Consider the following 111,615-nt stretch of genomic DNA (forward strand, 5'->3'; position numbering starts at 1 on the left):
TTGATTGTTTAACATGTGGTTAATTGATCCCATAATCAGTCAAATAGATCTGGATGCATGATTTATTTGTTTATGCATGACTTCCGCTGTGCAAGGGGCACCAATCCCCAGCAATTGGTATCAGAGCCAATTTTTGGCTCTGATTATGTGGATTAATTTCATGTTATGTGAATTGCTTGAACGAATGATCGCTTGTGGTTTTATTGTATGTTCGTTGTTTATATGTTTCGTATATAAAAACTAATTTCGAACAGACGATGAAAACCTAGTTCCCCTTTTGCGTGAATTGATTTGGTTTATATACAATCAATTGGCGGTGATGTTTCAAAGTAGTAATCATTGGTTAGTTCATCAAGACCTAATGATTACGTGTGTAATCATTACATGAATTTAGTGATTTAATTTATCAAGTCATTGACATTGAATGTAATTCTTGTACGTGATTTTGTCATCACCGTGAGCGCGTTGGAGGAAAATCATGACAGCAGCATCGCAGCATACCGCGATGGAGAATCAGATCGCATGGCTTTCGGTTGAATCGGTGTCTGTTTGTGATTTGTTTGCGACAAGAGAGCACACCGTGATCAAACGGAAGCAGCAACAAGTAACCTCCAGAAGGCAGTAGCGTGATGGGGTTGGCCTAGAATCGTGACAGCAGCAATGCCTGTTTGGGTCGATCATGGCAGCAGCAGCCCCAAAACGGAGAGACTGTGCCGCAGCTGCGGTTTGAGTGGGAGCTCGTCGGTGGCGTTCCCAGGCTCGAGTGGCGGTGCCACTCTCCAAATTAGTTAGGGTTTCCCTAATCCTAGGAACCAATTTGGAGGAAATTTCAAAATTAGTTAGGGGTTCCCTAAACCTAGGAATTAGTTTTGGAGATAATCTAAAATTAGTTAGGGTTTTCCTAAAACCTAGGAATCAATTTTAGATATATTTCAAGATATGATTTGGAATAAGTTTTGAATATATCAATTTAATTGGATTAATATTAAATTATAGATTAATGGGATATTTATCCTTATTTTATGGATTTAGATAGTTTAAATTCTATCTAGATAAATCCTAGATAAATTAGGATAGTTATAATTAATTTTATTTGTCTTATGGATTTATATAGATTTAATTCTATGTGAATAAATCCTAGATAGACTAGATAAATAGTTAATTATATTTGGATTTTATCCTTATTTTATGGATTTAGATATATTTAATTATATCTAGATAAATCCTAGATAAATTTGGATAATAATTAATTGTCTTATGGATTTATATAGATTTAATTCTATGTGAATAAATCCTAGATAGACTAAGATAAATTTTAATTATGTTTATCCATATCTTGTAGATATTAATAGATTTATATCTATCTAAAATATGTATCTTAGTAGATGTGGATAATTAAAATCCATGTTTATCTTTATCTTGTGGATATTTATAGAATTAATTCTATTTAGAAAATATCCTAGTAGATTTAGATAATTAAATTTATCTCTATCTTATAGATATTAATAGATTTAAATCTATTTAGAATATATCTTAGTAGATTGAGATAATTATTAATCCAGAAATGTTATTATCTTTTGGGTTTAGGATAGATTTAATTCTATCTAGTTAAATCCTAGTTGAATTAATTAATATTAATTCTAGTTTATCCTAATTTTATGGATATAAATAGATTTATTTCTATTTAGAAAATATCCTAGATAAATTTGGATAAAGATAATACAAGATAATCCTTATCTAATGGATTTTTGATAAAATTAATTTTATCTAGAATAAATCCTAATAGATATGATATATTCTAGTTTCTTATTCTAAATAATCTAAGATTTTTGTTAATCTTAGAATGATTGGATTTTATCTTCATCTTATGGATTTGGATAAATTTGTTTCTATCCTTAAATATCCTAGTATGATTTAGATAATGATAATCCAAAATCAGTTTTATCTTGAATTTTAGGATTTGATTTTTTTTATAAAATCTAGAATAATCATAAGTGGATTTGGATAGATTAAATTCTATCTAGGTAAATCCTAAATTAATTTGGATAACCATTATCCAAGATAAATTTATCTAATCCGAAATTTTTATTTTGGAATAAGATAAGGAATTAATTATTTAATTAAATCTCCCTAGATTTATTAAATAATTTAAATAATTATCAAGTGTGATTAATTACCATGGATTAAATGGATTTATCTGTTTATTTGGTGTTAATCTGCTTTAAGTGGATTATCTGCCTTATCCGCTTAATTGATAATTATGCAAAAACCATGTTTAAAATGACTAAGCGATAATTACAACAGTGTGTTGTATATGGTCTCCATAAATTGGTCTATATATGAAGCAGTTTCTAATATTATCGCGACCCACCTTAGTGGGAGCAATAATCCTACGAAATAGCAAGTTCATTAGATTAGACTTCTTAACAGTAAATTGTTTAAACTAGAAGCATGTTTCTAATATTATCGCGACCCACCCTAGTGGGAGCCATAATCCTACGAAATTGCAAGTTCATTTGTTTAAACCTATTTATAAGATAGCTATGGAATTTTGTTAGTGGCGTACGACCTTCCCTAGAAGGAGTATCAAAACAGAAACGAAATTTCTAGATGCTAATATTTATGGTAAAAGCTTAGGCAATATTTGGCGGCCATGCCACCTTAGTGGTCTCTGGACTATTCGTCGATATTGTGACCAGGAAATTGTTGGAATCCGAATTTGTATGACCTCCCTAGAGGCATACTTATTTTGGTTTTGGCAGTTGCGAGATACATAAATTGTTTTGTGGTTATTTGCGATTATGTATCAAGCATAGTATGTGATAAATAGTTTTATTTCTTCTCAGCCAAATTCTTAATAATGTCTGCGAACCTTAAAGAAATCAAACTCGAAGGCCAAAATTATGTAGACTGGAAATGTAAATGGATAAGATTCTCACTGCTGAAAACTTAAAGTTTGTATTCACCAATTCATGTCCTCTATTTCCTTGACAAAATTCTATAAAGAAAGTTCATGAATGCATTTTATGCATGTACTTGACAAGTTCTTTGAGATAGAAGGTCAAACTACTTTCTTTTAATCTTTTAAGTAGTAAGACACGTCTTGGTTTATATTGATGAAAGAGGAATATCCAATAAGGACGATGTCCAGATTCTATTGGAATATCCACGAGAGATAGAATATTTTGAGGAATCTTCTGATTCAGTTACTCAAATAGTTTCTACACTCAGTTCTTCGTCAAATGTATAGGAAGTGATAGTATGAAGGTTGTTACTTAAAACCTTCTACATGATATTCACTTTATTACTAATAGAGGAAAATAACATGATGGATGACAAATTCGTTAAAGCTACATCTTTCCTATGTCTTAGTTCAATCGAACAGAAGACTAGCAATGGAAAGAATGAAGAGCTGAATTGTCATCAATGCCTGCTGAAAGCAAGAAAGGCAAGATAAATGGGGTGAAAAGGCAAAGTGAAGATGCATTGTAAGTCGGATTGACCTCTTCTAAAGAAGGACAATGACTTAGATAACAATGTAACTTCTAAAGGAGAGATCTTAATCCAGTTGGGCAATTGTTGCAATGGGAGCTATTTATTTATGCTCACTTAATTATTTTGTTTTGATGTTAGAGTTTTGTTTTATTGGTACAGTCTTGTTTAGAATGAATTTATATTCAGTTTCTAAACTTGTTTATGATTAAGCGATGTTCGATGTCATTTTATAATGCGTGCATTATTAAGAAATGTGATTCGAATATCTATCATAGTACCATAGAAAAACAAATTATGCATCATAGTACCTAAACAATATAAATGCAACAAGATTGAGTTTTGAACAACAGTTCAACTTCTTAAACAATGAATAATAAAGTATTTATGGCACTTAGTTATAAGGCCAAGAAAGTACTTAGTAATTGTTCAAACTGATTTTTGTCTAACTCAAGTGACTATTGAGATTTTAACAACTTGCTTGTTAAATAGCTTGAAAGTCAAGTAAGTCTGGTTGATGCATTATAAGTTAGAATCTGTTGGTGGTTCAAGGGATTCATAATACTTATAGAGATGCAACATAGAAAGACTAGCAAGTCTCAATGGTCTACACCATGGGAGACGAGCAATGAGTTAAGATCAGTAGTGGGAGTTAAATCCTAGTTGACTACTCCAAGCATTCTTCTAAAGAATGGAATAGTCATATAAGAAGATATCGAAGTCTCTCTAAGACAAGTTCGATATGGGAACAGTTTCACTCAATAACACCTTATCATTGATGGGATATACGTTGGAAACAACGAGTTATATCTTAAAGAAACTACCATAACATCAATACCTTCTACAACACACGAGTTGGACTAGAGTTAAGTCTAGTCCAGCACAACTCAAAGTGTGGAGTTATTCCAACACATGTTTTGGAAAAGGTATCCAAGTAATTGGAGTTGTGTACTGAGGTATGTTTTCAGATCTCAAGGTGATTTGACTAATGTTTGCTCGATCTGGTGGCTTGACTGTGGCAGGAAGTTTCCCTTCATTTTCCCGCATCTCATTCAAAGAAACTGCAATCTGGGACAGTTGCTTCGCCATCATATCCATGGCGGCTTTATGTTCCAACTGAGCGTCTTGCAATTTGTGCACCACGTCGTTGTTAGAATGCAAGTTGTTCTGCATGAACTGTTGTGAATTAACTAGGTCGTGGACCATGTCATCCAGACTCCTTTGTGGCCTGGAGTTGAATTGATTAAAATTTGATCCTTGACCTTGGTTCTGCCCCTGGTTTTGCCGATAGTTCCCTTGATTTCCTTGGTGGTTATTGTACTGGTTGCTAGACCCTTGATTCCCTTGGTGATTCGGTTGGGAATTCTGATAGTTCCCTTGGTTATTTCTCTGGTGAGGTGGCACATAAGAGCTCCCTGGGTTGTTCTGATTCTTATTTCCCCAATTAGTATAGTCTTGATTCATGTACCCCAGTTGCAATTGCCCCTCTTGAATTTTTCCTGACCAGTTGGACTGCCTATCTGGAGGGTGTGCATAATTCGTGAGCTGCAGTGGGGGTGGCTGACTTTGATCATTGTCAGTCCATCTAAAATTGGGGTGAGTCCTCCATGGGGCATCCCTCTGTCTTCCTTGGTTCCAACTTCCATCCGGATTCCAGCTCCCCATCGAATTTGCTTGAGCTTGGCATTCCCCTTCACAGGGCTAACTATAATAAGGCTGAAGTTGCATTTCTTCTGGACCAGGGGGTTTCTCATTTTCCGCTGGAGCATGAGGGGTATTTCTCAATTGCATTCAGCAGTGCTTTCTCCAATTTATCTATCCTGTCTTCCACCTTCGTGTCATCTTGTTCCGTTACTGCATTGGCTGACCCCCTTCTCAATATACTCCGCGGGTTATATTAGGCCTTCTTTGCCTCGATCAATCATCCCAAAGTTACTCTGGCTTCACTTGCTTTATTTTTGGTAAAATTTCCCCCGCTGGAGGAATTCATCATGTCCTTTGACTCAGGGTTTGCACCTTCGTAAAACAGCATAGTAAGTCTCCGCTTCAATCATCCTGTGGTTCGGACAAGCATCCAACAGTCCCTTGAAACTAGGGACCAATAAGAACTCAGAGACTCATCATATTCTTTGTTTGCACTCCCGAATCTCCTTCTTCAAGGCATTCGTCTTGTTGGAAGGAAAAAAGTAATCTAAGAACTCCCAGTTTGAAATCTTTCCATGTGTTAATCGAGTCCGGTGGAAGCCTCAACAGCCAAGTATTAGCCTCCCCTTTGAGGGCAAATGGAACTGCACGCAAACGGTAGTCCTCATCCGTCGCCTCGTTGGGGCGCTTTTGAATGCTTACGCCTGACTTACTAAACTCGTTTAGGAATTCGTAAGGACATTCGTTCCTTCGTCCAGAGAATGTTGGTAAAACTCCGAGCACATTTGTCTTGATGTCAATAGACCTCCGGCGCGGGTTTGAGACTATAGCATGGGCGGGTACACCGTCGAGATGTGCGGTGAGTGACCCTATCTCCAGATTAAGATCTACTAAATGAGCCATATTTGGGTCTTCCTCCTCCTCAGTCTCGGAATGCTCTGTTTCTGTTGACGACTTCGTGTCTTCTTCTCCTGACGAATTCCACTCCTTCTCACTTTCTGATTCGAACGGAAATGGGTCCACCGTCCTAAACCTGATCTGGTGGTGATAGTGGACTTAGACTCTTTGACTTGCCACTTGTATCGACCGCTCCCTGACCCAGATGAACTAGCCCAACTTCCGAATGGAAGCCCGTGTTCATAAACTGTCAAGGAGAACAAATAATAGAAATTAAACTATTTACACCAAATCCTCAAACACAATAACAATAAACGCCATCCATCCCCGGCAACGGCGCCAATTGAAGAGTTGTTTTTTCTTTTTTTAATAACGTGTTTAGACTGTGTGCACAGAAAAGAATAACAAGTTTCCTAGGTCCAGCAAATCCACTAGATCACAGGGTCTAGGAGCTCACTGGTCGTTGGAAAATCTCGGTCGTCGGACACACATAATACTTCTTCAAAAACCCTCAACCACTTATACTAAAATTTAGCACAGGGAAGTAGGGATCGATCCCACAGAGACGGATGCGTAATAAATATGCTCAAGGATTTGAAAATTATTTTTGGGTTGGCTGCTGTCACGCATTTTTGGGTTGAGGAAATTAGACTAAACTTGGAATTGAAATCGCTACGCTAACAACTAGATCTAGGCAGAACAGAAATCATGCATGTAAACTGGAAATCGAGACAATCACTAGATCTAAGAAACTATTCTAAATTACCTAGACTGGGAAATAAACTGACGGTGGGGACCATGGCTGAAAAAGCAGAATACGGACGAAAAGCTTGGAAAACAACTAACTAAAGTACTAACTAACAGCGACATCATCTTCTTCAAATCAAATTGCATCAAAACTCAGTAGAAACAGGTATGAAGCGTAATCGGAAAACAAAGCAGACTGGATTTAAGCAATTTAACGAAGAACAATTAGGAACTAAACAGATCTACGGCTACTAGACGAAGTAAAACAGAAAGGTAAACAGAAAACTCAAAATCCATGCACAACTCGATTTCCCCTGTTCAGATCCAACCTCGGATGCTAAATCCACTCCGGATCCAAGCATCCGACACAACTCCGGCCAAAAGTAAATCCATAGCTTCAGATTCAACAAACAACCTCCGATCAACAACAACAACACAGATCCACAGCCGAATTTCCCAGATCAAGCACAGAACTAACCAAAACAGAGATTAACAAACAACTACAGAGATAAAACTTCAAACAAATTAAATCAGCGTAGATCATCACAAGATACACACCATCATGACAGAAACTAAATGCATAGATAATCTGTAACAGCAACAACCAAATTGACTTCTAAAACGCAAAGTTCAACGAAATAAAGTGCAAAAACAGAATGAAAGTAGATTGTTTCTTCGCCCTGTTGGAACATATATACTAAAAAGCATTTTTCGAGTTTTTGAATTTGATAAATTTCTTGTATATTGTAAACACTCTTCATTTAATGAGAATAATAAATGTTTTCTTCACACTGTGTATTTTACTTTAATGGGTATTGATCGTATTTAATTATATATTAAATTATATAATTAAAACGCCGGAAAGTAAAATCAGTCTAAGTCTTCTACATTGAAGGTTGGGTCGTGGAACAGGTCATCACAGTAGGTGGCCCAACCGGTACCTTGTAGAAGTAAAACTTTTTCACAACCTAGATAGGCTTTGGCTACCTATCGTGAAAGGTTGCAGTGTCCATCCGAAAGTCGTCTTTACCTTGAGAATGACTAGTGACACTGGTGTGGTATAGCATTGAATGGATCTAAAGTATAGACACGTCTTTGTTGCTATCTACTGTAAGACGATGTCTTGGAGATTTAATATTTCCTAATCTTTGTAATAATATAGGACACACGTTATTTAATCATACGCTGCTTTGACTTATCAATAGGTGCGGGTTTTTCGTAACCCAATATTCCTGATATCTTGGGTAGTAGTAATTAATAACTATAATGGTGTCAGTTTTATTATTACATTGAATCGTGTGCCTGCGCGGTTTGACTATATCCCCAAGAGGTGTTCGAGAGAAGTTCTATTATTCGGAAACCCGGCCGGTTTGGATTTAATCCAAGAATAAATAGAAAAGGAAAAGTATATTTTAATATACATCTCGTACTAGACAAACTCTTGAAAATAAAGATATTAATTAATTTAAAGTCTATAGCAGACTACAAATTAATTAATGGATATAGAAAGTCTTAGACACGGGAAATAATATATTAAAGAGGTTAACCCGGATTGCTTGTAATCACGGATTGGATGGGCGGTCAATATTTCTTCTATAGTGGCACAAGAAATATTCCATTGGCCTTATATTAAATTATGGGTTATAATTTAATTAGTAAAGAAGGTCCAATTGGGGAGGCTCAATCCAAGCCCCATAGATCCCTAACCTAGCCCATCATAAACTCTATAAATAAGAATGTAAGGAGGAGACACACATGTTATCACAAACTCTAGCCTCCACACTTGGCTTTCTTGTCTTCTCCTTCAAGATTCTTATAATTTCTAAGAGATTCCTCCCACAAGGAATTTAGATCTATAGAGTTAAGGGTCATAGGTTAGAAGATCTTTGGTCTTGCATTCACAATCAAGCTTCAAGATCTACACGTGGAGAAGTAGCAAGCCACTTCGATTCTTTGGAGAATCATTGTTGTAAGTATTCAACAACATAATTTAAATTAAATTATGTGATTAATTGCGCAATTATATGTCTCTACATGTTCAAGTATGAAATTGAATCGAACCACATAATCACCTAAATAGATTCTTATGTGGATTTATTTGTTTTGCATTTTCCGCTGCGATTATCCCCAACACGCCCTTCACGCGGACGGTGTTACGACTGACTTTCTCGGAAGATGAAACCCTTAGAACCCTAAACTACCCCAGAACTCCCATTTCCCAAGTGTGTGTGTTGTGTGTGAGCTAAGAGCAAAATCCGTCCTTCATTGTGTAGTGCATGCTCCTTTATTTATAGGCGTTGAAGTGGGGCCCAGCGAGGTATAGATAGTCTTTGTTACCCTCAGCTATTGACTCCCTTCTTCTAGCCTCCTTTTCCTTCAGTTCTACTCACTTTTCCTTCATTTCCTTCGCCAGTCCGTTTCCTCCAGCTCTTCCTGGATCTAGCGATTTCTGTCACACACCTGGCTTAAAAACTGTGTTAGACCCAGTAAAATATAGTGCTTTTCACCACATAACCGATGCATAAAACTAGCCTTATCACAAGACAACATCATTTACATAAACAACAAACATAGATTCACATTTTCATATTTTCATCCACATTAGTATGTAGGATAGAAAAGTTCTCTTCGCTCGTTTAATTTCCTTAACTTGATTTTCTCGATCTGACCTTAACTTGCGAAGATAACCTTTGTAAAAACATCACAATATAAAATACTAATCAAACTTCAAGAAATTCTTAAACTTTAATAGGAATGCATGCCTCCTAATTAATTCTCTTTCATTATTTCACTTATCTTTAAGGAGTTTCTAAAACTCATATTATTTGATGTTTCTTCTTCTATTATTTTCAGGCTTTGACTAAATTGATACTCCATACGTTGCTACAAATTTTACGCAAAACTAATAATTCGGATCGCAACTAATTATCATAGCTTACTTGACCAATTTATTCTTAGACCCAAAATTAATAATTCCGGCCTAACTCTAGATTCCAAAAACTAGCCACCTTCTTGCATAAAAGTTGAAATTGGCCCAAATCTAATTAAATTAGTGGCCCAACTCTAATTAAATTAGAAAAAGAGTAACCCCAATTTTAGGATTAAATCAGCCCATATACTCCACCCCACTTATCGGTCTATCTCTCTTCTTCTCCAAATGCACAAAATAGGGAAAAATCCTCCCACAAAATCAGAATTTCCGCCGCCTCATCCAGCTCCACACCTCGCTGCCGTCGACTAGCCATTCCTCCGGCGTCGCCGGCGTGTTCCCTCCCAACCTTTCTTCTCTTCTTCCCCCACTCCCCTCTCCTATCTCGGCTCTGCTCATGCCGCCGCTGCTGTGTGCTCGGCGGCTCGCCGTCGCGGCCTCCGTCTCTCTCTCTCTCGGGATTCCGCCGCCACCACCGATCACCGCTGCTACGCACCGCCTCAGCCGCCGCTGCCCTATCTCTCCTGATCCACCACCGCCTCGCTGTGCATGCACAGGCAGCGGCTTCCTCCGTGCCTCGCGCTGCCGGAGCAGCTCCCCGAAGCCACCACAGTCGCAGCCTTCTCGCCGAACTCCGAATGGTAAGGAATGCCCAATTTTTATCATTTCCCCCTTATGTTTTATTTTTTTAAAGATTTAATCTTGAATTTCAAAGTTTGGTGTTTTTGACTTGTAGATTGTAAAGGTCTTGAAATCATTGAATCGGTGACATATCGGGGTTGTGGGGCTGTCCTCGTGTCGATGAGGTGCCTTAAGTCCATTCGCCGGAATCCGGAGAATTATGCTTATGAGATAAGTTTTCCAATTGATTTAGTTATTAAGGTATATGCTTCCTTCCTTTTTACTTCATGAATTTGGTGAATTTGGGGCATTTGTCTTACTGTTATGGATGGCTTGATGGTGGGAGATGATGTTAAACTTGTTGTGTATTTGTTAATGTTACTTGGGCAGATTCTACTTTCAAATTATGGATGCATATGCTTGTACATATACGAAAGAAATGATGGCTTGGGATTTATCTGAGATTTCTCACTGCACCCTCTCCCGACTCTCCTCCAATTCTCATTTCTGTGACAAAAAAGTTTTTTTGTAAATGTGGTGTAGACTCTGGGATTATATTTGCTGTGATCAAGCAAGAGGTGGAGGAGCAGAATCAAGCAGGAGGTGGATGGTGGATAGATACGTGGCTTGAATGGGAGGAGCGTAATCAAGGAGAAAGAGGTGGAGCGCAGCTGCTGATTTGAAGAGTCTGGCGTTGGATACTTTGGGCTCTATTAGTGAATTGGGTTTTTCAAGAGTGGGCTCCAAGCTGAAGCATTTTTTCGTTCTTCTTAATTTGAGCCCAAGATGGCTTTATGTTAAGCCCACTATGCTTTATTTCTTAGATTCAAACTCTTAATACTTTGATAATTAATACTTTAGTGGTATGCTAATTACTAAACATACATTACAATTCTTATCTATACATTGCAACTCCTATGGATTTATCGTAAACATCACATACTCTTACTCTTTTGATTGTTAATAAGGAATGAAGATTAAATGAAAAAAATTTAGATACTCATTCGACATCCTTTCAAGTTCAACTAAAATGATAGAAAAAGACTCGGGATGTTACAATTATAGCTCATTTGCAATGGAGTAGCATATTATGTTTAACCACCATTCGGCAATAAGTTAAAATTAAACTTGAAATAACAGTATATCAGTGATGAATAGTAAAGAAATAGATTAGTTATACCTTATTGAGGGGTAAATTTAAAGGTGGGCTGAAAAGAAAAATAATGGTATCAAAGCTTAAACTATAAAAACGTTTACTTGAATGATTTTAATATTTTTATAAATATAATTTATTTGTAGGATTGAAAGAGTACAGAACGCAAAAAACTAATTTTGAGGCCGAGGACTTTTGATCAAAGATATAGGGTTAAGAAGATTCAAATCCTTTGGCAATTCACATACATAATCATAAAGAATGTTGAACTCTTTTAATTCAAATAAACTCTCTTCAGCTACAGAATATAAACACAACAAATAAATCAGAAATAAAGCAAGAATTAAAAGATGAGCACATGAAAACTGACAGCAGTAACACAATAGATCGCATTGATAGTAAAAAGTTTGGATCATACCTGATTATCCATCAAATAATCGTAGAGATGAAGCGCACAACAGATTTGCAGAGAGAAAGCTAGGGCATGCGAAGAGAGAGAAGGGGAAAATGAAAAGCGCAAAATATTTTACCTTTTATATGACCCGTTTAGCTTTTGATCCGGTAAGGATCCGCGCCTTTTTTCAATTCTGACCCGCTTTCATGTGGAATGATTTCGAATTCTTTTCTTAAAATATGGAATTGAATTTATGGAATTAAAATTGGTGGAATTATAATTCAATTCCAATTCTGCAGATTTTTGTATTGCCGAACAACGAAATTGGAATTGAAGGCTCTAGTTCAGTTCCGCAGCCCCAATTCCGTGTTACCGAACGCATCCTTATGGAATTGAAATTGGTAGAATTATAATTCAATTCCAATTCTACATATTTTTTGTATTGCCGAACAGCGAAATTGGAATTGAAGGCTCCAATTCCAGTTCGCAACCCCAATTCCGTGTTACCGAACACATCCTAAGGTAAATTTGCATAGCATAAATTTACCACTCCATCAATCTCACCACAACGCATCCTAAGGTAAATTTGCATAGCATAAATTTACCACTCCATCAATCTCACCGTCCCTTTTGTTGTGGCCGCTAAATAGAACTACATTGAACTTCTCATTTACTGACTCCCAATCCCTTAATGTGTTTTTCTTTCTCAACATCCCACCAAGTAAGCAAATTGCCGCATTTCCCTACCATTTCTTTCCCAATTTTTTCGACAGATTTTTCATCTGTTACAAATTCCGTATATCAGAATAATTATTGGTTATGTACCAAATAATACTAATGGAAAGAAGCTAAAAAATTATTCATTAACCACAAAAAAATTAAATATAATACTTATATCCACTCTTACTCATAATATCCTTTAAAATCTGTAACATGATAAATATAGTAAAAGAATAATAGCAAGAAAATACATTAACTAGTATAATAGTATTCAAATCAGGTTTTTCTACCAACTTTGGATGTACTAGAAAATACTTTTTAAAAACTTTTAATGCGTAGTTAGTCCCACAATCAAGTAGTACGACAAAACAAAATTAAATTCTATGTGAAGATGACAGACATAATTAATGTTGAAATACCAACTCAACACATCAAAATGATGCCGTTTAGATGATTAATTAGGTGAATTATTTATTACAGTAGTAATTTGAAATTTTATTTTTATGAAACAGCGTCATTTGATTCTATATTCTAGTTAGATTCCGACACACATTGGATTCAATTTGAATAGAATCCAAAATTATGAGAAATTATACACATCTACTCAACATTAATCACATCCTTCTATGCTAACCTACACAACGATATAATATGATTGAACACAAGAATAATTTAGGCAAGTTGCATTGACCACTTCAACGTAAACCTATGCTGCCCATATTTTAAATAGTAGCTTTTAAAATTAAATAATGTAGTATAAATTTTAATGTGTAATTAGTAAAATAAATGAGATAAAAACAATTAGTAAAAGTATTACTATTATGTAATGAGATTCATATTATTAATAATATTTATCTGTAGTGTTAGTCATAGTAATATTTACAATATGTTATATTATTAGTTTTAATAATATAGTAAATTGTAAATAAAGTGATCGAGATGATATATTGTTAAAAAATTTCTAAATTTGTAGTAGTACCGTATAATTTGAAGGAACCGACTGATGGAGTAGTATAGACTTTCATACACTATTTACCAAGTCTCCGGCTTTAGAAATTTAGTCAGGAAATTTGATAGTATATTAAAAAAAATTAAACCAAGTACTATTAATTGGTGTTTCTGAGTTGTGAGGAATTCATTGGATTCAACGATTGTGAAATTGCAGAGATTGAATGGACCTTTTATCTACGTTGCCGGGTGAGTGTTTATGTCACGACCGCGGCTGATTAAGGATAATCTAACCACGGAATTTCGTGACTTAAAAAGGAGGGGGATGTAAGAAGAGGGGAAAGAAATTGGGGAAATTAAGAATAAATCCAATTTAGCTAATCAATATATATATATATATATTAAAGGAAATAGTACTTAACGCGAGAGGCACTCGATCATACGGACTAGAATGATTATTCATACATATTCAATTCATCAGAGTTTCAAGCGAAGTAACGTTGCTTGTTTAAAGGCATAGCGGAAGTAAAAGAACTCGGTTTCATGTATGAAGACATGAATCCCCGAGAGTTTATTCTTGATAATTTAACAGCACTCACTCCACCCGTCGCAGCTCAACCTGCACATTTAGAAATACATGCAGGGTTGAGTACAACAGTACTCAGTGAACACATTACCGAAAGATACACATATACATTTGAAAATATTGTCAAGTCATCATCACAGTAACACTCAAGGGTTTTTATTTAAAAGACCTGAACCTACTAAAGTATTTGTTCGACTGCGCAGTCTAAGTTCTTTCATATTTTGCCATATCTGAACGTCTTGTGCCGTGGAGATTGTGTTCTCCCACGGTCACCGTATCATTCTTGTGCCGGGAAGGTGGCCACCTTCCACGGTCACCAGACCTGCCCTTTGGCCATAGGTCTTCTGTGTACACTAGTCCGGGTAGGGACAACACCCTCACCAGGACCCGAATTCGATTCACAACACACTTCCTTGGCCTTAGCCAAACAGATAGGCATCACACATAAAACATTTATGGCAAGACAACATCATTTGAACATGAACAACGAACATGAGTTCGAGTTTTCACAACTATCATTTGAAAATAATTTTATTTTTATCCACATTAGTATGTAGGATAAGAAAGTTCTACCTTGTATGACTTCCGAAGTTTCTAGCTATTAACTCCTCGCTTCACGGTGTTACTCTCCTCACAAGTCCTTCCTTTTTGAGAAAAGAAAAGGTCGGACTATACTTAGCTTCAACGTTATAGTAGTTAAATAATGCATATAAAATCAGATTATTTTCTTTAATGGTTTTGGATTACAACATTATATTCTTAAAATTTAATCTGAAGATTTAATTTATTTCAAACTCAACTAGGCTAGAAGATTGAACTGTAATTATTCATAAAATAAAATATATGCAATCTTAATTAAAACATAGGCTAATGTTTTTCTTAGTATTAATCAATTTTTATTTTATTTTATTATTATTTTTTTCAAAGAAAATTCCTATGTTAGTAAAGGACTAGCATTCCTCATTTAATCCTAGCCTAGATTACTAAAACAATTGGGAATGGGCCTCTACTTAATTTACTACAACCATTAATTAATAGGTTGGGCTCTCACTTTGATTTTCTATAAAATTTATACCCTTAGATTTAATTATTGTAATATTCATCTTATTATTTTATGTAGATTGAGGACTCGTCTCCAATTATGAGGATTTGTGGCTGCCCTTGTTGTCTTTGGTTTGTCGAGAAGCCATTTCCGGCAGATTGGCATCCCGTAGACATATACCTAGTTTTAGTTTTTTTTTTTTGTAAAGGCTCTAAAGTTTAAGATCTCATCACTTTATGCTTCTGACTATGGAGACTGTATTTTCTTTTTGTTAAATTCTATCACTATATGCTTATGTGTGATGAAATAATTAAGGGAAACACAAAATGGCTTCTGGTGTTACCTTTTTCAAAAGACAGCGTATATTCATTTTCCAGAGTCTGCACTTCCCGATGTCCTCTGTCCCACTTATTTCTTTTCTACTTCTTGCTTGTAGGCGTATATGTGTTGGTGAGATTTTGTTGAAAGTGATGGGTGTGGAGTCATAAAAGTCGGTATTTTATATACCTCATAATCTTGCAAGTGGTGCTATAAAAGGGGTGGAGCATTAAAATGTTACTGACAAAGTTCATGTTATTCCCTTAGACAATTATCCTTCTGTCAGGTGAAAAACTTTTATCCTATGGTTGGAGAGGTTAGTGAAAGCTTAGAAGGATTAGGGGACGTCGATTATTTGCAGACTCATTAAATGCTCATCAAATGCTCTCTGACAGATTGGTCTCTCATCAAACTTGAGGTGTAAGAAAATTATATGTATGCATCCTTAGCCGCCCAAATAGATTACGCATATTTATCATTGATTTTGATTAGTTTATTAATATGTTATTCTCATTATTACAAATTTTTTACAATAATTTATTATTGTATTTTAGTTTACTCATGGTAACCACACAACGTCTATTGCACGCCTCTACTAAGATCTCAACTATCAATTCTTTTAACATCAAGGAGGCGATCTGCTATTATTAAAATAAACACTGATTCACGAACATTTATAGTTAAGCTATTATTAATACCGACAATAGAAGATAGTAGCCTTGGTTGTCACAATCTACCCCCCTTAAAATAAATTTCGTCCCGAAATTTGGATGTCTTTCTAGACAAATAACTCGGGGTATTGCTCCCTCATTTTCTCTTCTAATTCCCAGGTTGCCTCATCTTGTCCGTGGTGGCCCCACAAAACCTTTAATGTTGAAATTGATTTATTTCTTAGTTGTTGCACCTTTCGATCTAGGATCGTTTTTGGTTTCTCTTCGTAGCTCAAGTCTGGTTCCAGGGTTATCTCCTCATGGCGAATCACATGTTTCGGGTCGAATACATACTTTCGAAGCTGAGAGACGAGGAACACATTGTGCACGTTTCCAAAGTTTGGTGGCAATGCTAACCGATATGCCACTGGGCCCATTTCCTCAAGAATTTCGTAGGGTCCAATGAATCGTGGTTTTAGCTTTCCCTTGAGTCCAAATCGGGTTATCCCTTTGGAAGGGGATACTTTCAAAAAGACCTTCTCCCCAATGTTAAATTTTAAATCGGTTCGACGCTCGTCAGCGTAGGATTTTTGCCGGTCTTGCGCTTCCTTGATCCGACTCCGGATTTGTCTCACGATCTCAATCATTTCTGCAACTAATTCTGGGCCTAGTACTTTTCTCTCTCCTACTTCATCCCAATAGAGTGGAGACCTGCATTTTCTTCCATATAGTGCCTCATAAGGCGCCATGTCGATGGTGGCTTGATACCTATTATTATAGGCAAACTCTATCAGGGGCAAGATGGATTTCCAATTTTCTCCTCTATCGAGTACGACGACCCTCAACATATCTTCCAGGGTTTGAATTGTCCTCTCAGATTGTCCGTCGGTCTGGGGGTGGAATGCGGTGCTGAAATTTAATTTCGTTCCTAATTCCCTTTGCATGCTTTGCCAGATCCTGGATGTAAGTTTCGAGTCCCGATCTGACGTGATGGACACAGGCACTCCATGCAGACGCACGATTTCTCGAATATATAACTGGGCTAGTTTCTCTGATCCATATGTGATGGGGATAGAAATAAAATGGGCACTCTTCATAAGTCGATAAACGATTACCCAAATAGCAGTATTCCCGCGCTTGGTTTTGGGCAGGCCGGTCACGAAATCCATGGTGATATGCTCCCATTTCCATCCGGGAATCTCCAAGGGTTGTAATTTCCCATAAGGTCGTTGGTGCAATGCCTTGACCTGTTGGCAAGTTAAACATCTTTCGACAAACGATGCGGTGCTTCTCTTCATGCCATGTACGGATACAACGAGTGTAATATCTTTTGTTATGAATGGATTGTCACCAAGGGTAGTGGTTAACCCAGATTGTTCACTTTTGTTAGGACATAGAAGAGAGATATCTAGTTCCTTTCATTTTCTGAAAATATCGTTCATTCCCAACTCAAATGGTTTTAACTTTCTTTTAGATCGCATACTTTTCTCATTATCGCTCGGAAAAGCGAAAAATGTTAGCAACTGCCCTTCTATGTTCAAGTTCATACTGTTTTCTAAAGGAATGCACAACTTAAAAAAAAAACATTCTAAGTTCTTAGAAACTTTAATTTCCCTTTACATGCAACATGATTCATACGCTATTCGAAAAGATATATTCTTACCAAAAACTTTTCAACTTTTCTTGATAAAGAACAACCTTTTATTTCGCAAACTTTTTTTTTTTTTTTCAAAGAACTAATATCCTCTTCCCTTTCACATTTCACTATTTTTACTAAAAACAAAAGTTACTTCTTCCTTCATCATATAAATTCTTTACTCGATAAAGACACATCAACTCTTCACTTAAAACTTTTACCAGATAAAAACACATCATTTTCTTTCTAAAAAAAAAATTTCCAGCTCTTTCTTGAATGGAATAAACTATCATTTTCTCCATAACTCTCACTTCCAACTCTTACTTCCGAATCTCTACTCGATAGAACTCATCTTTCTCAAAAGTCTCATTTTTTTCCCTTCATTTGCTTGAAACAAAAACCTGATAAGACTCATCGTCCCTTTCTCTAAAATCTCATATTGTCATACTAGACCCGTTCATTTGACTGTCGGTCCCTACAACTTTCTCTTTTTAAACCTCTTGAACATCTCAAATTGCTTTTAAAAGAAAGAACAAATTACCTTCTTCTCGTTGAGCGCGATTGGTGGGAATGCTGAGAGTTCGATAACTAATTAGATAGTCTAGTGGAACAAGTCTGACTAGTAACTGAAAGAGACTCTTGGGTTCAGAGCATCAAAGAAACTGCTCTGATACCACTCTGTCACGACCGCACTTTGCTAAGGATGGCAAAGCCGGGAACCCGTGACTAGGGGTGGAAATTAAGAAGAGGGGAATAGAAAGGGGATAAACAATGACTAAATATTCACTTAGAAATAAAGGGGAGACAGTTTCAGATTAATTTTTTTTCACAAGAGCTTGAATGAAAATCTTACTATTCAATAATTATTTATCAGAGTATAGAAGAACAATAAGCAGCGGAATGAATGTGGTCATATGTATGGAGACATGCACCACCGGGAGCTTCTACTTAAAATAAAAAGGAAATCATCAACTTTGCTCAGCATTCTCCACCGTCACTGCTCAACCTGCACATTTAGAAATACATGCAGGGCTGAGTACAAAAGTACTCAGTGAACACATTGCCGAAAGATGCACATATACATTAGAAAATATTGTCAAGCCATCATCACAGTAACACTCAAGGGTTTTTATTTAAAAGACCTAAGCTTACTAAAGTCTTTGTTCGACTGCGCAGTCTAAGTTCTTTCATATTTTGCCATATCTGAACATCTTGTGCCGTGGAGATGGTGTTCTCCCACGGTCACTGTATCATTCTTGTGCCGGGAAGGTGGCCACCTTCCACGGTCACCAGACCTGCCCTTTGGCCATAGGTCTTTTGTGTACACTAGTCCGGGTAGGGACACCACCCTCACCAGGACCCGAATTCGATTTACAACACACTTCCTTGGCCTTAGCCAAACAGATAGGCATCACACATAAAACATTTATGCCAAGACAACATCATTTGAACATGAACAACGAACATGAGTTCGAGTTTTCGCAACTATCATTTGAAAATAATTTTATTTTTATCGACATTAGTATGTAGGATAAGAAAGTTCTACCTTGTATGACTTCCGAGGTTTCTAGCTATTAAATCCTCGCTTCACGGTGTTACTCTCCTCACAAGTCCTTCCTTTTTGAGAAAAGAAAAGGTCGGACTATACTTAGCTTCAAGGTTATAGTAGTTAAATAATGCATATAAAATTAGATTATTTTCTTTAATGATTTTGGATTACAACATTATATTCTTAAAATTTAATCTGAAGATTTAATTTATTTCAAAGTCAATTAGACTAGAAGATTGAACTGTAATTATTCATAAAATAAAATCTATAAAATCAATGGAATCTTAATTAAAACATAGGCTAATGTTTTTCTTAGTATTAATCAATTTTTATTTTATTTTATTATTATTTTTTTCAAAGAAAATTCCTATGTTCGTAAAGGACTAGCATTCCTCGTTTAATCCTAGCCTAGATTACTAAAACAATTGGGAATGGGCCTCTACTTAATTTACTACAACCATTAATTAATAGGTTGGGCTCTCACTTTGATTTTCTATAAAATTTATACCCTTAGATTTAATTATTGTAATATTCATCTTATTATTTTATGTAGATTGAGGACTCGTCTCCAATTATGAGGATTTGTGGCTGCCCTTGTTGTCTTCGGTTTGCCAAGAAGCCATTTCCGACAGATTGGCATCCCGTAGACATATACCTAGTTTTAGTTTTTTTTTTTTGTAAAGGCTCTAAAGTTTAAGATCTCATCACTTTATGTTTCTGACTATGGAGACTGTATTTTCTTTTTGTTAAATTCTATCACTATATGCTTATGTGCGATGAAATAATTAAGGGAAACACAAAATGGCTTCTGGTGTTACCTTTTTCAAAAGACATCGTATATTCAGTTTCCAGAGTTTGCACTTCCCGATGTCCTCTGTCCCACTTATTTCTTTTCTACTTCTTGCTTGTAGGCGTATATGTGTTGGTGAGATTTTGTTGAAAGTGATGGGTGTGGAGTCATAAAAGTCGGTATTTTATATACCTCCTAATCTTGCAAGTGGTGCTATAAAAGGGGTCGAGCATTAAAATGTTACTGACAAAGTTCATGTTATTCCCTTAGACAATTATCCTTCTGTCAGGTGAAAAACTTTTATCCTATGGTTGGAGAGGTTAGAGAAATCTTAGAAGGATTAGGGGACGTCGATTATTTGCAAACTCATTAAATGCTCATTAAATGATCTCTGACAGATTGGTCTCTCATCAAACTTGAGGCGTAAGAAAATTATATGTATGCATCCTTAGCCGCCCAAATAGATTACGCATATTTATCATTGATTTTGATTAGTTTATTAATATGTTATTCTCTTTATTACAAATTTTATACAATAATTTATTATTGTATTTTAGTTTACTCATGGTAACCACACAACGTCTATTGCATGCCTCTACTAAGATCTCAACTATCAATTCTTTTAACATCAAGGAGGCGATCTGCTATTATTAAAATAAACACTAATTCACGAACATTTATAGTTAAGCTATTATTAATACCGACAATAGAAGATAGTAGCCTTGGTTGTCACAGTTTATCGGAGATTCTGCAGCGAACTTCGCCTGCAGATGCCATGAGATTCGCTACCATCTCAAAAGCCTCTAAATCCGCCGCTGATTCCGACGCTGTTTGGGACAAATTTCTGCCGGAGGATTGGCCAGAAATTATATCAAGATCTGTATTTCCTGTGGTCTACTCCAACAACAAAGAGCTATACTTCATCCTTTGCAACTCTCCCATTCTTCTCGATGCCGGAAAATTGGTATTATTTCATCCTTCAATATATGTACTACACATAGTAATTATTTTGGGTTTTCTGAAATATATACATAATTATTTGATAAATTTATTTTACCGAAGTCGTCTAAAATTAGATCAGGAAAAGCATCACCTTGTTTTAATTGATTGATCAGTTATTTGAGCAGAAAATGAATTAGTCAAATAATTCATATTGTACAAATTCTTTCATCGATATCCTCATTTAACACATGAAAAAAGAAAAATTGGGTTAGGACGTTCCCCAATCTTTAATTGATAGTAATAAAAAGGTTAATCGGGCCAATATTAATTATATATGAGGAATTCGTTGAATCTGAATTATTTCCCATATTATATAATAACAATATAGAGGAGTGAACGTGGGCCAAAAAATTAATTTGTCGTTGATTTCATCTTTCGTCTCTAACTTTGAAACAGAGCTTTAGTCTGGAAAAAGGGAATGGGAAGAAGTGCTACATGGTGGGAGCAAGAGAGCTGGAAATTATATGGTGTGGCAACACCCCAATGTACTGGGACCTCACATCCCATCCAGATTCAAGGTCCTTTCTTCACAATCTTTTCAATAAAAAAAAACAGGATTTCTTTTAACAAACAACAAATGTGGTTTTTAACCAATTGCAGATTCTCAGAGGTTGCTCTGTTAAAAATTGTTCACTGGCTTGAAATCCGGGGCACGATAAACACTCGGATGCTATCCTCCAACACCATCTACGGATGTTATCTTGTCTTCAAGCTAGACTGGAATCCTTACGGACTCCAATCGGCAAATGCATTTGTGAGATTCACGGATGATGGAGTTGGTGGTGATAGTGATGAGAGGGCAGTTATTCTCGATCACTTTGGGCGGGAGAATGCTCGCGAATGCCACAGCCGGACTGGAGAGGAACCAGTAAGGATAGGCGATGGCTTGACAGAGATTGCGAAGGTGCACCTGCAACGCCCCGATGGATCTGAGCAGAGTGGAAGGGTAGCTGTGGGGAGAGGTGATGGGTGGATGGAGGTGGAGTTGGGAAGCTTCTATAACGATCGAGGCGATGACGGTGTGGTAGAGACATGGCTGTTGGGGAAGGAAGGCTATCAAGGGAAGTCGGGTCTCATCGTTCAGGGCATTGAGTTTAGGCCTAACCCATGATTCCTTTCTTCAACTCTAATAAAAGTAATTCATGTGTTTCAATATAAAATAAATGTGCTATTAACGATATTAGTCAATTTGAATTTTCTATGGATTCATATAATATTAATCTGTTTTGAAAAATAAAATAAATACAACTAAATAGTTATATTTTTCATCATTGTATTTGTATTTTCCATCATCAAGAGACATAAACATAAGTCGTATTATTAGCACAACAAACAAAAGAATTACATTCATTTTTATTGAAAAATAGAATTTTATATTTATTGTATACGCATATTCTTAATTTTTATTAGTTATTAAGTTTTATTAAAATATAGACAAAATTCAATTCCTAGTATATGAACAATGTCGAGTATTCAGGTACCCGATTTAGAGGGTTTGAATGCCCGTGTAGGGTATCTGGATACCCGAAACACACTCCGGGTCGGGTTTGTAATGCTCAAAACATCATCCGCAAGTGTACGGGGTTTTATAGGTCGTGGCAAGTTAAATTATCAATTCTTGAAGACTAAATGCCGGTTTGAGTATCACAAAATGACTTTGAACACTAATAAGAGGAGTTCTTGATTTTCTTAACTAAGAAATAAATGAAATTAACAATGAAAGCAAAGAAATAACGGTTTTCCCACAAATTTAGGAGAGTAGGGCTTTGGTTTCGATTGCAATGGTTCACGGGATATCACCTAGTGGACATGCTCATCTATTTGGGCCTCACTCTGGACTCCTAATGCACAAACCGAATGCCCGATCGGGCATTTCTCTACTGTCCGATCGGGCTTTCTCACTATTTTGCCTCCTTAAGCCCTGTTTCAAGCTTGTTTTCACCTGTTTTTACTTCAAAATTTCGACAAACTCATTAAATCACCTAACTAGTGCATAAGTGAGTGAAAATCTATACTATACACCTTAAATCAACAATAACTTGTGTTAATCACACACAAAAATATCTTAAACTATGAGTTTGTCAGGTATGAGCACTCGATGTTTTCGGGTCGGATAACCACGAATAACCGTATTCCCACCCTTATGAATTGTAGGGCTTGCCTCATACTTAGATCTCCTTTATCCGTAAGTTGACATTTCCATGCCTCAATGTAATCAAAGATTATGTCAATATAATCTATACAATATATAAAATGGGAGTTTTGGGGGTATTTAGGAAAATATCCTTTTAAAATAGATATTATTATTTAAGTAAAACTATTTTTTAGTAAATATTTATTGCTATTGATACGGTTAAATCAGGAGGGAATTAAATTAAAATTAGTGGGGAGTTATTTAAAGTTGATAGTGAGTTAATGAGTGGTTACATCCAACAACTATTATCTAAAGTAATTTATTTATATTTGTCATTCAGGCAACAATAGTTTATAAGATTGCTTCAATCGTGGCTAAGAGTTCTATGCCAGTGATTGCGGATGGCGGAATATCAAACTCGGGGCACATTGTGAAAGCTTTGGCTTTAGGGGCATCAACTGTGATTATGGGTGGCCTTTTAGCTTGGAAGTAATGAAGCTCCTGGTATTTATGAATAGAGTGAACTACATAAATGGTACCTAATATTTCACTTTCGCACATAAATGGTACCTGATATTTATTTTATATCATTTTTGGTACCTGTGACAAAAATAACCTTAGGTACCAAACATGTGATTTTTTTGTTATGGAGGATATTTTTGGAAATTTCAATTAAATAGTACCAAATATGTGATTATTTTTTCTTCCTTTCTTATTTCTCTTTTAGTTTCTTCTTCATTCTTTTTTCTTCATTTTCTTCTTTCTTTTTAGTATTTTATCTTTCTTTCTTCTTTCTTTCTTTTCTCTTTTTTTATTCTTAGTTTATATTTCTTCTTCTTTCTTTTTTCTTTTATCTTCTTTTTCTTCTTTCCTTTTAATTTTTTATACATACATCAATTGCATTCATAATATAAATCAGGAACAAAATCTCTAATTAAATTAATTATTAAAAATAATTAAATCAATTGAATATTTTTTATTAAATTACTTTATACTCATTTTAAGATTGAAACACCTAACTAAAAATATTCAACTCTTTATATCATTATGAATACAATTCACAATTATTATTACATAATATTATATGATTCATAATTTATATAATCATACTATAATTATTTATTAATTACTACTAGTTTTTAGTATTATAACAATAATATTTCAATAATAATTAAATATAATTATAACTATAATTATAATTAATTATATTTGAATGATATTAAAAATAAATAAATTATTAATTTATAATATCAAAATAATAATATTAATATTAATTAATAATAATAGTATAAAGAGTGAGGAGAATGAGAGAAGATATTATAATATCACTTTTGATACTAATTTTGTATATACCTAAAATATCCTTTATGGCATAAATAAGAAAATGTATTTGTTTAGAGGGCAAATTGGGAAGAAAATTGCATCAGGTACCAAAAATATGATTTATAGATACCAAAAGCGATATAAAATAAAGATCAGGTACCATTTACGTGCGAAAGTGAAAGATCAGGTACCATTTATGTAGTTCACTCTTATGAATATCAGGTAAAGCTACAAACTACCTTAAAGTTACTTATTTTAACTTCAAATTACAAGACCTGTCGTGAAGTTTCAATTTTGATTCGAGGTGCAAAGCATCATGCCTATTCCTATACTTAGTATTTATCATACACAGTGTTTTTGCATATGTTGATACATGTCCTATACATTATGTAAAATTCTTTCCTTCCATTGAACTGGCATTTGCATGTCAATAATCTGTTCATTCTATTCGGTTAGTATTGGTTTTAAATTTTTAATTCTTATGATTTTTGTTTTCATTTGAATTTGATTGGTTCCAATAAGAAAAAAAATTCGAATCTTGATTAAAAAAATTCTCTCTTCAGAATTGGATGCTACTGAGATCACCAAAAGAGGCAGAATGATTTCCAGATTCCACACAACCACCAAATCAGTTCGTATCACCGTTGTACTCCGGCGGCAACGACGCCATATACTGACCGACGTTCTGGGTCGGCTCCGACCAGCACCAAATGCAGCAGCATCCCGACAATGATGGATATTGATTATTGATTTTGTTTCTTATTTTATTATAGTTTTAGGTGAGGCGGAGGACTTTAAAGATGACAAACGAGTTATTTTACCTATGAGTTCTGTTGAACAGTGAAAAATTGGGGAAAATTGAAGGTTTTAGTTTATAATGATGAAATTGATTTTGGTTTTAAAGTTAATATAGTGTATAAAGAAGTTTTAAAAATGATGAATAATTATCCATTGTGTTTAATTCTTAATTGTGATAGAATTTTATGTTCCTACTCCATGATTAATTATCCATTGTGTTTAATTCTTTATTGTGATAAAATTTTATCTTCCTACTCCATGATTTAATGTTTAAACATTATATTATGTGATTTGTTTTAAATTTATTATACTTCAATGTTGATTTGTATAGATTTTTTATTCTCATATAACTAAAATTGTTACTCATATTGTTCATTGTTAATATTGATTCTAATTTTATTTAATTAATTTAAAATTAAAAATTAATGTATTAAAAATATATTAATCTGTGCATAGCACAAACGTGATACTAGTTAAAACTTAAAAGACGACATTTTGTACATGAATAAGATAGTTGATGAAAATTAGAACTTCGTAATCTAATATTCTAATTTTAGAAAGATTGATTAAAATTTAATCAAATTTTATAATTTAATAATTATTAATACTTTTCTATTTTAAAACAAACACATGTAGATTATGATATTATAGAGATATGCAAAATAAGCTACTAAAATATATACTCAATATTAAACCTGCAAGAAATTTAATCAATGACATTATTCCACAAATTCCATAATATAATGTGATCCCATATCTCTTAAAAACACACGAAATAAAAAGGATTTGCTTCATTAATGTTGACACATATCTTTTAGGCACTGATTTTAAAAAAAATAATACTCTCTCCGTCCGAACTAAACTGAGACGTATTTCTTTTTGGGACGCTCCAATAAAGCCGAGTCATTTCATTTTCTGATAAAAAAAAATGTTCAATCAATCTTACTTTATTTCATCATCTACTTTTTATTTGATCTCATACTTTTTTCTTTCTCCTATTTTATTTTACCTTAATCTCCGTGCCCAAAAAGTTTTGTACCAACTTAGTTGGGACAAAGGGAGTAATAAATAATTTAAGTGGAGAGAGTCAAGTAAAAGAGAGAATAATATAGTGAAGACTCTTATTTACATTATTCTTTCTCTTACTTTACTCTCTGTCCACTTTAATTATCCCCCCCGCCCGTCAGTGAAATATTATCTAAGTTTGACTCGGCACGAGTTTTAAGAAATGCAGAGAAAAGTGAGTGAAAAAAGTTAATGTAATGTGAGTCCCTCATTTATATACTCTATTCATTCTATGCAGTGGATGCATTTTTTTTCGGCACAGAGATTAAGAAATATTGTACTCCCTCCGTCCTGGCTAAGATGACACATTTCTTAGTCGGCACGGGATTTTAGGAGTTATTGGTTAAAGTGTTTAATTGGAGAGAGGAAAAGTGGGTGTAAGTATTAAAATAGAGTGAGAAAGAAAGATGAATATTTTAATAGGAGTGAGAAAAAGTGGTTGTGTGTATTAATTGGAGTGATAAAGTTTCCAAAAAAAAATGCGTCATCTTAGTTGAGACAAACTAAAAAGGAAAAACGTGTCATCTTAAGCGGGACGGAAGGAGTATTAAATGAGTTAGGTAAAATAAGAATAAAGTAGGAATGAAAAAAGATAGAGAGATGAAGAGAGAATAAAGTTAGAGAGAGTAAAGTATGTGAGGAGAAATTTGTTCACTTTTACTAAAAAAAATGAATGACACCACTACTATAGAACGTACAAAAATGACAAAATGACTCCACTACTATGGAACGGAGGGAGTATTAGTTTTATAATAGAACGTAGGTGTAAAGAGTTAATGGAAAGTGGAATCCATTTACCAAAAATGGAAAAAAAGCAAAGTGGACAATATTTCAAAGAAGAACCAAAATGACAAAACTGGACAACATTTCACATACAGATAGAGTATTTATTGTATTTTTTCAAAATGGGTGCGAAAAAAAAATTGTGTCAAAACTAATGGAACGAAGGGAGTACTTAGTATATGATCTAGAGATATTGGTCTCTAAAATAATATACTTTAGTCATATTTTGGTATTCCTGTAAAATTTAAAATTGGTCTAAAATATCATAAACATTATATTCCCGATGTTATTTCTCATGGAAAGTTACCATATTCGACTAACGTTTATGCCTTTTTTTTAATCCTATTTGACATAACTAAACAATGTGATTTACTATGTGCCTTCCTTATTCTACTTGCCACGAATTTAATTATTTGTCTAAAATATTACTATAAATATTTCATTGTTGCTCGCATAGAATAATTTTTCATTAAAAATATCTTATTTGGGTTGGATTGAGAATTAATACTGGAAATGTAAATTTATACTCCATCCGTCTCATAGAAATAGGTCATATTTCCTTTTTCATCTCTTCCATACAAATAGTCCATATTCATTTATAGTAATCTTTTTCTCCTTTTTTACTTTATTATTTATAGGCCCTACAACCCACTACACAAATTCCACTAATTTTTCTCCTTCTCTTTTACTTTATCAATTATTATGTATTTAAACCCGTGTTAATACCAAATGACTTAATTCCATGGGACGGAAGAAGTAACATTTTAGACTAATATTCTTATAATCTAGTAGTAGTATTTTCATTTAAGCACTCGAAAAGAAAAACGGAAATTCCCAAATCACTAAACGGAAATTAAAAGGTGACATGCCAGTAAAACACAATTCTCTTTCTAACCCTCTCCTTAAAAAACGTATAAACACGAGCAGGCAACCCTGGTGGGGCCCGTGGGGGTATTGGGACTGGCACCGTCCAAGCCTCCGCTGGAGCAGCGACTTGGCCCATGTTGGCTCCGTCCCTGCCCACGCTCACAAGCTCCGCGTACCCCACGCCCTTCCTCAGCTGCTGCAAGAGCTCTACCGCGTCGATGCACTCCCCCACCACCACCAGCTGACTCTTCTCCGCCCCCGCCCCCGCCAGAGCCACCGATTGGATGCCGGATATCTCGACCGTGAGTTTTAGGGCTTTGGTACGGGATTTCTCGTCGTTCATCGACAACATCACCACAATCTTAACCTGCATACGATCATCAAATCGAAAAGATCATGCACTTTTTATGTAGTACAGAAACAGAATATGAACAGTAAAATAAAGAAAGCTCCCTACTCAATACAGATGAAACACAAGACTATTGCTCACCATAGTTGCCGAGGGAAATGGAAAAATTTGGCTGTTGGAGTACTTGATGATGGCAGCGTGTAGCTGATCATAAAATTCGCTGTCAAAACTGGAAGATCGAGAGCTGGAGGGGCTAGAATTCGTTGAAGGGCACAGGGCTATCTCCCGGTCGTGCTGCCGGCGCAGCACGGCCTCTACTAGCCTCTCCCAATTGTCGTAGTGATTACTCATCTTCACCTATAAAAATTTTATGATAAGATCAAATTTTAGGAATCCTTTTTTGTGTTTGAGAGGAAAAAGCATGTCTTAGTCGTCTGTGTTTAAGTTACCACGAAGTTGCCTAGGAACTTCTCGCTTGGTACCATTTTAAATACATTTATTTTAGTTTTCAAAATCGTTATTAATACATTTAATTACTCCCTCCATCACATAAAAATAGAATTTCTTTCCTTTTTAGTTCATTTCTTAAAGAAGTGAAACTTTTTATTTAAGAAAATTTATTTCTATCTAATTAGATAAGATTCATTTTCCATAAAACACTTTTCTATCTATTTCTCTTTACTTTCCTCCTAATTTCCCAATTTCTCTCTTCCTTTTTTCATCCACTTTCCTCTACATTTTATAAAATGTGTGCTAAATTAAACGATGCCAATTAATGAACTACCGAAGGAGTATTAAATTCCATTATTTTGTAAACAATGTAAAATAGAGAAGGGGATTGGTGAGGAATGTGGGCAAAGTATGTAATAAAAAAAATATAGTCCGTTATCCCTTAGTCCCATAGAAATAGGACGAGGGAGTATTGTTAAGATCGGTAAAGGATGTTCATTCTATTCACTGATGATAATGTACAAGGATTACAGATCTTTATATAGGCTAGACATTCTCTATCTATGGTAAACCAAAATTTACATTAATTGGCATTCTATCTATGGTATAGTATAATTCCATATCAATCACATATTGTACTCCTCCCTTTTTGTTTCCCCTTTAAACTCCCCTAACTAGATAGTCCACCACCTTTGTTCTTTTTTTCTGTATATTTTGCCCCAAAAAAAGTAAAGTACCCAAGTCGATTTCCCCGGGTGGCCCCGGGTTCCCGCCCATTAAAGATCGGAAATCCATGAATCTCCATGTGCCCGTGTTTCTAGAAAAAAGAAGCCCATGTTCAACCATCCTCGCCCCAATTTAACCCAATTGTTTCCCCCGGTGCTTTTTCTTGCGGTGCATGCAAAAATTTGGCTCCCCACCCCCCTTGCATAGGCAATACCCGGCCTGGGGGATAGATAAATTGGTTTCCCTAATCTTTGATATCCCCCGATCCCCAAAAGCCCCCTTCCTTCATCGTAATCCATGTTTTCCAATCAGGGGGAATAATTGGTTTGCAATCGGATCCCTATCTCCCCAATAAACCCAATATTTTTCCCCGACTAATAAAGATTCCCTTTTTGATGTCCCTTCTTTTCCCAAGAATTTTCAAAGCCCCAAAGTCTTTCATCTCAAACTCATTAAATAGGTTTTTCCCTTTTTTGGGCCTTTTTCTTTCCTCATCATCCCCGGGTAATGATCATTCGCCTACATATAATCGGACACGTGATCTTGCTTTCTTTTCGAGGAGCAAGATCAATTACTCGTTTGGCCCCGTATTTCTTCATCATTCGTGAATCCCCAAAAACCATGCCCGAGGGGCTTTTTAATCCTTTGTGTTTTTTTCAGGAGACCTTTTCCATTTTGGGAAACTCCTTAGCAAACCCAAGCAAATTTCCCAAAAAGCTGTTTTAAAAGCTCTCCATGCAAAAAAGCATTGGTCCGCAAACTAGGGGCCGGGCCCTTTTTAAAAACGGAAACCGAAAAAAGATTTCACGGTTTTGGATTTTGGCCACGGGGGAAAAAGTCTCAAAACAACCCACGCCGTATTTTTAGTATATCCCTTTGCCACGGTCGGGCTTTATATCTATCAATAGTACCATCCGTCTTTTTTGGGAACACCCTCGCCCGACGGCCTTCACCCCTTTTGGGAAAGGGGGCCTTTAAAGTGTTTTTCCCTTTTAAAGGCCTTCATTTCTGAACATGGCTTCCCCCCGGGTTGTTTATGTTTCATTGCCTCATCAGGGGGTTGGGGGATCTCCCCCTTTTTCATCGGCGGCCCCAATTTCGTGCCATTTTTTAAATTTTTGCACAAAATTTGCAACTCCATAAAAACTCTTTTTTAATTTTTTGGGGGAAAAGGCCCCTTTCCTGCAAAAAATCTTGTACTCCCAAAGGGGGAAGTCATATCTCCTTTTCGCCATCAATGGTATTTTTTTTTTTGACCTTTTTCCCCATGTCTAGAGTCGGGAAACGAACGTTGGGGTGAGTTAAAAATTTTTCCTGGGATATCCGGAGGAGGGGTTTTAGGAGGCGGATGAGATGATTTGGGGGCAGACATACTCGGCGAGGAGTTTGGGCAACCAAACCCCCAAAGGTAGCCCTTAATTACTTGGATTTCTCCCCGACTCCCAAAGGGGGAGTGGTAAAAATCTTTAAAAAGTTGGGGTTCATGGTGGTAATAATCTTCCTAGAGTTGGGATCAAAGCAGATACCCCTTTTTTGGTTCCCGTACCCCAACAAATACACATTTTGTAGCACACTGATAATTTGGGTTTCTCTCATGTTTGGGGATATGAACATAAACGGAAAAAAAAAAAACCTTAGGGGGAGAGGGTTTTTGAGGGGCGAAACAATTTGGGCAAGGTATCGAAAAAGGGGGTTTTTATGTGAAGGATTTTGGTGGGTAGGCGGGTTTATGAGGTAAATAGGGGTTTGGGAAAAAGCTTCAAACCATGTTTTTGGGACCTTGGATTCAATCATTAGAGCTCGGTCATTTCCCAAAGGGTAATTTTGTTTTTTCTCTCCTTTCCCCTTTTGTTCGGGGGTATAGGGACGAAGTTTGATGGTTACCTTTTAAAAAATTTAGCCTGATAGAGTTAACAAAATTCCCCCCATTTTTCCACCTAAGGGTTTTGATTGTGGTATGAAATTGTGTTTGGATAAATTTAAGAAAAGAGACAAATCTATCAAATACTTTCCCACGTTTCAAAAAAAAACACCCCAAATCATTCTAGTGGAAACATCAACAAATATCACAAAATATTGAAAAACCCTTTCTCCCACCCCGGGGACCCCAATTTGGGAAAGTACTAATGAAAACGAATTCATACGAGTATTTGTAGGTTTAAAGGGACTGCTCTTGGCAAACAAGGAAAGGGAAAAACAGGGGGAAAAAAGAAAGGTTCCCCATAAAGCGTTTAAAATAACCGGGGAGGGGGGTCCTGTCTTCGGTGCCAAAGCCAAATTTCTGTTTTATGGACCCGTGAGCCAAAAATTGCACCCGCCATGTTTGAGCCATTCGTCCACGTAGAGAAATCCCTTCCGGTTTTATGCCCCTATCCCCCCTCGTTCCCAATATCCCCCAGAATACAAAATGATGGATGCTTAGAAGAGTGCGGGTTTTTTAAATTTTTTGTCCATGACTAATTGACATGGGTTGTTTAGATAAAGTAGGAACATATAGACAATTTGTGAGGGGAAGGGGAGGGGATATTTCAATTGTTCCGGACCCAAAAACTTTAAATTTATCCCCCCTTGCTTCTAATAAACGTTTTAGTGACCTCACTTAGATTAATAAAGTCTCCCCCTCCCTTTTCATAGTATCCATTTTTCCCCACAAAAAAATCCAAAACCCCCGAAAATGTGTATCGGCCCTATTTTCAACATGGAATGGGGGAAATATTTTTTAGGAGTAAAAAGGGTTTTTTTGACCCCATAGTTGGGGATATTGGGGGGGGTTTTGTGAAGATTGGGAACATTCGGGTCAAATTTAATTTCCGGGGAAAAGGGGGCGCTTTTTAAAAAGAATGGGGTCGATTCTTTAAATAACTAAACTTATGGGGTAAAATATGTAATTAAAATTATCTCGGGTTTGGGTTTTAAAGTAATATGTCTCTAAATTGAGATTCCCTTGTCTGATTGCGATTACTTTTTCCTCTAGGTTGTAGATGAGATACTTGTCTGCCTTGCTATCGAACGTCACAGCTAGGCTATCCCAAAGTGCCTTCGATGTTTGGTGGTGAGCCAAATCGGCAATAATATCATTCTCGATATTATCAACAATCCAAGAAAATACCACCAAGTCATCTTCTTCCCAGTCGTCGTATCCTTTGCTCCCCGGTTCTGGGGGATCGTTTTTGATGTAGGAATAAGCCCCCCGGCCACCAATCTTGACTTTCATAAGTCTTGACCAAAGTGGGTAATTTCTGGCATTCAATTTGAATGCCACAGTGACATTCTTGATGTTCCTCAACTTTGTTGGTTGATCTGGTTCATTCTTAATATCTTCGGTATCTGACATCTTCGATATGTAGGGTCTGATTTTCTGGTTTGTGGACTAAAAAAAAGCAGAACACAGTCGAGAAAGGTATATTGGTTGTGATGAGGATTTTCTGAGCCAAAAAAGATTATTCCTGCTCTGACGCCATGTTAAGATCGGTAAAGGATGTTCATTCTATTCACTGATGATAATGTACAAGGATTACAGATCTTTATATAGGCTAGACATTCTCTATCTATGGTAAACCTAAATTTACATTAATTGGCATTCTATCTATGGTATAGTATAATTCCATATCAATCACATATTATACTCCTGATATCTTGTGATTTTCTTCCAACAAGTATTTTATTGAAATTAAGGTGTGAATCGATTTGATTCTTAAACTTAATTTGAAACAGAGCTTTTGGCTGGAAAGAAAGAAGGGGAAGATGTGCTACATGGTGAGAGCAAGAGAGCTGGAATTATTTGGTGTGGTGACACACCAAGTTACTGGGACCTCACATCCCATCCAGATTCAAGGTCCCTTCTTCACTATCCCAATCCCAGTCCCAATCCCACATTTTCAATATAAAAAAAACAGGGTTTCTTTTAACAAACAACAAATGTGGTTTTAAACCAATTGCAGATTCTCAAAGGTTGCTCTGTTAAAAGAAGTTTGCTGGCTTGAAATCAGAGGCACCATAATCCATAAACACAAGGATGCTCTCCTCCAACACCATCTACGGATGTTATCTAGTCTTCAAGCTGGATCGAAATAGTTACGGACTCGAATCGTCCAATGCATTTGTGAGATTCATGAATGATAAAGTCGACGGCGATGATGAGATTCTGGATCACTTCAGGCGGGAGAATGCTCGCGACCACCACAGCCGGACTGGAGAGGCGCCGGTAAGGATAGGCGACGGCTTGACTGAGATTGCTGAGGTGCACCTCCAACGCCCAACTGGAAAGTCGGAGTCCCCCGGGAAACAGAACTCGTGGGGTAGAAACTACCGACCCCATGGTCGACGGAGACCCAGCCCTCCGCCGGTAAGGATAGGCGATGGGTTTATGAAGAAGGATGAGATGCAACGCGCCAATGGTTCTCAGAGTGGAAGAGTGGCTGTGAGGAGAGGCGATGGATGGATGGAGGTGGAGTGGGAAGCTTCTATAACGATCGAGGTGACGACGGCGTGGTGGAGACATGGCTGTTGGGGAAGGAAGGCCATCAATGGAAGTCGGGTCTCATCGTTCAGGGTATTGAGTTTAGGCCCAACCCATGATTCCTTTCTTCATTTTCCAATTCTTAGACTAATGCTGCATTGCCTTGTGTAATAGATATACACTTCGGTTCAAGGATTTGAGGTACTTTACTTGAACTTGGTGGTTACATATTTTAAATAGGGCTTGCAAAATTAAATCATGTATTTGCATGCACTTAATTTCTAAAGTCTGTTGAAATAACAACGAAATACTTACTGTTATATCGCACTTATCGGGGTAAAAAAAATCAAAATGTTGAATTTTTAGTACTGTATAATATTCTTTAAAATAATAGTATAATAATATAGCAAAATTTATGGTATATATTGTAGTATTTGATATACTACAAAGATCTCAGTATAATCTACACCTTGTTAAGTAAATCTTTGGCCACAAGTCTAGCCTTGTACCTAAGACCCTTCACCTCATTTTTCAATTTATAAAGCCACCTGCAATCAACCACAGAGATAGCTTTATACCACTAACTCCAGAACTTTGACTTAAAGAGCTTGCTTATAAGATTGGGGTTTGATTGGGCAATACATGCATGGTTTTATTGGGTTTATTACACTAACATGGCCAATAATGTGCAAAAAGAATGACAAATTTGAGTGTGCAGAAGCCAGAAAGCGAAGAAATAGAGAGTGCAAGGTCAACCGGATCAAATCAAGAAATGAGCGAAAACAGCATGAAAAAGAGCCGAGTTGATCCGTTGAAGTTGCTGAACTGATCTAGTGGAATCATGCATCTGCAGTGCTGAGTCATAGAAGAGAGAAAGAGCAAAGGCCATTCTAGAAGGGGCAGAAGTGTCAAAAGCAAAATGGGCTTACCCTAGGGATTTGAGCCCCACATGCGCTCTATAAATATGAGAATATTGTATGAATTCCACATCACTCATCACTCACCATCTCCCGTCACTCAAATTTAGTCTAGTCATGGAGTAGAAGTAATTAGCTGTCGAGGAGTCACCATTCCACCTTCAAGCTCTCAGCTCTTCTTCCTCACCAAAGGAGATGAGGCCAGATCCACGTAGAAGTCTTCTTAGCTCAGCATTTGTGTAGTCATTTTGAGGATTTTGGACAATTTACTTTCCGTTATATTTCATCGCTCCGTAGTTCTGTAGTTTAAACGTGTTTTTCTCTTAGTTGCCACTTAGTTTCTTCATATCGCTGTTTAATTTGTGCAAGAATTCTGTTTCTTTTGTTTTTACCGAAGATCTTGAATGAAATGGAGTTTTTGATGCAAGCTTGGTTAGATCTAGTATTTTTAGTGTTGATTGCTTTTATTCGCTTTGGATCTACTCTTTTACTGCTTTTCCGTAGGTGGATTTACATTTCCGTTCATCATCTTGCATGATTTACTTTCCTCAGCTTAGATCTGCCTTCGGTTAAGTGTAATTTCTATGGATCTGTTTTATTTTGCTCTGTTCTCATGTTTTATGTTGATGCTCTTTTGATTTACGTTGCACTTTCTGCTCAGTTACTTAGAGTAGACGTAAAAGGTAGTTAGTTAAAATCGACGCTTCTGTCACCTTTTTGTCATTGTCAGCTTTTCTGAGTGCGCGCGCGGATGTGTCAGTGGTCCCGCGTACCTTTGATTCCATTCTCTTTTTAGCTTAGTTGATCCAGTCGAGTCCTTAGTTTAGAAGATATTTCATTCAGTTGATCAGTTCACCCTAGTTTAGTCTTAACCCCAAAAATTAGAGCGTGGCCGCAGCCGACCCTTTCCAAATGTCTCATTCCCAACTCCAACCGCTTCCATCTCTGAGGGATTCAACTCTTACTTCCCTTTACTAGGTTACTTAGTACTGTGGGTTAAGGTCTTGAACGTTCTTTTTCTCTCTCGTTCACATCCAACGATCGTTAATAGTAGTCCAACCTGAGCGGGTTGTCAGTCAGCTTCAAGTTGAGTACTCTGCGTGTTTTTATTCTACTTGTGAATCGCAAGTGTGCAAAAAGGGCAGTTTTCAAGGTTCATCCCAGTAGATTCATACACATTGAAAGCCAAGTTTATAAGAGCAACTAAGCCAACATAGCCATCAAACTTAGAAGGTTTCTTCACATTCACTCTTCTAGTTCTATCCCTAGATAACACATAATCTTGCAAGTTGGGATTATCATAGCATTTTGAATACCACTGGGGCTATGAATCACATTCTGAGCAAGAACAGAATAAACATTTTGCCACACCTCAACCCTTATGACATATGCACTAACTATAAATAAATTTTAAATATTAAATAAATTAACCCACGCTTCAAGTACATAAAACGCACATATTATATCATTTCAAAAATCAACATTTATCAAGAACATATTTCAAACATTCTAAACAGTAGCGAGACCCTCTCACCACTCTATATACTATTATACATTTATCTATATACAAAAATGATGAGGAGGAGAAGGTTGCCAAAATGCGTCAGCCGCCGACCCTGATAACATGTGGAGTTCCTACGACCCATGTCAACAAATAATTTCACCGATATCTTATTCCTGAAAAATAATAGTGGTTTATATGAGCCACGTGCATATAAACCTTACCTTTAATTTCACACACAAATATCAAACACATTCTTTCACCAAAATATATCACCAGAAATAATAAACATCAGAAACAATTTCATATTCATATGCATATGCCTCTATGTTCTTTTTATTATTTTGTGACAGATCAAGCCTGGTATCTGTCCGAGATTTCCATTGTATACGACCTGCAGGTCCCTTTTAATTATTTGACCTTTCCACGAAGGTCCCTCTTTAATTTGACATTTCCACGAAGGCCCCTCTTTGCCTATATTCTTTGACCCGTAGGTCCATTGTCATTGTATATGACCTATAAGTCTGTTTTCATTACCATTGATATCAGATCCATGGCAAGATTGTCACATATCCTCTTTAATCTCATGATTCAAGTAATTCTAATGCCATATAAAAGCATATCAAAAACACCACTCACATATTCGTATCATATTCCATCATCGATATCAAATAACACATAACCATTTCAGTCTCATATCATATAATTCAAATATTCACTCCAATTTAACACATAGCAATCAATCACATAAAATATGTAAAATTGAAAGTGTGATTTATACACACCTGAAATGTGATAAACAAACTAGTTGAACACCGATCCCGTCTCTTGCACTATGACCCTCAATTCTATTTTTTTTCTTTTTCCTCTTCCGTATTTTTCTCTGCCTCTCTCCTAGCAAAAAACAAGTTCTCCTTGTTTCTTTTTCTTTTATTAGTGATATAGCCAAATAAACCGACTCACTTATATTATTAACTAAATCTCTCCCTTTTTTAATGTTAATATGTGGACGTCAAATATCTACAAAATTGCAATCCTATACTTATTTATATACACTTATTTATATACACGTGTGACTCTATAAAGAGTCCTTATCCCTAATCCCATATTCATGCAATCATACATATATATTACTCCCTCCGTCCGCGAATAGGAGTCCCGTTTTTCCATTTTGGTCCGTCCGTGAATAAGAGTCCCGTTCACTTTTACCATAAATGGTAATAGGGTCCCACCTTCCACTAACTCATTCCACTCACATTTCATTTAAAACTAATATATACAAGTGGGACCCCTATTCCACTAACTTTTTTCCACCCACTTTTCTTAATATTTCTTAAAACCCGTGCCGCCCATAAATGGGACTTCTATTGGCGGACGGATGGAGTATATTATTATGTTTACGTAATATATATATCTCATGCACATATATATTTTTATGCACAAAGACACACATATGGACACACTTATATTAACAACTAGTATATGATAATTAAGGAAAAATATATATTATACGCATATAATTCAACTATGTTAGTCATCTAACTTTATAATTCTTTTTAACTAATACATATAAACAATTACATTTATTTCTCATGAAAAATAAACATTATTCTTATGATACCCATAAAAAATATGTATAGTATGCATTGATAATAAAATGTGCAATAAATGATGAATGTTTTGGGTTAGCGATGTCACACATTTCTCAAAGGACTAGCATGCACATCAGGAATATTATCATTATCATTAAAGGGAGGCACAACATCATTCACATTTAGATTTTCTTCACAGGGTGTCTCATTAGGTGTAAAGATTGGATAAGAGTTCCAGAAAGATTGCTCCACCTCACTTGGAGTATAACTAGGATGCTCCACACTAGTGAGTGTATTTGTGGACTTCACCTCAATAAGAGGCTCATTGTCCACGGGTTATGGAGTTGGGTTATTAGTCATTTTCAAGCAAGGGAATTCATCTTCATTGAACACCACATCCCTTCTAATTATGACTTTGAACCCTGGTTCATCTCTTAACCAAACTCTATAACCTTTAACACCCTCAGGATATCCTAGAAACACACCTTTTCAAGATCTAGGCTCAAGCTTGTCAGACTTAGTATGCACAAAAGCAGCACAGCCAAATATCCTTAGATGAGAAAGAGATAGAGTTTTTCCAATAAAAACATATTCAGGACATTGTCCTAACAAAGGCATAGAATGAGATCTATTAACCAAGTAAGTAGCAGTTAACAAGGCTTCACCCAAAACTTTTTAGATAAACCAGATTTAGCAAGCATGTATCTACTTTATCAAGCAAAGTATGTTCATCATTTCAGCCACCCCATTTTGTTGTGGGGTGTAAGGAACAGTTTTATGTCTTTTGATTCCAAAACCAGCACACAAGTTATCAATCTGTTTATTGCAAAATTCCAAGCCATTGTCAGTTCTGATAGCCTTAATTTTCTCACCTGCCTGAGTTTCCATCAAAGTTTTCCAAGCTTTCAGTTTTTCAAACACTTCAGACTTATGTCTCATAAGGAAACACCAAACTTTTCTTGAAAAATCATCAATAACAGACATGAAATACACAAAACCAGAATGAGAAGACACAGAAGCAAGGCTCCAAACATCCATATGCAAATACTCAAGAATGCACTTACTAACATTAGCAGGCACAGGAGTAGGAAAGGAAACTCTATGCTGTTTAGCCAGCACACAAGTGTCACATAAAGGCAAATCACCATGGACATCATTATCAAAGAGAATAGCATGCTTTTTCAGAATATTCAAACCTTTTGCACTCATGTGGCCTAGCCTATTATGCCATAACATAGTTTTATCAGTTTTAACAACATTGGCAAAGGCTTTCTCACATGAAAGAGGCACAGCAGTACAGACATACAAACCACATTTTCTCTTGGCCTGAAACAGACACATAGAACCTTTGCAGATTTTCATGCAACCTCTCCCCATTTTTCCCCCATACCAGCATTTTCAAGAGCAGTACAAGACATCAAATTATAACATAGATCATGAACATATATAATATCCTTCAAGTTGAGCATATGGCCATTATCAAACTTTAAACATACTTTGTCAATACCAAGAATTTCACACTTCTTGTCATCAGCCATTGACACAATAGTATTAGTTACAGACTTTAACTTAGAAAACACTTCCTAACATGATAAGTACATCCAGAATCACAAAGCCAATCATTTAAAGTAAAGGGGTAGATAGGAGAAGCATTTATATACATCAAATCATGCACCATATACACAGATTCATTATCAGCATCATACTTGGCCACATTGACAAGGTTTTCTAGCTGAGTGTTGTTATTGAGAGGTTTATTCTTCTTAGGCTTAGTACAATATTTCTTATAGTGCTCAACTTCCCCACAATTAAAACACTTCCTATATATTTTAGGATCCTTACTTCTGGACCTAGACCTAAACTTTTTCTTTGAATTTGAGCTAGAACAGAACCCCCATTGGATTCATTACCCCCTCTAGACTTAGATCTACCTCTGACATTAAAGACCTTATTAAAAGCATTCTTGTCAACCCCCTTTTCCCTTAATTCAAGTTCTTTTAGATTTAGGGAGCTTATGATTAAGTACAGAGGAGTTGAGTCTCTGCCATACTTAATGACAGCTTTCACATCACTGTAAGAGTCAAGTATGCATTCATTAGAGCTATACTAGTGTATTCATCTATTGTTTTGTCACCAGATTTCTTTATATCATGCACAAGATTCTGAAACCTATCCACACTATCATTAATGTCTTTGGCAAGATCAAGCTTAAACTTAAACAACTTTTTATGCAGGTACGTCCTTGAAGACATAGAAGTCTCAGTGAACATAATATCAAGTTGTTTCCACATATCAGAAGCACATTCAATATGATCAACTTTCCTAATCACAGATTTAACATAATAGTAGCTCTAGCCAACTCATTCATTTCATCAATTTTTTCTTGAGCAGTGTCATCATGTAAAGAACCATCCACAACCTTAAACACCTCTTGCTAAATTAAAACACACTTCATTTTCTGTTTCCAAATAACAAAATTATTTTGCCATTGAAAGGAATCAAACCACTTTAGCAAATCACTTCAACAAGAACAACAGGAAGCAAGATAGAAACACAAAACTTTGCAAACCTCAAAGCGCAAAGACATTCACCAAAGACCAGACACACTTTTACACAGCTTTCACACAAGTCAGACCTCAAATCCCTGACTGTCACGAGCAACACTGCCTAAGGCTATCCCAGTTTGCAATCACTCACTTCTGGAGGGCGCAGGGGGTCACTTAAACAGTACCAATGCTTGGTGGTCAGGTAATCAGAAGCCAGAAAACACAAAGAACCAAGAAACACAACAGAAGCAAACCAACAAAGAAAGCAAGAAAAGTCCTAAGTCTTTGCCAGAGACTATCTACCAGCAGGCAATAACCCAAGCCTATAGGTGGCTCTTAAACAGAAAAGGAAACCGGAGATATAGCCAATTCACTAGAGCGAATCCCCACTCGAAGGAGGATTCCACTTGCCCGCCTCCTTTAGCGACTCGGCGTGCCAGACTAGTCCCCCCTATAGCTCCGATACCACTGTAGAGATCATACTAGTCCAGGTTCACTAATTACCGAGACCTCTTTGTTCTTCTTACAAGAGAGCTCAGCCAAACTCACAATCAAGCGACTGATATTAGTCAAGAATTACAAGGGTAACCTATTAACTATCACAACAATATTTAATAACCCTAACTATGATCTTGATTAATCGCCAACCCTTCTTGAACCTGCACACTCACTAAACTCGTTAGTAATAACAAATAGGATCCTCTCGGAGATCCCCGGCAACAACGCCAAAAACTTGACTCAACTTATTTTAACACAAATAATACCCGCAAGTGTACGGGGCTAGTGTAGCAATTAGTAAGCAAGAGTATCGTATCCCACAGAGACAAGATTGTATCAACTCAAGTACCACGAACAAATTTCGATTACTATCTAGACAATTCAAGAGAAATGGTTTTGTTCTAACACTACTATAAGCATATAACAATAAAAAGAAATTAAAAGTAACAAGAGGAAATAAACACAAGTGAAAAGGTACCACAAAGAGGAGAGTAGAGTTTTGGATCCAACTACAATGGAATTGTATTGTGATTGATTCAACAACTCCGATTACCCATTTTATGTCTATAGGATTACTAGGAGAGTCGCTAGTCTAGGTTGAGCCCCCTCGCGAGTGTACTCACCCTGTTGATTAACCCTTAATATTGAAGTCTCCTTCTAATATGTTTAGATTAACTCCATAGAACAAAAGACCCAAGCCCTCACTAAGGTTCCCCTCTCTCGAGTGTAGATTATCAAAGTGATGCTCACTCTTTTACCAAACCTATATAGGTATCTCTCGATTACAACTATAAAGGTAAATAAACTCAATTGGTAGCTAAGAAATTGAATTGAAAAGGCACAAGAATGAACAAAGGAATCACAAGAGCTAAGCAATCAAAGAAGTCCTTGAATTAATCACAAACATCCATTGTAGTCTTCACCAAAACTCCACAATAAAATTAGCTACTCATGTTCTTCATGAAAACCAAAACAATGGATTCAATCAAATACATCAAAGAAAGCAAATAAATACTCCTGTGGAACGATTCTATGGATTAGAGACTCCAATCTCTCGATTTGTAGTCTTCAATCTTCAAATCTCTCTTCAAAGTGCTCTTGGGGAAGTGTGGAATGTGTGGTAGGCGGTGGAATGTTGAATTGTGAAACCTAGGCGTTCTTCCTTTTAATCCCCCATCAAAAATCGCGTTTTTGGCATAAAAATACGCCAAAATAGCGTACCCAGCCGGGTGGAATTATAAAGAGTAAAATTCACCCGGCCGGGTGATGATTTTCGACCATTTTCTGACCTTTTCAGCGCAAAAACACAGTACCCGGCCGGGTGGTTAATTCACCCGGCCGCGTGTAATTTTCTGGACAACGCAGTGTTCGTAAAACGGTCATAAATTCTTCTACGGAACTCCGATTAAGACGTGCGAGATACCCAAACGAAGCTCTTTCGAAGACGAAGAGATTGATATGCATTAGGGGCTGATTGGACTTCAAAATCTCCAGTTAATATTGTCTCAAACCAAGGCTGCTGCACATCCACATATTTTATACCTTTTTCTACACATTCTTAACAAAATGGTCAAATACCAAAATAATAGAGAAGTAATCATAATCATATCCGATAATAGACGAAATGTGATAAAAACCATGCAAGATTACTCTCTAAAACCAAGCAAAATCCAAGTATGTCAGAAGAACACATATCAGAATAAGGCGATGACTCAGCCACCCGCCTATAGAACAAATCTATTCTCCAGAAACCAGATCCAAGGGAGCAACGTTGAATCCACAAGTGATTCACCTCACACCGCAGAAATCAACACCACACAACTCCTTCACACCGGATCTAGAACCTCAAAACACAGCCTCACACCAATTCTCTCACACACCAAAACCCTAGATCTAACGCACACACCAGCAACTGAAGTAGTTGCTTAAACCAGGAAAGCCACCGGTCTATCACTCAAAGAAACCGTGATAACCGAAGGAAAACCGCCAGAGAAGTCATCGGAGAAGAAGAGAGTGTAGAGAGAAGAGAGAAATCACAGCAACGAGTGAGTAGAGAGAGAGAGAGTGAATTCTGAATAATGAGAGGAGAGAAAAGGGTCGTCTCTTACATAACAAACACAAGCCACAATCCAACAGCTCCAAACCAAGATCCGGGTGGGAGTACACATGGCACTATCTGGTGGTAGAGGGAAGGGATTTGGGCTCAGCCAAATAATTTCCACATTGGCCAAATTAAATAGACAACCCAAATAAAAGTCCACCACAAATATGCAACAGTGGAGTCCACCAATATTAAGAAAATATTTTAAAGAGAGAATACCGAGTCGCTCACCTTGCACTCATATAGTGTCGCCCAGCTGAACATTTCTCAACCTTTATATATTTGATATATAACTTGAACATTTCTCAACCTTTATATATTTGATATATAACTTATTCAATAATTTTTCCGCCATCATTTTCATTATATTAATAAATTTATTTTCCTTGTTGTGCTCTCCAATTTATTTCCTAGTGACATGATTTTTTTTTTTTAAATAAAATTAACTCCTATGTAAATGAGAAAATTTCAAATAAACTTCTACAAAAAGAAGGAAATTACAATTAATGTCAAGAGGACTCGAACTCAGTATCTCATACAATAATGTCTAAGCTCTTTCGATGGTGATGCCATATTCTAAAATAATAGCTCTAATAGTATAGTATTATTTTAATTTTCTAAACATTGAAGCGAAAACAATTTTGAATCCAATGGAGTGGGAAAAAAGTACTTATATTCTTAGATCGATTAAATAAAGTCTCAAATCAACAAGGCGTTATTAAAATAAAATTCATACAACGACCAGTTAATTAAATAAGAAAAGTACATGAGCACTTGTTTCGTTATTCTTGTAAGTTTCAATTTTGAGCAATAAATGTTAACTAACACAACTTATATACTTTTTTATAGTAACTTTAATTAGTTTAATAAGTAATACATAAGTATTGGGACACAAAATCCTAGCCGTCCAAAAGGAACATTACTAAGATGGAATCACGGATGCTTTTGATTTTAGCTTTTCGTACCCACTTTGATTAACGTCCTAATCACATTTTTCTACGCCACATTGAAATAAGATGCCCTGAAGTCTCTTTCCTCGAAAGAAGACTCGGCCTATTATATACTCCCTCGTCCCTTAAAATTTATCACTTATTTTTATTTTCGTTCGTCCCTAAAAAATTGTCACCTTTCACTTTTATTATTTTTGGCAGTAAACCCTACATTCCACTAACCCATTCTCACTCACATTCTATTATAAAACTAATATATAAAAATAGGATCCACGTGTCACTAACTTTTTCAACCCACTTTCTATTACATTTTTTAAAACTCATGTCGGATCAAATGGTGACAAATTATGGGGGACGAAGGGAATAGTACTCCTCATTTATTCTGTACTAGTAGTATTTACTCCATCTATTCTACAATAAGAGTCACACTTTGTCATTTTAGTCTGTCTTATAATAAGAGTCACATTTTACTGTTACCATAAATGGTAAGTAGGTCTCACATTTCACTAACTCGCTTCACTCACATTTTATTATAAAATTAATATAAAAATAGGTTACATGTTTCACTAACTTTTTCAACCCACTATTATTTATATTTCTTAAAATCCGTGTCGACAATAAGAGTGATTTCTACTGTGGGATGGAAGGAGTATTTAGTGTTTCCCTCTTACTAGATTACAGCAGCAATCTAGCCAGCGAAATATTAAAAGGGAGTGTTCGGTTTGCAAGATTATATCCGGGATTAAATTTGTAGTGTGTTTGGTTCATGAGATTCAACATCACTACTCAATCCTAGATGGATAATCATGCCATAATAAGTCTTAGCTAACCTCCATATGACTAAAATAATCTCACAAATCAATCCTAGATTATATCTTGATATTATTTTATCTTGGCAACCGAACACCACCAAAGGATCTAACAAGAAGAGTAATTAGAGCTGAACCGTAATTAATAAATAAACCGGTTTAAACCGGTTTGTGATGTGATTGTCTGTATAGCTTTATTGTTTTTTTTTTTCATATGCTACTAATAACATCGCCTCAGTGGAAACAAGAAAAGAGTTAAGGATTCCCTTACACCAAAACTGAAATCAGTTGAGTTGAAAGACGAGCAACGGAAGCGGTGTCGATTGTTTTAACCACACTAAATGCGTTGCTGTCAGAGAAAGACAAGTTCTTAAACGGCGTTGTAAAGGATGTGAAGGAGCTGGAGAATCAGCTGAGAGAGATGAAGTATCTCCTCAAAGACGCTAGCCGAAAGCCGCATCAATGCGAGAGCGTGCGCGGCTGGATAAGCGACGCGAGAGATCTCGCATACGCAGCTGAAGACGCAATCGCAGTATACGCCGTCGAGAGCTATTCCCATTGGTGGAAACGATATGCCGGAATCTATCCACTCCACCACCTGCAGTCCGAGATCTCTTGCATCAAGTCCTCCATAGCAGGACTCCGAAAAAGCATGCAAGACTACGGCATAAAGAGCATCTTAGACATAGACAGAGCCGGAAGCTCTGACTTAAACTGGTCCAGGAGAACGTTCCCTGATTTTCTCGTGGAAGACTGTTTTGTAGGGAAGGAGGATGAGCTGAGAACGCTTGTTTCTCGGCTTGTCGGCGGCGACAGCCACAGAGTTATTTCAGTATGGGGCATGGGTGGCATAGGCAAAACCACAATTGCCAAAAATGCGTACAATCACAGGACTGTGACAAGTTTCTTTGAATCTTTCGCGTGGGTTTGCGTTACTCAAAAGTGTAACGTTCGATCAGTTTTGGAGGATGTTCTGAAGCAGCTAGCGCCAGAGAGTGTGGGAGGCGTTTCGAGTCTTGGTGATATGCAGTTGAATCAGCAGCTCTGTCAGATACAAAGTGCTAAGCGATGCCTGATTGTTCTCGACGATATCTGGGAGACTTGTCACTGGGATGGCCTCAAACATGCCTTTCTAGCCCGCACCTCGCAAAGCAAAATCTTGATCACCACGCGCAAACAAGCTATAGTAGAGTTAGGGATTTATTATGTGTCTAGGATGGAAGTTGAGCTTCTAAAAGAGGATGATGCTTGGGACTTACTCAAGAAGAAGACATTTCCCCCTGACATCAATCCAGGTAATTTATCAATAATTGCAAGTGTTGTTTATATGAAGAGAATCTGAATTTAACTTGTGTTTTTTTTTCAATACAGAGTTCGTACGTGAAGAATCTACGTGCACACTTGGGAAGCAAATGGCAAAGAAATGTGGTTATTTGCCTCTAGCAATCTCTTTACTTGGAGGGGTCTGGAGTGAGAGAAATTCAACGAGAGAGTGGGAGTTGGTGAATGAAAATATGGATGCATACTTATACAACATCGGAGATGGAGATGGAAATGAAAGTAAACTGGAAGCGGTAGTAAATTTAAGTTATGATGATTTACCTTATCATTTGAAGTTGTGCTTTCTGTATTTGGGTGTATTGAGAGATGGCGAAAGCATGGCTGCTGTTGATCTATATAGAATGTGGATATCACAGGGCATGATTTCAGAGGAGAATAGTGATAAATCTCCGATGGAGCTTGCAGAGGACTACTTAAGACAGCTGGTCTCGAAGAGCATTGTCCAAGCCAAACGTAAAGATGCCAGACACAGAACGAAATTCACGTCATGCAACCTTCATTGTGTAGTAAGAAAGCTATGTTTGTCGATGGGGAAAAAGGAGCACTACCAGGTGCAAACTCTCGAGTACACAGGTGGAAGATTTAGTTCCTTTCTAGACCATGCCCTGTCGCGTGTTAAAACGCGACATTTGGTTATCCATTTCAAAGCAGAGTTGCAAGAAGATGATGGTGAATGTAATGATCAGCTTGGAAAAGAAGATAGTTGCAAGCATTTAAGGTCACTTCATTTACATAATGATATAACAGGGAGGGTAAATATTGAGCTTCCAAGCACAGTTGATTTTCGAAGATTCAAATCGCTCAGAAGTCTAGCTTTCGAGGGATTCAAATTTGTACGAGGAAAGCTACCAAGAGGGGTTACTCGTCTTGTTCACCTCAGAAATCTGCGTTTCCGGAAATGTGAACTTGATGAGCTACAATCTTCCATAAGCAACCTGGTCTACTTAGAAATCCTTGATTACCTGATATCTAAGAATACAAAAATTCCAAATGTTTTGAAGAAGATGGTCCGGTTAAAACAACTGCTCCTTCCTCGTTATGACAGGGAAAGAATTGGGGATTATCGATTGAAATTGGATAAGGGTTTAGATCAGTTGGAGGCTCTACAGGGGCTGAACAGTTTAGTGCATGAGAATAGTTGTTATACGAGAATGAAGAAGCTCCAACGTTTCTCAGCGTATGTATTTGACAAGGAAAGCTATACAGCTATTATGAACGCCATTGATTCAAACTGGGAAAGGTTGGTGTACACTTATATAGTAGTGGAAGAAGGTTGGGAGTTCACATCAACGAACTTGAACCAAGCGTTCACATGCCGGAATCTTACTGACTTGGTGATTTATGCTCATTTGGGGAGGCTACTAACGGAGTGCTGGAGCAACATCATTTGCTCAAACATAGCAATATTATGCTTGAACAAATGCAAAATTGAGGAAGATCCATTGGAGGTACTCGGAAACCTTGCTTCCTTGAAACGCCTGTGTTTCCACTTGGGATCATTCATCGGTGAAAGGATGAGGTGCCCTGCATCCAGTTTTCCTTGCCTCCAGGTGTTTGAACTGAATGACTTGCAAGAGTTGAGGGAGTGGAAAGTTGATGAAGGTGCCATGCCTCTTCTATTGCATTTGTATATTCGCCGTTGTCTTGGTATGGAGATGGTTCCACAAGGATTGATTGCTATGTCTAATCTTCAAGATCTGATCATTGAAGGAATGCCAGAATTGGGAAGAAGGGTTATGTCTGATAATGGTGGTAGAGAAGGAGAGGATTTCCACAAAGTTCGCCATGTCAGTAAAATTACCATCAAATAATATGTACTCTGCTCTGGTAAGTGGTAGTGCTTCTTCTACTACTCCCATTTTTAGATTTTTCAGTAAGAGACTATTCCCTATGTTGAGTGATTTGATAAGACAGATATTTGTGAATGAACCAACAGAGATCATCAGATGTAATGAAGATGCTTTGTGCATGTTAGGAATAATTGAAACAATTTGTCTTGACTACTACAAACTACAGTAATTACTATTGAACAAATGAACAGAAGAATTATTAAAGCAAGTTGCATTGAACACCTTAGCTAAAACTTATAATTGGGGGATTCATGCATTAGGGAAATGCAAGTTGCATTGACCACTTCCATTTCAGGTAAAGCTTATAAATATGGGACAATCATACATACTCATCAAGGTTTCTCATTCTCAATTAAGTGGAGTAATTGGTTTCTGAGCTGTGAGGAATTCATTGGTTTCAACGATTGTGAAATTGCGCAGATTGAATGGACCTTTTATCTACGTTGCCGGAGGAGTGTTTATCGGAGATTCTGCAGCGAACTTCGCCTGCGGATGCCTTAAGATTCGCTACGGTCTCAAAAGGGTTGAAATCCGCGGCTGATGCCGACGCTGTTTGGGACGGATTTCTGCCGGAGGATTTGCCGGAAATTATATCAAGATCTGTATCTCTGGTAGTTTACGCCACGAAGAAAGAGCTATACTTGAGCCTTTGCAACTCTCCCATTCTTATCGATGCTGGAAAATTGGTATCATTCCATCCTTCACTTTGGGGTTTTCTGTCATTGATTTTTCTTTATTTGTGCAGAAATGAATTGGTCAAATAATGCATATTATACAAATTCTTCCTTCAATTAGTTTTATGGGATATGAATGAAAAATAAGAGAACAATAATTTTAGTTTAGCAATTTGTTGGATTGGATTTATTTCCAATATTAATACATTAGTTTTAAACATAGTACAACTTACAAAATTATTTTATCGAAAATTAAGTTTTGATTAAGTGCTATAATCCTTACATAATTTGAAACAGAGCTTTTGTCTGGAAAGAAAGAAGGGGAAGAAGTGCTACATGGTGGGAGCAAAGGAGCTGGGAATTATCTGGTGTGGCGACACCTCAGGTTTCTGGGAGCTGACACCCCATCCAGATTCAAGGTCCCTTCTTCACAATCCCACATTTTTCAATGAAACATGGTTTCGTTTAACCATTGTCCAATTGCAGATTCTCAGAGGTTGCTCTGTTAAACGAAGTTTTCTGGCTTGAAATCAGAGGCACCATAAACACACGGATGCTATCCTCCCACACTGTCTACGGATGTTATCTCGTCTTCAAGCTAGACCAGAGTCCTCGCGGACTCCAATCAGCAAATGCGTTTGTGAGATTCACGAATGATGAAGTCGACGGTGATGATGAGAGGGCAGCTATTCTGGATCACTTCGAGCGGGAGAATGGTCGTGACCGATGCAGAGGGAGTGGCAAGGGGCCGGTAAGGATAGGCGACGGCTTGACAGAGATTTCGAAGGTGCACCTGCAATGCCCCAGCAGATCTCAGCAGCGGGAGAGTGGAAGAGTAGCTGTTGGGAGAGGTGATGGATGGATGGAGGTGGAGTTGGATAGCTTCTATAACGATGGAGGTGACGACGGCGTGGTGGAGACATGGCTGATGGGGAAGGATGGCTCTCAAATGAAGTCGGGTCTCATCGTTGAGGGCATTGAGTTTAGGCCTAAGCCATGACTCCTTTCTGCATTTTCCAATTCTTAGACTAATGCTTCATTGCCTTGTGTAATAGATATACACTTCGTTTCAAGGATTTGAGGTACTTTCATTGAACTTGTTGGTTACATATTTTAAATAGGTCTTGCACATTTAAATCATGAATTTGCGTACAATTCATTTCTAAAGTGATATACATGCACCCCTAAAGTATGTTTTGACTAAGGTGGAAAAATAATGAAATAGTACTTGCTGTTATACGGTTATACCGCACTTATCGGGGTGAAAAAAAAAATCAAAATATTGAGTTCTTAGTACTGTATGATAGTCTTACAAGGCCTCAATCCCTTCCCGCCCAAATGATTTCTCATGAACTAAGTCTAAGAGGACATATACCTCATTTTATTGGCTCAAGGTTAACATGCTGCAGAAGTTCATATTGGATAGTAAGTTTTTTATTTATCTTATTTTGAATAGTGAATAATTATGTGATGAATGTTTTATTAAGTAACTAAATTAAAAAAATAATGTACTCCCTTCATCCCAAGTTACTTTAGTCATATTCAATTTTGAGTTGTCCTAAATTAGAGTCATTTCTCTTTTTTACTAAAAACAAAACATCTAATCACATGTACTTTAATCTTTCTTCTCTTACTTTATTCTCTACTCCACTTTATTTTACTTTATTTAACTTACTAAACACAATTTTCTTAAATCTCGTACCGAAAGAAACGCCTAAAATAATGTTGGACGGAGGGAGTAACATTTTGCAGGAATGTAATCAAATACAAACTCTAAATATTTTACAAACTTCAAACCATGATCTGCACCGTTAGAAAATGTTAATAGATGACAACAACAAAAAATGTCAACACAATATCAACGGTTGATGATGTGTTAATATCAAAATCTTAAAAATTTTACACTGTGTCAATATTGTGTTGAGGAGTTTAGAGTTTGTAGACTTTACATTTTATCATTACCGCATTTTGTATTGCTATATGAAAACAAATACTCCCTCTGTCCCGCTTTAGCAGTCTTAGTTACTCCCTCCGTTCCGTGGTAGTTGAGTCATTTTGCCATTTCGGTACGTTCCATGGTAGTTGAGTTATTTCCATTTATAGCAAAAGTCAACACATTTCTTATCTCTTACTTTACTCTCTCTTATTTTATTCTTTCTTCATCTCTACACATTTTTCACTTTTTATTTTATTCTTTATTTATTTAACTCATTTAACACAATTTTTCTTAAATCTCGAGCTGAAAATAAACGCCTCTACATTATTCTTTCTCTTTATTATTTCTCCCTTTTAATTATTTATTGTCATTTTTACAAAACAAAGGCTCAAAAGTAAATGAGATTGTTAAAGCAGAACGAGGAAATAATTAAAATTGATTTAACTTCTACCAAATAACATAGCAGTTTAGCATTCATTTGAAATAAATTAAACGAAAAGTGGAACCTCCCAACTTATACCCACTTGATCCACATTTAATTAGAAAGACTTATTATGCGGAGTTGACGAAGACTTTGACTACCACGTTCCTCGTTGAGTCGTTCATGTAACAGAATTTAAACTTTCACATATTTCCCCTCAATTTTGAAAGAAAGAGCGACCAATATGTCGAAAAACTACGACAATTGGGAGAAGCTAGTCGGAGCCGTGCTGAAGTTAGAGCAGTTCAGGCAACTTGCTGCGCTCAACTCAACAAGTTGCAGCACCATCAGCGACGACGACATATCATTTTCATGGCTTGACGATGACGCCCCAAAACATCCAACACTCTCACTTTATTATGATGCAACATATACGGCAACCATTTGGGGAATGTTCCTTTCTCCACCTCAAGAAACAATACCAAGATTGGTACCTGGGGTAAGACAATAGCCCTGTCTTACGTTTGTTTCTTTTGCTATTACTACTAATTCAAGTGCCATTGTAGAAAGTGGTGTTTCTTCCGGTTGAAGCTAGAGAATTTATGATTCAGACTCAAGATTCTCCAGCGCAGGATTTTCCTTTCTCTAGCAACGATTCCGGGTACTTCATTGATCAATACTCATAATTCATGCTTGTTTTGCGTACTACTGCTATTACAAAAGAGCCTATCTTTTGCGATGTATAGATTTTTATGAGGACATACATATTTTGTGGTGGCATATCTTAAACTAGTTTGAGGGGCAGGTTTGAAACAGTGGAGATCAATTCTTTTTCAGCAGTCGATATTCGAGGGAAGATCGGAACGCGTCTGCTGACCTCCAAGACCATTTATGGGGCGTATCTAATCTTTAAATTAGCATACGACCCCTATGATGGCGAGAGGGACAGAGGGAGAGAGAAGGCAGTATGCCGTAGTGATGGATGGACAGAATTCCAAATAGGAAGTTTTTATGTGGATGGCGGAGACAAGCAGGAGGTGGAAGCGCATGTCGCCGAGACAAGTAATCGGTGGAAGGGTGGTCTTATAGTTGGGGGAATCGAGTTTCGACCTCTTGTCAGCGTTAAGCAACTCTGATATCTTTGTGTTTTCTTTGTACATCATGTTTTATAAAGTAAGGAACACAAGCTTTATTATAAGGCCATGTTCTAATTTCCTCATTTCAGATTATTCAATCGACAACATGAACACATGTATGTTTATCAATTTGATTCGACATATATAGCATGTGAATCACTAATTTTGATTCCAACACTAGGAATATACAAAGGAAATGAAGACTATTACTACATTAGTGTCTAATGACTAGTCATGGATGACATTAATTGAAGGGACATGGCTTAATTTATGGAAATCCTCTCCTGATTCCAAAACCCTCTTTCCCAACCCTGGCATGTTAAAAACTGTGACTCTTTTGAGACTAGAAATCCATCTCAATCCATCCGGAATCATCTCCAAATCCGGACAATTATCAAACTCTATCTCATAAAGGAGGGGCATAGCTCCTCGCTCCACCCTCCACTCCCTCAACCTTGGCAAACCGGTAAGCTCAAGCCTCTTGAGGCGATGAAAATTGGATTCACGACACGTCATCTCCTCCCCAACAAACGATCCCCATCTCAAACACAGTTCAACCAAGCAAGGAAGCTTTCCCAATATCCCCATCGGATCATGCTCAATCCCAGAGCTCAACAAGTGCAACCGCACAAGCCTTGACCTAATGAAGTCACTACTCACCGGTAAGCGTTGTTCCGTCTCAACGGATATTCTCAAGTAATAAAGATTGGGACATGCAAGCAATAACTCCATCAGCCTTTCCTCACCTCTAAGCCGGCAGCCCTCTTCAATCTCAACAACACATATCTGTAGCTTGTTCCAGCTTGTAGCGATGGCATTGAGAATAACTAACAAGCTATCGTTGTCGTGTATTTCTGCTGAAAAAACCCTGAGATTCTTGATTGTTGTAGCACATTTTAATTCATGGACAGTGCTGTTGAACCCTGCCAGGCTCTCCAACTCACCTACACCCTCGGCCAATCTCAACCGATGATTTACAACCTTGTGGTCCTTCTCATAAGGAGGGAGGAACAAGTGTTTCAACCGAAACAACTCATTCAAAACATTAGGTACTCGAACATTCCATGAGCCAACTAAATCGATGGTATCCAAGTAGACCAAATTTCTTACAGACGACGGTAGCTTATCAAGAACACAATGTTGCAAACGAATACATCGAAGGAGAACAAGATCCGTGATTCCTTTCGGTAACTTCCCTCCTTCAAATTTGAATGACTCGATTACTAGCTCCCTTAGAAATTTGTATTTCTTGAAATCAACTATACTTTGTGGTGGAAATTCAATAACACCAAATTCAATGGCATCCCATGTTACATCATTGAGTATTCGAAGAGATCTTAAATGTTTGCTAAGGTGTTCTTCTCTACGAGCTGAGTTTATAAGACGGCTGTGTTTATTTTTGAAATAGATCGACATATGTCGTGCTACTCGTGGTATGGTACTAAACCTCCCATCTTTAAACTCGGAAATCTCCACACCAAAGCCCTCATTTTCTCCTATTTTTATACATAGTTCTCTTACTACATCATGAAGTTTGCATGTATCAAATTTTCTTGTGGGTGCAAGATAATCCTCAGTTGTTTCAACTTGGACAAGGGACGTAGAGGCCAGCTCGCTTAAGTAGAGCTCTGCGACGTCCATTAAAGTTTCATCCTTTTGTCGAATACTCTCATTCGAAATCATGCCTTGTGCTATCCACATCCCATATACATGATCAACATCTATGCTTTCGTCCTCTTTGAATATACCGAGGTAGAGAAAGCACGGTTTCAAATAATAAGGTAGATTTTCATAGCTTAAATTTACCACTCCATCAATGCCACTGTCCCTTTTGTCGTGGCCGCAATATAGAACTACATTGAACTTCTCATTTACTGACTCCCAATCCTTTAATGAGTTTTTCTTTCTCAACATCCCACCAAGTAAACAAATTGCTAGCGGCAAATTGCCGCATTTCCCTACCATTTCTTTCCCAATTTTTTCGACAGATTTTTCTTCTGTTACGAATTCTGTATATCAAAATAATTATTGGTTATGTACCAAATAATACTAATGGAAAGAAGCTAAATTATAATTTAATCATTAACCACAAAAAATTTAAATATAATAATTGTACCCACTCGTACCCAAAATACCATTTCAAATCTGTAACATGATAATTATTAAAAGACTAATAGCCAGAAAATACACCAACTCTAAGCCAATTCAGATTTTTGCCACCAATTTTGGATGTAGAAAATACTTAAAACTTTTAATACGTAGTTAGTTTCTCACAATCAAGTAGTTAGATGATTAATTAGGTGAATTGTTTATTAGTAATTTCAAATTTTATTTTTATGAAACAATGTCATTTTATTCTAATTCTAGTTAGATATACCAACATGCCACATTGAATTCAATTTGAACAGAATCCAATTTTATGAGAAATTATAGATATCGACTCAACATTAATCACATCCTTACATGCTAACCTACACAGCAAGATTTAATAGTACTAAAATATTGATGACATGATAAAATAGGAGTTGAGCATGAACAACTGACCTGGATTGTTCCCATGAGGGAATGCTTTCTTCTTGAGCAATTCCCAGCCATCGTCCACATTGAGAAGCCCAACTTCAACCGGAAATCCAATCTCCGCTACATCCCTTTTTCTCGTCGTCACCAAAATCTTGCTCCGCAAATCTCGGACATAAAAGGCATGCTTCAACTCCTCCCAATCCCTAATCTCCCAAACATCGTCCAAAACAACCAAGCATCTCTTACATCTCTGTATCTCACACAGCTGCTCGATCATCTCCTCCACATTCAGATTCCACACCCCTTCCTTCCTCTTCGGATTCAGCTGCTTCAGCACTCCCTCCAAAACCGACCGAACCCGGCATTGCTGAGTCACGCAAAACCACGCGAAACATTCAAAGCCACCCTTTTTGGCCTCAATTATTTGGTTGTACACCCTTTTCACAATCGCCGTCTTGCCTATACCACCCATCCCCCACACTGAAACAACCCGATGCTCTTCCTCGTCATCGGCCACTAGCGATACAAGCCGCTTCAGGTCATCCTCCTTACCGACAAAGCACTCGTCCATCTCAAAATTCGGGAAGGTTTTCCTCGTGCTGTCGGAGGCAGCTGAGTTTTCCCTTGTATGATCAATGATGCTCCTTTTTACGCCGCTTTCTTGCATCTCCTTGTTGATATGTTCGAGCTTCGACTCGATATCTGAGATCTCAACCGCTAGCTGTCGGAGAGAGTAGCATTCTGCGAGGAAGCAAGAGTATCTGATGATGAGATTTTTGAGGCCTCTTTTTCTCATTGAAGTGGCTTGGGCGGAGTGCATTTCAATGGCGGCTTCGGCTCTGTATGCGAGGCCTCTGATCTCGGCGATCCAGTTGGTGATGGTTTTGCTTTGGTGTCGCCTTGTGTCAGCGTCTTCAAGGAGATACTTCATCTCTTTCAGCTGCGTCTCGAGCGCCTCCACTGCGCTGCCAAGGCCGCATAAGAGCTTTCCTTGTTCGGAGATTAACATGCGGATTTCTTTCAGAGCGAAGCCAACTGCTGCATCCGCCATTGCTTGGTGGTTTGGTCTAACTTTTTTGTGAAATGGAAGCAGGATTGGAATGAGTTGATTAGTCAATTTATTAATCACTTTTGGTGGAGTTAAATGTCATTATTGTTTCATTATAATTCTAAATTAATTAATTAAAGAAAAGAAAGAAACTTTGATGGAAAAAAGCAGCTAAATAAATTAAGCAAAGCCGCGGGTATGAATTCCTTACTTCACCTGATCAAATTTGGCTCAAATAATATAGTACTACTAGCAAGATTGTTTTCGGATGTATTACGCCTTGTCTTAAAGAAAACAAAATCGGAATAACTTGATATGGCTGATTAGCTGGTCTAATCACTTTTCTTTTTACCGTAAACTATACTTAGATTAAAATATGAGACTTTAATTTGTATGGCTGACAAAAGAAGGAAGCAAAGCAAAGCATGCAATGGAGTTATTCTTTCTCAATGGTTAATAGAGATTTTGTGATGTATTCTAGATAGTCTTCTTTAGGTCTATATTAACTTTATCATTTGGTTCATTTTCTATACGAATAGGCTAAAATAAAAACAATTTTTGTAATAAAACTTTATTCAGAACTACGTTTAACGTGTCTTGTAGCTCAATCCTTTTAGTTAAAGCAAAGCATGCAATGGAGTTATATCACTATAAGTAATATTGCTAAATTTTAATACACAAATTTGGCATTATTTCGTTGTAAAAATTCCTAACGTTAGAATGTTAATTGGTATTTTCCCTTAATCATCAGGAAACTAATCACTATTTAATAATTTAAATGACAATTTTCAATGAAATTTTAATTGTATAGGATAATTGTGAAAATTATAAAAATTACTATGATTTACTTACTTAATATTTTACTTTAGAAATTTATGACACTAACCAAGAAGTCAGCCAAAAATTATAAAATAAATGGCAATTTTTCAATATCTAAACTATTAAAAAAGAATGATTATGTTAGGAAATATAGTCCGTTAGCCTAAATATAATCAACTAGAAATATATCCAATTTTAGTCCTTCATTTTTTAGTTATACATTTATTTTAATCAATTCCTCTTGCGCTGAAATAGATGAGCCGAACAGCCGCTGCATCTGCGATTCAGCTAATTGCAAGAGGAGTTTTGGTTAACTCTTCGCGCAAATCCGATACTTTTCCTCCTCCAATCTCAATTTGCTGTTCATATTTCCATAATATCGCGCCGAACCCCGCAATAGATTTCAGCCGTGTTAATAAACTAGATGATGCGCTTTGCCTGTTTCAAGAAATGGTTAGGATGCGGCCGCAACCATCTGTCCGGGTATACAACAAGCTGCTGTCAGTTATTGCGAAGATGAAGCACTACTCCATTGCCCTTAACGTGTTCGACGAAATGCGTCAAACGGGTGCCCCTGTAAACGAGTTCACGATGAACATCTTGATTGACTGCTGCTGCCTTTCGAATCGGACGGACTTAGGGTTTGTTATATTGGGCAGCTTTTACAAGCGCGGCTACGAGCCTGGTGCTGCGACATTCAGCACTCTGATAAAAGGGCTGTTTTTGGACCACAAGGTTGCTGAGGCAGAGAAGCTCTTCAAAAAGATTCTGCTTTTGAAATTTTGTGAGCCTAGTGATGTTATGATTCTCACTGTGATAAACGGGCTTTGTAAAGCTGGACTTGCTGCTACTGCGCGTGAATTGCTTCACAGATTGGCGAGAACGAGGTGGAGACCCGATGTTAAGGCGTATAATGCCACAATTGACGCGTTATGCAAAAGGGGGATGTTGGATGATGCTTTCGAGATCCTATCTGTGATGATTCAACGAGATATTTCTCCCATTGTTTCAACATATAATCCGTTGATTCAGGGCTTGTGTGATGCTGGCAGATGGGAAGAGGTTAAAGACTTGGTGAATAAAATGGTAATCTCTGGAATCCCTTTAAATGTGGTCACTTGCACTATAGTTGTGGATGCGTTTTGCAAGGAGGGAAATTTGGAAGATGCTGAGGATCTTATTGAAATTATGAAAGGACAAGATATTCGTCTAGATGTTGTTGCGTGCAATGCACTTATAGATGGATACTGTTTGCAAGGGAAAATGAAGAAAGCAGAGGAAGTGTTTGATTCTATTGCACGTAGAGGCCTTAAGCCTTCTATCATTACCTATAACAGCGTGATCAATGGATACTGCAAGAAAGGGAAAATAAGTAAAGCTTGGGGTCTTTTTCATGAGATTCCTCGGCAAGGTTTGAAGTATACAGCAGCTACCTACAACACCATGATAGATGGATTGTTTGGTGAACGTAGATTTGGGGATGGCTGGAAGCTTTTCAATGACATGGAAGTTCAACAAGTAGCTCCAAATTTAACTACCTACAGTATATTGTTGGACCATTTGTGTAGGATGCAGCAAATTGCTGAAGCATTCTCACTTCTCCATACAATGAAGGAAAAGGGTTTTACTCCAGACGTAATTACATATGGTACTCTAATTCATGGTTTGTGCAAAGCCGGGCAGCTGAACTCTGCTCTGGAGGTTTTTAACCAACTTCCTTCCAGAGGATTGAAACCCAATGTTCAAATATATAACATGATCCTTGGCTCGCTCTGTCAAGAAGGATTTGTGGAGGATGCTAAATCTTTGCTTATTGAGATGGAGAGAAGTTGTTGTGCACGAAACAGTGTAACATACAATGTTATCATCCAAGGGTTGCTAAAGAAAAATGATGTCTTTAATGCAATTCCATTCTTGAAGGAAATGTGTGAAAGAGAACTCTCTGCAGATACTGGGACTATGTCCATGTTACTCGATCAAGTAGAAGGGAAAAATGAAGATGATATTCTTTTTGAAATGATTAAGAAAGTTGTGCCTAAAGGACTCCGTGAAGGATGATATGGTTCCTGCTCATTTGTAGTGTGAGATAGCGGGATTGAGGCTAAGATCTTTGAAGCAATTTTGTCGAAGAATGTAATATCCACAAAGCTACTTCCATAATCAGTTACCTGTCGTTATAGAAAGATATGAATAGCCTGCGGACTTTACAGGTTTAGAGACAATGCTGGCAGGTAACCAGGAGGTAGTATGGTTAGTCAACCTTTTCTTGATCCTTCAATGGATGCAGTTTTCTAAAAATTCGAAACAGAATTTTTGTTTTTCGTAAGTACTGTTCTTTTTTGCTAGGAGCTGGAGCTACAAACCTTGATATTCCGTCATCTGTATTTGGATCTCATCACCCAGAAACAAGTTCCTTCATCATACTAATGCACTCCAGATGCATCATATGCAGCATATCTTGTGTTTTGATTCACTGAAATGCATGAAGCACCCAAGCAGTGAGATGACTATTATAATCTTTACTGGTGAAGCACATTGTTACTCTAAAAACCAAGATCAGATTGTGGTATGAAATGAAACTGCGAGCTTTCTATCTTGATCTCGACACAACAGGGAGATAATCGCAGAGTTGAAGTACACCAGTGAACAGTCGATCACAGTTTTAGCAACCTCATTTTTCAAGGTATTAGTTTGACCTCTGGAAACTTGAGGATGTTATTGGTTGATGATAAATACAAGCACCAAAATTTTACAGTCTCCGGCATGGACTTATAGTTTAATTACAGGTTTATTAGCATTCCCAATTGTAAAAGATATTGAAAATATTACTTTTATCTTTCATATGTACATTTTCATGTTTATGTGTGTAAACTATATGATCGATTGTTTAGAATATATTGTTATTTCGCATACAGTTCATATATTTTATAGTAATTGTCAATTGTTTAGGGTACTTTTTCCTTGTTTGTTTAGTGGGTTGACGAAGACCAGAAGCGAAGACTCGCACTGAAGATTGTGTGATTGGCCACTCATGTTTTATTTCCACTACATTTCCTGAAAAATATTCCAATCTTTCTAAGTTGAAGCATTATATTCTAAAAAAGAAGATTTCAGTTTTATACTGAGGTGGGATGGGCAAGACCTACGACAATTGGGAGAGGCTGGTGAAGGCCGTTTCCCGCAGGGAGGAAGACAAGCTATTAGCCTTGACTAATTCCGTCTCCACATCACCATCTTCATCTTCCTCCCAACTCAGTTCTTCCTTGAGTTTTCAGTTTGGCCATCTTGACCTTCGACTAGTTATTCCAGACACAAGTAGATTGCCAATGGAATATTCTGATATATCAGTCGATCGAAAGGACTGGAAGGCGATGCTGCCACCTGGAAAACGCCAAGTAGTGTGGAGGTCATCGTATATGGTAGCACATGAGATGGTTTACTCAATTTTTTATAGACTTCTCTCTTTTATTTTTAAAATTTTGAGTTAAATACTACTCCCCTGCCATACAGAGCTTTTCTCTGGACAGGACTGGAAAGAACTGTTTCCTGCTCGGACCTATGAACCTCATCATGTCATCAAGAGGCTTTGATGGATGTTGGAGACTCAATGAGCATCCGCAATCCAGGTATTCACCAATCCTTGTAAGAATTTGTTGATCATCCTACATCAAGAGTTTATTAATCACAATTAAGATGTAACTAAGGCAGAAGCATATAAAAGATGAAATGTGACTGAGGCATATTTTCCAGATTCTCTGAGGTATATAAGCTCGAAAAGGCACAGGGCATCTACATCGAAGGCAAAATAAATTCAAATTGGTTGTCCTCGGAGAGTTGTTATGCTGCATACCTAGTATTTGGATTCGCGGAGATGTATGCAAACTTGAACTCAGCAGTATCGATTGTCAGAAACTTTTACAATGAATCAGGTCAAGACTCATTTATCTCAGCTCATTACAAGTTTCTGTTAGTGTGAAACTGTGAATATATATTCTGTATTGTGATATAGGAGTTTTTGAAATCAGGTATAGGGTATCCGGAGGAGCAAGCCAAGATGGTGAAGTTTCAAGAAGGAAGTGAGAGAGATGATGGGTGGATGGAAATACAACTTGGAGAATTTTATGTTGATGCAGGAGAAAATGGGCAGGTACAAGTGCAGTTGCTCGACACCAGTTGCTGCATCACGAGTGGCCTCATCCTCGAAGGCATTGAGTTTCGACCTTTCTAGTAACTTATTAAATCATACTCAAATCATAATAATGTCGTCTTCAAACAATGAAATGAGTTATTAGTTATTACTTCAAGTTTATATATCTTCGAATTCGAATTTGCTTGATAACTAACTAGCTATCGAATTTGCTGTCTGCTAGATCTGTATGTAATTAGCAAAGTAAATTAAATCGATTTACCTTCGAACCTGAGTTTCTTCTTTCAAGATTTTTGTTGCGAAATGCTATCAACACCAAATCTATTGCCCAATATGAACCATAGGGAGCTCTTCTAATTGATAGCAATGTTTGATGAACAGACACTTGAGGCTTATGAAACACGTAGCCGAGAATTTCCAATCAACTAAATCAGTGTCTTTAATTAAAAGAAACCAAAAAATCGTTCTCATGCATCGCAATTTCAGCACTTGAATATTCTCCAACTTGCTCATATATAACCATGGGTACCCGAGCTCCCTCAAGCTCAACTTTTTACGACCCCATGGGAACATTGACCGAGGAGCAGGTAGAGACACCCGCTCCGGCATAAAGTCCGACCTCGGGTTTGAAGAGGTTAGGGATTCAGATTGAGCTTGAGCCAGTTGACACCAGTGGTCTCTATAAACAAACGCTATAACTAAGGAAAATTGAAAAAAAAAAAAAAGTTTGATCAAATTCTGGTCAATCTCGCTACTTTAAAAAATGAGTAATTATATCATAATTTTAACATTTTTCTCAATCGGTACCGCACAAAAAATTCCATCATGCAAAGTTTCTAAATTTGACATATAATACTCCCTCTATTCTATAGAAATTGGCATTTAGGGATGACACTGGTTTTAATGCGTGATTTGGTAAAGTAAGAAAAAGTAGTTGAAATTGTGTAGTGGATGATGGGCCCATAAATGAAAAAGTAAAAAAAAAAAATGAGAAAAAGGTTACCATAAATGGATATGTGACTATTTGTGTAGGACGGACGAAAAAGGAAATATGGTCAATTTCTATGGGACGGAGGGAGTACGTAAAATTAATAACATAATTGACTAAAATGTACTCCCTCCGTCCCGGATAATTCGGGTCACTTTGACCGGGCACGGGTTTTAAGAATTGTAATAAAAAGTGGGTTGAAAAAGTTAGTGAAACGTGGGTCTTACATTTATATATTAGTTTTATAATAAAATGTAAGTAGGAATGAGTTAGTGGAATATGGGTCTACTACCAAAAATGGTAAAAGTGAAATGAGATAAATTATGTGGGACGGACTGAAATGGAAAACTGGGACGAATTATCTGGGACGGAGGGAGTATTAAGTGTTGTAAATAGTTGAACTTTTACCACTAATTATGTGAAGACTCATTTATCTTGGTTCATTACTCTATTGGGCTCCATCTCCTTTATAATCTTTGAATTTTGAACCAAATTAATTGTGCAGCTCTAATTAGTCTTTAAGGATTGACTTCAATAGTCAGTCGCAAGCTGCACGATTCCATAAAACTGAGTTGTTGGGTTGTCGACCAGCACTATTCATATTTCATTTCAGTTTGATTTCTGATCATGGCTTATGCTGCTGTGATTTCTCTGAAAAAAACACTGGACCGCCTTCTCCATTCTTCTCATTTAAATCTCAACACTCGAAAACTCCTTAAACATGCATATAACCAAACTATATCCTTGCAGCAACTTCTCGATCTAAATGCTGTCGACCAACAACAACAAATCACACACGAAACCCACAAACTAGAAAATCTCCTCGAATTCCGCGAGTCCACTCACCTCCTCGATCAATCTGTAAGCTGGAAAAACTCGGAAGAAATAAGTCAAGCAATCCAATCCTTCTGCAATACGGTCGAGAAGATCACCGCAGAAATTCCCCATTTTTCGCCTGAGCAAGACCACGACCACGACAACGACAACGATGCCAAAAAGGGGACAGTTTCAGTCAATTACGACGAGGTTAGAGATTGTCTCACCAAAAGAACCAGGCCTAACGACTTCGGAATATTCCAGATCACCGGCGAGCTCGGCTGCGGTACAACCATCGCCGCCGCCGCCATTCTCCAAGATCTGAAGCACTGCTTCGACTGCGCCGCGGGGGTTCGCGTGGGCCCCATAAACGACTGCAGGGGAATCCTTGCTTGCATTCTTGCTCAGATAAACGCGCCTAGTATTGAAATTGAATCGCTCGGCGCCAAAGGAGAAGTAGAATTGGTTGAGTTTCTGTATTCGAGTTTGAAGGGGCGGAGATATTTGATCGTGTTGGATGATGTACGCGACGTGGGGATCTGGAACTTTCTGGAAAGTTCGTTTCCAGTGGAAGATAATGGAAGCGCGGTGCTGTTCACTACAAGGAGGCAGGAGAAGAAGCTGCTTCGGATTCGAAACAAATACATGTCTTACAACATGGCCTGCCGCGATCAAGACACGTGGTGGTATATGTTTCGCGCTGGCTTGTTTGGTCCCGAGGGCTGCCCTGCTCAACTGGAGGGACCTGGTAAGAAGATTCTTCACAATTGCAGGAGTCTTGGTATTGTCGTATTGAAGGTTCTTCTCCACCTTTTGAAGGCGGAGAAGACGGCGCATTACTGGAACCAACTAGCATCGGACCAACAAAATCCCATTTTCATGGTTGATGATGAATTATCTGAGGTAGGAGTACTATATTGTTCATTTTATTGATTTTGATTTTTAGTATTTCTTGGACTATTCTTGAATTGGATTTTATATGTGCCAGATGTGTAAAATTCAAGAAGATCTATCTACTGAGAGTTTCTCATTTCTTGATGAAGAGGAAAAAGGTCTACTTCTTGAGTTTGTTGACTTCTCTAAACATATAGAAGATATAAAGAAGGAGATTTTGCCCCAAATGTTCTTCCCTAAAATGTTGACTATCTCCTTCCTTGGAATGGCGGGGATTGGTAAGACCACGCTCGTTAAGGAAATATTCGAAGATCCGATGATCCGGTGCTGCTACGACCACCACTTGTGGTTGACATTAGGCCCTGATTGTGTGTTCGAAGAAATCTTGGTGGATATTCTTTCTCAAGTATGTCCGGACATTGATAAAGATGGAATAAAACAAGATGAGGATTTAGCAAAGAGATTGTGTGAAGAGGTATTGGATAAGAAATGTCTCATTGTTTTGGATGATGTGTGGAGCATAAAGCCATTGGAATACATGAAAAGGTTATTCCCCAATATCAAGGGTGCAGCCTTGGTAACAACTAGGCTAGCAAAAGTAGCACATATTGGAGTAGATGATCCTGTTTGTAAAATGCAGTTGTTAGATAAAGAAGAGAGTTGGGATCTTTTCTGTGAGGAGGTATTCAGACAAACGATATGCCCCATTCGGCTTGAGAAAGCCGGGAAAAAGATTGTGGAGAATTGTGAAGGTCTTCCTCTTATGATTGTCACGGTTGCTAGCCTCCTCTCTCGTGTTGAGCAAACCACTGCAGTTTGGAACGATGCAGCGCAGAAAAATTCTCAGATTTTCATGGATGCATATTATCAAATCTCAAAGGTATTAGTTTCAAGCTATAAGCACTTGCCTCAATACTTGAAAGTGTGCTTTCTCTATATTGGGATTTTCCCTCCGAATAAGGAGATCCCAACTTCCAAGCTCATTATATTCTGGATTGCTGAGGGATTTCTAGAACCAAATTCAGGCAAAACCATGCAAGATTATGCTGTAGAATGCTTGTTAGAGCTTGAAAGCCAAAGTCTAGTCATGGTTAGCCAGCAGAGTTCTAGTTTCAAGATTAAGGCCTGCAGCCTGCATTGTGTTTTCTGGCATTTATCCAATAATTTAGCAATGCAGAGCAATTTTTTTCGAGCCTTTAGCACTCTTGCTGATCGCGGAGTAGGGAATGTGGAGATGCAGCGGAGATTATGCATTCGAAATAGCACTTTATTGGGCATCAAAGATGTGCACGACTTGATTGCATCCATTTCAAGTACGCGTTCTCTGATATGTGCTTCTCCGTCTCATCAGTATCCAGTGCCAGTTTGTTTCGGGTTGAGGCTGCTGAGGTTGATGGATGCTCTTGCAATTCGTCTCTACGAGTTTCCCACTGAAGTAGTGGATTCATATTTCTTGAGATACCTTGCTCTTACATACAATGGGAGCATCCCTCCTTGTATTTCCAAACTGTGGAACCTTCAGTTTATTATTATAAGTCGGCCTCTCAGCATCGTATCATCTGCAGATTCGTCGTATCTTCCAATGGAGATATGGGATATGGAGAAACTGAAGCATCTTCAGATTGCAGGGAGCAACCTACCAGACCCTAATGGTAGTGTTGCATTACGAAAACTGTCAACTCTCATAGGCGTGGGCTCTCGTAGTTGTACCAAAAAAGTGCTTAGGAGAGTCTCGGGTTTGAAGAGATTAGGGATTTGCATTGAGCTCGAGCCTGATGAGAATGATGATCCCTATCGTTGCTTGAACAATATATCCCATCTCCGGAGACTAGAATCACTTAAATGTGTGGTTGTGAATCCTGACTTTATGCCAGAGCGGGTGTCTCCACCCGCTCCTCGTTCAATGTTCCCATGGGGTCTTAAAAAGTTGAGCTTGAGCGGGCTCGGGTACCCATGGGAATATATGAAGATAATTAGCAAGTTGGAAAATCTCGAAGTGCTCAAATTGCGATGCTATGCCTTTCAAGGACCCGACTGGGAGTTGCATGACGACGATGTGTATGCACTTCGGTTTCTTTTAATTGAAGACACTGATTTGGTTCGTTGGAAATTCTCGGCTACGTGTTTCATAAACCTCAAGCGTCTGTGCATCAAACACTGCTACCAATTGGAAGAGATCCCGCCTGAGTTGTGTACAAGTGTGGAAACAATTCAAGTTGTAGATTGCAACCCTATGGTTCAAAATTGGGCAAAGGATTTGGAGATGAGAGCATATGATATCAGTTCTTCATGGGATCATGCAACAAAATCTTGAAAGATGAAAGTCAGGTGCCAAGGTAATTCGTCATTCCTAAATACACCTAATTCAATAAGTTTAGAATAGAGTAGAAAAAGACCTTATCTTATTACAAAATCTGTTGAAATGGGAAATTGTGTGTTTGGTAAGCAAAGCTATAATTATCAAGGCGACAAGGCCTATTAATATTTTAGATTAGGTCCCAAAACAGAGTATATTTCTAACTTACAATGTTGTTTTGAATTTTTTTTTTTTCTCAAGTTCTGTTTCCATCTTCTCTATCATTTCCTTGTTGAAATTAACTTCCCCATCTAGATATATCCACAACCTAATTAATCTCAACGCCAAATCATTGCTCTTTTTTCCATTGAAATGAAATACTATGACAAATTTGTAGCAAAGAAAGAGCAAGGGAAAGATGATAAACCAAAGGAAGGCATAAACGAAAAGGTTACTGCTGCATCGGTAAAGAAGATGATTACATCGCACACTTCTTGATAACAAGGCTATGACACATATACATACTACTACTATCGAACCGAAGGACCTAGAATCAATAGCTAACCCTAGATGTCAGCTGACCAGTAGCGAACGCAGGAATTCGACTCTGGGGGGTCCAAATTATTGTCAACGGTTGTAGTGTATTTTTCGATGTTTGTCTCACATCAAATAGTTGTGGCATGAGTGGTATGAAGTTATGAGATAGTATATAGATAGATAATGATTGACGAATAATATAAGGATGGTAACAACTAATAATAACTCATACATATGTTCCACTAAATGTGAAACATTTATTTTCAGGATAAGGTTTTATTTATTGTTCTTTTATAAGTTAAGTAAAGAAATAATAAAGAAGAGAGTGAAAAATATAGTAATGATGTTGTTTACATTTTAATGAGAGTAATAAATAAGGGTAACAAAATTTATTGCAAAGTTTGTACGGAAAAAAAAAGATAAAGTGTTTGTAACTTAAAGTTAAAACTTTGTGCATTTGAAAAAATGGAAAATTAACAAAATAAAAAAGTATTAAAAATATAAAAGGAAAAATGGGAAGCATTAAAATTACAAAGAAGAGTTTTGGAAGCACAAAATGTGATAGAAAAGGCCTTAGGCAGTGACGAACGCAGAAGTAAATGTAAGTAGGAGCTAAATTTTAACAATTTATTTTAAAAATAAATTTATAGGTGATTTAGATTATTAATAGAGCTTTTATATAATAATATGTATAAAATATGAATAAAATTTAGAATTTTATAATGAAAAAAAGTTTAAAAAAATGAATTCATTAGGGGCTAAAGCCCCTCCTCTATATATGTAGTTCCGCCAGTGGCCTTAGGCGGAGTCAAACTCAAATCTCCGCAAAGAGAGCCAAAGTGCTAGCCACTTGTATTTCTAGCTTTTGCTGATCAGCAGTCATAACCTGAGGACGGACGTCTTGTCGTGTTGTTGGTGGAGAATAGGTTGTAATCCCCTGGCGGGTTCTCTTCCGGATCTTGTGAAAGTGGAACAAAGGGGTCTGAAGAAAGCGGTGGTTGCCCACTTGATCCAAGATTCATTTCTCCCGATGGAGGATAGAACTGATAGATCCACTTAATTACTAAGTTCGTCCATAAGAAGCAATCCGGTCGACGATAGGATTTTGTAAATAAGAATTTCAAAATATGGTAATAAAAATATAATTTATAATCTGCTTTTAAAATTAGAGCCCCAAAAATCGAATGAATTCAAATAAACATACTCAAATGGGGCTCAAAACGGCCGCTAATTCATTTTCTAATGAGGATGTATATAAATATAAAGAGTCTGAGAGCACCTTATTAATAGTCTTGCAAATACAGAATCAAAGATTATTATGCATGGTGCATGTCACAAATAGGTTTTCAAACATATAAAAAGTAGTCACATTTTCATTTCTTCTTCTTCTTATTCTTCTCCTCTGCCAGCACGTCGGGATGGTTAGATGCACGCATCCTTAGGGACTTGTAGCGCACCCCCATTTTATGATTATTGGGATGGTTCGATGATGGAGTCCCCAAAGGCGCCCTAGCTGAACCAACTTCCTCACCATCACTGACCAACCAAGTATCAAAGATTATGTTAATTAAAGAGTTTCATGTATATATTTTTTAGAATTAATATCATTGTAAATGAATTCCTACCTATCCTCCTCGTCTAATATAACAATAATATCATTGGAGGCAACCTCTTCCACAGGGTTTTGAGGTATAGTTTTCTTACGCTGTGAAGGATTAAAATTATAGTTAGTAGTAGTAATAGTTTTATACTAAGTGGTTTCAAAAAATAAATAACATACACTCTTTTTCATTTGTAGCATATAAATGAAGGGATTTAATTATTTCTATAAATAAAACGAATGTGATCGAGAGTTACCGCATTGCTAGTTTGACCCTGCTGTATTGCACCTGTGGGAAGCAGTTATGTGACTCAAAATGTGCAACATAGGAGTAGTTTATGCATATCAACAATGAAATGAAACAGTAATATAACTTTAGCTATATTGATTCTTACTTTCTTAGATTGACCAATAATAATATCTTTATTAGGGCTGGCAATTTTTGATCCAACACGATAATTCGACACGAATCCGCACGAAGTTAACCCGACACGAACACGCACGTTTAGGATTTGGGTCCTTATAGGGTCGACCCAATAAGAACCGGGGAATTTTGGATTGGGTTGGGTCAGATTTGGGTCAGGTTGGGTTATCCGTTAAGAAAAAAAATAATTATTTTGATTATTTATATTAATTAAAATAATATATTAAATTTTAATTTTATTTATTTCTATTAATTAAAAAATATTATAATTATAATTTTATTTATTTTTATTAATTAAAAAAATATTATAATTTTAATTGTATTAGTAAAAATATGATTAATACTATTATTAATTATTTTTATGATAAAAAAATATTACTGCATACTTAAATTTTATTAAAAAATAATTATTTTAACTTTATTAGTTAGATTTAATTTTAATATACTTTAGTTTTATTATTTGGATTTAAAAATTATTAAAATTAATTATTTTAATGTTTTAATATCTTATTTATCGTGTTCTATCAAATTTTAATTATATAATATCATATGTCGGTCGTTATCGTATAACGTTTATATTGTGTAGTAACTTACTATCATTAAAAGATAACCGATATTTTTTTGGATGACACGAAATCCGCACGAATCCTACACGACCGATATTTTTTTGGATGACACGAAATCCGCACGAATCTAATACGAATCTGTTTGGGTTGAACCCGATAAGAACACGATGATTTGGGTTGGGTTGGGTTGGGACCTGATAAGATTGGGTCAATATTGGGTTGACCCGATAGCGACCCAATTTGCACGATTTTCCAGCCCTAATCTTTATAGACAAAGAACATCAAAATTTTATGCAAAAAATTTAAAAAAATGTAACAATATTAATAGTAATATTAATCTAGAAATAGAACAATTGCTAGGCAGGGCCCCAAATGATCATAGTTTTATTTTTCCGGTGGATTTTTACTCCTACAACTGCGATGCCTACAAAAAACTTAATTTTACTACTACATGTTATTAATTTTCTTTGTATTGCAATTAAAACTCCATTTGTGTGAAAAATATATAAATTAAAAAAATATTGAAAATGTAAATTTCTTGTGGAAATTTACAGCATGTCACGGTATTTTTGTCCACCCATACAACAACCTATTAGCTATAGATATCTCAAAATAAAAAAATAAATAAATGTATTTGCATGCAAAATGGATGAAACCTCTATAATTACAAAAAAAAAAACACTTGTTGGAAACCTTACCTTTCTTTCCTTCACTCATATTCAAACCGCAACTCTGAAATTAAACATCAACTCCATAAAAACATTGTTATAATAAATCATGAATATTTATCAAAAAAATCTAAATACTATAATAATGCAAACAATACTTAGCTGAAATTTAGGCCATCCGCAACGCTATCTCTTATCCGTCTCTTAACCGTCTCATCTCTTCACTATTCATGGGCCCCACTGTACTTTTCAGCTCATCTCTTAACTAAGAGACAACACCTGCAACCCTCCATCTCTTAACCATCTCTTAACCATCTCTTAACTATTCATTCAATTTCATTTTTTTTTTTAATTCCAACAAATTCAATTAATAAAAAACACACTTCATTATAAATAAAATAAAATTACAATTTAAAATACATAAAAAAATAAAAAAGACATAATTAAAAAACTAGAAATTACAAATTGCACACTTAAACTCAAATAAAAAAAAATGGAGGCAAAGAAGCAGAAGAAGGAGTTCTCTAGTGACGATCATCTAATGGTTGCCAAATTTTGCCCAAATGTGCTCCATTAGATCCTCCTGGAGTTGGGCGTGGGCGGTAGAATCACGTGTCCTTGCCCGAATAGACAACCGCTCTTGCAAAGACGGATGCACTCCCGTTCGAGGCGGACTACTTGCGGTTGAGCTTCCCGGGGTTTCAGGGTCGAACCAATTTCCCGCCTCAGGTCCTTCGTCGGCGACAATCATGTTGTGCAAGATTATGCACATATACATGATGTCGACCATATTCTCTATAAACCACTGTCGAGCCGGGGCTTTGATAATGTTCCATCGAGCTTGGAGAACCCCGAACACTCTCTCCACATCCTTGCGAGCAGACTCTTGCTTCTGCGCAAAAAGAGACTGCTTTTCGTCCGTAGGCCTGTTGAACGTCTTCACGAAGGTTGGCCACTTCGGATAGATGCCGTCGGCAAGATAGTACCCCATTTTATACTGGCGATTGTTAGCGACGAAGTTGATGGCCGGCGCTTTACCATTCGGAACTTCAGCGAAGAGGTCGGAGTTGTTGAGCACGTTGATGTCGTTGTTCGAGCCGGGGACCCCGAAATACGCATGCCAAATCCATAGCCGGTAGTCGGCGACGGCCTCGAGTATAACGGTGCGGTGGGTGCCTTTGTGGCCGCTCGTGTATGACCCCTTCAACGCCACAGGACAATTCTTCCATTGCCAATGCATGCAATCGACACTCCCGAGCATCCCGGGGAATCCGTGCACTTGTTCGTGAAGATGGAGCAGAAACTGACAATCTGCGGTGGTTGGCTTCTTCAGAAATTCGGCGGTGAAGGCCGCCCGGACGCCTTTGCGTAAGTTCAACAAACAAAGTCGCCCAGTGGATTCTCCGACGTGCAGGTATTCGTCGAACGCATCCGCCGTTTGTCCAAGTAGCAAGCCGACGGATCGCCGCAGTACATTTCTGGAGCGTCGTGTGGCTAGGACGGCCAACGCCGTCGAACCCTTCTCTCGAAGAACTCTTCCCGTGCCGCCAATGTATTCGCGATATGCAAAAATAGCGGGCGTGACATACGGAAACGGCGACGGAAGTAGATATCTCCCCACACCGGGTTCGGACTGAAGTAATCACGTTCCAACCTTGCGGCGGCTTCCTCCCGGTTACGGTGGATGTATGTCCGGCGTTGCCTAGGAGGCGCTTGGGCGGCCCTCCTCCCTACGTCGATCTGCTTCTAGCGATTCTTCCATTATTCGACGCATTTGCTCAAATGGATCCATAATTGATTAAATTTGGGAGAAGAAAAAAATAAAGGAATGATTTTATAGAAGTGATTGGAGAGGAAAGAAAGAGAGATGAGAGAATAAATGTGTGTTTGTGTGTAAAATGGAGAATGGAGAAGAGTATATATAGAATATATAAAAAAAAATTAAAAATTAAAAATTAAAAATATTACCGTTGTTCAACGGTAATATTACCGTTTTTTATTTTAATTTTTTTTTTTTTTTTGAAAAATCTGATTTTTTTTTTAAAAAAAATTGAATTATGACGTCATAAATCCGACGCCCACTCGCGGGTCGGCGAGTGGGCGTCACGCCAGCAGCCCGCGCGCGCCACGTGGCACCGGGCGCGTGTCTCGCGAGCTCGAGACTTGCCTTGCCGGGACGCGTTGGGCGTCGAGACGAGACGGGAGCCGCAACGCTGTCTCGATGCCGATCTCGTCTCGTCGAGACGAGATCGAGTCCGCAACGAGGCAGCGTTGCGGATGCTCTTACCAATTAAGATGTTCTGTCTATGTTTCTTTCTTCCTTTTTGTTGTTTTTGGGAAGATGTGGCAGTCTATATATGTAAATTCATACATTTATTACTTAGGTTCATTTTTTATTTTGTACATTTGCAATAACATTTGTTTTCCTTATTATCTTCAAAATACATTTAATATTAGTTTCAAATTCACAAAGTGAGCATTGTATAGATCGATATAGACTTTAGTCACAGATCGGATGTGCTAGAAATACTATTGTTTATTTTCTTATACTTTCATAATGAACTTCAAATGATGGATCAAATTTATTACTTACTTCTTTAGTGTTTAAAAATGAGCTAAAATAGAACATATACTTGCTACAAAATATATGATAGGGCCCTCGAGCAATCCAAATCACGCACATGATCGCATCCAAATCTCTATCAATCTCCAAAGTATCTTTTAATAGTATTTGATTTGATTTTGCATATCTTTTGTAATCTTTTTAATATATTTTGCTTGCTTAGCAAGATAGGCTTTAGGGTTTAGAATTCTATAAATTATAGAATTCTCTATCATTTTGATTCATTGAGAATTAAGAAATAAAATACTTCTTTTCTCATTCTTGTTCCAAACCCTAGAACTTCAACTAGGGATTATCTCTTTTGCTCCGTTAAATCTTCGTGTGCTCTACAAACCTCTCGATAGGGAACTTAAACCCTATCAATTGGTGCTTCCATTGTTTACTCTTCCTCCATCAAATCAATTCCTCCCAAAACATCAAAATCTCATGGAAACAAAAACTCACGCCAATCTTTCATCCACTTTTTTCCCAACCCCCACTTGTCCAATGGCAACGGAAGCAGTCGCTTACAATACCCCACCTCCGTTGCATGAATATTCCAGCCAAGTTCACAAGAACATCGAGGCAGCCCTTGCCAAGCTCACGACAACCATTACCGTCGCGAGACCAAAGGAGCCGCCGGATCAACAGCCGGTTGTGACACCACAGCGGGGGTGGTCTCTTCTGCCGTCAGTCACAAACGCACCGTTGGGTATCAAACCCTGGGCTGCACCACACCTCCACCTCGAGCCACCACGTTTCGACGGAGAGAATGCCCCGAAGTGGATCTGTACTATCCAAGAGTACTATAATCACCATTGCACACCGCGAGATGATCGTCTTTATCTTACACAATATTTATTCGATCACCCAGCATTGGATTGGAGGGAATATTGGATGGAAAATAACAGAGGAAAGGGCTGGGATGACTTCTTGTTGGCCGTAAAGCAGCGATTCGATCCCGATTTATATGATGACGACTACGTCGGTCGATTGGCTTCTCTCCGGCAAACTTCAACCGTCGAAGCCTATCAAACATCATTCGAAGCATTGCTACCACATGCTTTGCACGTCGGGGAATCGATGCTATCCTATTTGTTCATCATGGGTCTCAAATCACCGCAGAAACAAGTAGTACTCATGCGACAGCCTAGCACGCTCCGAGAAACTTTTGCCATCGCCCTGAAATTACAAGCTTACCACGCTGGGACTGCCTCACCTGGACCGTTTACGCGAACAGAAAGGACCTGCCAAGACCAGCGGCAACCCAACTGTGAGAGCCCATACACAGTCGCGAATAGGGAGCCCGATCATCAGCCATCGGAGCGTAAAACAGAGGTCACACAAGTAACTGTTATCAATCAATTTGGTGTTCAACCTGTGAATGCCGATTTTAGCAATGATTTTGCTAATGGGAGTGGTTCCAATTCAATTGTTTGCGATGGGAGTATGGGCAAGTATACCATATATGTGGATATTGTCACTAAGGAGCACAATGGATGTAATATGGATTGTATATCTGTGGATGTAAATCCCATAGATGACAGTTTCCTTGACCAAGCTTGTAGCAAGGCGTTGAATATTGATAATGGTGTCATCGCCACCGACGATATTGAGGAGCAGTCTGCGAAGGTTCAAGCTCTTGTCGAGACACATTTCTGCACCGACTTTCTTGATTCAGTCAACCCCCAAACCTCTATCGAGCAGATTGGGCCCGTGTCAAGCACAAATTTCATCTGCAGTGTCCTGTAATTTTTTGTCACATCGCCCAAATCCTGGAGCCATTGAACTCCCAACACGACATCAGGGCCCTCAATTTGGAGCAGAAAAAGGTCGATATTGAAAGAATGTCCCTGCAACACAATCGGTGTGCTCAAGCTCACATAATCGCATCGCATAGAAGCTCCATTGCCAACAAATACACGAAAAGGAGAGATAACATGGAGAGGAAGACATAACCTTTCCGCTACGGAGGGTTTGATAAAGTTATGTGTACTGCCCCCGTCAATCAGTACGGAAAGCGGTGCATCTTGTATGAGGCCGGTGAGACGAATAGAGCGTGGCTTAATTTTTGGGCCGATGACAAAAATCCGAGAGACATCGCCAGTGATCGCCATATTAGTTCCGTCCTCTTCTGCCTGTCCGTCATTACGGAGGTCCTCCTCATCCTCACTGTCTTCCCCCACAAGGACGTAGAACTTCTTTGCGCAGACATGACCTTGGGTGTATTTCTCCGGGCAGTACCAACAAAGGTTGTGAGCCGTCCTATCGGCCTTCTCGGCTGCAGATATGCGGATGATCGGGTAGTCACGTGGGGCGCCCTCCCACTGCTGTTTCTGTTGAGGGAGAAGTGGCTTGGGTCCTTCCAGAGGGCGGGGGCCGTTCGTGATGGCGCTAGCAGGTGCTCGCTGGTCACGCCGCGGCCACTGCGTCCGGCCATTGGCTGGAACTGACCGAACCATTGTTGACTGGCAGGCTGCGAGCTGTTGGGTTAGCGCGATGGCGTCGCTTAGTGACGATGGGCGTCGTGTCAGCAATTCATGTTTCAGAGACGCCGCGAGCCCCGCGATAAATAGGGATGTTAAGGTGCTATCACCTACATTCGAGACCTTTTGGAGTAGAGGTTCAAACTCAGCAAGGTAATCTTCCAAAGAGCCGGTCTGTCGTAGAGACGCGAGGCGACCTACGTAATCCTCGTAGAGGTCGGGATCAAAACGCCATTTTATGTCCAACAAAAAATCCTCCCAACTCCTACCCTCGCTATTAGCCTCCCAGAATCCAAACCACTCTGCTGCTGCGTCATCCAACAAGAATTCTGTGAGGTAAAGTCTGTCCGCCAAGGGTGTAAAGTTGTGATTGTAATACTTTTGGACTTTCTTAATCCATATCACGCACATGATCGCATCCAAATCTCTATCAATCTCCAAAGTATCTTTTAATAGTATTTGATTTGATTTTGCATATCTTTTGTAATCTTTTTAATATATTTTGCTTGCTTAGCAAGATAGGCTTTAGGGTTTAGAATTCTATAAATTATAGAATTCTCTATCATTTTGATTCATTGAGAATTAAGAAATAAAATACTTCTTTTCTCATTCTTGTTCCAAACCCTAGAACTTCAACTAGGGATTATCTCTTTTGCTCCGTTAAATCTTCGTGTGCTCTACAAACCTCTCGATAGGGAACTTAAACCCTATCAATATATAAAGCAACTTTTACGATCATACCGATCTTATGGTATACAATAGTCATCGCGGTATATCTTAATACACACGTCATACAAAAGAAGTACTAGTTATTATATATATGCAAAATACAATCACGTGTCTATATATTTGTTAATGCACATGTGATTATTTAATGTGTAAAATGGTCTTTGCGCGTTATCTTTGTGTGTATATAATCACGTGACGATATACAATAGTCGTGAATGCACACCAACACATGGATGTTCAATGTGTAAAATGATCCCAATGTATCTTATGAAAGAAGTACTAGTTTTTGGGAAGATGTGGCATGTCGAGGTTGCTTGATGTGTAAAGAGATCTTTGTGCATCGTAAGAAAGAAGTACTAGTTACAATTTTAAAAAAATACATATACGAACATGTGTCGGTAATATAATATCCGTTAATGTATGTGATAGAAGCTTGTTAACATTTGGATATACTTAATGTTAAAATGATCTTCGTACATCATACAAAAGAGACACTAGTATAACAAAATTACAACCACGTGTTTAATTTAATAAAAGTAGTTGTTAATACACGTCTGAAAGACTTAACACTTCGATACTTCACGTTTACAATGATCTTCATACCTCGCGCAGGAGAAGACTAATTTGTATGAATAAGTACATTCATGTGTCAATATAAAAAGTCATTAATGGCTATCTTAGAAGCTTTAAGTATGGATGTGCAATGTAATCTTACGATATCTGCATCCTCATCTTGGTATTTAATAGCATAAAATCTTCTCAATATTATATGAAATGTAATCTCTTCGTACACCATAAAATTTGTGCAACCCCATCTTAACTATCTTAAAAGCTTCAAGTGTGGATGTGCAATGTAATCTAATGACATCTGCAACCTCATCTTTGTATTTAAAAGCATAAAATCTCTTTATCATGTTAAAGAAGTATTAGTTGCTATAAAAAAGAAACCCACACATATTGATATTTAATAGTCGTTAATGAACATCCCAAAGGCTTGAGTCATGGATACTTGGGAGTTGTTTATGCACGACTTGGAGACATAACGCATAATGTGGTATATTGATATATTTGCATTGAATGAGGTACTATAAATAAATACAACCACATGTTTGATTTAACAAGAGTAGTTGTTGTACGCGCCCGAAAGGCTTACCGCTTGGATACCTAATGCGTACAATGATCTTCGCACATCGCATAGTATAAATACTACTAGTAATTAGTATAAAGAAGTACATTTGTCAATGCAAATAGTCATTAATGCATGTCCTAGAAGCTTAACGTGTGGATGTGTAATTTATCTAATGATATCTACAACCACATCTTGGTATTTAAAAGTATATGTGGATGTGTAATGTAATCTAATGATATCTACAACCACATCTTGATATTTAAAAGTATAAAATCATCTACATGAAATATATGGAATAAGTATAAGTTACTAAAAAATATACAACCACATTTTGACATTTAACAGTCATTAATGCACATCCCAAAGGTCTAACATGTGGATACTTTATGCATGAAATGAACTCCACTCATCGCATAAATGAAATTCTATTTAAAAATAAAACACATTCACGTGCTAGTATATAATAATCATAAATGCACATTTATGTGTACAATGATATTTGTACGGTTAATGGAAGAAATACTACTCCCTCCGTCCCAAGGTATTAGACTAACTTTTCTTTTTGGGATGTCCCAACATATTAGATTCATTTCTTTTTTTAGCAAGTAGCATCTATCTTATTTTATTCTCCACCTACTTTTTTCTCTCTTCTCTCCCCTACTTTTTCTCTCTCTCATACTTTACTCTCTCCACTTTAACTATTTAAATATCAATTTCTTAAATCATGTGTCCAAAAGAAGTGAGTCTAATACTCCGGGACGGAGGGAGTAACAAAAAGTGTAGCAACGTGATTCCGTGACAATGTATATTTTATAGCGGTTCCCGCGATGACCTTCGTCATTGCATGATAGGGATCGATCTCCATGATCCGGATCTCCCCCTCCGGCCAGGCGGGCCGTGCCGAAAGAAGAAGACGAGGGGAAGGCCAATGCGGACCGGAGTCCTCGCGCCCGGGTGACGCACCCCCGGCCGTAGAAAGTGGACGGAGGATGGTACGCGGGTGGCCGGGGGTGGTTGGAGGTGGCACGATCCCCCGGTTGCGACAACCCGGCGTCAACATGTGGCGAAGATGGGGCCCAGGAGGCCCCCCACGGAAAGACCCGGCGGGAGGAGGTCGGAAGGGGTGGGAGCGCATCGGGGCCGCGGGGGGCCGTTTTGGGTGTCGCCCAAAGCCCTCCGCGCGGCTCGGTAGTGGCGGGAATAGGGGCGGCCGGGAGGATAGCCCGAGAGTCGGTTCCTTGGGGGACGTACCAAGGATTCAACCTAGGGGGGCTTTGTTGCGAAGGACTCGAAGTTCCCGGCGAGGTGCGGCGGCTGGGTGGCCCAAGAAGGAAAGGCGAACTATCCGGCGACTTCGACGGCGGCCAGGGGATCCCTGGCCTCCCCGGATCTTGGGAGTTTCCATCCCTCCTGCCGTTCGGTCGCCCCACCGGTTGGACCGGGCGCCGGGTGCGAGGGGGGATCCCTATCGCCCGCGCGAGGTCCGTCCTCGCCCTCCCACCCGCCCCACTCAGTACACTCTCGTTCGCGTAACCATACGCGGGATCGGATGTACAAGGTCTTCAAAATTTGGGGGACCGCCCCGCCCCGAAGGGAAAATGTATCTTCACTCGATGCTCGAAACATGCGGGTTGATTTGTAAATCGCGAGGCACGGCTAGCGGGTTCGGCGATGGGGTCGAATACACAGGGCGGCCGGCGGCGACGGCAGCGACGGCGATGAGGTGAAAGTGGCGGGCTCGTGTGTGGGAAACCCTTTTTTAAAAAAATCATGTACTTTTTTTTTAAAAACTTTTTTTTTTAATGGAATGATTAATTTTCAGTATATGTCTCGTAAATTTAATTCCGTATTTTAATCGTAATTTTAATTAGTAAATGTAGTATATTTTGAATTATTTTTATTCTTTATTATGGGGCCCTTTTCCCCAAAATGAGGGGAGGTGATTTTTTAGTGTTCGCGGCGGAAGAAAGCCTTTCTCCCCTTTGGGGCCCCATTCCCCATTTAGATAGGGGTGATCGATATATCGTAGCTTTTATCGTTTTCGTATAAAAACGATATGAAAAATTTCATATCGTTATCGTATCAAAAGTTTAAATTTTCGAATTTTCGATAAAAAAAAATTTTATATCGTTATTATCGATATTTTGATTTTCGTAGGGGTTATATATCGTTAAATATCGAATATATCGAAAATTTTGCTAATTGGAGATGCTCTTAGAGACTTCACACATAATGTGGCATATTGACAATTGTGCACCTAAATGAGAAATACTAGTTATTATTGTATAAAATACAACCAGTTTTTTTATTTTTATCTTCCTTGGGACGGAGGGAGTAATTATTATTGCACGACTTAGAGACTTGACACATAACATGGTATAGTGATATCTGTGCATCGCAGGAAAGATATACTAGTGATTATTTACTACGAAAATATACAACCATGTCTCCCTATAATTGGTGTATGACTGATCATTAAAGATTGCTTTTGCGGATAAAAAAGTGATAAATGATATATGTACCATACAAATATGCATACATATATATGTGTGTTAATATTAGGCATCAAAAGGTAGAGGAGGTCTTCCCTTGGCCCTTACAAAGATCGCAGTTTGTATATCCAAGCCCTTCACAGTAAGGACACTTCGCATCTCCTTCATCAACCCATTCCATAAACTGCACAAACACAATTTCCCATACTAAATCTATCCAAATCCAAAATGGGAACAGTAGTTATAATTACTGAAAATTTCTCTTATAACCAACCTGTGGCTCAATATTTGGCTCCCCAGTTCCATCACATTCTGCAACAAAACCCCAAATATATTAGCACAAATGCTATACATACTAAAATTAAATTCTCTATCTATGGTTATTACACAAAGGGTAATATTGTTTCTATCCCAGACGACCAAAAATAACAGAAGTTGTTGAATTCACGATGACCAAATATAATCGCTAGATCTTAGAGCTAGTTTTAGTTTTTTGGCCTCATGTTATGTGGTATGTTGAAGCATAGTTTTATAAATGTAAAGCAACTTGTCCAACTCGGATTCAAGATATAATATAGATTGAGTAAAATTTTACCCATGCACAATAAGCGGCCTTCTCCACGACAGGTAAGGCACTTGGTAGCTGAATTTTCATTTGCACTTTTGACTATTCTTTTGCTACCACTAGAGAGCCTTGAAGAGTCTTCCCACCTATTCTCTCCAAGAAGAAAGACTCTAGCTCGAGATGCCCCAACTTCTGTTACACCTTCGCCTGTTACAACCGGGGCTCCATTGGTTCCCTTAAGAAAACAGAACAAAACAAAAAATATAAGTATTAAATCATACAACTAAAGATGGATGTTCAGTAACATCAAAATATACAGGCTGAAATTGGTTTAGACATTGTATCAACATTTCATTCCATAGCAGAAAATTTTCAAACAACATCTCTATTATGTAAAAGCACACACTCGGACTGGATTATGCTAACTCATTTTCACCTTCAGTGAACTAAAATGTTGATGAACAAAGCATTATTTACCACAGAAAGAATGCAAAACGGAACCAAAATCCTTTGCAATCAATGAAGAATGTGGAATGACATAGTTATATAGAAAGATTTCTCAGACTAGCTGCTTGATGTGGTGACACAAAAGGTTCGCAATTGAGAAGTACCTTCGCTTGGTCAGTTGATTTAGGTTCTTCCTTTCTGGTGATTCCCGATTCAGAACCTCCAAATAACCTGTGCAGAAGATCAGCTGTCATAATGCCATCTTCACGCACTCCTAATGTTGACTGCCAAGATATAGAAATTTATCAGTCATCAGTTCCTTAGTTATCACTCCTAATTGAGTTGAATGGTCTTTATAAGCTACATACTTGCCACGTTTTTACAGCACGTTCAGTGCCACTTGAGAAGCTAGAAAATTCCATGTCCTCTTCACCTGAGTAGAAACCAAGTTTCTGCAAGGCTTCCTATCAAAGACAACATGAATTGGAACAAACAGTGGTGAGTTTAATTAGTAACTTTCTGTCAATGATGTTTGCAGAAGGATCACTAATGGTGACTCTCAAAAGCCTAATGTGATACAGGTAAAGTACTGAATAAGATCAATTCTTTGGTGTTTCCTGGGAAAAAGGGTTCTTCACATCAGGTTTTAGTTTATTAGAACTGTTGCCTCATAGAACTGCAAACGCTCGCAGCTAAAACCATACCTGCATTGCCCCGACTTCATCTCCTTCAGATCCTACTCTCAATGTTGCACTTTTTAACACCCTTTCCTTCTTTTCTGGAGTACTGATCACTTCCTTTACGACAGTTTCCTCCTCCTCGGTAGTTGCCTCAACCACTAATGGAACAGCGCTAGTTCCACTCTCAGCAATTTTGTTCACATTCTTCTTCAAATCTCCCACCTTGAGAGCCTAAAATCAAAACTGATTGTGTATTCATTATTTGAACAAAACTTATCGTCTTCATGTGTACAGTACAGATATATCACATACTCACAAAAGCAAACTGAAATTCGAGTATTTTTACTGTAATTATGTAAATTATGGTAACATATCATATTTTCCCCTTCCAATGAAAGAGAAAGGGCAAATAACAAGTAGAATTCCAGCAAGCATACGAATCAAACTCAGGTACAGCAAAATAAATATGATGAGAAATCGAACATTTTGTTATACCTGCAGCAATTTGGCAATATTTCCGACGGTGTCATGATCCTCCCGGGTGAGAGTTTTGTTTGCTGCAGCAAACGAGCAGATGATCGAGTATTCACTGTGAAATGGAACATATTCTCTTGCTCTGAATCAACCCAGCCCCTGTGGCCAATGACTCCAACAATTTTCCCTGCCAAAGAGCTAATGTAAGTTTCTAAGAACAACACTAAAAAGAAGACACGGACATATAATATTCAAGCAAGCTTCATTTTCAAAAAGCTGAATATCCAGCCAAACATTCACCATTACTCAAGAAGATACAATACAACTAACTCCTTTACTTCAAGATCATCAGAAATATCAATACGATAAAAGCTTAGGTTAGCAAGTAGTTCGTGCCAATATATTAAAAACAGAATATACCTTGATATGCTGCCTGCAAAGAGTCGAGCATCTTCGATACGGAATCAACAAATACTTCCAGTCCACTTTGAGCAATTCCTTCCTTTCCATAGCGATCTTGTAAAGCCTGCCAAAATACATCGAAGAAGGCATGGAATCATGAATTGCCACAAGATCGCTAAAACCAACCCCTATCCAGTAGAAAACAATGTCAAAGTTCTAGGAGTTCACTGTTTGGGCCAACTTACACATAATTTGGCAGAATTAAACCAATCAGAAAAATTCATATCAGCTGAATAACTGAGTTCTAGAATGATTATAAATTTAAAAAATTAATAACCAAATGGTTTCAATAAATTATGGATGACCTTAATTCCATCAAATCTGCCCGTCATAAGCTCTGCAGGACTTCGCTCACTTTTTGCCAATACTTGATGCAACTCCATAGCCTTTTTAATATTACTAATAAGCATTACAAGACTTGTTGTGAATTCTCTGTCTGCTTGCTGTTGAATTCAAAACAGATTCTTTGAGCTATTTACAGAAACAAAAAAATAGTACCGTCCCAAGATATTGGACCCCTTTATTTTTCGCACTCGTTTTGGAAAAATAATAAAATAGTTAGAGTGGAGAGAGAGTAAAGTAAGAGAGAGAATTCTGTAGAGGAGAGTCTTCTCTACATAATTCTTTTTCTTATTTTACTTTTTCTCCACTTCAACTATTTTATATTATTTTTCCAAAACGAGTGCGAAAAAGAAAGGGGTCTAATATCTTGGGACGGAGGGAGCACCTAGTAACAACAGGAAAACTAAAAAAGCAAGAACCTCTGACATATGAAGTCTCACAAAACCACCAGTAGCGATGGGAATGAGTAGCTCCCCATTCATTGATTGGGATGGATCTTCAACATATGATCCACCCAACCAGGACGCCTGATTACAACAAACCAAAATAGTCATATATTAAGTTTACAAAAGTGTAGGATTTGGTGGGAGGGGAAAAAGAGAGAACTTACAAAACCACTTAGTTCTTGGTCGGAACATTCAGCACTGGTTGAGATTTCATTCAGTGACACCATAGAAAGTTCATCTTTGTCTGCTCATAAACACAGTAAATCCATAAAATATTTCAAGATTAAAGCTGTTGAGGTATATGAATTATGAAATCACAAAGATCCATTACCTGGAAGCTGAATGCCCACTCTTTGGTTACCTTCAACCTTGATCCTCATGGTGCTACTAGATGGATATTTATCTAAGCGGCCAACAAGTTCAGAATCTGCATGCATAATAGCGTTGAGTGTTACCATACACCAAAACAATAGGACAGCAGCGTATTAGCAACCAATTTTGATAAGCATACCTTCAGCTCCTGTAACCTCAACCATCAATAATGCACGGGGCGGGTCGAATGGGTTGGGCGCAAGCACCTCATTCAGCTACAAAACGAAAGTTGCTAAAACATTGACAGCAGAGACACAGCTCGTGTAGGCACAACAGAAGTAGACTCTACCTTGGATGAGCTAGCAGCAGAGAGTGTAGAAGGTGGTGCAAAGCCAAGCAATACTGATGCAGTAGCACCAATTTCGGATGGGGAAAGAGAAACAGTCTGCACAAGATTTTATTTCTCAGTCAAATAACACTAATTCAAAACCAGGTTATGAAAAAGTGAAGCATGAAATTTAAATAGGTTGTCAAGTTATATGCATCCAGCATCAAAGAAACAAGATGAGAGTTTAATCTGTACAGCAGGAAATATGACTATAAATTCCAACGGATGAGTTTTCAGAGGAACAGATCCACTAACAAAATAACCAAGGTTCATAAAGCATTGCAAAAGTCTAAAGCAGTTGGAAACTGGAAGAATCATGTATCCAAATTAATGATTTTGAACAGGATCATAGGATCTATCAAAATGCAGGGTACATGAAGGTGCAGATATTGTAAATCACCCTAAAAGGATTGAGATGGTTATACCCTTTGAATGCTCCTCAAGGAACTCCAATATACTTTAATTTGTTTCAAGCAAAGAGATAAGCATAATGTTCCAATGGTTACCCCCTTCTAACAGTATTACTTTTGCTAATCAGACCTCCTATGAGATATAAACAGACCGAGCAAAGAACAGTCCACTGTGTGCCAATCTCTGTTGAGACATTGTACAGCAAACTGAAGGAAAACAAGCATCAATCCAGGTGTTCAGGGAGGTTTTTGAGGGAATATAGACATGTGAAAGGCTGATAGGTATCACTGATGTTATTAAATATTGGACCTTTCTAGGCATAGGAGCCATCTAACTAGGTTTGAAAAGAGTTGGGTGATTGTGGGGGGGAGGTTAAGGAGAATATAAACCATGAGGATATAAAAACTTGAGAAATTAATTTCAGGAGTTTATGCATGAATTCAAATCCACCTCCTTATTGCATCAGCAGAGAACAAAGCTCCTAAACTTCATCCCCTCAAAGGAACGTAAGATAAGGTCCTTTAGGATCTTATTGAGAATGCAGCAGAATTTCTGAACTTCACATTGCCTCTGTCCTTCTTATATTACTTTGGTTGACCGGCAGAACTAAGTTCATTTAAGAAGCTTGTAGCGATTCACTATCCGTTGGACAAGCTACAGATTTGGCAATCCATCGAAATATTATTTAATTATTTTATTATTGGAAATCAACCTTTGTAAGTATATCCAAAACATAAAATATGTTTAGGACCAAAATAGTTTTTTAAAGTATTAATAAGTGAAACTTGAAGTTTATACTCATACTTTGTTTAAAATTTGTTATATTTCGAAATGGCCTTTTAGAAAATTAAAAATATTAGTACATGAACTACTCCATCCATTCACCATTTAAAGTTTCATTTTATCATTCTAGAATATCCATAACTTTAAAAACTCATTTATTTTTGGAAAATAAACAGGCCAAGACCATGCCTTTGGAATACTGTGATCAATTACGAAAGTTGGATTTACTCAACCCAATCAACACTAATTTACCTGGATTGGCTGGATAGGCAATGAGGGTCGAGATTACATATCTTTTGAATTTTTAAAACTATAGGGGTGTTCCGTTTGCAAGATTATATTCCGGATTAAATTAGTAGGTGTTTGGTTCATGAGATTTAGTTTATCAACTCAATCCAAGATGGATAATCATGGGATAATTAGTCATAGCTACCCCTATGACTAAAATAATCTCACAACTTGATATTATTTTATATAGGAAATCGAACACCAACTATATATACTCTCTATCTCTAGGAAGATAGTATGAAATCAAGGTCTTCTATTACTAGAACGGTGACCGAGAAGCTTCCTACCTTGAACGAACTACCGATATGGAAGACAGAGAAGGGAAATACAATTTGCATTCATTCATTTCATAATACAATTTGAATTAATTCATACTCGGGCTTTAGATCACACAAGGAATTTAACTAATTCTAAAAACTGCATAGCAACTTCATTTGGTAGATAATTTCCTACTTCGCGCACATGTCCGTTGCCTGCACCTATGCACCGCTTATTCATGTACCAGAAGATTGCCACTTTTTAGAACGACGTAAGATTTTATACGCTCTTATTAAAAAGAATTTAAATAGAGAGAAAAAAGATCGTTCAATATTTTAAAGTACTATGAAAAATGAAAAAAAAAAAAAAAGAATTATGAGGGACAGTACACCATGCACTCTCCATTTTATTATATAAGAAGATTAGGAGTTATAAAGATGATTAGAATTAGTTAAATAATATAATTAACTAGTTAATATTTTAAGAGTGGCCTTGTGTGCATATGAGACCATCTTGAAGAGGGAAGTTATTATTAGAGCCGGTAGAAAGAATTGGTGAATACGGTTATAGTCGTAAGTCCAAGTCCACCTACAAAATCATACAAGCACTTAATTGAAAAAGATCATTACCACTCACGATCGAAAGATCAATATACTCGCAAATCTTGATGTATGAATAATTATATAGATGTGAAACAATAATCTACTAGTTAAGAAGGGTGTTCTTAGGGACGGACCTACGTTAGGGCATAGAGTTCCTTAGAACCCCAGCCATTTTAGATGTCGTGTATATTCTTAAAATTATTCAAACGAGACCTACTAAAGTAGTAGAAAGTAGTCATATTACCTTATGACAAAATAAAGACAGAAATAATCTAGAGGGACTTATTAAAATAAAATTTAAAAGGATTCAAAACTAAAGATACATAAACAGATAAACTTTTTAGATCGAGCAGCTACACACAATAATATACGTGATGATTTTTGGCAGCAACCTACAAATTTACTATCACAACCTAATTAGTCACTCTCAAAATTCGAAAGGCTCTTTTTTTCGGTCAAAATTGGCCCATCGAAAATCTAAATAAGTCCAACTGCATATAGTATTATCTTTCACTCGCACCGACGAAAAGTTACGTTCAATGAGACGATATTACACCACTTTTAAACATTTCTATCAACCTTTTCTTAATTTTCAAATGGGATTTTAACTTTGCTCTATATGGGGACACAATGAATTACTGTTAATCACCTGTGGGGTCCCTCTTACTAACTAGTGGATAAGCTAATGATTACCTGATTAATAATTGAAGAGGGGATATATTGGATGGAATATAGTGAGCTATAGTAAATGATTATTCATCTTCATTAGACGTGCACGATGATAATTTAATAATGATGAACCTGCAGTAAACCATACCAAACCATGCACTTATGCATATATAATTAGTATTTCTAGTTCTTTAAACTCTAATTAATTTGATTTGGGTCCAACACAACTTTTTTCAGGATATTGTGTAATGAACGTTGGTTTTAGGCCAAGATTTAGGTGGTTTTATTTACGTGGCTCAATTAATTGATGAAATTGGAAGTTGATTTTTATTTTTGCTTTGTTATTATTTTTTTTTAATATTTAATTGAGTTGCTCTAATTAAGCTTTCCTCTCAATGAATAAGTAGAATTAATTTTATTCTTTATAGTAGTATAATTTTCAGTATTGAAGTGCTTGTTCGATTTTCATTTAACCAAATATAACATCATTTTATGTTATAACTAAGGTGGAAAACGATTGTCTATCCCATTTTATAATAATCAAGTCCCAAATAACGATATCATATGGGTTCATGACATGGATTATCCAAGTTCCTAACTCTATCATGATGCATGTGAATAAATAAAATAAAAATGGAGCTTGATGTAAAATGAAAATAATGTAGATGAGTTGCATTATTTCTGTAGCAGCTTATCAAAATAGTGGGGACCAATTGCATCCAATCAAGCAGACAAGTGCTGAAATTTTCACAACTAGCTAACCCCTTCTCGCTTTATGTGCACACGATATATTTATGATGGCAAAACTATATTGATAAATATGGAGTACTTATTTTACCTACTCATCCTAATTATATTGAAAAAACTATATCAATTTATTCAAGTGCATGCATGGCGATTGGCCAAGTCAAAGAGCATAGATTTATAGCAACGCAAGCAAAGTATCCAACGGGAAATAATTGAGAATAAACGATAAAAATCGCAACAGAAAAAGATGGTCATTAGTCATCAGCTAACTTTTTCGCTTTATTTATTGGTTACTTTACTACTTTCTATCTTTTTTTACCAATTCAATTGTTGGCCATTTAATTTTGCATAAGCTTTGTTGCTATAACGAGGCTACACTACATGCATGGCAAAATGCTCTGATAACTTTTTTTCCATTCAAGAAAAAATAACAAATCAATGCAATAGGCTACAGGAAAATCTGTCTCACAAATAAATAGAAGAAAAGGGTAGGCGAAATAGAAAGCGAAATCAATGCAACTAAATTAAGTCTCCAGAGTTGGGGGATTCTTTTGTAAATATGTAGTTTTTATGGGTCAAAATTCGACTTTGCATACTATCAAACGCTAATAAAATTATAAATATATTATTCTCTCGGTTCCATGTTAATTGAGTTATTTCAATTTTTGGCAAAAAGTAATGCTTTGTTACTCTCTTAATCTCTCTTACTTTATTCATTATCCACTTAGCACAATATTCTTATTTCCGTGCCGAAAAGAAGTGCATTTATTAACAAGGAACAAAGGGAGTGTGTGGATTTAAAAATGATTATTAAATTATCGTATAAACTTTTGTCATTGCTGTGAGTTGGATTGAGAGAAGACTTATAAATAGTTTTAATAGTGCTATAGTACTATGATATTATGATTGGGTTACAAAGATACCAAATTCTTATAATTAAGTAACAAACTAACTTATCCACACTATTATCCACACTATTAGAGGCATTTCATTTCAACACAAAACTAACTTTCGTCTATTTTATGACACGGATGGAGTATAAGTACTAGTACTACAATAAACTTTAGGAGTATGACTGTGCAATTATTAAATACCTCAAGGACAAACTTGATAAAAGCTGAATAGCAAAGGTCTCCATCTCATTCTCACAGGAGATGCTCATATATATCTTCTGGTTAATAAATCATTCAAAATCCATCCACGCCATAAAAACCTAAAAACCGACTAAAAGTCTATTTTGTATTTTCCCACCTTAGTAGTACAACACACTCTACACACACTGAGGTCCACCCAGTTCATGGATATTGATTTTTTGTGTACTAATATTGGGGGGTCTGGGATTTATCTTGCTCATATTTTCATGGCAAAAACCAGCACAAGTTTCCATGCTTTCTCACTCATTCTCTTCCTATTCTTGATTACCAATTTCCCAAATCCATCAAAAGGGAGAGTGCTTCTGCATTGCAATAATTCTCGTGTGTTGTTACAAGCATCATCTTCTTACAAGATAAGGCCAAATGAAATCAAGAAAAGGGTATCTCATCACCACCACGCTTCCGCTGCTGCCACTAATAATTCGTTTCACGACGCTGCTCATGAAGTTCCTAGTGGTCCAAACCCGGAATCCAATTAGGGTTTCGAAGAAGTTGTTGATTTGATTTTGTAGCAGCTAAGGATTTTGGATTGCAGGTGATGGAGAAGAACTCGAGCTTAGCTGCCATCAACTGTACATTTTTTCTCAGGTTTTCCTACTATATTTTTGCTAGTTGATTAAGAGTGTTTTTTTTTTTAAGTTTTTTTTTTCTTTCACATAATCTATAGTTATTGTATGTATGTATGTGTAAAAGTAAGTACAGTGCTATTTAATTTTTATTGATTAGGTGAGGGTTGGTTCATTCTTACACAAGAATGTGTTCTTATTTCCTTTCTATGTGTTGCTGCACAGTTACAATATTCTACAATAATAAACTACTACTCTCCTTACTCCAAAGAAAAACGATTTTTGTACTGTATAATTTTTCTTTGTTTCTAAGAATTTAGATAGAGTTGGGCGAATGTGATATAGTAATATTTTCATCGTTTAATGCTAAACAATGCTATAAATTACTATTAGGAGTATTTTTTATTACCCCTCACATTTGGTGAATTTCATGTGATCTTCCTGCCTACTATGAGATGGCTATTTCAAGAATCTTTGGTGGCAGTGATTCAGAAATGAAAAAGATGAGAAGTCAATAGTGAAGTGTTGTCTTCATCCTAGCTTATTTTTTTGTTTATTTGGCATTGTTGAAAATTACTATGAATATGAGCTATGGATTTTTGTGTTTGTCGTGTTAAAGGGTGGCCCAAGAAACTAAGGGGTTCTGGACAACAAAGAAAGTGATTTGATATGATTTGAATAAATGTAACCGTCCAAGATTCGAATTATTGATGCTTTTTATGTGACAAAACATCACATAAGCTAATTCCTAGGTGTTTCAACTATGTGCGATATGATGAATTCGCCTTTTTCTAATTCCAATGTTAATATTGATACCACTTTAGGACAATCACCGAAAATAAATTGGACAAAACTTTATACTACAAAAAGTTTCAATTGCTTTTATTTTGGATTATAATTATAATTTGTTATATTGACCTCCCTCCGTCCCAAAAAGTGCAATAGAAGAGATTATTCTTTCCATTTTAATTTATCTCATTAAAAATATCATAATTTTATTTTTAAAATAAGTTCTCTTTCATATTAATATAGTATTTTCTTTCTCAACTTAACTCACAAAATAAAATCTCTTAAAATATTGTGTCATCCCATCCCACAAATATGACATTTGGTGTGAGACAATGAGAGTATGAAGAATGATTTTAAGGGTGAGGTGCAAGTAAAAATATGTGGCATTCAATAATACTCAAAGTTTTAACAAAACTAGTACCACACTTCTACAATACATGACCTTTTTATTTTATAAAATATACTAAGCAATATCATCACACGCAATCTAAATTCATAAATTTATAGGAATACTATAATTATATTATAAAAAAATAAAATAACTTTTAAAATAAAAAATGTACACAAATAATCTTGGGACTAATCTTAATGCAAATAGAGCAAAAAGAGAAAAGCTAAGTAGTAAAAATTACACAAATGATCTTGGGCCTAATCTTAGTTCTCCATCACATAGTCACATAGACGGGAGGCGCGCGACGCCTGAGCCACTCGGTCCCTCTGTCGGCCTTCCTTCGCCTGGCTTTCGGTCTTGACTCCGAGCACCATCTTCACATCCGAGATCCTTTCCATCCTTGACTTTTCTTCCTCCGTGCAGCTTCGAACACCATCCGTGATCGCATCAATATACTTATTATCGACTACAACTAAATATATATAGTAAAACTCTTGATCAAATCCATTCTAGTGAAAATGGTGAAGTAGCCATCCTATCATTTTTATCATGGCCAACATAGAAACCTTCTGGTCTAACTACATAGTTGTATGTGTGAAAATCTCCAACCCATTCAGAATTAAATACAAGAAATCCATGTTTCTTTACACCCCATCGGAATTCACAATAGTATAGGTTTTTCTCAAACAATTTGGTTCGGAGATGCCAATTGACATGTTGGCCGGAATAGAGGGTTTGATTTCCGAAATCATGTTTAGATCTGCAGTGGGTGACCAATGGACTTGTTTCATTCGGCAGATTGCTAGAAATATAAATTTCGTGACGCTTGAAGGCGCCAAAAATATTATAAGCATCACTCTCACTCATTCTCATCATAACCAAACTCACCATTAGCATAAACAATTTTATGCTTAAATTATCCATCTGTTAGTTTATTATGATGCATCCAAATATTATTTTGAACTAATTTATAAACCTGCAGATGTATGAATTTTGGTAGCGTTGGATGTGTGGAATAAGATTTTACGGAATGATGTCCTAAATCTAGAGACTATATTTGAGTTATTGACTACATTAGATTTACGGAATCTTATGTAGATTTTGGTCAAAATTCTGGTTTTATTTAGAGAATTTTTGAAATTTTAATGATTATGATGTGAGTAATAGTTATTTTATTAATTATTATTGTTATTGAGCTTCAGTTTCACCATTATATATAATACTAGCGTCAGAGGTAATAGCGTAATAGGTATGTATGTGGCGTAAAATTGCAAATATAGATAACACAAAATATAGTTCTGTACTTCTCTGTATAACCCCAATCACATTGCTATAATCCAAAGTTTTAATTAATGTAATAGGGGTTGACTGGTTGTATCTATACAATATATAAAAGTGAAAAGTTGTAAAAATTTACAAGATTGTCATTTAATTTAAAAAATTATATTAAATTAAATATAAATAATTTAAAGGTCATTAAATGTGTGATTAAGTGGAGTGGGTGGGGTGGGAAGTTTTACGTGAGATTAAGTGGAGTGAGTGAGAGGTTTTATTATGTCATTTAATAATATTGAGAAATTGCAGCAACATTGGCGTCGCTCAAATTGTCGCGGCATCTTGGTCGAACAACCATGGCGCGCCGGCTCCCACCCCAGCGATTACGGCTGTTGACGCACCCGCGGCCGCCGCGGTGCTGCGAATGGGGTCCTTCATGCTAAGGATCCGTGCTGTGAAGGCGAAAACAGCCAGATTGACGATTCGCCTAAGCATAAATATAAATTCAGATGGCAGCGTTGCGATTCATGCTGGTATGTTTGTACTGATTCAGATTTATTCTTCCTATTTGTTTTCTGAGCTTGATTAGGTGTATATGCGAATATATGATGCTGGATTTCTATGTATTTATAATAAAGTTGTTATCTAATTATAGCATCTTAGGTGCACGGTTTGTGATTTTCCCGGATCTGAAACTCGGATTTGTGCGTTCATGGTCAATTTATATTCTTTTATTTTTTTCCCTTGCTAATTGATGGTTTTGTTCACTTATTAGTAAGTTTCTGAATGTGCAGCTTTAGGATAACTCACAAGCGATTTCTCTATTCTTCTAATTAATGTGGATTTACTGATCCGTTCATGTGATTGTTACTGATGCAATCACTACTCCAGTAGTTATTACATCTGCATACTTCTTCAAGAAGACTGCTGATCTCATTGACTCAAAGGTATACGGGGTGAATTGTTCGATTATGTACTTTCATGGGTCTCATCTTATGCTTTGCTCTACGGATGATCGTTTTAATACATATTGGTTATTGATTTTGTGCATTGCAAATTGATTTTGTTCCTTATTTTATTGTAGTTTTAGGTGAGGCGGACGGCTTTAAAGATGACAAACGAGTTATTTTACACACAAGTTCCGTTGAAGAGTGATGAATTGTGAAGAATTGAAGGTTTTAGTTATTTAATTCTTTATTGTGATAGATTTTTATCTTCCTACTCCATGATTTAATGTTTAAACATTATATTATGTGATTTATTTCAAATTTATTTTCTTCAATGTTGATCCGTATATATTTTTGATTCTCATATAACTAAAATTGTTACTAATGTTGTTCATTGTTAATATTAATCTGTGCATAGCACAAGCATGATACTAGTTTGAATAATGTTGTAACCGCAACGTAACTAATTAATGAACTCGATTTGTTTTTATACAATATTATACATTTTTCAAAATTATAATATCATCACATGCTATTTTTGGACGTTCCACTTTAGGCGTCCCAATTGAAATATTTCATAAATGGTCATAGGCTTCACATTCCATTAATTTTTTGTCCACTTACATTTTATTATAAAACTAATACGTCTTTTTTCACCAACTTTTCTTTACATTTCTTAAAACACGTGTCGAACTCAAATGAGACTCCTAGAGTGAGACATGGGGGAGTATTAATAGTTAATACAGTCAATGAAATATTAAATTATTAGTTATAATGGAACTCAATAAGTTGTAAATAAAATGATACTCCACCCATTCCCTCATAGTAGTGCTGGGAAAAAATATCAAAATACTGAAATGCCGACCTTATCGTACCAAAAATATACCGACTAAATTTTCGGTATCCCGTGATTTTTCGTACGGTATGATACCTTACCGAGTAACGGTGTAAATTTTCATATAACTAATACTCTTTATGTCCCACTTTAGGAATCCCGGTTGAATATTTGGTGTCCCACTTTAGGAGTCCCGGTTGTAATATTCTATAAATGGTAATAGGCCCCAAGTTCCACTAACATTTTTCCACTCACATTTTATTATAAAACTAATAGTATATTGTTAGGACCCACATTCCAATATCTATTATCACCCACTTTCCTTTGCATTTCTTAAAACTCGTGTCGAACTCAAATGAGACTCCTAAAGTGGGACAGAGGGAGTATAAAAAGTAGGACTCACATTCCACTATCTTTTTTTACCAACTTTCCTTAACATTTCTTAAAACTAGTGCCGAACTCAAATGAGACTCCTAAAGTGTGACGTGAGGTAGTATTGATAGTAAAATAGTCAATGAAATATTAACTTATTAATTATAATGGAACTCAGTAAGTTGTAAATAAAATGGTACTCTATCCATTCCCTCATAGTTAAGACTGGGAAAAGTACCGAAATACCGACCTTATCGTATCAAAAAAATACCGGCCGAGTTTTTGGTGTACCGTGATTTTTGGTACGGTATGATACCTATCTTTCGGTAAGGTAACAGTATGAATTTTCATATACCGCGGTATAACATTGCATACCAAAATTCGGTATATACCGTAAAATATAAATATATATAATATATTTTATATAATTTAAAATTATACTCTAAAATCTATTATAAATATAAATATAATTATGAATAAAATATATTTAATATATTTTTTAAATTATAAAATATAAATAATACTTTCTTTGATATTGTAAGTAAGGGATGCCACAAAACTATGGTATACCGAACTTCGGTACGATATACCAAAAATGAAGTACGGTATCAGTATGAAAATTCACTTTACCGAAGTTCGGTATACCGAAAATTTTGGTAAGGTAAATATATGATTTTTTAGCATACCAAATTTACGGTAAGGTATACGGTATGGTTGTTTCGATAAGGTATACCATACCTACCCACCCCTACTCATAGTTGAGTCATTTTTCCATTTCGTAAAGTTCCTTCATAGTTGAGTCAAGTCTATATATGGTAACACTTTTTCTCACTCTTACTTACTCTCTCTTACTTTATTTTCTCTACTTTATTCACTTTCTACTCTATTCTCTCTACTTTTTTTCTCTCTTACTTTATTCTCTCTACTTTATTCACTCTCTACTCTATTCTCTCTACTTTTTTTCTCTCTTACTTTTTTATCTATTTATTTATACTCCCTCTATCCCATTGAAAATGACTCACTTTCCTTTTTAGTTTGTCCAACCAAGATGACTCATTCCTAAAAATGGAAACGTCTTTCTCTCTTTTTTATTTCCTTTCTTACTTAACTCTCTTCACTTCACGCATAAAATAAAGTTGCATAAATTCATATGCCGTCCAAGAAAGGGTCATCTTTCTTGGGACGACTAGAGTACAAAGATGTCCAACAAAAAGTTTTGGAATTCGAAAATTATTCACTAGACTCTTGGATAATGGACAACTGCCACGTATAAGAAATTATTCAGAAAACAAAATAGTTAATTCCGCTCATAACTCATAATGCATGCAAAACTCTCACCTTTGTACACACACACTCTCTCTCTATATATATATAAAAGATTCATTTTCACAGCTCAAAACACACCTCTTTCTCATGGCGCAAAATCATTCTCTCACTAGCTTCTCCACCAATGCCACGCCTCCTGCGGTCGCGGTCACCGCAGATCCCCTGCTCTCGCGGTCGTCGTCGCCGCGCCTCCTCCTGCACTCACGCCTCTTGCTCGCGGTCGCCGACATCGCGTCTCCTCCTGCACTCGAGTCTCCTGCGTGTTAAAGCAAGTAATAAATCAACCGCCCACCATTTATTATATTGGAGTTCCCAGAACACATTTATTGTTGTAGAGTCTCAATCCTCATTTATAGTTGTATTTGAAGAGTCCCAAATATCAATATAAATACTAAGGTGATGAGCACTACAATAACACACAAGAAATACAAAAGCAAAGGCATTTTACCGGTATGTTCTCTATCACTAATCTCTCCTCTCTCTATTACCATCTTAAGACTGTGTTGTCGTCGTCGCCGAGCCTCTGATTCGATTACAAATCTGTATCACTCATCTGGTTCTGAAATGAGGTCCTCTTCTGCTTGGAACAAGTCCAGAAAAACACAAAAGGGAGGAACAAGTGAGAGCAGCATGAGTTGAAGTGAGTAGATCATTTTGGTAAAGTAAGTAGATCCTTTCAATATTTTGGTGAAGTGTATTTCGTTTGTTTTTAAGAATGTGAGTAGTATTTTGTTAATCTGAAATCATAGAATGTCTGGTAGTTGAATGTCTATCTCGCTGAATGTATGGATCCAAAATCATAGAATGTCTGAAATTATAGAATGTTTAGTAATTGAATGTTCATCTCATTAAATGTATGGAACTGATATCATTGAATTTTTAATATGATTTGAGTATCTGTTTGTTGAATTGAGTGGATTATTCTCCTGTTATTGTTATTGAGAAGGAAAAGGAAAATTAATTTAATAGAAAAATGCAAGTAAAAAATATTGGGAATGGAAGACTTGTTTAATTTCTCAACATCAACTTGAACAAAGTGGACTATTCCGGTGCCAGACTATTAAATTATTAAGGATGAATCAAACTTCCTTTTCTACTTAGATGTGCCACGGCCGGTGGTTTCTGCCAGCTTTATGAAGTAGTCGTCTACACCTTGACTTGCTTAGATATCTCGATGTAGTAACTCTGCACGGTGTTGCAATCCTTTGGGAGGACGACGGATTGGAAGAATATGATCTACCACAAAACTACGGTATACCAAACTTCGGTATGATGTACCAAAAATGAAGTACGGTATCGGTATGGAAATTCACCATAACGAAGTTCGGTATACCGAAAATTTTGGTAAGGTAAATGTATGATTTTTTAGCATACCGGATTTACGGTAAGGTATACGATATGGTGGTTTCGATAAGGTATACCGTACCTACCCAACCCTACTCATAGTTGAGTCATTTTTTCATTTTGGGAAGTTCCTTCATAGTTGAGTCAAGTCTATATATGGTAACACTTTTTCTCACTCTTACTTTATTCGTTTTCTACTCTATTATCTCTACTTTTTTTCTCTCTCTTACATTTTATCTATTTATTTAACACACTAAATCGTGCCGAAAAATTGTCTCAACTACTTCCTCTATTCCAGTTAAGATAACTCATTTCGTTTTTCGCACATGTTTTCATAATAAATAGTTAAAGCGGAGGGAAAGTAAAGTAAGAGAGAGAATAGTGTGGAAGAATGCCACGTGTAAGAAATTATTCAGAAAACAAAATAGTTAATTCCTCTCTTAACTCATAATGCTTGCAAAACTCTTACCTTTGTACACACACATACTCTCTTTCTATATATATATATAAAAGACTCATTTTCACAGCTCAAAACACACCTCTTCTTCGTGGCGCAAAATCATTCTCTCTCCAGCCTCACCGCTCTACTGATGCCACGCCTCCTGCGGTCGCGATAGTCGTCGTCGCGCCTCCTCCTGCACTCGCGGTCACCGACACCGCGCCTCCTCTTGCACTCGAGCTTCATGAGTGTTAAAGCAAGTAATAAATCAGCCACCCACCATTTATTGTATTGGAGTTCCTAGAACACATTTATTGTTGTAGAGTCTTAATCCTGGTTGTATTTGAAGAGTCTCAAATATCAATATAAATACTAAGGTGATGAGCACTACAATAACAAACAAGAAATACAAATCATAAGCATTTTACTGGTATGTTCTCTATCACTAATCTCTCATCTCTCTATCACTATCTTAAGACTGCGTTGTGGTCGCCGTCGCTGTGCCTCCTCCTGCGCTTGCCGTCGCCGAGCCTCTGATTCGATTACGGATCTGTATCATTCATTTGATTCTGAAATGAGGTCCTCTTCCACTTGGAACAAGTCCAGAAAAACTCAAAAGGGAGGAACAAGTGAGAGCAGCAGGAGTTGAAGTGAGTAGATCATTTTGGTAAAGTAAGTAGATCCTTTCAATATTTTGGTGAAGTGTATTTCATTTGTTTTTAAGAATGTGAGTAGTATTTTGTTAATCTGAAATCATAGAATGTCTGGTAGTTGAATGTCTATCTCGTTGAATGTATTGATCCGAAATCATAGAATGTCTGAAATCATAGAATTCTAGTCTAGTAGTTGAATGTCTATCTCATTAAATGTATGGAACTGATATCATCAAATTTTTAATATGATTGTTGAATTGAGTTGTTTGTTCTCCTGTTACAGTTATTGAGAAGGAAAATAAAAATTAATTTAATAGAAAAATGCAAGTAAAAGTCCTGGGAAAAGAGTACGTTTAATTTCTCTACATCAACTTGAACAAAGAGGGGTATTCTGGTGCCAGGCTATTAAATTATTAAGGATGAATTAAACTTTCTTTTTCTACTTGGATGTGCCATTGGGGAAGCGGCCGGTGGTTTCTGCCAGCTTTATGAAGTAGTCATCTACACCTTGACTTGCTTGGATGTCTCGATGTAGTATTTTTACACGCCGTTGCAGTCCTTTGGGAGGACGACGGATTGGAAGAACGGGATCAGTTTTTTTTTAATCAAAGCCACCCAGTGTGGGTAGGGGTTTAGGAAGACCCCCAACCGGTGAATAGAACCAAAATATATTGTTCCAAAACATGATCCAAGCCGAAAAGTGACTAGGATCCAAAAGAAGAACAAGAACAAATATACTAGAGGTCCAACAAGTCAGGTATCTCCATGCTATCAAAACTAAACTAGAACTATAATGGACAAGTGTAAAAGTGAAATGACCAATGTAAAAGTGGTTGACTGGTTATATTTCAATAATGTTGCAACACAACGTAGCTAATTAATGAACTCGGTTTTTTATTATTTAGTAATATTATACTTCCTCCGTCCCTCTGTAGCTGAGTCGTATTTCCTTTTGGGTTGTCCCACTGTAGTTGAGTTGTTTCCTTTTTTGGCAAAAAAACAACAACATTTCTTCTCTCTTACTTTATTCTCTATTCATCTTTCTACCTTTTCCTTTCATGTTTTATTATTCATTTACTTAACTCACTTAATACAACTTTTCTTAAATCTCATACCGAAAAAAACGCATCTACTACAAAGGGGCGAAGGAAGTACATTTTTAAAATTTTAATATCATCACATGTCATTTTACAATTGAAAATCCTTAGAAGAGTCGTATTAATATGACAACTCACGTTATTGTAACACAATATCACCATTTTAGACTGTAGATCTGAAGAATGTGTGATTCTCAAATTGCCATGTGACAACCCATTTTAGTTAAATTGGAACATAAAAAACACTGAAGGGGAAAGTCGGCACTCTCTATTTTTAGTTTGTTACCATATTGCAGTGTTACTATATGCATATTAGGGCTTGTCTGGTACGCTTGAAACACTCCGAAACACCCTTCTCCTCACTTTGTTTCCGGCGTTTGGTAGCAACTCCACTTTCCGAGCGACCCGGTATACTCCAAGCGGGTTTCCCACCTACATCTACAACTATCAGCATTTGTGTGTCAACTCCACCAGGGTGTGGAGGTGGTATAAGTGCCGGCCTTTTCCGGATTTGGCTGTAAACGTAGCACTTGTTCGAAATTGCCCTCCCAAATCTTCAAAATCTTACCGTTGGAGGTTCAATTTTTCGTCGATCGGCTGACCAAATTCCGGGTAAACTCCGCTTCAATTCTCCATTTTTTTTTAATTGTCAATTTCAGAGGGGTTTATGGATCGATTTTCGGCATTTTATGGGTTGCTGTTCGATTCTTGTTTCGTATTGTGGTTTACAAACTCCGATTTCGTCGTCTCGTGCTGTGATTGAGTTGGGTGACTTGGTGGAAATAATTTTGTGAAAATTTTGCTTTGTTTGAGATGGTTGTCCTGCTAACTTGAGTCGTGATTTTTGTGCAAATTTGAAATTGGTGGCAATCTGGTGAAGATGCTGAATTATTTGTGGGACAATTTCTACCCGGTAGGGGCATCTGCTTAAATATGAGTTTCGGTTCGATTCTGAACTCTGTTTCTATGAACATTGATGTTTGTGGTCTTTGATTTTCATTTGTGAATAGAGTAATGCTTCCATACTGTTCAGTTCACATTATGTACACACACTACCTTCCCAATTATGCATCAAGAAACTACCATCTTGCTTCAGCTCTCATTTTTTGTTGTAGTTGGAATGTAGCTTACTTTGCAGCTTGATGCTAGCTGTTGTCTTCTATCTAATAATGCTTCCCGTTAGATGTTTCCATTTTTTACAGAATGACCGACGCCAGGCAAAAAAAGCGTAACGAGAGAGGCGATGATGGGAGTGGATCCGGTTGAAGCTGAGCTAGACGAGAGAGGCGATGATGGCGCTGCTGAGGCCACATACATGGAGGTAGAACCAGCTGCAGAAGTCCAATTCGTGGACACAATCGAAGCTTCACCCGGTTGGAATCAGAAGCGTGTAGATTTGGCGAACTACATGTGGGAGAACCAATAGTGGTTATTTCCCGAAGCTGCTGTTTGGCGGGACGCCGTTTAGGATCCGTTGGAAGCTATGTTCTTTGTGATCTAACCCCCCTGTTTGTACTGTCGTTTTGTCATATGTTGTGGCTGTTTTTGATGTGTAAGGAATGACGATGTTCAGCGTGACTAATTTTGATTTGCTGCTACTTGGAGTGTGTTGTGTTTGAGTTTCATATTTTAATGATTAAGCGCGAGTCATTCGGATTTGTCAATACTATATGAAGACCAACTCCTATTTCATTGTTTTTTGCATGTACAATTGAAAGATAATTTAATGATATAGCATATAACATGGATAAGAACCATGTTGTAAAACATGAGATACTCGACGGGATCAAATACTATGTGATAGATTAACACTTTAGGTATTTTACATTTTCAATAAATTGATGATGATTAATTGGAGGGATGATTAATTGGAGGGAGGAGGGGATATCTTAATTTGAAAATGACGAGGGTATTTTAGTCATGGGCTTTTGCGTTTCAGGCCTACACCATTTAAACCAAACAATGGAAATGGAGTTAACACTTTGCATGGGTTGAACCAAACAGCCCAAGTTTATACCCATTAAGTCATGAAAGCCCACTAACCATACATCCTTGTTAATTATATACAACCCTACCAGACGAGCCCTTATAGTGTTACTCTATGAATATTGCAGTGTTACGCGCCTACAACATTCGTAATAGTTTTTTAGCTTACTAGATTGTAGTGTTAGTTTATGAATATTGTAGTGTTACCATGTAGTATTTGCAATTTACATATTACTTTATTGTATTTGATTTAATTTTTTTTGGAATTGACTAAAATACTCACGCTTGCAATATTCAACACATAAAACTGCAATTCGAACTCTATTTCATCAATTCAATCCTAGGCGCCATCTTTAAGGGCTATGATTAGTGTTATGGTGTCACTCTAAATATGGTGTCACCCTAATGCTCCCCTCCTTAGATATCTTTATAAATCTTTAAAATTTAAAATTTTATACTCCCTTCATCCCTAAAAGGTATGGACTATTTCTTTTTTTTTTGTCCGTCCCCTAAGAGTATGAAAATTCCAATTTTGACAAATCTCTTCTCTCTAATGAGGTGAGACTCATTCTCCACCAACAATACTTAAAAAACTTTATCTATTTCTCTCTCTTACTTTATCAATAATGCATTAAAACTCGTGTTGAACTCAAAGTTCGTACTCTCTGGGAACGGAGAGAGTATATTTCTTTAAAAAATAATTCAGTTAATAAAAAAATATAATTTGTATATATGTATAATTTCATACAGTAAGTCCTCTTAGGATTTCCATAAAATTATAAATTATAAATTTATCTATAAAGTTACAGACTTTAGCTAGGATTTTCTGATATTTTTCAAATTAATTTAAAATTCAAATACAATTAAAAGTTTAGTGTTTTAATGAATTTTCTCATTACCGAGCAATATCAATAGAATTAAACTATTTTATGTAGTCCTAACGTGTCAACCGGGCAACACCACATGTTAAGAACAAAACAACATACTGTATATGAATTTTAGATAAAAGCTCTAATTAAAAATTTATCATAATTAATAATTATATATCAATCAAAATTTGATCATAATATAATTATATGTCGTGTAATTAAAGACAAATAATCCAAATATATACACATATGGACACTAAAGATAAAATAGCTCTACGCAAAAAGGCGTAACTCTTTTTCAAGAAAATGATAACTATAGTTTCTAGGTTTATTATTTATGATTTCAATATATTGGGCATATGATTATGATGTTACCAATTGAGCGAGGTACGATATCATGGCCTAATCCACCATTTTTTTATTAGAGACTCAAACACGAGCATTAAGAATATACTATACAGGAAGAACATTAATTTATTGTGTCGTATTTTATAGTCTTTAAAAAACTCTTGTAATTTGAATTGGTTCAGAGAGATTTTTATATGAATAATGCTCTCATAAACCAAGTTTTTTGTACAGTGTTGGAGGCGAACACTATTCAACAATCAACTCTATACATCGATGTTACGTAATTGACAAATAAAAAGTTATTATTAAATTTAAAAAAAATCAATTAAGGAATTTTAAAAGAAAAAAAATTATAACTATACCATGAATCAATCAAATTCAGTAAAGAAATAGAAATAAGTTAAATTTGTTCGCTTTAGCACTATATAAAAGTAAATATAAGCAGTAAAAGAAAATAGATGAAAATATAAAAGAGGTATTTTAGAATACCTTCACTTTCTTCTCTTTCTCTCTCCTCATACCAGCAATCGAACCCCCAACCTAGAGGTTACTCAATGCCTCACCAACTAGGCTAGGAACGGCCGGTGTTAATGTGCTTGCTACTTATAATATGTATTGATCATAATATACCATATAAAGGTGGGAAATTTTCTGCGATGCTCACAGATGAGACCACGATACTTTACGCAGAGAGAATTAATACAGACAAGATTTTTTGCTAAGAAGAATTTGGTGACGTTTAATTTTATTTTCGCTTGAATAGTTGGGCGTTATTGATTTTAACACAAAAATTTGAGTGATTATTTGTTAGTTTAGTCCACTATGCGAGGATTTCGTGCTAGTTTATATGCTACGAAAATTTAGGAGATAGTACTATATATTGATTTGTTTTAAGTAAAAAAGAAAAGATATTTGACTATATTAATATAAATTGTAAAAAAGTTAAATGTATTCCTGATAATTTACTTTTTAAAAAATTAAAAAAATATTATCTTTTTCAAAATAATAGAATGGAAAGTGTGAAATATTTTGAGGGATATCAATTAAAAAATTAATTTTGAAGGCCACAACTAGGTGTCTGATTAAATTTCAAATATAAATATTGTGTATGTAATGAATATTCAATCCACTAGGAAAATCGGAATAATTAATTAAAGATATTAGTAAAAGAAATCAAATCTAATTGTTACGCTATAAATCCGATAGGTACTTTGCCCATCCCTCAAGAAACCACTATAAAAACATCAAATAAATAAAACTTGAAAGCAAATCAAATTTTTTAGGCGCAGACTGAACTTCTTCTTCTCATAATCCTTCTACAATTCAGTATAAACCCTAACCTCAAATCTCATTAGATCGAAAGCCTACATTTTTGGGTTATAGAATGGCTGAATCGGCATCAGCATCGGCATCGGCATCGGCATCGGCATCGGCATCGGCGGCGACGTTGGTGAGTTCGGCGGGCGCGCTTCTGGCTATGCTGAATGAGTCTCACCCGGCTCTCAAGTTCCACGCACTCTCCCATCTCAACACCTTTGTCGACTACTTCTGGCCTGAAATCTCCACTGCTGTCCCGATTATGTAAGCCTTCTTTTAGTCAGTTTTTTATTTAATTAGTTTAATTATGAACTGGAATTTCGTGCATTACTATGACTGGGGCTCATGTTGTCAAATTGTGGATTCTTGGTGTTGTTTCTATTGAGGGAATGGTGGAGTTTGTGGTTCAATTGGATTGAAGTGGGGTAGCATTGTGGTTATTTACGGAAATTTGAGTTCTTTAGTGTTGATGCCACCAAGTGGTGAGAAAATTGGGGTTGTTCTTGTTTGTTAGTAGCTATTGTTTTAGAGCATAATCAGGTGAACAAAGCTAAGAGCTTGGTATTGTTTGGACTATGGCATTCAGTTTTAGATTATTGAATGTTTGTATTATACGTTTCTGCTTCTTGTGTTTCATCATGATTATTATGTAGGATATGTTGTTTGGGCATTTTTCACTAGACGCTGCATGAATTATGCATATAAGTTGGGTGAACTACTTTGTTAGTTCTGGAAAACTTTATACCGTTGGTTGAGTTATAGCTTAAAGTTATCAGCTTGCCCTTTCTGACTTGTTAATGCATTGATTGTGCTCTCCAGTTCTTTTTGGCTATTTGTGCTCTCTGCAATATTAACTTTCCATATTGTGATTTCATGTGATATCTCTCTTGATTTTGATGACTGCTACATGGTAATGAGCTTTTTATAGTATATGTTACCAACCTTTCTATGAGCAATTTCTCTCATATTGAGTCATTTTTAAACTGTTTTTTTTTCACGGTAATTAAATCCTCTCCTTTTGCTTTTGGTTGCAGAGAAAGTTTGTACGAAGATGAAGGGTTTGAACACAGACAGCTAGCTGCCTTGTTGGTTTCAAAGGTTGAATTTTCTTCTTCTGCATGCATATTTTAGTTGGCTCATGGCTGTGTAGTTGGTTGGTCCATCAGCATATCCGTGTCATGTAATTTTTCCAGTATTCTGCAGACGAGTCATGAAATATTCTCTTGGATATCTAATTTCTTAAAAACTATAAGTATCGTGCTTTTAAATGAAAATAGATTTGTCTCACATGCCTTTTCTCTTTCTTTGTAAAATTGTCTTAGTTTTAGTCATTGATTTGTAATTCATTGTCTCATATTGAGTACAGAGACAAAAATATGTCATGTAAACGTTGGTTGAATCAACTAAAAAAGTTGCAGTTTTTACTCAGAAGTTTGGGGAAAAACTCATATAAGGACATAATCACTGGTGATACCAGTAGGAATATTGATCCATATCCACATCAGGTTCACATAGGATATGCTGTATTAGATTCACATAAAGTTTATTATATTATGGAATAAGTAGTTGTAAAACAGATTCATGGGTCAGTTATGCTTGTGAGAGATAAGAGTGAGAGCCTGTGTTCTAACTCTTGTGATTTTGGATTACGGAAGTGTTGCTATTGTTAAGTAAGATTATTTAGTATAACAGAACTCTTATGTATTCTTTTTGGGTTATAAAGAAATTTACATTACAAGACATATCTTGCTATCTGGATATAAGTATATTCCAAGTATCATAAAGAATGCTGCAACTGCTGCTGCTAGGTCCTGAAGAAGTTGCATGAAAGGGCACCATGCTATCATATTTCCTTTGCTTACTTTATACTTTGTGAAGAAGGGAAGCATAAGATCTAATTTTTTATAGTATCTATTCATAAATCATAATTATGCATATATCTGGTATCAACTATATGAAAAGTATTTAGCTTCTTTCAGACTTAGTTTATTTCACGTTGTCTTTCTCTTGCAAATTATTGTGCGTTCTATCATTAGGTTTTCTATTATTTGGGTGAGCTCAATGATTCATTGTCCTATGCTCTGGGAGCTGGCTCTCTTTTTGATGTATCTGAGGACACAGATTACGTTCATACTCTACTCGGTGAGAATTCTTACCACCCCTTTGAATTTTTTTTTCACACTACTTTCTCTTTTCATTAAGATGATGTGGCCACTTGTTATCATTTTTCTCTAATAAGTAGTGCTGATGTCCTACTCATATGGATGTCCTTTAATGCTTTATTGTTTATAATAGTTATGCTCTATTATTGTCTCACTCAGCTAAAGCAATAGACGAATATGCAAATCTGAAGACAAAAGCAGCTGAGACAAATGATGAATCTATACTGATTGACCATAGGATGGAAGCTATTGTTGAGAGAATGCTGGATAAGTATGTGTAATAACCTTGTTGTTGGAAAACCTAATTATGTGGTATCCTGACATATATTCCTGTTGTCTATTCTCAATGTTTTACAGATGTACTGCAGATGGAAAATATCAACAAACCATAGGGATGGCAATTGAATGTAGAAGACTGGATAAGCTTGAGGAAGCAGTTATAAGTAGTGACAATGTTCATTCGACAATTAATTATTGCATAGATATCTGTCATTCCTTTGTGAACAGGCGAGAGTATAGGCGTGAGGTAACCTCCTTTAGCATATTTCGTAAAATATTCTGTAGGCCCGTTCATTTTGGTAGAAATTTAGCCTTCTCGTTTTGAACAACCCTATTTTCTAAATTAGTGTGGTATTAGTACATGCTTTGCCTTTCTTGTGCTATTTCTGTTATATACAGAGACTGGAGTAGACCTTGATTTCTAAGGTGTCTGAACAAAATTTGTTACTTTTACTAGGTCTCTAAATTACAATGAGACGATAATTTATTTCAGATTGAAATTATTGAATTTCATTCTGATCCATATTTGAGATTTTTCTGAATGCATGTATTCTTACATGTGGCTCTACAGATACTCCGCCTTCTGGTCAAAATATATCAGCAGTTGCCATCTCCTGATTATTTGAGCATTTGTCAGCGCCTAATGTTTCTAGATGAGCCGAGCGGTGTTGCAAGCATATTTGAAGCACTCATAAGATCAGAAAATGTTGATGATGCACTACTGGCATTTCAAATTGCATTTGATCTTGTGGAGAATGAGCATCAAGCTTTCCTTTTGAAGGTGAGAGATCTGCTTCCGGCTCCCAAGTCACAGCCTTCAGAGCCTACTCAGTTGTCTGAGTCAGCTCAGCCAGATTCTACACAAACTGAAATTGCTGTCACATCTGAGGATGTTCACATAACAGAGGCAAATCAAGCAGATGAAAGCATAACATCTACTGATCCACGTGAAGCAGTTTATGCGGCGAGGCTGACAAAACTAAGAGGAATTCTGGATGGAGAGACTTCCATACAGTTGACCCTGCAATTCTTACACAGCCATAACAAGTGAGGCTATTATTTTCATCTTTATAATCTTATATCAAGTCCGAACATATTCAGTCCACATAATTTGTTAGTAAAATTTAAGAGGCCTGATGGATTTTATTTTCCCATCTTTACAGATCAGATCTCCTCATTCTCAAAACAATAAAGCAGTCTGTTGAGATGAGAAATAGTGTCTGCCATAGTGCAACTATACATGCTAATGCTATTATGCATGCTGGAACAACTGTTGACACATTTCTGAGAGAAAATCTGGTAAGTACATAAGCATTTTCACCAGATTCTGTTCCGTCTGTTTTGGTGTTAATTTCAACCATTATGTATATAAATTGTCAGGACTGGCTGAGTAGGGCCACAAATTGGGCAAAATTCAGTGCAACTGCAGGACTTGGCGTTATCCATCGGGGCCATCTACAGCAAGGAAGATCCCTCATGGCACCTTACTTGCCACAAGGTGGCAGTGGTGGTGGCAGTCCATACTCGGAAGGTGGAGCATTATATGCTCTTGGTCTAATTCATGCAAACCATGGGGAAGGCATTAAACCCTTTCTGCAGGAAAGCCTAAGGAGCTCTAATGTTGAGGTCCAGCCATTCCTTAAAACCTGTTTTTCCTCCTTTCCCCTCGAGCAATGACTGTAACTTAATGATATGATAAATGGCACAGGTCATTCAGCATGGTGCCTGCCTGGGTCTTGGTTTGGCTGCATTGGGCACTGCTGATGAGGACGTCTTTGATGAAATAAAAAATGTGTTGTATACTGACAGTGCTGTTGCTGGTGAGGCTGCTGGGATTAGTATGGGTCTACTGATGGTTGGAACAGCTAGTGAGAAGGCTGCTGAAATGCTTGCATATGCACATGAAACCCAACATGAAAAGATTATAAGGTGACTTGAGTCATTAGTCTGAGTTTTAGGGACTCTTTAACCACATTTTTATCTCGCTTTTATATTTATATTTGACTGTGACGTGATAACAGGGGTTTAGCCTTAGGAATAGCACTTACAGTCTATGGAAGAGAGGAAGAAGCTGATACACTCATTGAGCAAATGACAAGGGATCAAGACCCTATACTGCGTTATGGTGGCATGTATGCCTTAGCCTTGGCGTACAGAGGAACATCAAATAATAAGGCCATTCGTCAGTTGCTGCATTTTGCTGTGTCAGATGTAAGCGATGATGTCAGACGGACTGCTGTTCTTGCCCTTGGATTTGTGCTGTACTCTGATCCTGAACAGGTTGTGTATTTGGTTTTCCTTTTATACCCTTTTGGTCCTTGGATGCTGTCTATTGATGGACTCTGAGATTTTTGAGAAGTCAACTTGCATTTATTTGAAATTGTATTAACTTTTTTTATATTCAGTGCCCTCGCATTGTCTCTCTGTTATCGGAGTCCTACAATCCACATGTGCGTTATGGTGCTGCACTAGCAGTTGGGATTTCTTGTGCGGGCACTGGACTTAGTGAGGCCATATCATTGCTAGAGCCATTAACCTTGGATGTTGTCGACTTTGTCCGTCAAGGTGCTCTAATTGCAATGGCAATGGTGATGGTTCAGATCAGTGAAGCTAGTGACTCTCGTGTTGGTGCTTTCAGGTGTTGTATCTGAATTTTATGTTCACCTTGTCTATGGTTTATATTTCTCATCTCTCTCTGTTGCTAAATACTTAGGCGACAATTGGAAAAGATAATCCAAGATAAGCATGAAGATACGATAAGCAAGATGGGTGCTATATTAGCTTCGGGGATTTTAGATGCTGGGGGACGGAATGTGACCATCAAGTTACTTTCAAAAACAAAACATGATAAAATCACTGCAGTAGTAGGCCTTGCTGTTTTCAGTCAATTCTGGTACTGGTATCCACTCATCTACTTCATCAGTTTGGCATTCTCACCAACTGCTTTAATTGGTTTGAACTATGACCTGAAAATACCCAAGTTTGATTTCCTATCACATGCGAAGCCGTCATTGTTTGAATACCCTAAGCCTACTACTGTCCCTACCACTGCTTCAACTGTTAAACTGCCCACTGCAATTTTATCAACATCAGTAAGAGCCAAAACCAGGGCTAGTAAGAAAGAAGCTGAGAAGCAGGCCGAGAAGGCAGAAACAAGTGCGGAAAAGGGTAAATCAAGCGACAAGGATGGAGATTCTATGCAGGTAAATGTTTTGTATGATGCCATTGTTTATAATTTTGATACTTTTCTTGTTAGAGTAAAAAGGTGAGACGGCTAACAAACAGTAAGAAGTAAGAACCGAAGATATAATATATATATATATATATATATATATAATCTTGAACAAAACAAATGATAATCCTCTTACGAGGTCACATCTCTAACAAGTCCCTATGCTAATATACCGTCCTTATGCTAAACTTAAGGTTATTCCTTGCTCTCAAACCTATAGGGACTCTCAACTTACTTAGTAGCTCGTCTGATTAATTACTTAGTAGCCCAAAGTCGCATAGAGCAATAGATTCTTCTGTCAACTAAGGATGATTTGGGTCAGAAAGTACTTGGTACTATGATCACTAGAGGAACAATACCTAATCCTGAGGATGCTCCTGAATCATTTTGACTGCTTGTTTGAGACTTATAGACTCCCAGCTTTCCAACTCTTGATCCATATCATCTCTATCTCTTGCCATGGGATATAAATATTGTAATCATGATCCTTCACTTTGTTTATGATTTATTTGCTTCCCTTTTCTGGGTCTTTCATGAAGCATATCTTTGAGGGTGGATATTACATCTCTTGATCCTAAGTTGCTAATTTACAACGACATTTCAATATTTCAGTGCTTTTGCTGACCGGTAGGTTTTAATTGAATATTTGCTCAACTCGGATTCTCTTTGCTTCCTTTGTCAGGTAGATAGTAACACAGAGAAGAAGACGGAACCTGAGCCGTCGTTTGAAATTTTAACCAATCCTGCAAGGGTGGTTCGTCCACAAGAGAAATTCATCAAATTTCTTCAAGACAGCAGATACGTGCCAGTTAAGACAGCACCTTCAGGATTTGTGCTATTCAAAGATCTACGTCCGAATGAGCCTGAAGAATTATCTCTCACTGAGTCTCCCTCGTCAGCGACCTCTAATGCTACTGGCGGATCAGTCCCTGGACAGCAGGGATCGGCCACAGCAATGGCTGTCGATGAAGAGCCTGCACCTCCACAACCCTTTGAATACAGCTCGTAAACCTTTAGCATTGGAGGTAACGTTCTGTGTTTACGTTTTGATGGAGAAAGTTGATGGGTTCTAGCCGGTCAGCAGGTGTTCAAGCAAGTGGCGTCTGCTGCAGAATCTTGAAGTCGTAGCCAATGTCGATTGCTGCTGATGTTTCCAACTCTTTCTCTGTCATGCTTTTCTTCTTCCATTTTATTATTTGTGGTTTTCAATAAGGATTATGTACACTAATGGAGGGCCAAAACCAGGACTCTAGAAGCTGCGCTGTCTAAGTAGCGATGTCCAATTTATTCTTTTCCATCTTGTAGTCCTTATTTAAGTTGAAAATTAGGGTGTGAATTATTCTTTCTCTGATTCTTGCTGTTATGATTATTAATGCCAAAATTATAGTGCATCTATCTTAGTTAATCTCTAATTATTGAGATGCGCATGCCCCAACCACACTCATGTGAAGACACAATTATTTTAATTAATTAATTTAATTCATTGAATTGAATTGAAGCGTAGTATAATTAGAAATTTCGATATTCTAATTAGAATCCCAATTCATTTCTACTAATCCTTAATAATTGGTATTTAATATGCTAATTAACATATTTTTTTTTTCGGACGTCCGCATAAAAATCTTTGCACGCACTTTGTCTTGGTCCATCTACAATCATGTTTTTAAAATTCATACCTCTCTCAACCCATACACACCTCTCCTCATACATCTCCCATTAATTTTATATTTACATTTTTAATCACTGTTTAATTTATAAAATTGAATAACAGAATAAATAACAAAATCATTCATTAAAAATCATAAAAAATTTATTAAGTGAAAATGTGTTGGTATTTATAGAGTTTGAAATTTACAAATACAAAAAATTGCTTAATTAAATTTCGTAAAAATTACTATTAACTATACACCAAAAGTATATACTAATATAGATTTCTATTTTTTAATAAGAAAATAATTTTCAATTAAAAAGATAAAAACAAATTCTTTATAATAAAAATTCGAATTTATATAAAAAAATTATTGGAATGTGAGATTGCTTCCGCAATGAGTGGCACGCTCCGTCCCGCGCCTCCAGGCTCCAGCCCCACTCGGTGCCATCTCCCGTATCCATCACTCCGCCTGACGCCCCCTACAACGGGCGCGCATCACCCTGAACACCTCTCAATAGCGCAGCGCCCACTCATTACCGTTGCTCTAATGAACAACACGCACAATCCATCATTCATTTCCTTAACTATTCCCTAATGAACAACACACACAATCCATCATTCATTTCCTTAACTATGGATCCTACATTTTTATATTATATTCACTACTCTACTATTTAAATTTATTTAGTACGAAATTTAAGTAAATTATATTTTCAAGGAATTAAATACGAGATTCTTTAAAAATAAAATATTCACCTGAAATTTTAATTTTTATAATAAATATTCACATAGTTGAGTTTTGAACCCACAGCTTTTTGGTATTTACTACTCCACTAGACAAAATATTAATTTTGTATTAATATTCACCAAATTATATAGAAAGCAACAAAAACTCTCTTAATTACATACTCCATAAAATACAACTCCATGAAACATACACATTGGTACTACTATCATTTACTCCATTTTAACAAATAATTATGTTTAGTCAAATAATTCTGTATGTGTGAGTGTGCTCTAAATTAAGATTTGATTTTATACATATAGGTAGGGGAGCTTAGAAGCAAATTCAAGATCCAAACCAATCTCCATTTTCAAGATTCAAAGTTCAAAAAAAAGAGTTTAGATCTCTCGAGCGTTGGTCAATTACAGCAGTCATGAAAAAGAAGGTGGTGGTGCTAACCTGTGATATGCATTAATTAAATAGTGAAAAAAGTGTAGCATGATAATCTTTTGTGTGAGGTGGAAATTAATCCACAGGCTCCTCTCTCCCACCTCATGACTCACACACACACATATATATATGCATATTATAAAGTTAAAATACAGCTGCTTCAGACAACAAAATCTGTCCATTTTCTCTCAGATAAGTATGTATCTTCATTCATCACGATTAGATTAATAATTTGTCTCTAACTTTCTGTACAAAATCTACTCTTGAATTTTCTCAGGGATGGTATAGCAATAGTGTTGTTTCATCATGTTGTGTCTTTATTTCTTTTGTATGTAACAAGCAAGAAATTAGTGATCCATTCCATAGATAGAATTCAATCAAATCAAAGTATACCTTTGACATGTAGAAATTCTCCCTATATAATGGGACG

The 111,615-nt window shown here is 36.9% G+C and overlaps 12 protein-coding genes and 3 long non-coding RNA genes across 23 annotated transcripts; 12 read left to right on the top strand and 3 right to left on the bottom strand.

Moving 5' to 3' along the window:
* The first annotated feature begins 9,888 nt into the window (after positions 1–9,888).
* Positions 9,889–11,228, top strand: LOC125192828. 3 transcript variants are annotated; one of them, XM_048090491.1, is made up of 3 exons: positions 9,889–10,350; positions 10,446–10,561; positions 10,874–11,228. In XM_048090491.1, the coding sequence occupies exons 1-3, from the start codon at positions 10,107–10,109 to the stop codon at positions 10,895–10,897; spliced, it is 384 nt and encodes a 127-aa protein (XP_047946448.1). In that variant the 5' UTR covers positions 9,889–10,106; the 3' UTR covers positions 10,898–11,228. The 3 variants fall into 3 exon arrangements, with proteins under 3 accessions (XP_047946448.1, XP_047946446.1, XP_047946447.1); XM_048090490.1 differs by having other exon boundaries at positions 9,892–10,350; positions 10,446–10,591; XM_048090489.1 differs by having other exon boundaries at positions 10,446–11,228.
* A 2,446-nt stretch (positions 11,229–13,674) lies between these two features.
* On the top strand, positions 13,675–22,248 carry LOC125192824 (F-box protein PP2-B11-like). Its single transcript, XM_048090484.1, has 4 exons — positions 13,675–13,801; positions 20,852–21,080; positions 21,515–21,636; positions 21,719–22,248. Exons 1-4 carry the CDS (start codon positions 13,770–13,772, stop codon positions 22,227–22,229), a joined length of 894 nt encoding a protein of 297 aa, XP_047946441.1. The 5' UTR covers positions 13,675–13,769; the 3' UTR covers positions 22,230–22,248.
* Positions 22,249–28,036: 5,788 nt separating this feature from the next.
* LOC125192827 lies at positions 28,037–28,891 on the bottom strand. The gene is made up of 2 exons (XM_048090488.1): positions 28,579–28,891; positions 28,037–28,455 (listed from the first exon to the last, which is right to left on the bottom strand). The coding sequence occupies exons 1-2, from the start codon at positions 28,786–28,788 to the stop codon at positions 28,075–28,077; spliced, it is 591 nt and encodes a 196-aa protein (XP_047946445.1). The 5' UTR covers positions 28,789–28,891; the 3' UTR covers positions 28,037–28,074.
* Positions 28,892–32,646: 3,755 nt separating this feature from the next.
* On the top strand, positions 32,647–33,613 carry LOC125192355. The gene is made up of 4 exons (XR_007171371.1): positions 32,647–32,841; positions 32,961–33,084; positions 33,328–33,448; positions 33,555–33,613. It is a non-coding gene; the product is annotated as an uncharacterized LOC125192355 (long non-coding RNA).
* Positions 33,614–33,628: 15 nt separating this feature from the next.
* On the top strand, positions 33,629–34,901 carry LOC125194562. Its single transcript, XM_048092820.1, has 3 exons — positions 33,629–34,165; positions 34,247–34,273; positions 34,791–34,901. Exons 1-3 carry the CDS (start codon positions 33,629–33,631, stop codon positions 34,899–34,901), a joined length of 675 nt encoding a protein of 224 aa, XP_047948777.1.
* Positions 34,902–36,430: 1,529 nt separating this feature from the next.
* Positions 36,431–37,377, bottom strand: LOC125192535. The gene is made up of 2 exons (XR_007171424.1): positions 37,276–37,377; positions 36,431–36,666 (listed from the first exon to the last, which is right to left on the bottom strand). It is a non-coding gene; the product is annotated as an uncharacterized LOC125192535 (long non-coding RNA).
* A 5,456-nt stretch (positions 37,378–42,833) lies between these two features.
* LOC125194563 (putative disease resistance protein At1g50180) lies at positions 42,834–46,149 on the top strand. The gene is made up of 3 exons (XM_048092821.1): positions 42,834–42,909; positions 45,343–46,064; positions 46,123–46,149. Exons 1-3 carry the CDS (start codon positions 42,834–42,836, stop codon positions 46,147–46,149), a joined length of 825 nt encoding a protein of 274 aa, XP_047948778.1.
* Positions 46,150–46,192: 43 nt separating this feature from the next.
* On the top strand, positions 46,193–48,715 carry LOC125193639 (disease susceptibility protein LOV1-like). The gene is made up of 3 exons (XM_048091472.1): positions 46,193–46,281; positions 46,358–48,154; positions 48,598–48,715. The coding sequence occupies exons 1-2, from the start codon at positions 46,203–46,205 to the stop codon at positions 48,136–48,138; spliced, it is 1,860 nt and encodes a 619-aa protein (XP_047947429.1). The 5' UTR covers positions 46,193–46,202; the 3' UTR covers positions 48,139–48,154; positions 48,598–48,715.
* LOC125194564 (F-box protein PP2-B1-like) lies at positions 48,510–52,473 on the top strand. Its single transcript, XM_048092822.1, has 7 exons — positions 48,510–48,863; positions 49,149–49,270; positions 49,338–49,848; positions 49,907–49,933; positions 51,420–51,707; positions 51,775–51,869; positions 52,014–52,473. The coding sequence occupies exons 1-7, from the start codon at positions 48,603–48,605 to the stop codon at positions 52,342–52,344; spliced, it is 1,635 nt and encodes a 544-aa protein (XP_047948779.1). The 5' UTR covers positions 48,510–48,602; the 3' UTR covers positions 52,345–52,473.
* Positions 52,474–52,572: 99 nt separating this feature from the next.
* LOC125194565 (probable disease resistance protein RF9) lies at positions 52,573–55,915 on the bottom strand. The gene is made up of 2 exons (XM_048092823.1): positions 54,889–55,915; positions 52,573–54,353 (listed from the first exon to the last, which is right to left on the bottom strand). Exons 1-2 carry the CDS (start codon positions 55,913–55,915, stop codon positions 52,573–52,575), a joined length of 2,808 nt encoding a protein of 935 aa, XP_047948780.1.
* A 613-nt stretch (positions 55,916–56,528) lies between these two features.
* Positions 56,529–59,645, top strand: LOC125197308 (putative pentatricopeptide repeat-containing protein At1g12700, mitochondrial). 4 transcript variants are annotated; one of them, XM_048096037.1, is made up of 2 exons: positions 56,529–56,566; positions 56,987–59,645. In XM_048096037.1, the coding sequence occupies exon 2, from the start codon at positions 56,987–56,989 to the stop codon at positions 58,787–58,789; it is 1,803 nt and encodes a 600-aa protein (XP_047951994.1). In that variant the 5' UTR covers positions 56,529–56,566; the 3' UTR covers positions 58,790–59,645. The 4 variants fall into 4 exon arrangements, 1 of the variants encoding a protein (XP_047951994.1); XR_007172043.1 differs by lacking the exon at positions 56,529–56,566 and having other exon boundaries at positions 56,968–58,981; positions 59,078–59,645; XR_007172045.1 differs by lacking the exon at positions 56,529–56,566 and having other exon boundaries at positions 56,968–58,973; positions 59,078–59,645.
* On the top strand, positions 59,278–61,152 carry LOC125197309 (F-box protein PP2-B10-like). 4 transcript variants are annotated; one of them, XM_048096038.1, is made up of 5 exons: positions 59,278–59,414; positions 59,705–60,150; positions 60,242–60,357; positions 60,482–60,660; positions 60,757–61,152. In XM_048096038.1, exons 2-5 carry the CDS (start codon positions 59,863–59,865, stop codon positions 60,957–60,959), a joined length of 786 nt encoding a protein of 261 aa, XP_047951995.1. In that variant the 5' UTR covers positions 59,278–59,414; positions 59,705–59,862; the 3' UTR covers positions 60,960–61,152. The 4 variants fall into 4 exon arrangements, with proteins under 4 accessions (XP_047951995.1, XP_047951997.1, XP_047951998.1 ...); XM_048096040.1 differs by having other exon boundaries at positions 60,763–61,152; XM_048096041.1 differs by having other exon boundaries at positions 60,772–61,152.
* A 2,182-nt stretch (positions 61,153–63,334) lies between these two features.
* Positions 63,335–66,298, top strand: LOC125197064 (putative late blight resistance protein homolog R1A-10). The gene is made up of 2 exons (XM_048095761.1): positions 63,335–63,585; positions 63,671–66,298. The coding sequence occupies exons 1-2, from the start codon at positions 63,340–63,342 to the stop codon at positions 65,888–65,890; spliced, it is 2,466 nt and encodes an 821-aa protein (XP_047951718.1). The 5' UTR covers positions 63,335–63,339; the 3' UTR covers positions 65,891–66,298.
* A 25,166-nt stretch (positions 66,299–91,464) lies between these two features.
* LOC125192476 lies at positions 91,465–92,426 on the top strand. The gene is made up of 3 exons (XR_007171406.1): positions 91,465–91,687; positions 91,949–92,101; positions 92,239–92,426. It is a non-coding gene; the product is annotated as an uncharacterized LOC125192476 (long non-coding RNA).
* Positions 92,427–102,632: 10,206 nt separating this feature from the next.
* On the top strand, positions 102,633–109,711 carry LOC125194163 (26S proteasome non-ATPase regulatory subunit 1 homolog A-like). The gene is made up of 13 exons (XM_048092230.1): positions 102,633–102,951; positions 103,722–103,785; positions 104,724–104,829; positions 105,009–105,120; positions 105,207–105,375; positions 105,700–106,175; positions 106,292–106,427; positions 106,509–106,754; positions 106,837–107,057; positions 107,150–107,408; positions 107,534–107,766; positions 107,842–108,331; positions 109,043–109,711. Exons 1-13 carry the CDS (start codon positions 102,755–102,757, stop codon positions 109,367–109,369), a joined length of 3,036 nt encoding a protein of 1,011 aa, XP_047948187.1. The 5' UTR covers positions 102,633–102,754; the 3' UTR covers positions 109,370–109,711.
* The last annotated feature ends 1,904 nt before the right edge of the window (positions 109,712–111,615 follow it).

The sequence above is a fragment of the Salvia hispanica genome, chromosome 6 (genome assembly GCF_023119035.1).
Source record: "Salvia hispanica cultivar TCC Black 2014 chromosome 6, UniMelb_Shisp_WGS_1.0, whole genome shotgun sequence".
NCBI classification, from domain to species: Eukaryota; Viridiplantae; Streptophyta; class Magnoliopsida; order Lamiales; family Lamiaceae; genus Salvia; species Salvia hispanica.

What these genes read in the sequence shown, in the direction of transcription:
- LOC125194563 (XM_048092821.1), top strand. Translation starts at nt 42,834, where the DNA reads ATGACTCAGCCACCCGCCTATAGAACAAATCTATTCTCCAGAAACCAG. An exon ending in GAGCAACGTTGAATCCACAA is followed by an intron (nt 42,910 to 45,342) that starts GTGATTCACCTC and finishes CGTTGCTGTCAG; the next exon opens with AGAAAGACAAGTTCTTAAAC. An exon ending in GTGCTAAGCGATGCCTGATT is followed by an intron (nt 46,065 to 46,122) that starts GTTCTCGACGAT and finishes ATGCCTTTCTAG; the next exon opens with CCCGCACCTCGCAAAGCAAA.
- LOC125194565 (XM_048092823.1), bottom strand. Translation starts at nt 55,915, where the DNA reads ATGGCGGATGCAGCAGTTGGCTTCGCTCTGAAAGAAATCCGCATGTTA. An exon ending in CCCTCATGGGAACAATCCAG is followed by an intron (nt 54,354 to 54,888) that starts GTCAGTTGTTCA and finishes TTTGATATACAG; the next exon opens with AATTCGTAACAGAAGAAAAA.
- LOC125197309 (XM_048096038.1), top strand. Translation starts at nt 59,863, where the DNA reads ATGGGCAAGACCTACGACAATTGGGAGAGGCTGGTGAAGGCCGTTTCC. An exon ending in TGTGGAGGTCATCGTATATG is followed by an intron (nt 60,151 to 60,241) that starts GTAGCACATGAG and finishes CCTGCCATACAG; the next exon opens with AGCTTTTCTCTGGACAGGAC. An exon ending in AATGAGCATCCGCAATCCAG is followed by an intron (nt 60,358 to 60,481) that starts GTATTCACCAAT and finishes CATATTTTCCAG; the next exon opens with ATTCTCTGAGGTATATAAGC.
- LOC125193639 (XM_048091472.1), top strand. Translation starts at nt 46,203, where the DNA reads ATGGAAGTTGAGCTTCTAAAAGAGGATGATGCTTGGGACTTACTCAAG. An exon ending in TCCCCCTGACATCAATCCAG is followed by an intron (nt 46,282 to 46,357) that starts GTAATTTATCAA and finishes TTTTCAATACAG; the next exon opens with AGTTCGTACGTGAAGAATCT.
- LOC125192828 (XM_048090489.1), top strand. Translation starts at nt 10,107, where the DNA reads ATGCCGCCGCTGCTGTGTGCTCGGCGGCTCGCCGTCGCGGCCTCCGTC. An exon ending in TTCTCGCCGAACTCCGAATG is followed by an intron (nt 10,351 to 10,445) that starts GTAAGGAATGCC and finishes TTTGACTTGTAG; the next exon opens with ATTGTAAAGGTCTTGAAATC.
- LOC125197308 (XM_048096037.1), top strand. Translation starts at nt 56,987, where the DNA reads ATGAGCCGAACAGCCGCTGCATCTGCGATTCAGCTAATTGCAAGAGGA.
- LOC125194163 (XM_048092230.1), top strand. Translation starts at nt 102,755, where the DNA reads ATGGCTGAATCGGCATCAGCATCGGCATCGGCATCGGCATCGGCATCG. An exon ending in TCCACTGCTGTCCCGATTAT is followed by an intron (nt 102,952 to 103,721) that starts GTAAGCCTTCTT and finishes TTTTGGTTGCAG; the next exon opens with AGAAAGTTTGTACGAAGATG. An exon ending in TAAGGAGCTCTAATGTTGAG is followed by an intron (nt 106,755 to 106,836) that starts GTCCAGCCATTC and finishes TAAATGGCACAG; the next exon opens with GTCATTCAGCATGGTGCCTG.
- LOC125197064 (XM_048095761.1), top strand. Translation starts at nt 63,340, where the DNA reads ATGGCCTGCCGCGATCAAGACACGTGGTGGTATATGTTTCGCGCTGGC. An exon ending in TTGATGATGAATTATCTGAG is followed by an intron (nt 63,586 to 63,670) that starts GTAGGAGTACTA and finishes TATATGTGCCAG; the next exon opens with ATGTGTAAAATTCAAGAAGA.
- LOC125192824 (XM_048090484.1), top strand. Translation starts at nt 13,770, where the DNA reads ATGGACCTTTTATCTACGTTGCCGGGTGAGTG. An exon ending in TCTACGTTGCCGGGTGAGTG is followed by an intron (nt 13,802 to 20,851) that starts TTTATGTCACGA and finishes TGGTTGTCACAG; the next exon opens with TTTATCGGAGATTCTGCAGC. An exon ending in ACATCCCATCCAGATTCAAG is followed by an intron (nt 21,637 to 21,718) that starts GTCCTTTCTTCA and finishes AACCAATTGCAG; the next exon opens with ATTCTCAGAGGTTGCTCTGT.
- LOC125194562 (XM_048092820.1), top strand. Translation starts at nt 33,629, where the DNA reads ATGCTCTCCTCCAACACCATCTACGGATGTTATCTAGTCTTCAAGCTG. An exon ending in GTCGGGTCTCATCGTTCAGG is followed by an intron (nt 34,166 to 34,246) that starts GTATTGAGTTTA and finishes CTTGTGTAATAG; the next exon opens with ATATACACTTCGGTTCAAGG. An exon ending in CTTCGGTTCAAGGATTTGAG is followed by an intron (nt 34,274 to 34,790) that starts GTACTTTACTTG and finishes TTGAGTGTGCAG; the next exon opens with AAGCCAGAAAGCGAAGAAAT.
- LOC125194564 (XM_048092822.1), top strand. Translation starts at nt 48,603, where the DNA reads ATGGACCTTTTATCTACGTTGCCGGAGGAGTGTTTATCGGAGATTCTG. An exon ending in CTTCGTTTCAAGGATTTGAG is followed by an intron (nt 49,934 to 51,419) that starts GTACTTTCATTG and finishes ACTTTCACATAT; the next exon opens with TTCCCCTCAATTTTGAAAGA. An exon ending in TTCTCTAGCAACGATTCCGG is followed by an intron (nt 51,870 to 52,013) that starts GTACTTCATTGA and finishes TTTGAGGGGCAG; the next exon opens with GTTTGAAACAGTGGAGATCA.
- LOC125192827 (XM_048090488.1), bottom strand. Translation starts at nt 28,788, where the DNA reads ATGAGTAATCACTACGACAATTGGGAGAGGCTAGTAGAGGCCGTGCTG. An exon ending in CATTTCCCTCGGCAACTATG is followed by an intron (nt 28,456 to 28,578) that starts GTGAGCAATAGT and finishes GATCGTATGCAG; the next exon opens with GTTAAGATTGTGGTGATGTT.